This window comes from Onychomys torridus, chromosome 7 (genome assembly GCF_903995425.1).
Source record: "Onychomys torridus chromosome 7, mOncTor1.1, whole genome shotgun sequence".
NCBI classification, from domain to species: Eukaryota; Metazoa; Chordata; class Mammalia; order Rodentia; family Cricetidae; genus Onychomys; species Onychomys torridus.
In genome coordinates, this window is record NC_050449.1 from 47,228,650 (window position 1) to 47,360,949 (window position 132,300).

General features: G+C 44.3%; 1 protein-coding gene across 2 annotated transcripts; it reads left to right on the plus strand.

Moving 5' to 3' along the window:
- Window positions 1-42,473: 42,473 nt before the first annotated feature.
- Slc35f2 (solute carrier family 35 member F2) lies at window positions 42,474-94,948 on the plus strand. Of its 2 annotated transcripts, none has more exons than XM_036192980.1 (8): window positions 42,474-42,919; window positions 77,607-77,782; window positions 80,806-80,933; window positions 84,636-84,795; window positions 86,025-86,181; window positions 87,388-87,440; window positions 88,682-88,836; window positions 94,324-94,948. In XM_036192980.1, the coding sequence occupies exons 1-8, from the start codon at window positions 42,810-42,812 to the stop codon at window positions 94,510-94,512; spliced, it is 1,128 nt and encodes a 375-aa protein (XP_036048873.1). In that variant the 5' UTR covers window positions 42,474-42,809; the 3' UTR covers window positions 94,513-94,948. The 2 variants fall into 2 exon arrangements, with proteins under 2 accessions (XP_036048873.1, XP_036048874.1); XM_036192981.1 differs by lacking the exon at window positions 42,474-42,919 and adding an exon at window positions 42,977-43,144.
- The last annotated feature ends 37,352 nt before the right edge of the window (window positions 94,949-132,300 follow it).

A 132,300-nucleotide genomic window follows, 5' to 3' on the forward strand; every position in this document is an offset into this window, starting at 1 on the left:
AAATCTGGCTGCAGGCAAGCCTATAGGCATTTTCTTAATCAGTGATTGATGTGGAAGGGCCCAGCTCATTGTAGGTAGGGACACTTCTAGGCTGGTAGTCCTGGGTGCTATAAGAAGCAGGCTGAGCAAACCATGAGGTATAGCAGGCTTTCTTGGACTGCCAGGCCCTAAATCATGACTTATTATTAATCATGACTACTCGGCCTTAGCTTTAGGCTTGTTTCTAGCTAGTTTTTTTTAAATGTAAATTAACCTATTTCTGTTCCTCCATGTGCTGCTCTGAGGCTCGTTTATTTCATCTCATACTGTCCATCCTGCTTTCCTGCTTCCTGTGTGTCTGGCTGGCTGGCTCGCTCCTGGCTGGCTGGTTGGCTGGCTGACCTTTTCTCTCTGCTCGCCAACCCCACCTCTCCCTCCTCTGCCTAGCTATTGGCCATTTAGCTTTTTATTAGGCCAATCAGGTGCCTTAGGCAGGCAAGGTAAAACAGTAACACATCTTTACATAGTTAAACAAATGCAACATAAACAAATGCAACACATCTTTACATAGTTAAACAATTATTCTGCAACACTAACAAATGTAACACATCTTTACTTAGTTAAACAAGTATTCTGTTCTAAGCCAGTAAGCAGCACCCCTCTGGGGCCTCTGCAACAACTCCTGCCTCCAGGTCCCTGCCTTGGAGTTTGTACCCTGACTGCCCTCCATGATGGACTGTGATATGGAAGAGTAAGCAAAATAAACCTTCTCCTCTTCAAGTTGCTTTTGGTCATGTTGTTACATCACAACAATAGAAACCCTAGCTAAGACAGGGTATATACCCAAGAACTTGGTCTTGGTCATATTGTAGTTTCTTCAGGTTTTTTTTTTTTTTTTTTTTTTGAGGATCCTCCATACTGACAACTTCTGATCCCTTGTGTCAAACTCTAACCTTGAATTAAGAAATTAAAAATTTTAAAATTGTGTGTGTGTGTGTGTGTGTGTGTGTGTGTGTGTGTGTGTTCTTGTGGGGGATCAATTTTCTTCCACCAGGTAGGTTCCAGGCATTAAACTCAGCCCTCAGGCTTGGCAGGTGCCTTTACTTATTGAATTATCTCACTGGCCCTTACTGTTGAATTTATAAATCACATGCGAGATTATAAATATAGCCCTTAACACTTATGGTGAATAAGGAGGAAAGACATAATTGAACTTTGATAGAAGAAGGTGGGTCAACAGACAGATGCGCTGGATGACAATGAAGAGCAGGCTGTGAGTGATCCGAGTGAAGGAGTTGGATGGACTGCTCGAAGGTGAGACACGTGATCTGTCACTTGAGAAGTGCGACAGTCTAGTGATGATTGTATTTTAATATGTGACCTTGGATAATAGGAATCTCAGGTGGTTCTGATGAAAAGCATCCATGAAGGTGAGGAAGCAAAGACACTAAAAGACCAGTGAGTCTGATTTATATATCTATATCTCTATATATCTACATCTATCTCTCTCTTTATATCTATTTCCCTTAATGTAGGATGGTGGCATTTTACCTGAGTGTACTTCAGCAAGAACAGTTGAGGAGGGATAAGGTCAGCTTTCATCTAGTTTGGTCCTTCTTAGGGATAGCTCTGAGCATAAATGAGGGGAATAAACTATTCTATCACATGTCCATAAGTATTTTATATTACTTGGACAAAGATTATAAATTAAATGTCAGTGCCCTGAGTTTTGTTAAAGGTAGAGACATAAAATTGAGTAGTCCCTTTGGTTTGGGATAAGACAGATAACCTCCCTAGAAGAGGGAAATGTCTTAGAAGGGATGGAGCAGCCTTAGAGGAAAAATACATCACTCCAGGATGTCCTTTGGGATGAAAGAACCTCTCAGACCCCAAAGATGTGTACAATGGAGCCTAACTTTAGCAACTTAATCCAGGGCAATTTTAAGTCATGTGTAACTAAATGCACATTCCAACCATTCAAGATGAGATACATGTAGCTAACCCAACCAGTAAATGTAGCTGGATTCTTAACAGGTCTTATTAATCAAAACAAACCTGCGACCAGGTATTGGGGTGAATGCTGGAAGATCATAGAAGCAGAACAAGCCACAGTTTCCTCACCTTGCCAGTTCCTCAGCTGGTCTTGTTTCCTCAGACTAGAAGCTTCTGTGTCCTCATCCCAATGGCTCTCAGCTGAACTGCTGCTCCAAGGCCTATAAACTTAACCAGCCAAATGCTTAACTAGCTCTGGTCTTTACGCCTTATATATCTTTCTCTTTCTGCCGTCACTCCCTGGGATTAAAGGTGTGTGTCTCCATGCTGGCTGTATCCTTGAACACACAGAGATCCACCTAGCTCTGCCTCCCAAGTGCTGGGATTAAAGGCATGCATCACCACCGCCCAACTTCTGCTATGGCTTGCTCTGACCATTTTCTAGCCACCATTTCTGGCTCTGTTCTAGTGGCTCTCTGTTCTCTGACCCCAGATAAATTTATTAGGGTGCACAATACTGATAGGAAATCACAACATGTCCACACGGTTGGGCTTGCCCGGCGGACCACCTAATTATTTCTGGTTCAAAATAGCCATTTCTAGGTCAGAACATCTCGAGTGGCTAGGACTCCATGGCTTTACATGGTTGCATAAAGCGCATGTGGCCATGTAATCTACGTGTATGCGTGGAGTAGCCACATGCAGTCCTGTACGCATGCGCGGCCCACTCTTTAAAAAGCCGGCGCCATTTTGCACAGGTCTCTCTTCTCTCCCCTCTCTTCTCTCTTTTCTCTCTCCTCTCTCTCTTGTCTCCTCACCCACATGTGTGCTTCACACAGGCCTGTCACATTCTCTTTCTATCCTATATTAATAAACAGCTCTTCTGTGGATTTGTCGTTCAGGACGTGTTCCTCTCGGGGTAAGAGCGCCACTAAATAACTAACAAATACCACCACAAGTAAACATGTAGGAGTTTATAACTGGTAAGAAAATGAAACTTTAGTCTATGCCTTTCAAATACAAGACTATTTTATATAATATTTTTAATTTTTAGAGAACTTTGTGCATCTTGGTCATCTTCACTCCCCACCCTTCCAGTTCCTCTCGGGTCCCTCCCCACACTCCTTGTGTCCTCTGTCCTTCAGTTATCTTTGGGAAGACACTATCTCACAGCAGTTGACCTCCCACCCCTCTTCGACAGTGTTCCCTGAGCCTTAAATGTAGGAATGGAATTGTAAATTATTAATTAGGGCAGGCATCCCAAGGCTCCAAAGTAACAATATTTAAACAGATGACTTTAAATGTACTTGTCGCGCCCGCCTCGACCAGCAAGGAAGACGCGACACCTGGATCCTTCTCATCACAGTTTATTCAGACCTTTGATTAGTTACATTGTGTCTCTCTCGCTGGGGCAAGCCTCTCCCAGCACCTAAGTAGGGCTGGGCTGCCAACCCCAGGCAGCCACGTGGGCACTGTCCACAGGTTCACGCATATGCCAGCAACACACGAATCCAGCCATAGCCAAATAAGGAGCTGTTTACCATAAAGAGTGTTTGCCATCGGGAAGGCAGAGGGTAGAAGCCAGAGCCATCTTTAGGGTGCGGCTACACGCGGCTCTCTACAGTTTCCCCCTTTTTGTTTTACAAAGCAACAGGCAAGAGTAGAGGTCTGATCTCTGCTAAAATGGAACATGTACTAATGTTTGTCCAGGCGTCGTCCACCCAGAGAACACTAGACCCGTCCGATACCCTTTTCACAGAGGTGGGAGTTAGGGTACCAACCCACATGCAATCAGACTTGCTCTTCTTGAGGTCCACGTATCATAACCTCAAGTGCAGTGCGCAGGCCTCGCATCCTGTGCCTAAATATCTTTTAAAGTAGCCAACCAGGCTTGGGGAGACTGCCCTGCATCAATGGCCATAAAGGCTTGGACAATCATGGCTGCATGGCGACGCTGTGAGATCCTAATGCGACAAATGCACCACAAGCATACTAGGGAGGTGAGCACCAGTAAACCTACTAGGGCTCCTATTCCCGCCCACTCCTTCATGTGGCCCATGGCTGTAGCAATCCAGGAAGACAATCCCTCCACCAGTCCGGTATCCACTCGAGTCGAATTCACCGTGACAATAGCCACTCTCAGCTGGTCCATTAGGTTATCGAACTCTCCAGTCCAATTACCTAAAAGATAACTAGACAACTTTTTAGATAAATCTGTAGCATAACAATTAGAAGCATCCAAATTCAAAAAATTCAGAGTAAATAATGCAAGAGAAAGTCTGTCCTTAGGGGTACGGCCATAGCCTATTCCCCCTTTTTGTTTTTGAAGCAACTCTTTCAAGGAGCGATGAGCACGCTCCACAATGCCTTGACCTTGTGGATTATATGGTAGGCCATGTACAAGTTGCACATTCATCTGTTGACAGAAGGAAGCGAACTTCTGTCCGGTATATGCAGGACCATTGTCTGTCTTTAACTGTTGAGGCTTACCCCATGCTGCCCAAGCTTCTAAGCAATGAGCAATGACATGAGAGGCTTTTTCTCCTGCCATTGGGGTGGCATGAATGATTCCAGAACAGGTATCAACAGATACATGTACATATTTGACACGTCCAAATTCAGAGATATGTGTAACATCCATTTGCCATATTTTTAAGGGGAGCAAACCACGAGGGTTAACTCCTAATCTAGAAGGATGATGAAAAATGACACATTGGGAACAATCTAGTACCACCTTTCGTGCCTCTGCACGTGAGATAGAAAACTTTTGTTGTAATGTCCTTGCATTAACATGAAATTCCTTGTGGAAAGCATATGCTCGTTGTATGGCAGAAGCCATAAACATCCATTCCTGTCTAGTACACTGATCTACTATATCATTGCCTTCAGCCAATGGACCTGGCAGACTAGTATGTGCACGGATGTGTTGTACAAAAAAGGGATTTTTACGTTGCCAGATCAGTTTCTGTAATTGTCCAAACAATGAGCTAACCGGGCTAGAAGATTTGATGGGCCCTGCACATTCAAGGCTTTTCAAAGCATTAACAACATAACTAGAATCTGACACTAAATTAAATGCAAATGGACAAGCCTTGAAAACTTCAAGAACTATTGAAAGCTCCACCTGTTGAGGTGCACCTGGCAAGAATTGATGCTTTACAGGTTCATTAGAATCCACCATATAAGCACCACAGCCTGTCTTAGACCCATCTGTAAATATAACACTTGCTCCTGGAATGGGCTTTGAAGCAGTTACTTTAGGGAAAACTACAGGATGTTCTTTAAAGAAAGTTAATAGTGGATGTTTAGGATAATGGCAATCTATGTGTCCTGGATAGGTACAACGCAGAATTGCCCAATCATCTATGGCAGCACATAATACCTTGACTTGAGTAGAATCATAAGGAACAACTAGCGTTTGTGGTGACGTCCCAAAATATTGTAACAAGGGTCCTTTTTGCCATAAAATTCCCGTAGGTTGTAACTGGGTAGGCAGAATGCACAGGGTAATATCCTCATTATTTTGTACTCTTTGAAGAAAAGCTCTTTGTAGTTTATCTTCTAATTTTGTTAAGGCTTCTCGGGCTGCATTGGTTAATTGCCTCGGTGAATCCAAGGCTGAATCTCCAATTAAAATATCATATAATGGTTTTAACTCATAATTGGCCATTCCTAAACTTCCTCTTATCCAATTTATATCTCCTAATAATTTTTGAAAATCATTCAATGTGCAAAGATGATCCTTCCTTAACTCTACCTTTTGTGGCATGATATGATGTTTAGTTATTTTAGAGCCAAGATAATTGACAACTTTGTTCTGTTGCACCTTCTCAGGGGCAATACAGAGTCCCTTTTGCTTTAGCAGTTCTACAAGTGAGCTATATGCTTCTTGAAGAATGCTCTCTTCTTTAGCTGCTAACAGTATATCATCCATATAATGGAGGCATTTCAAGCCTGGAAAACGTACTCTCAAAGGTTCTAAAGCGTTTGCTACAAATAATTGACACATTATAGGACTGTTGGCCATGCCTTGTGGCAATACAACCCACTGATATCTTTTATCAGGTTCCTCATGATTAGTGGACGGTAAAGTGAAAGCGAATCTCTCACTGTCTTTGCTATTCACTGGAATGGAAAAGAAGCAGTCCTTAATATCCACCACAATAATAGGCCAATTTTCAGGCAAGGCTGACAGCAATGGAAGACCACGCTGTACAGGTCCCATAATTCTCATTTGTTCATTTATAGCTCTAAGATCATGTAACAATCTCCATTTTCCTGATTTCTTCTTGATGACAAATATGGGTGTATTCCAGGGAGAAAGAGAGGGTTTAATGTGCCCTTTCTCCAATTGCTCTTTCACTAATTGATATGCAGCATGTAATTTCTCAGAGGAGAGTGGCCACTGAGGAACCCAAACTGGCTCCTCTGTTACCCAGGATATGGGAATGCCCTCCTCAGCGGCCCCTAGGAAAACCCAACCCTTGTTTGGGTTTCCTAGGTACTGTTTGTATTGGCTCCTTTTTGCCTTGTAAAAATTTTCCCAGGCCAAAATCAGGATGACACCCCATGTTTTTCATAATATTTTTAGATTCTTTGGAGTATTCATTACTTAACTGAAAGCCCATGGATTTCATAAGATCCCTCCCCCAGAGGGACACTGGAAGCTCAAGGACATAGGGTTGTATAACGCCAGAGTGACCTTCGGAATCTTGCCAATTTAACAAATTTGCACTAACATTTGGAACACTGGCATAACCCAGTCCCTGCAATGTTTGTGAGGAAGCCTGTATAGGCCAACCTCAAGGCCAATCTTTGCTAGCTATGATACTGCAATCTGCACCTGCAATCCAAATCTAAGTCTCTTCCCAACTTTTCCCAGGAAGGCACTGTGAGGCTTCCTGAAATTGCAAACCAAGGAACAATTACATCACACTGTTGTAAAAATCGTTCCAGGGTGTTTCCTTTTATTTTCAATTTCTTAGAGAGAAGCAGCTCGTTAAGAGCCAAAAAATTGGGTGCGAGGAGGAGGCGCCCATGTTAGTATACTTTTTTTTTCTTTTTTCAATTTGAAAAGTTTCTCGGAGGTTTCTCAGAGCCTTTGCAGAATTGCTCCAGCCCTCCGGGCTCCTGCTTGTTTTATCTAATTATCCGTCCGCTCTTGTCGCGGCCCAATTAAATTATCCGTCCGCTCTTGTCGCGGCTCTGCTTTCCCGCTCTCCCTTCTACAGGTGAGCGTTACCCGCTTTTGTCGCGGGATCCCCAGTTTTTTCTGAGGACTTACCGGTATACCGCCTGACTGTAGATGAGTTCTGAATCCGGAGAGAGCCGTGGTAATTGTCCCCGTAGGAGGCCACCACTTGTCGCGCCCGCCTCGACCAGCAAGGAAGACGCGACACCTGGATCCTTCTCATCACAGTTTATTCAGACCTTTGATTAGTTACATTGTGTCTCTCTCGCTGGGGCAAGCCTCTCCCAGCACCTAAGTAGGGCTGGGCTGCCAACCCCAGGCAGCCACGTGGGCACTGTCCACAGGTTCACGCATATGCCAGCAACACACGAATCCAGCCATAGCCAAATAAGGAGCTGTTTACCATAAAGAGTGTTTGCCATCGGGAAGGCAGAGGGTAGAAGCCAGAGCCATCTTTAGGGTGCGGCTACACGCGGCTCTCTACAGTACTTATTTATTTTTGTTTGTTTTGAGACAGGGTTTCTCTCTGTAGCAGTCCTGGCAGACCTGGAATTTGCTTTATAGCCCAGGCTGGCCTCAAATTCACAGAGATCTGCCTGCCTCTGCCTCCTGAGTACTGGGATTAAGATCTTGCACCTCCATGTCTGGCTCATATTTATTTATTTATTTGTTTGTTTTGAAATTGTTTGTTTAGATTATTATTTTATGTGTATGAGTGTTCTGTCTACATGCTTATCTGTGCACTGCATGTATGCTGCTGTGGATATCGCTTTGTGTAAATAAAGTTCTGATTGGCCAGTGGCCAGGCAGGAAGTATAGGCGGGACAAGAGAGAAGAGAATTCTGGGAAGTAGAAGGCTGGGGAGAGACACCGCCAGCCGCCGCCATGAAAAGCAACATGTAAAGACACTGGTAAGCCACAAGCCATGTGGCAAAGTATAGACTAACAGAAATGGGTTAATTTAGGATAGAAGAAGTAGATAACAAGAAGCCTGCCACAGCCATACAGTTTCTAAACAATGTAAGTTTCTGTATGCTTTCTTGGTTGGGTCTGAGCGACTGTGGGACTGGCGGGTAAGAGAGATTTGTCCTGACTGGGCCAGGCAGGAAAACTCTAACTACAGTATGCAGTTCCCAAGGAGGCCAGAAGACAGCACTGTAGAGTTATAGATGGTTGTGAGTCAGTATGTGTATGCTGGGAATTGAACCAGGGTCCTCTGGAAGAGCAGTCAGAGCTCACTTCCCCCTACCCTAACAGCCAGAGCCATCTCTTCAACCTTATTTCTAAGATATATTTCTTATCCAACAATAGAGGTTGGATTATGTGATGGCTATTCTTGGGTGTCAGCTTGACTATATCTGGAATCAGTTAAAACCAAGCTGCTGGGACACCTGTGAGGGATTGTTCTTCATTGGAACATTTGAGGTAGAAGACACACCCTAAGTCCAGATCATCAGAGGTGGGAAGACCTACATTGAACCTGGCCCCTGCCTTTGGTGGCAGCCCCGCATAAAGGACGTGGGAAAGGAGGTTCTTGCTTTTGTCTGCTCAGCCTTGAGCTTGCTGGCAAGTTCATCCCACGCAGCAGGTATTAGAGCCTGCTTATTTGGGATTCTGATGTACACTGAAGACCAGCTGAGACATCCAGCCTCATGGACCAAACAACTGTTGGATTCTTGGATTTTCCCTCAGGGGATAGCCATTTGTCAAAAGCCTGTAAACCACCCTGATAAGTCATATATAAAACATATATATGCACATATATATATATATGTGTATATATATATATAAAATTAAAGCCTGTAACACTCTGATAAATCCTATATATATATATATATATATATATAAAAATAAATAAAACATATAATCTTGCATATACATATAATCCTGTTTATATATATATAAATATAAATCAAAGCATGTAAACCACTTTATATATGTAATATATATTTAAAATCCTGTTTATATGTATATAAAATAATCAAAACCTATAAATCACTCTGATAAATCCTGTATATATATGTTATATATAATCTTATATATATAAAATAATCAAAGCCTGTAAACCAATCTGATAAATTATATTTTATATATAATATATAATCCCATTTATCAATATATAAAATAATCAAAGCTTATAAACTACACTGATAAATCATATATATATATATTCCTGTATATATATGAAATAATCAAAGCCTATAAACTACACTGATAAATCTATATATATGTATCCATATATATATATATATATATATATATATATATGTGTGATTGACAAATACACACATATATTAATTCTCTTAGTTCTATTTCTCTAGAGAACTCTGGCTAAAACAGATGGTTAGGTAACTTGGTAAGGTGTTAACAGGTTCTCAGGACATGGGGACTGGACCTCTTTCTTGTAAGCAAAAGCCTATAAAACTAAGGACTGGTGGCCGAGCATGGTGGGCTATGATTTCTGATCAGCAGAATAGGGCCCCAGTTATCTCTTTGCCCCTGGAAGGAGACATGACATCTGAACTTCTTGGAAGGTTGTTAATAAATAACTATGCAAGCTCAGTTCCGGGATCCCTAAACTTTATGATTATTGGATAGCAGAAGGTTTTCTGCCTTTGAGCCATACCTGCAGGAGGCTTTCTGGTAAAGAACAGAGACTTCCCGTGCCCATCTGTGAGAATCAAATCAGATGGTCTGCCATCACCTGGATAGGACAAACTCCCTCAGAAAGAGCTTCTTGTTCTAGCCACCATCATGGTTTTATGGTGATTTTTTGTTTGTTTTTGTTTTTGTTTTAGAGACAGGATCTCAAGTAGCTCAGGCTGGCCTTGAACTCATTTTGAAGCTAAGGATGATATCCTTGGACTCCTTATTCTCCTGTCTTTACCTCCCAAGTGCTGAGGTTACAGGCAGGCTTGCACCATCATACCTGGCTGTAATGGTTAATTTTGTTGGCTAACCTAATGGGATTTAAAGTGACCTAGGAGACAAACCTCTGAGCATGTCTGTGAGGGCATTTTCATAGAGGTTTAACTGAGGTGGACAAATCTACCCTTTTGTTGGCAGTATCATCCCGTGGGCTGGAGTCCCAGACTGAATACAAAGGAGAAAATGGGGGCTGGAGAGATGGCTCACTGGTTAAGAATACAAGCTAAGGGTTGGGGATTTAGCTCAGGGGTAGAGCGCTTGCCTAGCAAGCCCAAGGCCCTGGGTTCAATCCTCAGCTCCAAAAAAAAAAAAAAAAAAAAAAAGAGTACAAGCTATCCTTGAGAGAACCTGAGTTTTGTCACCAGCACCCATGTCAAGGGGCTTACATTTACCTGTAACTCCAGCTCCGGGGACTCAGACAGCCTCTTCTGGGTTCTGAGGATGCTGGCACTCATGTGCACATACCTCACCCCTACCCTACATAGTTGTTAAAAGCTCATAAGAATAAATCTTTATAAAGGAGAAGAAAGTGGGTGGAGCACCAGCATCCATCATTCTCTGCTTCCCAATCGTGGACAAAATGTGACCTGCTGTCTCAGTTCCTGCTATCATGCCTTCCTGCCGCAAAGGACTCAAAATGAGCCCAAATAAGCCGGTTTATCCTTACTATTTTTTAAACCAGTTATTTTGTCATAGCCGTGAGAAATGCAACTAACACAGTCCCTTTAGCCCTTGTCCGCTCTCACTCTTGAGAATTCTTTATATTCCCCTGTAATAAGCCCTTTGTACTAAATTCTGTGTCTCCTCTGAAACATTTGACTTGAGATCACAAGGACCAGTGAAATATCCCTCTGACAGATTCAGTGATTGCAAAAACATTAATAATATTTATAAGTTCATGTTTAAGATTTCGCTTTTTAAAAAAATACTTGTTTGAGCTGGGTGGTGGTAGCACATGTCTTTAATCCCAGCATTCAAGAGGCAGAGGCAGACAGATCTCTGTGAGTTTGAGGCCAGCTGAGGCTATACAAAGGAACCCTGTCTTGAAAAACAAAAGCAAATTATGTTTTTCTTTTAAAAAATATTTTAGCCGGGTGGTGGTGGTGAAAGCCTTTAATCCCAACACTCGGGAGGCAGAGACAGGCGGATCTTTGTGAATTTGAGGCCAGCCTGGTCTACAGAGTGAGATCCAGGAGAGACACCAAAACTACACAGAGAAACACTGTCTCGAAAAAACAAACAAACAAACAAAACATTTAATTAACTGATTTTTGTGTATGTATTTTGCCTGCAATGTGTACCACATGCATGCAGTATATGCAGTGGCCAGAAGGGGGCATCATGGAGTTTGGAGGGCTGTGAGCAGCCATGTTGATGCTGGGAACTGAACGCAGGTCCTGTGGTCCTCTGCGAGAGCAGCCAGTGTTCTTAACCGCTGAGCCATCTTCCAGTCCCAGATGCTGTGTTGCTGCTGCTGCTGTTGCTGTTGCTGCTGCTGCTGCTGCTGCTGCTGCTGCTGCTGCTGCTGCTGCTGCTGCTGCTGCTCCTCCTCCTCCTCCTCCTCCTCTTTCTCCTCCTCCTCCTCCTCCTTCTCCTCCTCCTCCTCCTCTTCCTCCTCTTCCTCCTCTTATTTTGTAGGCAGGAGCCTGTAATCCATTTGTCCAAAGGTATGATTTTTAAAAAGGAGGCAAAAGCAGGTCTGTCTGCTCCACCGGGAGGTTAAATGATCTGTCGACAGACCTTTCATACCTGGGAGAGGGCTGTTCCCAAATAAAGCACACAGATGCCCATTAAGTGCTGAAAAAGTGCCCAGCCGCACTAGTAATCATAGAACTGAAATGTAAATCGACACGCAGTTTTTGCCTATCGCGCTGACGGTTTTGCTGAGGGCGGTGAACTCAGTGATTGATCGCTCTCATTCTCCTTACCTCACTTTTCCTGTCACTGGAAATTAAATAACTCAAAGCTTAAGGTATAAATTATTGCAGTGAATTTCATGATCATAAAGGAAGCTGTTTTGTGGGAACTTCTAAACTGTGAAAAGTAGGGTCAAATTTTACTGTAGTTCCAAACCTACGATTTTACTTTACAAAGATGTGAGGAAATTGGTGTTATTGAGAGGAATGAGGAAGATTGGCTTTCTTCCAACACCGAGCCTTCTCCAATGCCACGTATTTCAGATTGGAAGCTCACCAAGGAGTATGGGCTGGGTTCTTGGCTGTGACTGACACCTTAAGAACACACTTTCTAGGTGAGCAGTGGTGGTATACACCTTTAATCCTAGCACGGGAAGCAGAGGCAGGCAAATCTCTGAGTTCAAGGCCAGCCTGGTCTACAGAGTGAGTTCAGTACCCTATCTCTGGCATAGTTAAGTATTTAGTACTTAATTATTGGATGAAGGGACAAGTAGAAGGTTGGTGGCTGGTGCCTTAGAGTCACCCTTACTTAGGACAACTTCTGTAAGTAATGGTTGGAGAAAGACATGTAGACATTTTAAAAAATCTTTTTATTTTATTTTTTAGTGATTCTTTGGGAATTTCACATCATGCACCCAGTCTCACCCATCTCCCAGTCCCTCCACATCCACCTCTCACCCCACTTGTAATGTCCCCCACAAAGGAAAACTAAAAAGAAATAAAAATAAGATAAAGATAAAAAAGAAATGATAATAAATAACTAAATTAAAAATACAAATAAGAAAATAAATTTCAATTAAAAAGCAAACAAACCAACAAAACAAACAAGCAAACAAAAGATCCACTTTGCCTCTCCACCATCTCTTCACTTGTCTTAGAGGCTTTGGGAGCTGCTGTGTGTCATGCAGTAGACCCTTTTGTCCAAATAGCTTCCTTGCAAATGTTCATTGTATAATGTGTTGTTGGTCAGGTTCAAGGCCTCTGGACTCCCACAGAAACTCCCCAGACATCCCCACATACTCTAGCAGGTCATAGACATGGGAGATGTTGGGGAGTGTCAGCTCAAAGTCCTGGATGTGTACCTGGATGGCTTTTCAGTTGGTCAGTCTGGGCCCCTAGGACCACTCCCCTCAGGTGAGGGGCAGGACCATCTCTCCTACATCTGTGATGAGGGATGGGGACATGTTTTCCAAGTGTGTGGGGCCAGCTCTTGTATTAGGGGGCAAGGCCAACTTTCCCATGCCAGGGTGATCAGAGTCCATTATCACAGGGCCAGTGAAGGATGGAGATCAGTGGGGAGGGCAGCTTTCCTTGGGCCAATGAGGAAAATTGCTCAGCAAAGCCCTCTCTCATACTTCAAACACATGATCAAACACATAGTCCCAACACATTGTTCCCATGGGCCCCTGTGGTAACATGGGTGACAGATATCAACACAGACCCTAGATATGGCAGGACCGCGGACCCAGACACAGCCAGCAGCAGCAGCTTACACCCAGATGTCAGCATAGACCCAGGTGTCAGCTTAGGCCTCTTGGATTAGCATGGGCCTTAGACTCCACTATGGTCCCAGGTGGCAGTAAAGACCCTGTGCAGCCACACAGCCCCTAATGGCAGCAGGAACCACAGACCTCAACATAGACCCTGTCTGCTGTGGTAGGCCACAGACCCAGACATGGTCCCTGGCCACAGCTTGGATCTGGATATCAATATGGCCCCAGGTGGCAACGAAGGCCATCCTGATCTGCATGGCCCCAAGAGCAACATGATCCTTGGGCACCTACATGGTCTTAGATGTTGGACCAGACCTGGGCATTGGCACTGCCTTTGGTGGTAACCTGAGCCAGGTTTATAGTCATTTCAACTAGGGTTTTCAGATGATTACATTCAACTGTCCTTAATTAGTTAATTAATTAATTTTGAGAGGCTCTCACTGTAGCTTGAGCTATCTTAGAACTCATTATGTAGACCAGGCTGGCCTCAAACTTGGAGATCTGCCTACCTTTGCCTTCCAAGCACTGGGTGTATGCCACTATGCCCAGCCAAACTGTCCTTATCCATAGGGTAATTAAGAACATGGAATTTGCCGGTGGTGGTGGCACACGCCTTTAATCCCAATACCTGGGAGGCAGAGCCAGGAGGATCTCTGTGAGTTCAAGGCCAGCCTGGTCTACAGGAGCAAGATCCAGAATAGGCACCAAAACTACACAGAGAAACCCTGTCAAGAAAAAACAACAACAACCACCATGGAATCTGCAGACAGGGGCACCTTTTGGTACTGGGTCCCCAAATCCCGGTGACTTCAATTACTAGCTCTGCATCCTCTGCCTCCTTTTCAAGTCTTAGAGAAGAACCTGACTTTTCAAGTCACAAAACAAAACTGTTTTCCCCTTTCTCCCTTCATCTGTCTTCTTTGGAGTATTATGGAGTCTGCTTTTGAGGGAAGGAGGTGTCTCTTCTATGTGCATGGCTAAGTGCTCAAAATATCACAAGGATTTGTATGTGTCCATGCTCCCAAAGCTCATGGAAATCATTCTTTATTGTCTTGGTGTTTTCCTTTTTTCATTGTTGTTGTTGTGGTGGTGGTGCTTTTTGTTTGTTTGTTTGTTTTGTTTTTCGAGACAGGGTTTCATTGTTTAGCCCTAGCTATCCTGGAACTTGCTTTGTAGACCTTGAACTCCAGAGATCCCACCTGCCTCTGCCTCCCAGTGCTGGTATTAAAGGTGTGTGCTGCCACTGCTGACTTCCTCTTAATCTTAAGACTACAACACCCAACAGTGCTTTTCTTCTTGTTGATGCTAGACAGAAGTGTAGATTTCTACTACTTCTGACTAACACTTATGGGAAAATAAGATAGGAAGTGTAGCTGGAGTTTTTCTGGTCCCGCCTGTCCTGTGGTCAGGGCAAATCTTTCTCACCCGTCAGACCCGCAGCTGCTCAGACCCAACCAAGTAAACACACAGAGACTTATGTTGCTTACAAATTGTATGGCTGTGGCAGGCTTTTTGTTATCTACTTCTTCTATCTTAAATTAACCCATTTCTATTTGTCTATAAGTTGCCATGTGGCTCGTGGCTTACTGGTACCTTACATCTTGCTTGTCATAGCGGCAGCTGACAGTGTCTCTCTGCCTCAGCCTTCCACTTACCAGAATTCTCTTCTCTGCTTGTCCCACCTATACTTCCTGCCTGGCTACTGGCTAATCAGCATTTTATTTATTAACCAATCAGAGCAACACATTTAACATACACAACATCCCACAGCAAGGAAGTATTTACATTTTTCTTCTGCCCCTTTTAATCTTTATTCTTTAAAAAGATTTGTGTGTGTGTGTGTGTGTGTGTGTGTGTGTGTGTGAGAGAGAGAGAGAGAGAGAGAGAGAGAGAGAGAGAGAGAGAGAGAGAGAGAGAGACAGAGAGAGAGAGAGAGAGAGAGAGAGAGAGAGAGAGAGAGAGAGAATCTGTATGAATGTATGTACACAAGTGTGTGCATGAGTACATGTGCCTGAGTGTGCAAGGGGCCAGAAGAGGGCACCAGGCATCCTTTTGAACCACTCTCTGCCTAACGCTTTGAAGCAGGATCTGAGTTCACATCTCAGCAAGGTGGGAAATGATGAAACCTAAGCAAATCTTACGTCTTTGGTTCCCTCAGAACTGGGGTACAGTGTTAATTTATAGGGGTTCCTGCTTATTACGTTAGTGCTGGGATATGAACTCTGATCCTCACAGTTGTGGAACAAGCACTCTTTACCATTGAGTCATCTCTTCAGGCCCTAGCTCTTATTCCTAACTTGTCTGTTTCTCCTTTGTAACCCAAAAAGCTAAAAATTAAGTAATTTCAGACTTCTGAGTAAGTTTTTCATTTTAACATTTGTTTTATGTGTATGGATGTTTTGCCTGCATAGATGTTTGTGTTTTACATGTATGCCTGATGCCCATGGAGGCTAGAAGAGCGCATTGGATCCCGTCAAACTGGAATTACATTGCTTTGCTAGGGCAACTTGGATACACACGGAGGCAGTGCAGTGTAATGGATGGAATCCAAAGTTGAGTGTAAGTCTGACATTTAGAGGCAGGATCTGTTGGCTAAGTGTATGATGATGGTCACTGGCATACACTAATGCAATTATGTCTTTGTATCTCCATACATAAAAGGATGTTTAGTAAATTAATAAAGTAAGATCCTGGTTTACTATTAACAGATACTAAGACGTCACTTCTAAGTGGCAGATGATTTTTTAAAAAATAATTTCTCCATTGCGTTGGTGTTTTGCCTACATGTAGGTCTGTGTGAGAGTGTCAGATCCCCTGGAACCTGAGTTATAGACAGTTGTGGGCTGCCATGTAGGTGCTGGGAATTGAACTTGGGTCTTTTGGAAGAGCAGCCAGTGCTCTTAACTTCTGAATTATCTCTCTAGCCCATGGCAGATGATTTTAACACCTTGATGTATATTTCCATCAGGATGTCTCAGAGGCATCCCATATACAAAGTCCAGCCAAGTCTAGGTTTGATATGATCACTTATTAATGATGTGACACATTGGATAATTTATATGGTTTCTCTAGTGCAGAATCTTCTTGCATAAAATGAGGGTAATATTTGATATGTGGTAAGTGCTTAATAGTGATGATGGTTTAATGTTTTATTTTTTAAATTTATTTATTTATCTATCTATCTATCTATCTATTTATTTATTTATTTATTTATTTATTGCCAGAGCTGAGGACTGAACCCAGGGCCTTGCACTTGCTAGGCAAGTGCTCTACCACTAAATCCCCAACCACCTAATATTTTATTTTTGACTAGTTGGTATGTGTATTTGTTTGGTGGGGCATTGAGATGGGATCTTTTCCTGTGGCATAGACTAGCCCTGAACTCACAATAAGTGAGTTCCATCCTCAGCCTCCTAGTGTGTAGGGATCACAGCATGAGCCACAACATCTGGCTCTTAAACTCTTTTTTCTTTGGTCACTTCTATGTCTGGCTTCCTTTGCTGTCCATAAGAATCCAAAGTCAGAATTTCATTAGCCTTTATATACAACATTAATTAATCACATATGTGCATATCTCCATTCATGTCAACTTTGCGGCATTCTTTTGGATATAAGTTTGCCTAACCTCCAAATCTATTGCCATTTTATCCAGCCTCCAGATTTTCATATCAACATTTTACTGTGGGTATTGATTGCTCTGTATGCTGTGAATGTGTTGCTCTGATTTGGTCGATAAATAAAGTGCTGATTGGCCAGTAGCCAGGCAGGAAGTATAGTATTGGTGGGACAAGCAGAGAAGAGAATTCTGGGAAGTGGAAGGCTGAGTCAGGAGACACTGCCAGCCACCGCCATGAGAAGTAAGATGTTAAGATACCGGTAAGCCACAAGCCACATGGCAACTTATAGATTAATAGAAATGGGTTAATTTAAGATAGAAGAACTAGATAGCAAGAAGCTTGAGCTGTTAGGCCAAACAGTTTAAGTAATATAAGCATCTGTGTGTTTATTTAGGTCTAAGTGGCTGCAGGCCCAGGCAGGACTGGAGAAAACTCCAGCTCCAACTTTTCAAATCCTTAGACCTTTTTCAAATTCTCATAATTTGGTGGTGCCATAAAAATTCACCATCATGGCGGATGTATAGTGATGCACAGTGGTAGGCAAGAGTTTATCCACAATAGGCTCATGCTTATACAAGGTGATAATTCCAAACATAATTATTGCTTGAAATAATACAGAAATGGGCCAGTTCAATTAGAATTCAGAGACTCTGTAATGTGTTAAGTGAATCATTAGAAGTCATCTATATAATGTTTTTGTTTGTTGGCTTGAGGCAGTGTCCCACTCTGAAGCTCAAACTGGCTTTAACTTTAACTTGGCAATCCTCCTGCTTCACCCTCCCAAACGCTGGGATTACAGACGTTGGACTCCATGCTGAGCCATATCCTGTACTTGAATGCTTGGCTCTGGCTGATCTCACAGTTCTAAAACAATCAAATACAGGAATTCAATTAATGAATTAATCAAAACCATTTTATTTTTATTTTGGTTTTGGTTTCTTGAGACACAGTTTCTCTATGTAGTCCTGGCTGCCCTGGAACTCACTTTGTAGAACAGCCTGGTCTCAAACTTGAAGGTCTGCTTGCCTCTGCCTCCCAGGGTTTAAAGGCATGTGCCACCACTGCCTGGCTCAAAATATATTTTATTTCCCCTTATGTGTATGTGTGTGTGGTTGTGTATATATGTGGGTATATGTATGTGTGAGTGCAGTGCCCTCAGAGTCCAGAAGAGGGTGTTGAATTCCCTGGAGCTGGAGTTACAGGCAGCTGTGAGCCATCTGATGAGAGTGCTGGGAACAGAATTCACTCCTCTGAAAAAGCAATATGAGCTCTTAACCACTGAGCCATCTCTCCTGCTCTAATTCAATTGATTTTTTTTTTAAAGATGCAGTTATGTAATTGGTTCAGGTTACTAGCATAGATGATTTAGCTATTGTATACAATTTTTTATTATTCTCTCTGAAAATTCTTTGTTCATTACTAATTGAAATATTAATGAATTTATATTTTATTAGCCTTTATCTCTCTTAGATGAGCTGAATGCATTTAATTAGAATGCACCTGGACATTTACCTATCTCTGTCTCCTAATGTATAATGTTTCTGTCTGTTGGCAGAGTTCTTTTACAAAAGCAATCAGGGTAGTACATACATGTGTAAACACACACGTGTAAACTCACACATATAAACTCAGCACTTTGAGGCTGGGGCGGGAGGAACTTGGGTTTGAGTCCTTGTCTCAGTTAATCAAAGAGAAAAAGGTTTCTGATATCACTCTTGTCTCTTTATTCTTGTTTAGGGAAATTTAAATATCTTGATCTGCGAGGTGGCTAAGGCGCTGCTGCCCCGCCTGACAACCCCACTTAGGTCCCTGGGACCACATGGTGGAAGGAGAGAACTGACTCCTGCAAGTTGTCCTCTGAATGCCACACAGATTAATAAATAATTGTTTAAAAAATGCTCTTATGGGCTGGAGAGATGGCTCAGAGGTTAAGAGCACTGACTGCTCTTCCAGAGGTCCTGAGTTCAATTTCCAGCACCCACATGGTGGCTCACAACTATCTGTAATGAGAACTGCTGACCTCTTCTGGCCTGCAGTTATACATGCTGTATACATAATAAATAAATAAATCTTTTTAAAAAATGCTTTTGTTTTCTTGAATAATACCCAGGGACAGAATTCTAAAATAATATGTTGTCTTCATTCATGTCACATACTTCTGTCTGCTACCCTGACATCTTTGAGATATTTTAGCCTCCAAAATGACCTTTCTCCTTCTTCTTGTGCTGCATTAAGGGAATTCTTTTTTGGAGTTGGTTCTCGTCTATTTACATTCCTTAGGGGACATAGTAATTTCATTGTTTTAACCACCCTTTCTTGGCAGATTGTTTGGCTTTTCATTGCTATGACAAAGTACCTGACACACATTTAAAGAGTGAAAGGTGAATTCTGGCTCAGGTTTCAGAGGTTCTGGTCCACCACCGAATGGCTGTGTTGTTTCTGTACCACGTGAAGCTGGGTATCATCATGGAAGAGTGTGGCAGAGTAAGGATGCTTACCTGATGGTGACCAGGACACAGAGAGGACAGGAAGGGCCAGAAACAAGGTGGACTTCCCAGGACACACCTTCAATGACCTACTCAGCTCAAGACGGTGCTGCCTGCCAGTTCTCCACCGCCTCACAAAAATGTGACCAGATTACAAACCCATCAAGGGATTAATCCATTGGTTAGGTCAGAGCCCCCAGGTCCCCAAAATTTCCTAAAATCCCATCAGCTGTCAACCAGACCTTTAATACACCAACTTTTTGGGGTACACTTGGTATCTGAACTGTAACACTAGGCAAAGGGACCCCAGCTCTTTCTCTCCAGTGTTATCTTTTCTTCTTGTCATGATAGTCACTGATCTGACCCCCTGCAAACCTAGCTGCTCCTCAAAATGCAGCATCCTGGAAATTCAGGCCATTCTTCCTTACAGGTGGACACGTCCTGACTTTCTCAGTTACTCCCGGAGTCTTCAGGATAAGGGTACGATATTTTCTCCTCCTTCCTGTGTGCCTGTTCTTCCTCCCTCCCTCCATCCTTCTCTCTGTCTCTCTCTCTTCTCTCTCTTACCCATGTTGTAGATCTCACATTCAGTATTCTTACCATCATAAAGAAAACAAACCCAAATCCTGTGGTTATCTTCTGCCTCCTCCTCCTTGCCAAGCCTGGACCCAGGTCGATAGACTATTGTAGACACTTCCTTTGTTTTGGTTTATCCTTTGGGTTCCTACACTTCCACAGCACACAGGCCCTGCTTTCCACCGAAATTCCTTTTCTGCTTGTTTCTCTACAGGGTGACATTCTTAGTTCTTTACTGCTCAAAACAAAAATACAAACTTCTGAACTCCCAGCCACTGTCTGCAGAATGAAACGCAAACTCCTTGACTTGTCCTTTGAGGCCTTTGCAATCTGGCCCAGATCTATCCTTGTTCATCTTCTATTTCCCACCACTGAGCCCTGACCTTGCAGTCAGAGAGTTTTGCTTAATCTTCTGTTAACATATAATATTCTGCTCTTTATCTGGCTGGCCAAGTCTCTATTACTCACTGCTTGAGTACTAATCATAATTTAGTTCTCAGGAAAAGGGCTGAAGCACTTTGAACGAGATGTCCCACATATTCTCAGGCACCCGGATACTTGAAAATCCAGTTAGTAACACTGGGCAGGTTTAGGGGGTGTGGACTTTCTGGAGGAAGTGTGTCATGGGGTGAGCTTCGGTCACAGTGTTTGTCACAGCAATAAAGCAGTAACTAAGTCAGGGCCATTTCCACCTCCATCCTAGCCCAGGAGTCTGATCAAACCCACAACAATCTTACTCAGAGTTCTAAATCCATTTGTCGTTTACAGCAGTCAGTATTTAATACTCTATTTTGTCAGTCAGCTTGTAATACATACGCTTTAATAAATTTCTAACTTATTCTCTGTGTGTCTATTTGGTGTGTGAATTTGTGTGTGTACATACATGTGTGCACGTTCACATGGCTGTACATGCATGTGTGAAGGACAGACAGACATTGACATCAGGTGTCCTCCTCAACTGCTCCCCACCTTCCTTCCTTCCTTTTTTTTTTTTTTTTGGAGACCAGGTTTCATTAACCCTGGCTGTTCTGAAACTCACTCTATAGACGAGGCTGGCCTTGAATTTAGAGATCCACCTCCCTCTGCCTTCCGAGTTCTGGGATTAAAGGTGTGAGCCACCACCATCCGGCATCCGACCTTACTTTTTGAGACAGGGCTGGCTATTGAGCCACTGGGATTCTCCTATTTCTACCACCCAGTGCTAGGATTATAGGTATTAACTCTGATGCTTTTTGCATGTTTGCTGTGGATCTGAACATGGACCCATGCTTTCTGGGCAAACTATATAGACTGAGCTATCTATACAGCCTGTAAATTGCCATTATAATTTCTTTTGCTAAAATGAGTTATTTTAATTATGTGTGCATACATGTGTGTGTGTGTGTGTGTGTGTGTGTGTGTGTGTGTGTGTGTGTGTGGTTTTGTACATGAGTGCAGAGGCCAGAGGTATCAGATTCCCTGGAGCTACAAGTGGTTATAAGCCTCCTGGCATAGGTGCTGGGAACTGAACTCAGCTTCTCTGCAAGAGCAGCATGTGCTCTTAGCCACAATCCATTTGTCCAGCCCAGTAATTTCTTGATACTAAGAATACATATACTTATCTATTAATACATTTAATAGCTGGGGTATAATGTGATATTTTATCTGTGTCCCCCAATAAAGCTTATCTGAGGATCAGAGGAAAAAGCCAGCCTCTCTCTTCTCTCTCTATCTCTCTCTCTATCTCTCTATCTATCTATCTATCTATCTATCTATCTATCTATCTATTTTCTATCATCTCTCTTTCTCTCTCTATATATTTTTGTTTGTTTGCTTGTTTTGTTTTGGTTTTGGTTTTCGAGACGGGGTTTCTCTGTGTAACTTTGCGCCTGTCCTGGAACTCACTGTTAGTGCTGCCTGTTTGTACAGATGGGTGGCTCCATCTACTGGAGCATGCGTAGTCTTTCAAGGTCTACATCTCTGAAGAAAACTGACTTTTCCTTCCTTAGCAGCCACCGTTTGTCAGATAGCTCCTCAGACAGGGTTGGGACTTCATGATCCTCTCCTATTTTGATGCTGGGACTTTGGGTGGCTTGATTTTGTGCATTGATATGTGCTCCAAACTGCTGTGAGTTCATGTTCCCAACTACATTGCATGACTTCCTAATGTGGTACAGCTAGAGCCAGTGAGGCAAAGTATGAGTGTATGTGTGTATTTTATATGTGTCTGTGTGTGTGTGTGTGTGTGTGTGTGTGTGTGTGTGTGTGTAATTAGTCTATGAGTTCAGATTAAAGTCTCTATCAGCTGGGATTTAAAAACGTAGGTTCATGAATAGGGTTAATGACTTTACAGGTAGAATGCTTGCTTAGTATGTGTAAGGCCATAGGTTTGATCCCCAGCACTGCAGAACAAACAAACAAACAAACAAACAAACAAACAAAGAAAATACATTATCTTCATGAAGATGACTTTTGAGCTGTGTTCAAAACATTGGTGACTTTGAAGAAGTTTTCTTTTCATTTACATTTGTGTGTGTGTGTGTGTGTGTGTGTGTGTGTGTGTGTGTGTGTGTGCTCAGTCATCCTCACATTTGCATGTATGGGCAGAGATCGGAGGATAAAGTTGTCAGAGTTGATTCTCTCCTTCTACCATATGGGTTCTAGGAATCCAGCTCTGGTCTTCAGACTTGGCAGCAAGTGCCAAAGGAGTGATGCCAACCACAGTGGGTTGGGTTTTCCCACGTCACTTAATTCAGATAATCCTGCGCTGATTTGTATGCAGTCCAACCCATTGTATACAATCCCAAGTTGAGACTGTCTTCCTAGTGATTCTAGGTTGGGTCAAGTTGACAATTAAAGCTAACCATCACAGAATATTTAAGATCTAAACTCTAGGTGCTTTCAGGTATTAGCATTAACCATAGTGTCAGTATTGTACAATAGGCTTCTAGCATTTTTTCAGAATCCTCAAGAAACTGTGTGCCATTTAATTGTATCTTCCTAGGTTTTTTTCTTTCTCTCCATTTTTTTTTTTTTTTTTTGAGACAGGGTTTCTCTGTGTAACTTTTGTGCCTGTCCTGGATCTCGCTCTGTAGACCAGGCTGGCCTCAAACTAGCAGAGATCCGCTTAGCTTTGCCTCCTGAGTGCTGGGATTACAGGCGTGTGCCACCACCGCCCAGCATGCCTCTTCATTCTTATAGTTCCTGGCTATTACCATTTCACTTTCTGCTTCTGTGAGATCAATTACTTTATATTTCACAAGTAAGTAAAATCAAACAGTATTTCTTTTTCCATGTTTGGCTTTTATTTTCTTAGCATAATATGTTCCAGATTAATCTGTGTTGTTAAAACTCACAGGATTCAAGTGAAGGACCTGTATGATAAGAACTTTACATCTCTAAAGAAAGAAATTGAAGAAGATATCAGAAAATGGAAAGATCTCCCATGCTCATGGATAGGCAGGATTAACATAGTAAAAATGCCAATCTTACCAAAAGCAATCTACAGATTCAATGCAATTCCCATCAAAATCCCAACACAATTCTTCACAGACTTAGAAAGAACAATACTTAACTTCATATGAAAAACAAAAAACCCAGGATAGCTAAAAGAATCCTGTATAATAAAGCAACCTCTGGAGGCATCACCATCCCTGATCTCAAGCTCTACTATAGAGCTATAGTAATAAAAAACAGCCTGGTACTGCTATAAAAACCGACATATAGACCAATGGAATCGAATTGAAAACCCTGACATTAATCCACACACATGTGAACACCTGATTTTTGACAAAGAAGCCAAAACTATACAATGGAAAAAAAGAAAATATCTTCAACAAATGGCTGGCATAACTGGATGTCAACATGTAAAAGATTACAAATAGATCCATATCTATCACCATGTACAAAACTCAAGTCCAAGTGGATCAAAGACCTCAATATAAATCCATTTACACTGAACCTGATAGAAGAGAAAGTAGGAAGTACTCTTGAACGCATTGGTACAGGAGATCACTTCCTAAATATAACACCAGTAGCACAGACACTGAGAGCAACAATTAATAAATGGGACCTCTTGAAACTGAGAAGCTTTTGTAGGGCAAAAGACACGGTCAATAAGACAAAAAGACAGCCTACAGAATGGGAAAAGACCTTTGCCAACCCACATCTGACAGAAGACTGATCTCCAAAGCAAAGTATATAAAGTACTCAAGAAACTAGACACCAAAAAACTGAACAATACTATTAAAAAATGGACTGAAGAACTAAACAGAGAATTCTCAAAAGAAGAATCTCAAATGGCTGAAAGACATTCAAGGAAATGCTCAACATCCTTAGTCATCAGAGAAATACAAATCAAAATGACTCTGAGATACCACCTTACACCTGTCAGAATGGCTACGATCAAAAACACTAATGACAGTCAATGTTGGATAGGATGCAGAGCAAAGGGAACACTCCTCCACTGTTGTTGGGAGTGCAAACTTATACAACCACTGTGGAAATCAGTATGGCAGTTTCTCAGAAAATTGGGAATCAATCTACCTTAAGACCCAGCTGTACCACTCTTGTGCATATACCCAAGGAATGCTCAATCATACCACAAAGATACATGCTCAACTATGTTCATAGCAGCATTATTCGTAATAGCCAGAATCTGGAAACAATCTAGATGCCCATCAACTGAAGAATGGATTAAGAAAATGTGGTACATATACACAACGAAGTACTACTCAGCAGAGAAAAACAATGACAGCATGAAATTTGCAGGCAAATGGATGGAACTAGAAAATATCATCCTGAGTGAGGTAACACAGACCCAGAAGGACAAACATGGTATGTATTCACTCATAAGTGGATTCTAGATATAAAGCAAAGGACAATCAGACTGCAACCCACAGATCCAGGGAGGCTACATAGCAGGGGGGACCCTAGGATGACTGTGGCTTATAATAAGTTTTAGTTTTACTCAATTATTGGACAAGCTTCAGTGAAACATTTCACTATTAGGATAAGAATTTGTAGTGTATCAAGTTGATTAGAGAAATAAAATAAAATAAAATAAAAAATACAGAAAAAAAAAACTTCACAGGATTTTTTTGAAAGGTTGACTACGATACCACACCCCCACACAAACAGCACATTTCTTTATGTAATTATCCATTAACAGACACTTGGGTTGATTATCTTGGGTATTGTGATTAATGTTGAAAAGAACATGTAATATATTTAATATTATTTAATTTCTCTTAGATATTTACTAGAAGTGATTGTTGGATCATATAGTAATTTTAAAAATATTTTAAGGAACCTCCATACTGTTTTCCATAAAGGCCGTACTAATTTACATTCCCTACAATGGTGTAAACGGCTTCTTTGTCTCCTAGCACTTAATCCTGGAGTATGATTTTCTTGATGTGTTGTTTGGAGTCAGTAGTCCTAAGAATTCTTGCATTGGTATTCATCAGGTATGTTGGTTTGTGGTCTCCTTTCTTCATCTTTCCTTCCTCTTCGTATGTTTGCTTTTGGCATCAGGATAATGTTGGTATCATGGACTGAGGTTGGAATGATTCTCTTCCAGATTTTTAGAATAGTTTGATAATTCATAGTAGTTTTCCTTAACAGTTTGGTACAATTTAGCAGTAAAACCATCTGGTCCTGGGCTTTTCTTTGTTGGGAGGATTTTTAATTCAATCTCATCACTCATTATTGATCTGTTCAGGTTTTCTGTATTCTTATGATTCTGTTCAGGTAGGTTTTAAGTGTCTATAGATATATTCACTCTTCTAGGCTTCCTAGGATGTTCATAGTAGTACCCAGTGAGTGATCTTTTGTACTTACTGTGGGATCTTTTGTAATGTCATTTCTGTTTTGTGTTCTCTCTCTCTTTTTTTTCTTGAATAATCTGGATTTAAAGGTGTGCCAATTTTACCTACAAAAACCCGAGTCTTGCTGGCACACTCTTGTACCCTAGCCCTTGGGTAATGGTGGTAGGTGGATCAGAAGTTCAAGGTCATCTATGGCTGCATAGACTTTCTAACCTGAACCTTTTAAATAAAAGATTTATTTATTTTTGTTTTATGTATAGAAGTATTTGCCTGCAGGTGTGTAAGTGCATCATATGTGTGACTGCAGAGGCCAGAAGTGGGTGTCAGATACCCTAGAACTGGACTCACAGGAGACTGTGAGCCATGCGTCAAGACATGTTTCAGATACATTGGCAGGCACATCTGGGAGGCAGGTTAGAGCAAAGCAGAGAAAACTTCTCTAGGTCTTAGATGCATTCTGATAGCAGCACACTTAGCCCTTTGATGGGCAGACACTAAGGGGACTGTCCATACATTCCAGAGGATTTGATCTGTTAGTCACAGGATGTTAGACCTGACACAGGGATGGCCAAGGAATGACTACTTAGGGGGCTAAAGTTAGCCCAAGATAAATCGTAAATTGGCTGTGGAGCTGCAACATTCCAACCTCTCCACATCGATGATCTCCTACCTATTTGCAGACACAGATCATTCTTGTTTACAGATCCGCCTGTTGGCCAAGTTTCCCAGTTTGTGTATGGGGTTGGCCAGTTTTGATTCATAAATCATGAATTCTACTGCCACTGGTGACTGATAGATACCTTTTGTACAATTTGGATGAGAAGAGACAACCCCAAATCTCTGGCCATTCCATATAAGAGTCAATAATGTAGAGGCTATTCCTGGGTGTGCTGTGGGCCTCCCAGGGCCTCCCAGTCCCAACAGTGGTATTTATATCATCTGGTATTTGATTGACTCCACCAAGTTACTCCATGGGTTGGAGATTGGTTGGTTGATAGATATGGTTAGGTCCCATATTGTGGTGCATCCAGCCATATGTACAGGGCAAGTACTCAGTAGGGCAGGTTAGGCTGCAACATACCCAGGGGTCTGTTGTAAGGTGACATCTTCAATATCAACAGCAACATAATAAACTAGTTGATTGGACCCAGATTGATGCTTCCCTTTTCCTTAGTGGGAGTTTTGTTTGTTTGTTTTTGTTTTTTGAGACTGGGTTTCTCTGTAGCTTTGGAGCCTGTCCTGGAACTCGCTTTGTAGACCAGGCTGGCCTGGAACTCACAGAGATCCACCTGCTCTGCCTCCCAAGTACTGGGATTACAGTGTGTGCTACCACCACCCAGAGGGAAAGTTTTTTGTTTTTTGTTTTTTGTTTTTGTTTTTTTGTTTTTGTTTTTTTTTTTATCTCTTTGGAGATAGGGGCTGTGGCCCTAAAATAGAGATACCCTACAAAGGAAATTCCCTTAGGCAGATTTAAATTAGGACTCTGGGAATCCAAAACCTGGAACCTTTCTTTACTCAAATTATACTGAATAATTAATAACAGGTTCTCTTGGAGATGGTGAGAAATTGAATCTTTCCAAGCATGAAGATTTGGTTCAAATGAGATGGGAGGTTTAGAAACGAACAGGCAGGCTGGAGAGATGTGGCTCAGAGGTTAAGAGCACTGACTGCTCTTCCAGAGGTCCTGAGTTCAATTTCCAGCAACCACATGGTGGCTCACAACCATCTGTAATGAGATCTGGCGCCCTCTTCTGTATACATAGTAAATAAATAAATAAATCTTTGACCCCCCCCCCCTCAAAAAAAAAGAGACAAACAGGCATAACAAAGACATGATTAACAAAAAGGTATAATATGAGGATTGGGAAAAGGGAACCATTATTCACTGCTGGTGAGATTGCAAACTGGTGCTGCCTCTATGGAAATCATTATGGAGAATTCTCAAGAAGTTAAAACTAAATCTGCCATATGACCCAGCTATACCACTCCTGGGAATATGCACAGAGGACTTGGCATCCTACTCCACAAATACTTGCTCGGCCATGTTCATTGCTGCTCTGTTCACTAAAGCCAGGAAATGGAAACAGCCTAATGTCCTCCAACCAATGAATGGGTAATGAGACTGTGGTACACACACACACGATGGAATACTATATAATAGTAAAGAAAAACAAATCATCAACTTTGAGGGTGAATGGGTGGAACTAGAAAAGGTCATATTGAGTGAGGTAACCCAGACCCATAAAGACAAACATGGTGTGTTCTCTCTCATTGGAGTCTCCTGTCCCCTAATCTTCAGATGTGAGCACAGCATGTAGTTACTACAGAAACCAGGAGAGCAAATGGGACCATTGCCAGGATAGGGCGTGGGAAGTTACAGAGGGGGAATAACAGGGTGCAATGACCTGGTCAGGGAGATGGGAAGAGATGGGGCTCCTTGGGGAGGGAGAGGGAGGCAAATACAGAAGGGGTGAAGAGGGTAAAGGGGAATGGTAGGATACAAATTATCTGAGGGGGCGGGGGCGCTCCTTAGAGAAGAGGAGAAGGAGGAGGAGGAAGGTAAAAATAGGAGAAGGGAGGGAGGTAAAGAATATGGATATCTGCCGGGCGGTGGTGGCACACGCCTTTAATCCCAGCACTGGGGAGGCAGAACCAGGTGGATCTCTGTGAGTTCGAGGCCAGCCTGGTCTAGAGAGCGAGATCTAGGACAGGCACCAAAACTGCACAGAGAAACCCTGTCTTGAAAAAACAACAACAAAAAAAGAAAGAAAAGAATATGGATATCTGAAAAAAACACAAAGAATTGTATTATTACCTATCTAAAAAAAAAAAAAAAAAGAAAGAAAGAAAGAAAAAGGAACCTATAATGCATGACATTCAGTGTATAAATAATAAATATACATATATAGTTTTAATGAACTTTTCTCATCTGAGCTGAAAGCACTTCCCTCCAGGAGCCAGAGACCAGAGGGATAGCTTCCAGTAATTCTGAGATTTGTTGACTATTTCAAATACGTTGGCCAAAGGAAGTCATAAATCCACCTTTGCCACCACAGACTGCCACAGTCCCGTACCACTCCGAATGCATAGCGACTGCCTGTATAAATGTTGTCTCTCTTGTTTTCTGCTAAACAGTGCACTTGGGCTGAGGCTCTGAGTTTAGCCATCTGAGTAGATTGAATCCCAGTGAGCAACCCTGGGGAGGTAACTGCACATCCTGCCCGAAAATGTCCTTGTTCGTTTTGTGAATAAGAACCGTCAGTAAATAAAATCAGTTCTGCACTTTTGATAGATGTTTCCAATATGTCTTTTCTAAAGGCAAGCAATCTGTGGGTAATTTGAGTACAGCCGCGTTCAGCCTCTTCTAGTTCGCATGGGCCTGAGACAGCAGGACTGAGAGTCACAGCAGGGAAACCCAGGGAGATGGAAGCAGAACCTTCTCACCGGAAGTAAGGCTGGGTGTGATGGGGAATTAGCAAGAGTTCTAAGGAATGAAGCTCATCCATGGTATGGGGAGAGCCTCAGGTGACTTCTGCTGTTTCTAGTCCAGCTGCAGAGGCAAAGGACACTCACGTAGGGCAGTGTCCTCTGGCTACTGGATCTAATTGCTGACTGAAGTCCTGCAGGGGTCCGTGTCTTTCCTCACATTTCTGAGTCAGCAAACCCAATGTATTCCTTCCCTTTTCATGAATGAACAGGAGGAAGAAGGGTTAGGATTGTGGTTTGGTTGTCCTGGGGCGGGGACCTGGTTTAAAGCTGTCTTTGGGTCTTAATTGCTGCATGTTCCTCCAGGCCTAGTCATCTGGTATCTGGTGGGTCCTGTTTAAGTTTCGTATATAGGGACTTAGAAACTAAAGAGTAGTTTAGAATGCAGTTTCAATAATAGTCAGTCCTAAAACTCCTTTCAATTGTTTTGTTTTCTTGTTTGTTTGTTTTAGGGGTAGGGAAACTCCTTACAGTAGAAATACGGTCAGGATTTTTGAGTAATCCTGGCACATCACTGTATGACAAAGACATTCAACTTCCTGCCTGCAAAGTTGCATTTCGTCTTTTGATACTTCGTGGCCCTTTTTAGCTGGTTGCTGTAATAAGAGGACCATATGAGAGAGAACACAATAGTTGGTCAGCCACATATTTGGATTAAAGTAGCCTCATGAGAAGAATCACACATCTTGTAAATCCATTTAGGAATTTGAGGAAACTATCTGGGACTTCCAGTGTCCGCCTGTGGCATCAAAATCCAAGTATATTGCCATTTCTCCTGAGTGAATGAAACAAAACTTGGCTATTTGATGTATCAGGGATGCTAAAGGATAGGGGTGGGTACTGAGATGCACATTATACACAGCATAATGGGTGGGGATCAGGCACCACTGGTCGGAGGGCTGATTGCACAAATCCACATCTTCTTCCCTTTGGCTTCTTTATGGGCAACATGGAGGTACTGCAAGAACCGGGTCGGGGTTATATGCCCCTTTCTGGGTACTCTCCCATGGGTTTGATTTCCAGTGGGGCATCTTGCCTCAGAAGGTGTTGGTTACATCAGGCAACGGTCTGCTGTCGCCTGTGGGCATCTCAGTTGGAGCAGGTGATCTCAGCTGTCCTGTGCCTGTATTTTCCCTGCTTGTCACTTTCCTCTGGTGGGGTCTTCTGACTCCCACAAGTGTCCTGGAGACAGTGTCGGCGGGAGTGGGGGGTGGGCTAGAGGTTCCCACTGACACCCAAGTTTACGATCACTGCTCCCCGTTAATAGATGAAGACATGAGCGTTTTTGTGTTTCTAAAAAGTCATCCTAACCCGTGAACAGGGGCACAGTTCGCCAGTGGGAAACGTGACACAGGCTGGAGAGGTGAGTAAGAGCATTGGCCGCTCTTCCGGGGGACCCGTGTTCAATTCATTCCCAGCAGCCACATGGGGTTTCACACCCTCTGTAAATCCAGTTCCAGGGGATCCGATGCCCTCTTCTGGTCTATTAGAGCACTGCATGCAGGCAAAACATCCGTGTGCAGAGGAGAGGGATTGGGGGGGGGGGGAAGGGAAGGGTGGCCGGGAGAGGGAGGGAGAGGGGAAGAGGGGGAGAGAAAGAGGCAGGGAGAGAGAAGAGAATGTGGTACCCTATGGATTTCCCACTGTGTGAATTTTATTTTTCTTTGAGGAGTATTTAATCGTGGTAAGATTTAACATACACAGAATAGCCTAGAACCTACCAGGGCCTTTGTCCCCGCCCACCCTCACTTTTTTTTTAGACCAGGCTGGCCTTGCACTCACCGAGACCCACCTGTCTCTGCCTCCCGAGTGTGCCTGACTGCCTTTGTTTCCCCAAGGTTAGTAATTCTCTCTCCCTCTCCCCTCCCCCCTCCCCCTCTCCTCCCTCCACTCCCCTAAAGTTTTAGTAAGAAGGAAAAGAGAAATTCTGGATTCTCTCAGAGCAGTCTCATTCCAGGCCGTGTTTTCCTCTCAAGGTCTCTTTTGTAGGTCTGCCGTCCTTTGGGGAGAGCGCCCACTTCAGTTTCATGAAATCTCTTTTGAAGGGGGCCGAGCTTTTCACAATAGTTAGAGTCACTACCTTCAAGAAGGGAGGGATCAGCATCTCTCTGGAAGTGTAACTATTTTACCTGTAAATACATAGCTTGGCTATGGATGTTTTTTTCCTTTTTTATTAAAAAAAAAAAAAAAAAATAGCCGGGCGTTGGTGGCGCACGCCTGTAATCCCAGCACTCAGGAGGCAGAGGCACGTGGATCTCTGTGAGTTCGAGGCCAGCCTGGTCTACAGAGCTAGTCCAGGACAAGCTCCAAAGCTACAGAGAAACTCTGTCTCAAAAAACCAAAATAATAAATAAATAAATAAATAAATAAATAAATAAATAAATAAATAATAAAGGTGAAAGTCGGTCTGCTAAGGTTAAAGGGGGCCTCGGTGGGAAGTGCCCTTAGAGAAAGGTAGAGTTGGAGCTTGTGAGCTTCCAGGTTCTCAGGGGAGTTCCTCAGCGCTTTCTAAATGTTTTGCTTTGTTTTTGTTTTGTTTTGTTTTAGATCTGACACAGAAGTCAGGCACTGTGTTTTGGCCCAGTCAAGAGCTTGTGGAGAGTCTCCATTTTGGTATCACACAGCAGAGGCTCCTTAGTTCCTAGAAGGCATTTTTCTCATCAGTGTATTTAAAAACATTTCTATCAAAGTCCTTAATGCAGTCCCCATTCTGCCAAATGAAACTGTTCCTCTCCTTGCTTCCTGAAGCCAATCATTGAATCAATTGGTCAGAAAACTCAGGTTCACGTGTCAATAGGGTGATCTGAAATTCTTTAGCAAAACCTAGAAGGCCCTAATATGGGTCAGGGAACCCTATAATCAAAGACTTTCGCTCACGTTTTGTTCAGGGAGTATAAACAGTATATGGGTCCTCCCCTCCATGAGGCATAAGAATTTTTTTCTTTTAGTAGAGAATTTTGTTCCCCTTGGGAACAGGGTAAAGTGGTAAAGGGGAGGGAAGCTGGATTTCTTCAGAGAAAGGAGGCAAGGGAAGAAGGGGACCTGGTGGGAACAGAGGGCCAAGGAGAGTTAAGTTCTTCAGCGAACACAATTTATGACATTTTTATTAACCTCCCGTCCTTCAGCATCGGTCTTTAATTCTAAGAGTTTCTTTTCTTTTTTTCTTTTTTTCTTTTTTCTTTTTTTTTTTGGTTTTTCGAGACAGGGTTTCTCTGTGTAGCTTTGCGCCTGGAACTCGCTTGATAGCCCAGGCTGGCCTCAAACTCACAGAGATCTGCCTGGCTCTGCCTCCTGAGTGCTGGGATCAAAGGCGAGCCCCTCACCCCTCCCTGCCCCCCCTGCCCCCCCCCTTTTAATATTATGGGTAATACCCAGAAGGGGGCACTAGATCTCATTACAGATGGTTGTGAGCCACCATGTGGTTGCTGGGAATTGAACTCAGGACCTTTGAAAGAGCAGTCAGTGCTCTTAACCTCTGAACCATCTCTCCAGCCCCAGTTCTGAGAGTTTCTAAAAGCCCCTTTATTTATTGTTCCTACATTGTCTGCCTGGGATTGGCTCAAGACACCCCACGACCAAGTTCTCAGCACAAAGATGATTATTTGTCCCAGAGGGACAGACGGCAGGAAATGAGACACAATTGGAAGATAAAGGAGAAGGGGCAGGAGCATTTTGTCTGGGAATGGGGGTTGGGGGTGGGGTTGAGACTGCCTCTGGAGAGAGGGGAGACAGACTTGGTCCATAGGCAAAAGACAGTTTATTTATTATTTTTTTACTGCCACAATTTTTTCATTATTGTTATTACTTTCTATCATCAGCATGATACAGTGCATATCAAAAAACAGTTTATAAAGGTGAAAGGGGAAACCCTGTGTTTGGATGCGTTTAATTTTAATTGGACATGTTAATTAGGGCAGCCTAAAGGGAACTTTTGATCGCTGGACTTCAATACTGTGATAGCTGGACTTTGGTGGTCAGCCTCAGGAGGAGGAAGTGGCTAAATAAGAGAACAGACCTTGGTGGCTAGCTTTAGGAATGTAATATAAGCTTTTTAGTAAGGCAGAAGGGATGGGGAGAAGGCCAAGGCCCGCCAGAGCCATGTTCCGGCTGGCTAGAGTCCATTCATTCATTTTCTGTAAGCTATCAATTTTATCATTTCTTCTCTCAAATGCTTCTAAATTCCAACTAAAGTATGTTGCCCATTTATGACTTCTGTTTTATTGCCAGTTTTCTGCACAAAAATATATCAGTTTTAGAACAGCAAATGTTTAATGTTGAAGAAACTGTATAGCTAAGTTATCTTTGGTTAGATCTCCCCATTTTTTTAAATGCTTGCAAGTTGAATGTCCATAATTATTATATATATGAAGTAACAGATGGTGGTTTATCATCTAACAATTCCTCCCTCTTGGAATCCCTGTTACTCTTATTCTTTCTCTTGAAAAGCTGCAAGCCTCTCTAGGGAACTTGTGTCTCGGATCAGGTTTGTATGCTGCTTTTGGGGTGGGCTTTCTCAGCTTTCACCCTGAGACTTCTCTCTCCCACTGGGTCTCAGGGTTATCTCAAGTGTTTATGGAAATGTAAGGGTTCTCAAGACACTGGGTGATCAAACCTTCATGTGTGTCTTCTCCAGGCAAGCTAATGACCTAGGAACAGGGTGTGTTTGTTGGGTTTCCCTACAACATCATTGCATGTTGTGGGGAGTTCTCCTGCATACTTTCTCCCTGTTGGCTTGGTGGTGGGAACAGAGCTGCTGCTTCTTCTTCTTCTTCTTCTTCTTCTTCTTCTTCTTCTTCTTCTTCTTCTTCTTCTTCTTCCTCCTCCTCCTCCTCCTCCTCCTCCTCCTCCTCCTCCTCCTTCTTCTTCTTTTTTGGCTTTTTTTTTTTTGAGACAGAGTTTCTCTGTGTAGCTTTGCGCCTTTCCTGGAACTCACTTTGGAGACCAGGCTGGCCTCGAACTCACAGAGATCCGCCTGCCTCTGCCTCCCGAGTGGGGAATAGTGCCTCTTATCTGAAGTTTTTTTAATGATCAGGCATTCAAAAAATATTTTTTAAAGATTTATAGCCAGTCGGTGGTGGCACACGCCTTTAATCCCAGCACTCGGGAGCCAGACAGGTGGCTCTCTGTGAGTTCGAGGCCAGCCTGGTCTACAGAGTGAGATCCAGAACAGAAACTAAAACCTTATCTTGAAAAAAAAAAGATATTTTTAATTTATGTGTATGAAGTTTTTGTTTGCATCTGTGCACCACAGGTGTGCCTTGTGCCTGCAGAAGTTTCAAGAAACAAAGGCCAACTACATAGCACACGGAAAGTTCCCAAGGCAAACAAAATCAAGACGAACCAGAACAGAAACTAAAACACCTTCAAAGATCTAAAAGAAAGCAAAGCTGGAAACAAACCAATCAGAAACCAAAATACTTCTGAAGCAAACGTAACTGGGTACTTTGAAGCAAAGGCCTTAAAAAACAAGAAATAAAGTATCCGAACACATAGCCTAAAAACTTCAGGTCAGACTAAACAACAATGTCTGAGCTCCAAGAAAAAACTCACTCATTTTCTTTTTCTCTTCTCTTTTCACTTCTTTTCTTTTCTTTCCTTTTTCCTTTCCTTTTCTTTTTTTCTCTTTTCTTTTCTTAGAAGGTCTCTCCTACTTTGCCCTGGCTGTACTCACTATATAGACCAGGCTGGCCTTGAACTCACAGAGATTTGCGGACCTCTGCCTCCCAAGTGCTGGGGAAGCCGTGCCAGATGGTAGGCAACAAAGGAGCCCCATCCTGATCCCTGGTGCCAATCCAGTTGATTCCTTCGGTGAAAAGTGACTTGTTCCCGGGCCCCACCTTGGGCACCAAGAACTAATGATGAAAGAAACAGATCTCACCCCAAAGGAATAAAAAAGATCATTTATTCTGGATCCAAATATAAGTGACCAATGTCCTGGGAACACAGACTTAGGTCTTCCCGAACAGTGTACCAATATGGTGGCAATTTCATTATTCATAGTCTGTCCATACTTTCCAGAGGATTTTTTTTTGTTCTTTTTTTTCGGGGGGGGGGGGATGTTTCGAGACAGGGTTTCTCTGTAGCTTTGGAGCATGTCCTGGACTAGCTCTGTAGAGATCCACCTGCCTCTGCCTCCCGAGTGCTGGGATTACAGGCGTGCGCCACCACCGCCTGGCCTCCAGAGGATTTTTTTATCTGTTAGTCACAGGATGTTAGATCTGACACGAGGATGGGCAAGGAATGACTACTTAGGAGGCTAAAGCTAGCCTAAGATAAATTGTAATTAGGCTATGGCTATGGAGCTGCAACATTCCAACCTCTCCACATCACTGATCTCCTACGCATCAGTCAGTGAGCCTTTGCAGACACAGCTCTTTCCCAGGAGTTACTTACAGAAGCAGAGGTGAATCAAAAGCAGCTGAAAAGCCCACCCTATTACTAGTGAAGACTCAGAGCCCTCTGCACAACATCTGGGTTGCTCAAAAGGTCCAGGCGATCCTTGGAAAGCTCAGTTGGTGAGTCTCCTTCCCTAGCAGTGTTTACACATTTTACAAATCCTGGGATGAACCTTCAAGAAGAATCTTTGAAAATCCCCCTTTTGGGGTTGGGGATTTAGGTCAGTGGTAGAGCACTCGCCGGGCAAGTGCAAGGCCCTGGGTTTGATCCTCAGCTCCGGAAAAAAAAAAAAAAAAAATTCCCCTTTCCCAGACACACGACATTCTGTTTATGTTCCAAGTTCCTTTTCCCTCCTGGACAGACTTCTTCAATTGGGTGAAACTGCTGTACAGGAAAGGGCAGCCTTGGCTACTTCATGAGACTCTGTCGCAAAAGTCAAAGTTAAGAGGGGTGGGCATGTATCTTAGTGGAAGAATGCTGCTTGAGGTCCTGGCTCAGTTCCCAGCGCCTCAACAACAAACATACTGATTTAGAAAAAGGACTTTCTGGTGGTCTTTTGTTAGGGGGAGCTGACTGTGTGCATTGGGTTCCCTGGTACTTGCCTGGGGCTGAGAGGGACCACTGCCGAGCGAGCAAACCAAAGGCCTAGAAGTCACCAGGCTGTGAGGAGGTCCAAATTCATCCCCAGGGAGGTGACACAGAGAGCCCCTAAACTAGGCGGACGGGAGTGTTGTGTTAGGTACTAGATGATCTGTCTCTATTTCCTCCTCCTCCTGCTCCGACTACCTTCTCACTGTAGTAGGCCAGAGACAGCTCCAGCCCATACCTTCCCCCAAATCCTGGGCCACAGAAACCACAAGACATAAAAAAATGATGAAACCACAGGCACTTGCGCTGATTTGATACATACAATAGATAATATTAGGTACATGGAAGGGTGTTTAGTAAGTGATAGGTTTCTTTTGTGGTTGTTGTGAGGTTATTATATGAAAAAAAAATCCCCAACAATTATTCCCCCCCCCCCCCAGTAAATTTCCTTTGACAAAAACTTATGGATCAGTGCCCACAGATCAACTCAATATATTTTAATCGTGATACCAAAATAATGCAGGTTGATCAATACTCCTCAGTCAGGGATGAGCTCATCATGGAGCAGGCTAGGAAGTTCTGGGGAGAACTCTGTGTAGAGAATGCACACAGTGTAGCTTTGCAGTCACATATCCTGGCTGGCTGGATTTCCTGGCCTCATTTTCCCTGGGGAGTAAGATGTGGAACCTAACATCCGACCAACTGAAAAATGCTTTGACTGAATGTTTTCAAACTTCAAAATGAGAAATATGCCCAGAAGAACACAAGTTGAAGACAGATAGGGCAATTTCTCTTCTATTCACCTTCCCCAAACCTGACTGATTTAACCATTCTCAATGGCCTGGCCTATGCTCTTCCTCTTTAGTCCTTGCTTTCCTTCATGACAGGGTCTACCTATGTAGCTCTTGCTGGCCTGGAACTCACTGGTAGGCTTTGCTGTGCTTACACTCTACCTTCTTATGTCCCAAGTGCTGGCATTACAGGCTTGCTGTGCCCTGGGTGGCTTCAGGTTTGGGGTTTTGTTTGTTTGCTTTGTTGTTGTGGTTTTGCTTCGCTTTCCTTTTGAGCTGGAGGCTCACTATGGTACACAGGCTGGACCCCAGCTCCTGGTGAGAGGCAACCTCCTGCCCCAGTCGTCCAAGTGTTGAAGTTACAAAGATTCACCAGCATACCCAGTTTGCCTTATTCTCCCGGGTCAGGGGAAGAGAAGCCAGTGTAAGTAAGTGTATTGTGCATATGTAGACGCGAAGACGTGTAGTTAATGGCTGCTGGCTCTCCCTAATGGGACCATGCTGCACAGGTTCCCTGCAGGTCACTTGTTTCGCTTGACCGCAGATCCTGACTCTTACACAGCGGCCCTAGGCCTCCCTGGCTGCTGTCACGGGTTGTCATCAATTTATGGCTTCAAGTAGGGCAGATTTATTTATTCCTTTGATTTTCCGGAGGCCAGAGATTCAAGGTCAGCTTTACCTTGTTACAATCAAGCCTAAAGTTGTCAAGGCTGTTTCTTCTGGAGGCTCTGGGCTTGTAGCAGCTACCTGTATGTATGGCTTGCATACATACTTATCTCCGTCTTTAAAATGTATCCCTCCCAGACCCCTTATGTAATTTCTTCTCGTGAAAATCCCCCTCCCCATTTCCCTCTGTGAGGACACTTCCTTTATGGCCCACTAGATAACTCAGGATCACTTCCCCATCTCAGGACATGGACCTTTATCAGTGCTACAAAGTCCCCTTTGCTATGTAAGACAACCATTGTAGGTTCTACAGATTCAGTCCATATTTGGAGGGGGAGCATTATCCAGTCTGACAGATTTGAACTCCTTTTTAATAGACCTAATTTATTTATTTTATATGTATGGGTGTTTTCTCTGCATGTGTGCCCATGTGCTACGTGAGTGGCTGGTGACTTTGGATCCCCTGAGACTGCAGTTAGATGGTTATGAACTGACTTTACTGGAAATTGAACTCAGGTCCTCTGGAAAGACCTGAACTTTCAACCTCTAAAGTCATCTCTCCAGTCCAAAATCTTGGGATTTTTTTTTGTTTGTTTGTTTAAAGATTTATTAATTTATTTACTACGTATACAGCATGTATGACTGCAGGCCAGAAGAGGGCACCAGATCTTATTACAGATGGTTGTAAGCCACCATGTGGTTGCTGGGAATTGAACTCAGGACCTCTGGAGTCAGTGCTCTTAACCTCTGAGCCATCTCTCCAGCCCCTTTGTTTGTTTTTTTTAAGACAGGGTTTTTCTGTGTAACCTGGCTGTCCTGGAACTTGCTCTGAGATCAGGCTGGTCTTGAATTCAGAGATCCACCTGGCTCTGCCTCCCAAGTGCTGGGTTTAAAGGTGTGCACCACCACCTCCCGGCTTCTACCTTGGTCTCTTAAATCCTGAAATTATAGGCCTGAACCACCAAAGCCCTTCTTACTTTTTGTTTGTTTGCAAAACATTTCATGGAGTTCAGGCTGACCTCAAACTTCCTATGTAGTAAGGATGTCTTGAACTTTGAGTCTCTGCCCTCGTCAGCCACCTTTTGGGATTACAGACCTAAGCACAGGTGTCCAGTCTCTCTCTTTCTCTCTCTCCCCCCCCACCTCTCCCCTCTCTCTCATCTCTCTCTCTCAAGAGTATGTATGTGCATTGTTTGATTTTTTTTGGAGTAATTTTTCTTTTCTTTAAATTAAAAAAAAAAAATTTCCTCTGCTTCCTACGCACTCCCTGACACCTTTCTCTGGGGCAGGCATTGGTGCTGCAGATCGAGTCTAGAAGTCCCAGCACAGTTAGCTCATTTTAAGTACCTGCTTTACTAGTAAGAGATCCCTCCCTGGCCTTATTTTAAGGTTATGTGTACAGATACAGCCCATATCTTTCTCTGTAATCACATATAAAACAGAGAAGTCTAATATCTGGAATCATTACCAGAGTTACTTGGGGGATGCAGTCCTGAGACTTGAGGGAGCTGACTGGGAAGGGCAGCTCCCCTGAAGTGGCCTATTCTCAGAAGGGGCTCTTCTGGAAGGCTGGCAAGCTGCCTCAGAGATGGTGAAAGTTCAAAGGCCTGGGGCTAGAAGGCAAAATTCAACTTGGGTTAAAGCTGGGTGTGGTGATACTTGCTTGTATAATCACAGCACTTTCAAGGATGAGGCAGGAGGATCAAGATTCCTAGTCCAGCCTTTGTGACATAGGGATACTCTATTTCTAAATAAATTAAAAACAACAACAGTCAGATGGTGGTGGCTCACGCCTTGAAATCCGGCACTTGGGAGGCAGAGGTGGGCAGATCTCTGTGAGTTTGAGGCCAGTCTGGTTTGCAGAGAGAGTTCCAGGATAGCCAGGGCTACACAGGGCTACCTTGTCTCAAAAAACCAAACCGACCAACCAACCAAACCAAACAAAACCAACCCCATCAAATAATTAGTTAAAATTTGGTTAACAAGTACTTTGCTCTGGTTAATCAGTGGGCATAGGTGGTTCACTCTGTCATTTGTGGTAAGAATAGGAATCGGAAAGGTCACTTCTAGGTCTTAAACAGTCAAAAGGGGAAGGGGTTTCTTTGTACTGTCATTTACAAGAACATAGATGAGGACAGGGTCAAGGGAAATTCCACACTGTAGGTTTTTTAATTCTTTCTTTCAGAGTTTCTCTGAGTAGCTCTCTGGCTGTCCTAGAACTTACGTAGACCAGCACTAGCATCACTTCAGAGATATTCACCTGCCTCTGCCTCCCAAGTGCTAAGATTAAAGGCCTAGGCCACAATGCCCAAAAATTCCACATTGTCAATATGTAGAGTTTAATGGGATGTTGTTCATTAGTCTCTCCTCCCTGCCCTGCCCCCAGACACAGGGTCTCTTGGATCCTAGACTGGCTCTGAACTCACTACGTAATTGACGATGACCTTGATTTTTTTTTTTTTTTTAATCAGTCTGCCTCTACCTCCCAAGTGCTGGCATTACAGGCATGTGCCACCACTCTTGGTTTTCTTCAATGCAGTGACTGAACCCAGACCCTCTCTACCAACTGAGCCACATCCCAAGCCCTCCACGGCTTCGGATGTTCTCAGAGGGCTTCAGCAAGCTGTTCCGTAGCACTCAGACAGTCTTCTTTGCTCATCTAGTTTTGAAGTTTTCTTCCTATCTTCAACTATATCTAAACATACACAATGCATGTGTCCATCTAAGCAAGTAAGCAAAAGGTCTGCCTATCTATCTATCATCTATCTATCTATGTAACTATATCTTGGTATCTGGAGATGAACCTAGAGTCTTAAGCGTGCCAAGTAAGCATTCTACCATTGACCCTTACTTTAACACATATTTTATAATGATATTTAACAGTTGAGAAATTAATTTCATTCAGTCTCAACTTATCCTGCGGACTTTATAACCATCTGGTTGAAACTATTTTTTCCAAGTGTTTGTAAAGAAATTTTGATTAAGTCCTTTTGATGTTAGAAAAAAAATAGCTGGGTGTGTTGGCCAATGCCTGTAGTCCAAACACTCGGGAGGCAGAAGCAGGTGGATTTCTGTGGGTTTGAAGCTAGCCTGGTCTACACAGTGAGTTCCAGGACAGCCAGGACTATTTAGAGAGAACCTGTATCAAAACAAACAAACAAACCCAAAATAAATAAAATTAGAAAAAAAATTTCAACAATCATTTCAACTAGGTATGATGGTTCATGTAACAGCTTTTGGGAGAACTGCCCGATATTGGAGGCCAGCCTGGGCTATACAGTTGAGTTTCAGACCACCTTGGTCTATGGAGTGAGATTTTTGTTTCAAAAAGGCAAAACAAACAAAATAACCATATTTAAACTCTGCAGCGCTTGTAGTTGGTAAAGCTGAGGCTTTTATCTACAGTTTTCAAAACCTATTCCCTTTCTTTATATAATTTTTTTTTTACATTGATTTGATTGTGTGTTTGTATGTGCTATTGCCTGGATGTTGAGTTCAACTTGCCAAAGTCTATTCTCTCCATCCACCACCTGGGTTCCAGGAATCAAACACAGACTTGGCTTCAGCCATCTTTACTGGCTGAGCCACACCCCTCATCCCCACCTTTTTTTTTTTTTTTTTTTTTGAGGCAGGGTCTCACTTTAGCTCAGGCTGGCCTAGAACTACACTGTTCTAGGTTAGCCTCCAGCTCCAGGTGATGCTCCCATGTCAACCTCCTAGGTCCTAGGAGCTGCGATTAAAGGCCTGAGGTACCAGCTGGTTTAAAACCTGGTTCTCCATAGTGTCTCTTACGGAACCGCCTACTCTTCTGCATCCACAGACTTCTAGAATCCACTGTTTACCGTGTTCCTTTATCCACGAAAGAAGGAGGTTAGGGTGGGGCCGAGGAGGTGGGGGATTGGTCTCAACACATGGTCTCTTTTCGGAGGGGAAAAGTGTTTAATCAACACTACAGACTCCTGTCAGCAAGACCCGGAACATTTCCCAGTCCACTTTTTAATCCCTCTTGTCCCTTCTGGGTCCATCCAAGCATCAGAAGGCGAGGCCCGGGTCAAGGCCAGGACAGCGCTGAGTGAGACCAGGCAACGCAACACACCCAGGAGACAGACTTGCCTCACCCCGCGCCCCAAAGACACAGTTCTTAGATATTTGTTTTGCGAGGAAAAGAAACTGTAATTTTCTTCAGTTCTTTCAGGGTGAGGGAGGGAGACCTGGACACAGGGGCGGGGTCAGTGGGTCCTTCCAGTTAGCCAAGTTCAGGCTGGCACCAACTTTCCGAGAGTCCCATAGGACATTCTGGGAACCAGCCAAGATAACCTCTTAACAGATCACCTCCAAATAAGGAACTATAACATCCTGACCTGCGCCGGGCCCGGTAGCCTGTAAATCCCAGCCCTCTGGAAGCTAAGGCGGGGAGAGGCCTGCGAGTTCGAGGCTAGCCTCGGCTACATAATGAGTTCCAGGATAATCTGAGCTATACAGAGTAAGACTTTAGGTCAAACCAACCAACCAAATCAACTCCACCCACCCCGGGGGGGTGGGGTGGGGAAAGAAGCCCAACCTCCTAATTTCTTAAATTTACATTGTGTCCTACCCAGCACTGACGCCTGCTGAGGAAAGAAACCTGCCCTTTCTCCCCCAGCTTCCCAGCTTCCCCGAGGTGCCAGGTGACGATCTGCAAAAAGCATTGTCTGGCCCTCAGGGCTTGACAGTTAATGATTTGTCGCACGAGCGGGGCGGAGGAGCCCGGGGACGCGAGCTAGCCGGCGAGCCAGTACAGCAGGAGAGCAAGGCAAGGCGCGGGCTGAGTCCTCGCTGTCCTCCCAGGCGCCGCCTCCTGTCATCCGGGCCGGGGCACTTCGCGGGGTTCCGGGTACGCGAGTCTCATAGGGACCCCATGGAGGCCGAGTCGCCGGCGAGCGAAGGGGTCGCGGAGCCCCAGGCGCTGGGCACCGTGGGCTCGATCGGCAGCTTGCTGAGCAGGATCCGAGGCAAACTCTTCACCTGGTGAGTGCAGCGCGGGGCGGGCTCGGGTGGCGGGGACCCAGGCAAGACTCGCTGGCGACCCGCACACACATGTCTGCCGAAGCGGCGGCGCCCCGACTCTGGTTCCGCGCACTCCCCACGTGCACCCGGGAGGTCTGTTTCACCTGGATGCTCCCATACATCCACCCTTAGAAGCCGTGGCGATGCGTTTCAGAGGATGTGCAGGGAATTCATCCAGCTGGCATGGTGAGATCGGTCCCCGTGCCCCCCGGCGGCAGGGTGGGAGTCCTCGGGGACGCCGTGGAGGAGGGCTGCCCACACTGGCGCTTGGCAGGTGGGAGTGCTGCCTTTCCTGGCGCGGCGCCTGCATTCTTTCAGGCCGGGATCCTTTCCTACCCGGCCTGATGGTGCCTCCAACTGGAGTTCACTCAAGTGAGAAAGCTGGGTTAAGTTTTGCCCTGTCGCGAACCGGAGACTGCCTCTGCTCTGTTTTGGGGCCTGAGCAAGGTGACTTGGCCACCTCTGGAGCTAAGGTTCATCCAGGGAAGCAGGTGGCTGATGTCACTGTGCTCTGTTGGGCAGTAGGTAGAGATGTTCTTAAAGAGTTGGCAGCGACTCTGGGGAAAGCTTTCTGTGGTCACTGGACGGCTGGCATTCTGGAGACATATAGAGGCTAACATCCAAATAATGAAATCCATTTACCGAGCCTTTACTCCGTGCCAGGCACTGCGCTTAGCCATTTATGTGGACAACAGCACCGCATCTCCTTCTCTTTAGGATATGGCGCTATTGTTAGACCCACTTTTTAGGTAGGCAAACACAAGGCTAAACAATTCACCTGGGGATTATGAGAGTGCCAGGGCTACAGGCATATGCCACTATCCACCCTAGGCAATGAATTTCAGGAAAGATTTTGAAAGCTATGCCCTTGAAAATGCATCTCACTTTCAGAGCTGGTCGATAAATGTGTATACATGCATTTTTCTTTTTTTTTGGTCATAAATAAGCATAGTTTTAAATAGATACGCGTGTTCGAAGGGGTCAGTTGGCCCCAAATCGACCATCCTCTTACAACTGTGTAATGTCCTGATATTTTAGCAGTAATTTCTTAGCGGGGAGACGTTACAGTGATATCACTTTGAATTCAAAGCTTAGTGAGCTGGCCTTGCTTGGACAAGTCACTCAATTCTTGTGTACTATTTGAGGATTGTTGGGGTACTGCAGCACAGAGTGAGAGTTCATGCTCAGCATGGGTCAGACCCTGGGTTCAGTTCTCAACAACAGCAAAACAAAACAAAAACAAACAAACAAAAAAGTGGGGGGGGGGTGGGGGTGGGAAGGCAGTATGTCTCAGTGGTTAAAGGCTCCTGCCACCAAGCCTGATTATCTGGGTTCAATACCCAGAATGTACACGATGGAAGGAGAAACAATTCTCCCAAACTGTCCTCTGATTTTAACACATGTGCAGTGGCATGCATGTCCACACATGTCCACATACATGGACACACTAAATAAATAATGCAAGAAAACATTGTCTTCCACACCACCTGAACAGTCCTCTACACCACCCTTCCCCCAAACTGCTTACCCTGCGGGGCTGTGAGAGGATTCCTTGGTTGACCACCCAGCAGTGGGAAGAGAGCACCTGGCCCATTGCAGTGTCCTGCACCGATTGGCTGCCACTGTGAACTCTCTCTCTCCATTCCCCGGTAATGGGAACATGTGGTAATTGGGAAGGTGCCAGTGACCCCAAGGCTGGGCTAGATCATCTAGCAGATATCAGCTCAGCCAGAGGCACTTGCAAATGTGATTTTCTCTTCATAGGGTGTTTTCAGATAGTATGTTTTATAAGCAGAAGAGTCTAATAGCCTCTTGGGATTTCTCCCATCTCTCCAGAGAGGTTTATTTTGCACCTCCCTGGGGGACTTTTACTTTCTTGTGTGATGGTGGTTTGTGGGTATTTTACACTCCTGGTGGATGGGCCTGTTTAGCAGCAGGCGTTGTTCCTTTTCACTTGTGCATTCTGCATAACTCTTAGCACAAGAATGAATGAATGAATGAATAGCTGAGAGATGATAAAGTTCTTTTCTTCCTACTTTTCTTTGCTCATGAACCGCTTCTTTTCCTGATCCAAAATTGCATGCCAGGAAAGTAAATGAAACCCAACACTATGCTTCTAGAGTCTATAACCATATTTGTTCTTATTCTGTCTTTAGCTTCTTCACACTCTTTTTTTCCATACAGTGTCTCTTGGTTGTCCTGAGCTGGTCACTGACTCTTGTGGTTAAATGATCCTCTTGCCTGAGCCTCCGGAGTACCTGGAACTACAGGTGTGTGTATCTGGTTTCTATGACGAAGTTCATGAGGCATCCTTTCCACACACTCTGACTGCCTCCCTATGGTGATGTTTGTTCTGACCATCACTGCCTGAAACTTCCTTTTTTTTGTTATTGCTGTTTTTCAGTGTCTTAAGTAGGCCATGCTGACTTTCAGGTTGCTATGTTATCTGAAGCTGGCCTTGAACTCCCAACCTTCTTGTCCAGAGTACCGTGGGGTATGGAGAAAAGACGGGACACAGAGATATAGCTTATCGTTTCATAGAGGTTTTTTGTTTTGTTTTCTTTTGTTTTTCCTTTTCTGTGGCTTTCACCAAGATTACCACTTTTGACATGTGGGTACTAAGTACAGGGAAAAGTTAAGGGCGTGGAGCAGATTGACTTCTTTATCTGCAGTGTATATTTTAGTGACCCCAGCTCCCTTAGAGTATGGACTTTTTTTTTTTTATTATTATTTTTGAATACTAGATGACTAGACTGATTATGGTGGTGCCTGACTGTAATTTCAAGCACTCAGAAAGTGGGATGGAATGTTCAAAGGCATTCTGGGAGTTCAAGGCCAACTGTAGTGATACCTTGTCTCAAAGACGAGAGGGGAAAGAAGGATCCCTTGAGTACTCATCCCACAAGTTCAGTGAGCACTTACTGTCTGAAGCGTTCAAGGTAATAGGCCTGGAATGTTCCCCAATAGGTTTTGCCCTTGAACCTGACCTTTTTTTAGTTTTTGTTTTTTGGAGACAGGGTTTCTCTGTGTAGCCCTGCATGTCCTGGAATTCACTCTGTAGGCCAGGCTGGCCTTGAACTCAGAGATCTGCCTGCTTCTGCCGGAGTGCTGGGATTAGAGATATGTGCCTTGAACCTGACTTTTGCTGTTTATTGCTCTCTAGTCAAATAATATACTGTAACAAAAAGCCATGGATTTCCAGAAGTGCCAGAGGACACTTATTATTTGTAAACTATCAGATAGTTTGCATTCTTATACACAGACCTTAATTTATTCATATATTTCAAAGTGCGTAATTCCTTATGATTGCCAACTTTCTATCTCTAGCAGAAAACTTTATTACTTCATGTGCTTATCTTTCCTTAACACATAAAGGATAAGCTGTTGAGGCATAGCTTTTTATTGTACTTTTGTAACACAATGCTGGTCAGGTTTGGTTTTGTTGTTTTCATTCAACACACCTTATGTGTCTGTAGTGTCGTAGGCCCTAAACTCATCTTTGGGAGTGGGGAGTAAATGTGATTTAGTCCCTGTTGTCAAGAGGGCTCATAATCAAGTTATAGTAAAGGAATCAAGGTAAGTGCCAGAAGAGTAAGTCCAAAGTTCGCTGTGGTATTGGGCTACGGTTGTGAATACAGCTGCTTTCCAAAGTTCAGGGCTGGCACCAAGGAGGGCAGAGAGCAGGCCTGCCAGGCGGAGGGCCTGCTGAGAAACTTGAAGTTTTGTTCCTACCAAGTGAGAGAGGTAGCCAGGTTGGAAGGGCTGGAGAGTGTTTCACTTAACGGACTGCTAGGAACTTAGTATGGAGAGGGCATGGACTGGAGGAGGTGAACAGTAGTGGGCCAGCAGTCTACAAGTGCACTCCTTGTTTGGCTTAGTACACAGGAGCACTCTTTGTCACCCTCCATCAGTCTCCAGGAGTGGAGCACTCCTTGTCACCCTCCATCAGTCTCCAGGAGTGGAGGGAGCACTCCTTGTCACCATCCATGAGTCTCCAGGAGTGGAGCACTCCTTGTCCCCATCCATCAGTCTCCAGGAGTGGAGGGAGCACTCCTTGTCCCCGTCCATGAGTCTACAGGAGTGGAGCACTCCTTGTCCCCATCCATGAGTCTCCAGGAGTGGAGCACTCCTTGTCCAGATCCATGAGTCTCCAGGAGTGGAGCACTCCTTGTCACCCTCCATCAGTCTCCAGGAGTGGAGCACTCCTTGTCACCATCCATCAGTCTCCAGGAGTGGAGCACTCCTTGTCACCATCCATCAGTCTCCAGGAGTGGAGCACTCCTTGTCCAGATCCATGAGTCTCCAGGAGTGGAGGGAGCACTCCTTGTCACCCTCCATCAGTCTCCAGGAGTGGAGCACTCCTTGTCCTGATCCATCAGTCTCCAGGAGTGGAGCACTCCTTGCCCCATTCCATCAGTCTCCAGGAGTGGAGCACTCCTTGTCCCCATACATCAGTCTCCAGGAGTGGAGGGAGCACTCCTTGTCACCCTCCATCAGTCTCCAGGAGTGGAGCACTCCTTGCCCCATTCCATCAGTCTCCAGGAGTGGAGCATTCCTTGTCACCCTCCATCAGTCTCCAGGAGTGGAGGGAGCACTCCTTGTCACCCTCCATCAGTCTCCAGGAGTGGAGGGAGCACTCCTTGTCACCCTCCATCAGTCTCCAGGAGTGGAGGGAGCACTCCTTGTCACCCTCCATCAGTCTCCAGGAGTGGAGGGAGCACTCCTTGTCACCCTCCATCAGTCTCCAGGAGTGGAGCACTCCTTGACCATTCACCAGTCTATAGGAACATCAGTTTATGTTTTTTTTTCTTCTTTTTTTTTGTCTAGAGGTATGACTGTGCACCACATGCCTGCTTGGTGCCTGAGGAGATCAGATGAGGGCATTGGATCACCTTGGACTGGAGTTACAGTTGTGAGCTGCCATGTGGGTGCTAGGGACTGAACCCATGTCTTCTGGAAGAGCAGCCAATGCTTTTAATTGCTGATTCATCTCTCTAGCCTCATGAAGGGTATTGTTATATGGCATCATTTAAGGAAATTATAGGAAATGAGAGCATTTATATGCTTTGAGCCGTGCGGGCCTGGGTAATCCTTTATCCTACCAGTCTCCGTAAATTCTCCCAGCCCCATTCTATTGTGCAAGTAATTACTATCTGCTTCCTCTAGACTTAGGAGTCAGGAGTAATGTCAAGTTTTATCCACTGTTACATACATTTATTATAGCACACTTTGAATCGGATAATTCCTCATTGGGGGCAGCTGTGCATCCTGGCTTCTGCCCAATAGATGCCAGCACAACCCTTACCCCTCAACATACACCCAACATGACGGTCAGAAATGTCTGCAGACATTGTCAGATGTTTGTTTTTAACTGCCTCAGATTTCTGGGCTCCACGGTGCCCAGTGGCTTCCCATTTGCACCCTCAGAGCACGGGTCTGTGCTGTGTGTTCATTCTCTTGTTGACCCCGGGCGGCAGTGCACAGTAGAATGCCCTAACAGGCCCTCCACTGGCCTCTGGACCCGGCGTGTAGTCCTCTTCCCAGAAGAGTTCTAGACAACCCCTAGGTTTGCCCTGCTTCTCTTTGCTCCTTCCCAGGCTAATTTGAAAGCAGATAAGATGGCTGTCAGACCTTATTCCTCATCTTGACAACATTTCTAGAATATTCCCAGAGCCCATCTGCCCTTCATCCTTGCAGCCATTACTTTGGTGTAAACCTTTATCATCTCTCATCCGGACTCTTGTGGCTTCCACCCCTGGTTTCACACAATCAGAGAGATGTCAAATAAAACAAAAGGGTGGCAGTAGCCTTCATCAAACGAGAATTCCCTGTTTACATTTCATCAGTCCTGTGACACACCTACACATTCTGGTTTCTCATTTGACAGAGCAGATGAGTAACTTGCTTGGAACACATAGCTGGTGAGTGGCAGAGAGAGATAGTTAAGGCTGATTCTAAAGTGAAACCCGCTTTGCTAGTTCCGAAGCCTCATCCTTACCATTTTTGAAAGCCCGAGGCTTGTAGGGTGCTGCCCTTCCCCTGCACCGATGGTGTACAAACTAAGAGGTGTCTTGGGAGTCCCTGGAGGTTCCTCAGAGGCTCCCCTGGGGAGCAAGTGAAGAATAGAACGTGGTGAGATTCTTAGCTGGTCTCTGGCATCCACAGATGCATTGCTGTTGCCATTTGTATAATTGGGATTTTATGCAAGATGTCCAGATTATTAACAGCAGTACTCCAGGCTGGGTGACTTGGAAACAGCAGGAATTCATTTCTTGTGGCTCTGGAGAGTGGGATGTCTGAAGTTGAGGCTCTGGCAGATTTGGTGTCTGATGTAGGCATGTTTACTGCTTCTTGGATGGCCATCTTCCCACGATGCCTCATGATGCCTTTACACGGCGGATGGGGTTAGAGAGCAACCTGGGACCTCTTTTGTGTGCTGACCCCAGTCGTAAAGACAAACCCTGACCTGGTTACTTTACCCATTGTGATAAACACTGTGCTCAAAAGCAACCTGAGGAGGAAAGGGTTTATATCGTCTTATGTCACGATCCGTTATACAGGGAAGCCAGGGAAGGAACTCAAGGCAGGAGCTGAAGCAGAGGCCGTGAAGGAACATCGCTTACTGGCTTACATGGCTCATTCAGCTGGCTTTTTCACGCAACCCAGGACCACCTGCCCAAAGTGACACCAGCAGGGGTGGTTCAGTCTTCTTGTATTAGTCAAGAAAATGCCTCCCCAGGCTTGCCTATAGGTTAGTTGGGTGGAGGCAGTTCCTCAGTTGAGGTTCCATGTTTTCAGCTTCTCTGGTTACTCGTTTCTATCAAATTGACAAAAACTAGCCAGCACACACCCTCATTCCCTAAGCACCCCCCAAAGCTGTGCCTCCACCTACTGTCAGCTTGGGGATGAGATGCTAACACAAGAACCTGGGGAGGGGAACAATGTTTAGTCTCTGTCTGGGTTTGTAGAAAGTAGCAGCAAACACAGGTCTGAGAGCCACTGTCACCTGATCTCCTGTGACCGCAGGTCCTTCTCCTGGAGGCCTCCCTCCTCTGCCTCCCTCTTCTTCCTTTGTACCTGTTCATAACAGTTGACTCAGTGGTTTAAAAATTAGGCTAAAATGTACATAGTTTGAATTCTCCCTTTTTAGTTACGTGTGTGTGTGTGTGTGTGTGTGTGTGTGTGTGCCGTTTGCAGACATTAGAGGCAGGCATCATTATACTGTGCGGCCTCCACCACTGTGCTCTTGAAAAATGTGTTCATAATCCCTCTCCACCCGCCCCCCCAAATAACCAACCCTGCCTTCTTGGCCCTGGCAGTCCCCCACCCGTCTTTATCTCTTCCTTTCTTTTTTCCTCTCCTCCCTTCCTGCCTTTAAAAACGTTGGTGTATTTACTTAGATTTATCTGTGTATGTGTGTGGTCATGTTTATGCTGCAAGTATACAGAGGTCAGAGGATAACTCGTAGAAGTCATTCTCTTCCAGCACGTGGGCCCTGGGGAGTAAACTCAGGTCATCCCCAACCCCAGACCACTTCACATATGAATCTGACTTCTCTAGATGCCCCCTAGCGATGGACTCACATAGTATTTGTCTCTGTGGGGGTACTAGGCTTCCATGTGTGAAGTACAGGGTCTCTGTCACCTGCCCACCTCCCACTCCTGGTTCATCTACCAGAATGATGAGCGCTCAGAGACAGACACCTGTGCTTCCGTTGTGACCACCCAGCCTTTTCCCCATGGCTCCCTCCTCGGTGCTTTTGCGTTTTTTCTTCTTGTGGATGTGTCAAGAGTGTTTCAGACAGTGCCAAGCCGGGATGTGTGACTCCTTCCAACCTGCCCTCACACACATCTCGGTTGGATGCCCCTCTTCTCTACCTGTAAGATATATTTCTCCACCTTCACTGAGCTTACTGTTGAAAGCTTGGCAATAATTACCACTAGCCCTGGAAATGCCTTAGGGCAGAGACTGGATGGAGTTCATCTCAGAAGCCCCTGTGGTGCTTTGCCCTTGGCACAAATCCAAAAAAAAAAAAAAAAAAAAAAAAAAAAGGTAGCAGTTCGTCCCCTTCTGGAGATAGGATGGGTCAATGGGAACAGTAAAAACCTATTTTTAAAAATGGAATATCTTGACTTATTATCTTTGGCAGCTTTGTGCATGTAAATAATGTACGCTGATTATAGCTGCACCACCGACTTGCTCTCTTCCGCCTTTGTGTCCTCTCTGCTTTGGTTGTTAACGACCCTCTGGGTCCAGGTGGCACAGCCTGTTGAGTGCTGGCTGACCTGTTGACTTGACTTTGTGCAGGTCAGGATAGGTGTCTCGAGTTTATAGTGCAGCGGCCACGTCATGACCCAAAGACAGAATTTCACACACTCTTCCCCATCCTCCAGTTCCTACACTTCCCCACCCCTTTCGTGAGCCTGAAGGATGAGGTGGGGTGTCCCATTTACGGCTGAGCATCCACTAGACACTTCTCAGCACCTGGCTGGTTATGAGTCTCCGCATTAACTGCCGACCACTGCAGAGAGAAGCCTTTCTGGCCAAGGTTGAAGAAAGCACAAATCTATAGGTATACACACAAATGTTTAGAAGGCAGTTTGACAATGTGTTGTTTAGCAAAAAGGCAGGAGTAGTTTCCTCCTGGGGCCTGTGACCTCCCTAGCCATGGGCTTTTGACCAGGCTTATAGTACCAGACATGAATTCCTTCCTGTGAAGCCAATTTCAAATTCAGTCAATAGCAGTTGCTTAACCCCTTGCTATTCATACCACTGTTACATCGCTGGACTCACCTTGCCTTTCAGGTTGGTATCGTATCGTAGTTGGCTGCATCGGTACCATTGATTGATGTCTTTTCTTTTCTCCCGGTGGTCTATATAGCACCTTCTGGCACTATGAAAACTAGTCATTAAAGAGAGTTTTCAGGTCACTTCCAGCTTGATTTCTCTGTCTTGCACCCAAAGTGTACTGTGTCTTCAGCAGTATAGTCTTACCATCTAGTTCTAGTGGGTAACCAAGAGCAATGGCGGTAGCCTGTGTTGTTTTGGGGGCTTGTGGGCCTTCCCTGGTCAGTAACTCATACACAGGCAGGTATCCCATACCTAGTACTGAGATTTTCGTTTCAACCCTGTAATCTGGGGGAATCATGGTCTACCCATGCGTGGTCCCTCCTTTAATAGCTGTGGTATGATGTGAGCTAGGACAGAAGTAAAAGTAGGCTCTTTCTAAAGGGCAGCTTTCAGAGATGTTTAGAAGGTGCCTCATGGGCAGATGATGGGAGCTGCCGTCCCTGGAAACTGTTTTGATACATGTTTTGGTAAGCTCATTTAAAAGTTAGATGTAAAAAAAAAAAAAAGTTAGACGTTGGGGCTGTAGCTCAGTGTGTAAAGGACTGGCCCAGCACACCAAAGGACCTGGGTTCAATTCCCCAGCACTTGCTAAACTGGGATGGTGGCACACAGCTCTTTCATCTGAGGAGAAGGATCAGGAGTTAAGGTCAATCCAGACTCGACCAGCTCCTGGTCTATCAGGGCTACACGAGACCCTGTCTCAAAACAGTCATAACCAAACAGTTAGATCTTTCAACACACACACACACACACACACACACACACACACACACACACACACACCAATTTCCTTCTGTTACATACTGAGGATTATTAGAGAACTTATCTCAAATAGGTTGGGTTTCCAGAAATCTTCAAGCTCCCTCTTCTAAACACTGACTTTACTTAAAAGTCGCATCGAGTGGCACTTCTTGTGTAATGGATCCCTCACTTCTGTTAATTCATCTATGCAGAATTTTTGGCAGCCACTCTCCAATATTGAGTTGGCTGGTACTGGACAACTCTCTAGGGCAGGCCACTTCATTTAATTACTTAGCAGGCCTATTTGCTGTTAATCCTAGAGATTTTGTAAAGAAAAAACAAAACAAAACAAACAAACCACAACTTCACTTGAAGTTCTTAGCAGGGCATCATAGTACACTCTTGTAGTCCTACCACTGAGAGACTGAGGCAGGAGGATTGTTGTGAGTTCAAGGGCAGCTTGGGCTATATAATGAGTTTCAGGATAGCTGGAGATAGTTAGCAAGATCCCGTCTCCTACAAAACAAAAAGAAAAGAAATAAAATTCTTTTTCCAAAAAGTTGATTTACTTATTTAGTGTATATTTATGTTTTTATTTATGTGTATGCAGCGCATGTGTCTTTATGCACACAGAGGTCAGGAGTGTTGGGTGTCCTCCTCTATTGATCTCTACCCATTCCTTTGAGGAAGAATCTCTCCCAGGACTCAAGTTTTCTTGGATCACTTGGAACCCACCGAGCCCTAATAATTCCCCTGTCTCCATCCCCTTTGGAGCTGGGGTTACAGGAACACTCAGGAGGCCTAGCTTGTTACATGGGTGCGAGGATTTGAATGCTGGTCTTTTGGGTTGTGCAGAGAGTTCTCGTAACCACCGAGCCATCCTTCCAGCCTCAAGAGATACAGTTAAGTTCTTCACTGCACATTTAAAATCCAAGAACACTCTCTTTTCCATACACAAAGTGCATTCACCCTGGCATGACCTCCCTCCTTGTGAGTTTAACTGATTTTTCTGAGTCACAAGGATGTGCTCCAGGCCATCTAAGTGAATTATTTGTCTTATTTCTTCTAACTTTTACTCCCACGTTGTCATGTGACCTTTTCTATGTTATCAAGCATGTCTTTGGAAACCTGTGTTCTTTTAAAATTATACTTTCTAACTATTAAACCCTCCAGGAACCAAGCTGCTTAGTACCTTAGAACTACTCGAAGGCAAAGGAGGAATAGGCATGCATGAAGACTGCAATAGTTTTTTTTTTTTTCTCCCCAGAGCTGAGGACTGAACCCAGGGCCTTGTGCTTGCTAGGCAAGCGCTCTACCACTGAGCTAAATCCCCAACCCCTAGTTTTGATTTTTAACAAGTTCTAACAGATTATCTCTCTTAGTCCAGGCTGGCCTCGAACTCACTATGTAGCCAAGGATGACCTTGGACTTCTAATCCTCCTGCCTCCACCTAAATGCTGGGATTGCAGGCAAGCACCACACCACCATGCCTGATTTATAAAAAGTCTTGTTGCACAGATTTGGGGATGTTTATTTTGAATGGTTGGTTATAGGAGTCTACGGAAATTAAAACAATCGGACAAGTTTAACTATTATGCTAATGATGTGACCCAGCTTCCATGAAAGACCATGATGAGGTCCAAAACTCCTTTTTAGTCTGTTTGTCGTCCCCTCCCCCGCTTTTGGGTTTCCCTTCTTCTCCTGGCTGTCTTGGAACTCACTCTGTATGTAGACTAGGCTGGCTTGAACTCCCCTTGTCTCTGCATTACAAGTGCTGGGATTAAAGGTGTGTGCCACCACCACCTTGGCTAGTTATTTTTTTTTAAACCAGAATATTTAAGAGAGAATATAATTCAGTTTCCTATTGAAAACTTGAGGCTGGGTCCATGCGTGGTGCAGTAGATCTGGCCAGAGCACTCTGGAGACATTCCTGCTCTAGACAAATTTAGACAATATTTTCAAAGAGTAATTCCTTCCTTCCATGTAGACCAGGCTAGCCTTGAAGTTTTGGTGATCATGCTGCTTCTGTCTCCCTACTGCTAGCAGTAGAGGTGAGCGAGGTGTGCGGCACTGTGTCCAGCAGCCTCCGTCTGGTTTTCAGGCAGGCTGTCGGGAGAGGTAAAAACAGCAAGAGCTGAGCTTTGCCGAGCATGGTTAACTGTGTGTACTCCAGAGTGACCACAGTATTCCAGGGCTTCAGGGTACATGAGTTCATGTCATCCTTCTGTTAACTTCTTTTCCCCCCGGGATACAGGATGGCCTGGAACTCGTTTTGAATCAGTTGATCTTAACCTCCTCAGTGTCGGGATTCAAGGTGTGACCCGCTACACCCACTTTAAAGAACTGTCTTGTTTTTGTTTCAACTCCTCTGCCTTCTGCTTCTGCCTCCCAAGTTGTACCCCAGCTCCAAGTCCTGGGAATTAAATCTAGCGTGCTAAAGCAAGCAGTCTACTTCTGATGTACATACATTCTGCTTCTGCTAATTTTCTGCACTAACTTCTCCACTTGAGCATGGGGAAACCGAGGCAAAAGGAGCATTAGTAATCCCACCTAATAGGATCAGTCACACTGTAGCCGGGAACCAGCCATGCCTCCTTCCATTCAGGCAATTTGGTCTAGCCTCTGTGCTGCTAGCCTTGGGTACTTTTGTTGGGAACCAAAAATTGGATAGCTGCGCCTTGACTTTTCTTGCTTGGATGATCTGGCATAACTGCACCCATTGACTTGCAAAACAATCATTCCCGGAAAAACCACAAAGTGTACTTTTAGATTATACTTCCTGGAGTATGTTTGATTGATCAGTTGTTCAAGCACTGGACCAAAGAGACCTCGTCCTGAACCCTTTTCTAACAATTTTTTCATCTCCCTCCCTTCCCCTCATATCCACCAGTATATAAGCTTGCTTCACTTTGCAATAAATGAGACCTTGACATGACTCAGACTGTCTCTGTCTTTCTTTATGTGCCTGGTCTCCTTCCTCTCTCGCCCCCATTGGTCTTTCAGGTGGTGCCTCCTCGGGTCCGACCTAATAACCTGGTCTGCAGGACGGGTCATACTTTCTTGCCTCTTATGAGATGGATAGTAAAAGCAAGCAAGCACATTGCCCACCCACCCTAAAAAGACCTTTGGCAGCCTTCCTCCGAGCCATTTGTTTCTCCAAGCATGTCTGACAGAACATTAACCTCAAGATAAATATCTTCTTGAAACATCATTTAACTTATTTCTTCAGACTCCAGTTGCACAAAGCAGATTCATCTTAATTCCTGGCTCATGATATACTCTCAGTGTTGGCACATGAATAGCTCTATTAATTTTTTTAATGCAATGCATTCCCATAAATCCTCTATTAGCCCTAAACTGGAATTTACATGCATCAAGTAGTCATTCCGTTCTTCATCCCTTATCTGTTTCACTACAGATAACTACAGATAGTCACCACCTGAATCACCCCTTCACCATTTGCCAGCGTTCATATGTGTAACATATTTTATATATATACACATATATATGTGTTTTAAATATAGTTTTTATCTGTATGACTTTCTCTTCCCTCCTTCCCCCATCTCCCTTTGTGAAAAGGGTCTCACTATGTAACCTTGGCTGGCCTGTAGCTCACTCTGTAGACCAGGCTGGCATCTAATTCATAGAGATCTGCCCGTCTCTGCCTCCAGAGTGCTTGAATTAATTAGGCGTGATCCACCATGCCCAGTTCTTTCTTTTAGACTGGGTTTCAGTTACCTCAGGATGGGCTTTGTATTCCATGTATAACCAAGGGTGACCTTGAACTCCTTCCTCATTCTCCTGTCTGTACCTCCTTAGTGTTGTGGAATTTTCAGCTGTATACTACAATGGGAAATATCTATATATCTAAAAGGTCATTTATTTATTTATTAGTTGTTTTTTTTTCTTTTGCGGGGGCGGGAGGGGGGGCAGAGTTTCTCTGTGTAGTTTTGGTGCCTGACCTGGATCTTGCTCTGTAGACCAGGTTGGCCTCGAACTCACACTCTGCCTTCCGAGTGCTGGGATTAAAGATGTGCGTCACCACCGCCCATCTCTAAAAGGTATTTTATTATTTTTTTTCCAAGACAGGGTTTCTCTGTGGTAGCCTTAATTGTCCCGGAACTCACTGTGTAGACCAACCTGGCCTCCAACTCACAGAGATCCTCCTGCCTCTGCCTCCAGAATTCTGGGATTAAAGGTGTGCACCACCACACCCAGCCTAAAAGGTATTCTTAAAAATAAAATAAATTTTATTTTATTTTATGTGTACGGGGGTTTTGCCTGCATTCATATCTGTGCACCAAGGAGGCCTGAAGAGGGCATCAGATCCCTTGGAATGAGAGCTACAGGGAGTTGAAAGTCACCTGTGGCCGGGTGGTGGTGGCGGCGGCGGCGGCGGCGGCGCACGCCTTTAATCCCAGCACTAGGGAGGCAGAGGCAGGCGGATCTCTGTGAGTTCGAGGCCAGCCTGGTCTCCAAAGCGAGTTCCAGGAAAGGCGCAAAGCTACACAGAGAAACCCTGTCTCGAAAAACAAAAAAAAAAAAAAAACCAAAAAGAAAGTCACCTGTAGGTGCTGGGAACTGAACCCAGTGTTCTAGAAAAGCAGCCAGTGCTCTTAACTGTTGGGCCTCGCCCCCCCCCCCCCCCCCCCCCCCGTGCCCCTCTTTTTGGTGGGGGGAGGGGGAGGAAAGGGTTTATTTGGCTTACACTTCCAGATCATAGTTCATCATTGGAGGAAGTCAGGACAGGAACTCAAGCAGGACTGGAAGGAGGCAGGAGCTGATGCAGAGGCCATGGAGAGGTGCTGCTCACTGGCTTGATCCCCATGTTGCTCGGCCTGTTTTCTTATAGAATCCAGAACCACCAGCCCAGGGATGGCCCCACCGGCCATGTGGCCCTCCCCCATCATTTTCATTTCATGTCTTCATTTTCTTTTGCAGCTGCATCTTAGGAAAGCATTTTCTCAGTTGAGATCCCTTCCTTTCAGGCGACCCTAGCTTGTGCCAAGTTGATGTTAAGGCTAACCAGAACACCCCTATTCTCTCATCCCCTTCTTTAAAATTTAGATTCTACACAAGAGAGAAAGAGTAAGAGTCGGCTCCTATTTTTTTTTTTTTTTAATTTTTAATTCTGTGTGTGTGTGTGTGTGTGTGTGTGTGTGTGTGTGTGTGTGTGCATGAGTTCAGGTGCCCTCTGAGAGGTCAGAAGAGGGGGTCAGATTCCCTGGAGTTGGAGTTCCAGGCAGTTGTGAGCTGGAACTGAACTCGGGTCCTCTGCAAGAGTGGCAGGCACTGTAGCTGCTGAGCTTCTCTGTAGCCCTTACTGAACCTTCTTACCTCGTAAAAGGGATACTGTGCCATGTAATAAATACATCGAGATCACCCATGTCGCATTGTAAAGATTGATGCATATTGTTCTGTGATGCCAAACAATAGTTGCAATTACTCTAAATAATACTCCTTTCTTAGGATATGCCACACTTTATTTCTTCTTTCCTGGGTTCACTCTTGCATTCACTGTCAGTAGGTTTTTGGGTGTGTGTGTTCTTGTGAATTCTAGGAATATTCTTCCATATGTTCCTATAGGATGACATAGCATAGTGGTAGAGCACTCACTTAGTGTGCACAAGGCCCTAGGTTTGACCCCCAGGGCTGCAGAACAAACCCAATGCTTCTTGTCCATCACATGGTAAGAGCTTCCTCTACATGTTTAAATACGCATTTGCCTAGGAAAGGAATTACTGGTTTGTGGGCCATCTGAATGGCTTTCCAAAGTTGTACTGATTTACACCCCACCAGCCACTCATGAGAAACCTTGTGGAGCCAGGTCCTTTCTAACACTTGTGTGTGTGTGTGTGTGTGTGTGTGTGTGTGTGTGTGTGTGTCTGTCTGTCTGTCTGTCTGTTGTGTATTTATGCAAGAGTGCATCTGGAGACCAGAGGACCACAGGACTACCATGGGTATCATTCCTGTCTTGGGCTTGGAACTCAGTCAGTAGGCTAGGCTGGTTGGGCACGGAGCCCCAGGGATCTTCTGCCTGTTGCCACCTTCCCAGCACAAGCATTAGAAGTATGAACCACCACATTTGGCTTTAGGTTTTCTTCCTTCCTTCCTTCCTTCCTTCCTTCCTTCCTTCCTTCCTTCCTTCCTTCTTTCTTTTCTTTTCTTTTCTTTCCTTTTCTTTTCGTGTGTGTGTGTGTGTGTGTGTGTGTGTGTGTGTGTGTGTGCGTGCGCGCGCGCGCGCACACGCACTAGCTTTTCACTGATGCTCTTTTCCTCTTGTCTGGTAGTAGAAGATCTCTTAAAAAGTTTGAGAGCACTGAGGGAGAGTGGACTGGTGGAAACCAATGCCAGCTGAGCCTGACTTAAGGGAAGAGTGTGACAGTTTTTCTGGTTTGAAACTGGTGGGTGTTGAAAGGTTGCAAAGCACCCAGTGACTCACAGGAAATCTCCTCAAACACTGCCCCTCCCAGTCCCTCAGCTGGCCCTGTCCCCAGGCAGGAGCCTTAAGATCTGGTCCTCACTTCTGTCCTCAGACGACTGGCTGGCAACTGCTGAGTGTGCTAGATGGGTTCTTAGGGAAATCCGGCTTACCACTGGCATGGGAAAAAAGATATATTGCTTTACAGAGTCAAGGAGGGCGGAGCTGCCAAACCACAGCGTGGAGTCAGCTGTAGCCAGGAACCCAAACCACACTAGGGCTCCAGCTCTGTGTCCCGCCTTCACTGTGGGCTTCTTGCTTCGAACAGCGGGCCAGACAGTTGTCTTCATTTGAAGACACGCATCTGCAGTGTAAACCACACCAACAACCAGAGGAAAAATGACTTTTGTTTTGCTAATCCACAAACAGGTAAATTTAGACGTTGAAAAAAGTAGCCTTTCCAAACTTTTTATTAGGTCTTACCCTAATAAATGCAGGCAGCTTTAAGAACTCCATGTTTTATGGGCTGTGGCTTCCTGGCTGCTTTTTGAGAGCAGGCTTAGTCTGCTCTCAGTTCTTTTGCCAAGTGGTGGGCAGAGCCCGCCTCATGTATTGTCTTAGGGACGGAAACTCCTGCAGGTCAGCGGTGTCCTGGTGTCGATGCAGCCCCTGGTTAATCCTGCGCTTCTTAATCCTCCTCTCAGCCCCTTTCGGGACGGATTTTATGCTATCTACCTTATTTTCACCAAAACACCACGCATTAAAATATTTGTCAAACATGTCCCCGGTGGGCTGTGCGTCAGTGCCCGTTGCTAGTGATGTGGGGTCATCATATCAGCTGGTCCTTGTGTGGCACTGTAATCCTCAAGATCATATTTTATTATGGTCATCAAGGGACAGTGTGAAAAGAGGGAGAACACAGACTTAATAATTTCCCGAATTAGGCAAGTTATTTCTCCAAATGGCTGAAGCTCAGTCTCTTATTCATGTGATTGCGCCCGTAGCTCCTGACTTGCAAGAGTTTTGGTCAGATTTGAGTGACGAGTAAGGGTGTTTAATGTGATATCTGGCCCACAGGCATTTCCACTCCATTACTTCACATCTGTTAGGATATGAAGGTTATTATTAATACTCTTTTTGTGAGTCTTCAGAGATAGAGGTAGTCCTTTCTCAGTACAGCTCCATATCTCTGCATCTTTATCAATAAATAGGAGCAATAATAGCACCTCCCTCAATAGGTTGTTGGGTTAAAATTGAAGTAGAGATGTAAAATCCTAAGACTGGTGCTCTGTAGTGTGCACTCAGTCCTAATCCTTACATTACTGTTATCACTAAGTTTTATATGACTGTAGATATGGGGAAGTGTGGTGGGTATTGTGTTCCCTGAAATATTGTGTGTTCCCTGAAATAAACATATCTGGGGTCAGAGAACAGACAGCCACTAGAACAAAGCCAAAAATGGTGGCTAGAAAATAGGAAGAGTAAGCCCTAACAGAAGTTGGGCAGTGGTAGTACACGCCTTTAATCCCAGCACTTGGGAGGCAGAGCCAGGTGGATCTCTGTGTTCAAGGCCACTTTAGAAACAGCTAAGCATGGTGACCCACGCCTTTAATCCCAGAAACCCAACCTTTAATCCCAGGGTGTGGGGGCAGAAAGAGAAAGGTATATAAGGCGTGAGGGCCAGGAACTAAGGTTTTAAGCATTTAGTTAGTTAAGCATTTGGCTGGAGAAGTATTCAGGATTTGGAGCAACACAGTTCAGCTGAGATTCATGTGGAGGAGGACTCAGAAGCTTCCAGCCTGAGGAAACAGGATCACCTGAGGAACTAGCAAGGTGAGATAGCTGTGGCTTGTTCTGCTTCTCTGATCTTCCAGCATTCACCCCAATAACTGGTTTCGGGTTTGAGTTTCATTAACAAGTACCTTTTAAGATTCCTGTTACAGGGAAGCAATCAGAACGTCCATGATGGTGTCTGCATTTATACACCAGTAAAACAAATGCAATGTATCTTGTCACAATGTAGAAAATGGGATTAGGAGGGTTATCATCAAAACAAAGCAGGAATTTATAGGTTGACAGTCTGGTAGTGGGCCCTTTCCCTGTGTGTGTGTGTGTGTGTGTGTGTGTGTGTGTGTGTGTGTGTGTGTGTGTATGCGTATGCCATGGTGCATGTGTGAAAGCAAGGGGACAAGCCACTGTAGCCGGTTCCCTCCTCCTGCCACGCAGGTCCAGATGTGGAACTCAGATAGTTAGGCTTAGCAACAAGTGCCTTTACTAGCTGAGCCAGCTTGCCAGCCCCCATCTCTTTTCTTACCTTCTTCTCCTTTTTTAAATAAATCTTCTGAGTTTGGCAGATGGAAAGAACACAGACCGACGCTAACATCATCTTTGGACTTCAGTGTTGCTGTTTTAATTGACATTTGAACTTGGTCAGGTGACAGAATCTTTGCAAAGATGATGTGCACTCTTACTGTTGTGTAAAATCCAGCAAGTTAACATATGTGGGAACTCAGTGTGGTGGCTGGTGCTTCCCCTAGTTCCTTTTACTATATGTTGGAGAGAGACTATTAACACATCCTCTATGTTCTTGAATATATAAGGCTCACATAGAACTTGAGGTGTAAGAAGAAACCACCAGATTTACAAGTTTAATTTTTGTTCTTTTGTGTAAAACTATTTTTATCAATTTATTCTGGCTTGAAGGCTGGTTTTTATCACCTCCTCCTCGACAAGTGGTGAGTGTTTTAATCCAAAGTGGCTCCTGATTGACTTTGCCCACAGCTACTTAATAGACCCTTTCTTTGATGTGATTATCTTTCTCCTAAGCACATTTACTAAGAAGAATGTAAGTAGTTCTAACAGTATGCCCCGTACTGTTTTTAAAATAGCTCATGCATAATCAGTTTTGTCTATTAGTTGTCTGTGGCTATCCTAACAAACTGCCTGCCTCTGCCCCTCAAGGGCTGGGATTAAAGGCATGTGCCGCCATGCCTTAGCCTTTAGCCATGTTTTAAAATTATGGCTTATAAAGTGATCATGTCTCTGTTATTTCATCTTCATTAAGTTTAATGGCCAAAGCAACGTGACTTTACTATCTTTCATTCTGTGGCCAAAAGGCCAACCAACAGAAACCTCAATGGTAGAGTGTAGCAGGAATCTTAAGTGGTCTTATTAATAAAATCAAACCTGAAGCCAGGTATTGGGGTGAACGCTGGAAGGTCAGAGAAGCAGAACAAGCCACACCTTCCTCACCTTGCCACTTCCTCAGCTGATCCTGTTTCCTCAGACTGGAAGCTTCTGAGTTCTCATCCAAATGAATCCCAGCTGAACTGTTGCTCAAAAGCCCAAAAGTTTAACCAGGCTCTCTAGTTCCTCGTCCTCACGCCTTAAATGCCTTTCTGCTTCCTGCCATCAGTTCCTGGGATTAAAGGCTCTTGTTACCATGCCTGGTTGTTTCCAGCGTGGCCTTGAACTCACAGAAATCCAGATGGATCTCTGCCTCTGGAATGCTAGGATTAAAGGCGTGTGCTACCACTGCCTAACCTCTATGTTTAATATTATGGCTGTTCTGCTCTCTGACCCCCAGGTAAGTTCATTGGGGTGTACAATGTATCAACCACAGTAGAGCTGTGTCCTTTTTCTACATGCTCTAGTTGGGAATCCAGTCCTTTGTTTCCAGTTTCTAAGCACCATCTGCATGTCCTATCTCCTGGCCCCTTCTCATCTCCAAAGCCAACATCTCTAATCCTTCTGTAGTTACCTCTTTCTCTGATTAAGTTGAGGTTCTTCTTTATTGGATTTTCCTGGATAATAATCACAACAGTGTCCCCAACTCAAGGCTTTTTTTTTGTTTGTTTTTTTGTTTTGTTTTGTTTTGTTTTTCGAGACATTGTTTCTCTGTGTAGCTTTGTGCCTTTCCTGGATCTCGCCCTGTAGACCAGGCTGGCCTAGAATTCACAAAGATCCGCCTGGTTCTGCCTCCCTAGTGCTGGGATTAAAGGCGTGTGCCACCACTGCCCGGCTAATGTAGGTTTTTTTTTTTTTTTTTAAAGATTTATTTATTTATTATGTATGCAGTGTTCTGACTGCACATATCCCTGCAGGCCATAAGAGGGCGCCAGATTTCATTATAGATGGTTGTGAGACACCATGTGGTTGCTGGGAATTGAACTCAGGACCTTTGGAAGAGCAAGCAGTGCTCTTAACCTCTGAGCCATCTCTCCAGCCAACTCAAGGCTTTTTAAGCCGTGTTCTGTTTACATGTTTGAGGGAAGAATGTGGCTGTTTGTGGAATGGCCTTTACTTCCCTCCCACATCTAGTCACAGGATCTAAAATGGTGATAACGAAACGAGCAGCTTTAAGGGTGGATGCACACCCCTATAACTGCACCCTTTGGGGAGCTGAAGCAGGGGAATGAAGTGTGTGAAGTCTGCCTGGGCTATGTAGTGAGCTCCTGGACAGCTTGTGCAGTCTGGCTTTGGTAACAGTGTAGCAATCATTTACATCAGGGAAATCTTTCTCAATTCTTTTCATTTATGTAGCTCTCCACACATACTCATTCTTTGAAAATACCAGCCAAGAACTATTCCTGCTGGTTTCTAGTTGTACCACAGGTTTGGGAGAGATTTTGTGGATGCTGATTCCCTTGGATGAGTTACTCGTCCGCACTGGTGCTGGAGAATGCTCTTCCATCTGATAGGATGGTGGTTCCCATGGAGTCTCCCCACACCTCTCCCTTGTATGTGTGATTTTGTACTGTATGTTCATGTATGTGTGCTGGTACAAGTGTTTATGCTACAAGTGTTTATGCACTTTCATGTGTGGTGTGGAAGCCAAAGAACAAGCTTGAGTATCATTGCTCAGGATGGCTATCCTGGTGGTCAGCCACCATGTAGGTGCTGGGAACCAAACCCACGTCCTCTGTAAGAACAAGTATTCTTCCATCTATCTGTCTGTCTGTCTGTCTGTCTGTCTGTCTATCTATCTATCTATCTGGCGATGGATCGACAGAGTTTCTCTGTGTAACCCTGCCTGTCCTGGAATTCAATCCATGTCCTCTGTAAGAGTAATAAGTACTCTTATTTTGTTTATATATTGGTTTTTCGATACAGTGTTTCTCTGTGTAATCCTGGCTATAGTGGAACTCACTCTGTAGACCAGGCTGACCTCACACTTGGAGATGTGCCTGTCTCTGCCTCCCAAGTGTTCGGATCAAAGGCATGTGCCACTACTGCTCTACACAAGTACTCTTAAACACTGAGCCATCTCTGGCTCCTGTCCACCTTTTTGGGAGGACTGTCTCTCACTTTGACCTGGGGCTAACTGATTGAGCTAGGCCAGCCCCTGGGATTTGCCTGCCTTGCCTTCTTAGTGCTGGGGTTACGAAGGTGTGCCACCATGCCCAACTTTTACATGTCCAATGGGGATTGGGCTCAGGTCATCATGCTTGCACACAGTCTAAAATACCTCCCAATCCTCCATGGCTCTTCTCTTGACCTGAATAACTTCTCTTCATTCTTTGAGTCTATGAAATACCATGACCAGTCTTCCATGAAATCCCATCCCAGCTGCCCGTTTCTTAACACTCACCCCACTTTCATAAGTTCTTTACTGTTCTTCACTTCTGTGTTGTGAATCTCATGACACCAGGGGACCTATCTCTATTTCTCTGTGTTTTCAGAGTGATACATTGTTAAGATCCCATGGGTCCTAAAACTATTGCTAACTGACATCACCAAAGAGTGTAATATAGGGCTGGAGAGATGGTGCAGTGGTTAAGAGCACTGTCTGCTCTTCCAGAGGACCTGGGTTCGATTCCCAGCTCCCACATGGCAGCTCACAACTGTAACTCCAGTTTCAGGGGGATCCAACACCCTTGCACAGACATATGTGCAGAAAAACACCAATGCACATAAAATATAGATAGATAGATAGATAGATGATAGAGATAGAAAAAAAAGAGTGTAATATAAGTCCCAATGAAGGAGGTGGCTCAGCAGTTAAACCACCTGCAGATGCTGGATGGGCATGGCAGGCAGCTAGCCTGTAAACCCACTGTAAGAAAGAAGATCTGAAGTTTCTTGGCAAATCCAGTCCTAGAGCTCTGACTACCTGAACCTTTTCTCCCCATGCAGTTCAAAGGCTCGGGGCAAAAAAACGCCTGCCAGCTGAAGCAGCAGCTGAAGGTTTCTTATCTTTTAAGGACTTTGACTCTCGTGGCAGAAAAGAATTTTAGAATGAGCCAGTAAGAAGCAGAGTCGGAGTTTATGAGAAGGCATTTTTAAGCACCAGAGTTGGAAGACAGGTGCTGGGGAAAACAGTAGGACACACCCCAGCGATGGACGTGGGAGGTCTGAAGGGAGCCAGTGAAGTCTTCACTGTCTGGGGTGGCTTCTCGCCCTTGCACCTCAGGACTTAAATGATGTCCTAGGGTGGCTAGTTACTATGCATTGGGCAGGACTGCAGGTGGTAAGGTAAAACTCTTGTTCGCAAGGGGTGCAGGAAAGTTAAGAATATTTGATTTTTGACCGTAAACAAAGCTTTGGTCTTGTTTTTGAGATTCCCAGAAAATATCTGGGAAGGAGTAAGACTACTTGAAGGTCATACAGGCTTGGGCCATAAGCCAAGTTCATTGTTATTTTAACATTTGTGTATTGTTTCTGTGTTGGCAGCCTTCCTGACAAATGTTGTTAACTGTATTGGAGTTTTTGAGTCTCAGCCTGTGAGAGGCTCCAACCCAGACCCTGTGGTGAGAGGGCCCTCTTCTCTTCCCATAATTTTCTCCATCTTTCCATCCTGTCCTGTTGGGCTATGTCTTCCATTCAGATACAGAAATCTTGCTAATGGACCAAGAGACACCCCTCCCCCAATTGCCAAGTGTTTTTTTTTTTTTTTCTTTCTAGAATTCATGCTGCCCAGCAGAACTGATCACTACCACTCTTCTCCATCACACTGTACATTGTAGCTTATTTTATATTTCTATTTTTTATGTTTTGCAATGCTAGGGATCGAACCTAGGGCCTTGTGCCCACCATTGAGTTACATCCTAGCACTGAATTATTGATGTTATCGTCATCATCATATTTATTTGTTTAAATTTATGTGTATATCTTTGTATCTGTTATGTATGTTCAGGTGCCCAAGAAGGCCAGAAGGGAGCATTGGATCCACTGGAACTGGAGTCGGTGACTGTGAGCTGACAAGGGTGCTGGGAACTGAGCTTAACCCTCTGTGAGAGCTCTCAGCAAATGTATATGCTCTTAGCTACCAAGTTACTATCTCTCCTGTTAATTAATTAGGCTTTTTGAGACAGGGTCTCATATGGCCCAGACTGACTCTGTACTTGAGGATGACCTTGAACTCCTTATCCTCCTGCCTTCTCCTCCCAAGTGCTGGGTTACAGGTATGTGCCTCCATGCCTGGCTCCACCATATTTAAATGCTTGTTTGCTGGCATTTGTCTTTGGGTCCACACAATTAGGAACTTTTCTTTTTCCTTTTCCTATCAGAGATATTTAGCCCAGTAAGGGCTCATATTTCCTGAACCTTTGCGTTTGTACAGATTAACCAATTGCCTTCCCATTGTGAAGCTGAGCTCCCACCGATGGGATAAGATGCCGTCACCACAACCAACAGGGATAAAAGAAAGAAGCCCTCTTGGCCAGGTGTGCTTGGGTTCCAGCACACACACCTGCTTTGCTAAGTGACTTTATATTTTGCTTGTGTTCCTTTGTGCAAGACCTAGATCACTCTTCATTTGTTCCTAACAACATGTTTCTGAGTTGTATTCAAGAGTGGTTTTATCTTAGGACCCATCATAAGCTCCAGCATCCGCTTGCTGCGGATGGGCCCCTTGGAAAGCCTGGCTCTCCCTGCGGTGTTAGCCTTGCTGTGGTCCATCTAGCCAGTTCTTACTCACATCCAATCAGAGATGAGCGTGAAGCTGCCTTTCAGGGGCCTGAGACTTGCACAGGGATCCGGACAGAAACAGAGGTGCTCTGTTTAGCTTTAGGTCTTCCTCCATTACAAATTTCTTTTGTTTTCCCTTCTTATTTTGGCTAGGAATGTAGGAATTCTATTTTGAAAGATTGCGCCTATCCTTGCATTTGTGAATAATGAAATTATTTTTTCCCTCTGTCTTTTAACTGATCACACACTGGAACTCCTGATTAGCAAGAGCAAATGAGTGTTACCACACTAGATATAATTATAGCTGAGACCACACATATGTGATGTTTTAGTGTGTATGAAAAATCTTGTCACTGGGCATGGTGATGAGGGGCTGTGATGCCGGCACTCTGGAGGTGGAAGCAGGGGGATTGTACATAATGAATTCGAGGTCAGCCTGGGGTATATGAGATCCTGTTTCATACACACACACACACACACACACACACACACACACACACACACACACACGTATACGCACAAAACTCTCTGTGTGTGTCTATTTGAAGACAGGATCCCACCATGTAGTCCCTGCTGGCCTGGAGCTCCTTATGTAGACTGGACTAGTTTCAGACTCACAGAGATTCACCTTGTCTTTGCCTCTCAAGTTCTGAGATTAAAGGCATGTGCCCCCGTGCCTAATTTACAGCCATATTTTAAGATTATAACTTATAAAGTGATCATGTCTCTGTTATTTCATCATCATTAATTTTCCAGAGTTTATACAAACTCTCCTCCTTCATCCATCCTTTGGTCACCTCATGGAACATAATATGTATAGAAAAGGCAGGGTAGGGGCTGGAGAGACAAATTAGCAGTTAAGAGTACTGGCTGTTCTTGCAGAGGAACTGGGTTCAATTCCCAGCACCCATACGGCAGCTCACAACTGTCTGTAACTCCAGTTCCAGGGGATCTGACACCCTCACACAGACACACATGCAGGCAAAACACCAATGCACATAAAATAAAGAGCCCCTTTACAAGTTGGTGCTGCTGTTAAGCCCCAGGTGCGGACATTTTATATGTCTCAGCCCACTGCAGCATCCTTACCGTACCTAGAGGGCCTGTTCTTCCGGCTGCTTCCAGACCTCATGTGTTTTGGTTTGACAAGATGGCCCAAGCTTGTTTTGTTCATTTCCTACCCCAGTTCTGAAACCAGCCATTTCCCCAACATTCTTTTTTCTTTTAATGGGCCTCAGCATTTAGCTTCTTTGAAATAGAGAATCTCAGGGCAACTGACAAAGGTATTCAGGTGGTTCACCTCCCATTAAACATCAAAAGATGCTGGGCTAGAGCAGTGCCTGTCAACACCATAGCTGAACTCTCAAGGAAATAAATCAGCCACCTTCGTTGCCATTCACTGTGCGCATTGGTTACCTCCCTTGTCGCTGTGAGAAAATGCCTAACAAAAGGTAGTTCACTTGGCTCACAGTCTGAGGCTGTCATGGCAAGAGCAGGAGGCCGCTGCACACATGGCATCTGGGGTCAGGAAGCAGAGCCATAAAGCTTTATGCTCACCTTCTCACTTTTATTCAGTCCGTGAGATGGTGCTGTTCACACTCAAAGCCGATCTTCCTTCTTCCATTAAACCTTTCTGGAAAAACTCTCATGGACACACCTGTCTTAGGGTTTCTATTGCTGTGAAGAGACACCATGACCACGGCAACTCTTTTTTTTTTTTTTTTTTTTTTAAGATTTATTTATTTATTATGTACACAGAAGAGGGCACCAGATCTCATTACAGATGGTTGTGAGCCACCATGTGGTTGCTGGGAATTGAACTCAGGACCTCTGGAAGAGCAGCCAGTGCTCTTAACCTCTGAGCCATCTCTCCAACCCTCACGGCAACTCTTATAAAGGAAAACCTTTAATTGGGACTGGCTTACAGCTCAGAGGTTTAGCCCATTGCCATCACAGTGGGAAGCATGGTGCAATGCAGGTAGGCATGGTGCTGGAGAGGTAGCTGAGAGTTCTACATCCAGATGTGAAGGCAGCAGGAAGAGACAGTGAGCCACTGGCCTGGCTTGAGCATCTAAGATCTCAAAGCCCCCCTTCACAGTGACACTCCTCCAACAAAGTCACACCTACTCCAGGAAGGCCACTCCTCCTACAAACAGTACCACTCTCTATGGGCTTATGGAGGCCATTCCTTTCAAACCACCACAAATACCCAAGGTATATTTTCATGATGAATCTAAATTCACTCTTGTTGGCAATGAAGATCAACTATCATGCTGTATAGAGAAAATCTACTTGAGTTTGTTTACAGTATAATTAAAATGCTCTAGAAACTGATCTGGGTGGCTTATGTATAACGTGTGAGGGCTTGGCCTAAGTGAGTATTTTTCTTCAGTATTTTTAAAATAAGGGTACAAAAAATTATTATCCCCCATGAGGTGTTTATAGGTGGTAGACAGGATGGGGCTTTGAGTCTGCCCAAAGTAACTACACTTCATCGATGTCTTTCAGCTTTAAAGTTTTGTCTTCAGCTGACAACATGTAATTTTGGCAACACAGATTTACTGAGACATGAAGTGGAGGGGAGCCATGGATCACAGTCAAGTGACCGGTTTCACCAGTCATTTGGGCAGCTTTAAACAATCAAATGAAAAGGAGAGACTAATCAAGAAGTTGCCTTTCTCATCTTGTCTTACACTTCTCTAGGAGATGCTTAAATAAACTCACTGAGGTTTAGACTCTGCTTCCTGAGAATCTGGTCAAGTTGCTATAAGCAGAGGTTTTGGCTAGCACTTTCTTTTTTTTTTCTTTCTTTCTTTCTTTTTTTTTTTTTTTTTTAGTTTTTTGACACAGGGTTTCTCTTGTGTAGCTTTGTGCCTTTCCTGGAACTCACTTGGTAGCCCAGGCTGGCCTCGAACTCACAGAGATCCGTCTGGCTCTGCCTCCCAAGCGCTGGGATTAAAGATGTACACCACCATTGCCCGGCTTCTTCTTTTTTTTTTTTTTTGGAGCTGAGGATCGAACCCAGGGCCTTGCGCTTGCTAGCCAAGCGCTCTACCACTGAGCTAAATCCCCAACCCCTTATGATTTTGAAATATACATCTAAGTAAAGGACATCGGCCCAACTTGAAGTTGCATTAACGAAGTGCTAGAGACAGGGGTGATAGTCATGGACAGGGGTGATGGTCATTGTGAAGAAGATCTGGGGACAGGGGTGATGGTCATTGTGAAGAAGATCTAGAGACAGGGGTGATGGTCATTGTGAAGAAGATCTGGGGACAGGGGTGATGGTCATTGTGTCTGTCTCTTATGTATACTGTATAAAGTTTGCATTTGAATTAGGCACAGAACCAAGTGGTAGCCCTCAGTTTCCCTTGAAGTTCATCAGGAAGTATTCCAACCTGTCCTCCCGTTAGGATCAAGGCAGGAAGTCCTGGCCCTTGGCTGCCTGCACAGCTCTTGTTCTCACCCTCCCGTTGTATCCTTTCTGTATGGTTGGCTCTAGATCCCCACAGAGACAGAAACTTCGGGATATTCGGAAGCAGCAAACGCACCTTAGGCCCCTTCTGTGCAGACATTGTGCTGACCATGAAGGCTGCAGTGTCCTGCCTGCTCTTGGAACTTAGGGTTTTGGAGTGTGAGCCATAAGGAATCTGTGAGGTACTGTGGTCCAGGGGCTCCTGGAAAGAGTCTGGAATGGGAAATAGGTACATTGAAGAAGTTCTAGATTCCTTGGGCTTGGTATACGCTGACATCCAGAGCTGACTGACAAACCTGCTGAGTGAGGTGGAAGGAATGTTAAAAGCTGGAGGAGGGGGTGAAGAGTTGTGGAATGCTGTCTTCCGGGCATGACGTGGCTCTTGCACTCTTGAACTCTTAGTAGCCATGGTTAACTGCACAAGACTTGAACACCATTGGGCCTATCAACCTTCCGTTATGGAAGTGGGAGGGACTCCCAAGGCCCTGACCTGTCTGTTGACAGCTAATAGCTGCTAGGGAAGGGAGAAATATTTTCATCAGTGGTGTAGCCACTGGCAAGTTGCCCATACTCCTGTAATTAATCCTAATTAAGTTCTTTCATACACATCTACACACACCTACACCCTCCCTCCACATGAGCATGAAGGAGAAGGTGATCAGTTAGGAAGAGGAAGGGATTAAGGGAGGGTAGTGGGGATAAATATGATCAAAATATTATGAAACTCAGTGTTATGTGTGATCAATATATATTAATAAAAAACCTTAAAAGAATTTACTGAGTGAATAAAAGGAAGTATATTTTTACTTAAAAGCAACATACAGGGGCTGGAGAGATGGCTCAGAGGTTAAGAGCACTGGCTGCTCTTCCAGAGGTCCTGAGTTCAGTTACCAGCAACCACATGGTGGCTCACAACTATCTGTAATGAGATCTGGTGCCCTCTTCTGTATACATAATAAATAAATAAATCTTTAAAAAAAAAAGTTGTTGCAGTGGAAGAGATATTAATGTACTTCACTTTTCTGGAAGAAAGAAGAGGGGCTAATGCCTTTTCTTCTTTCATTTTTTTGGTTCTCAAGTTCATAGACTATCTGTAAACAGTAGTGTAGCAGAGAGTTACAGACTCAGCCCATTTTCTACCTTCGCAGCAACCCTGGTGCCTGGGTTCCTGGAGTCCCTGCTCCCAGGGCGAGCAGGCAGAAACTGGGAAGTCCATCTTGTGGGCAGAGCACTTCCGGTCCTTTGAAGTTCACCTCTGTTTGAAAAGACTGTGACAGGATATAGTCCACAGTGGGACGCGTGTTGTTTCCAGAAGCCTCCCTTAGCCGGGGAGTGTTTGATGTGGTGTGTGGTCTGGCTCAGAATTCTCCCACACTAGGCCCCTTTGGTAACATGCAGGTATGCATGTGTGGCCTGGCGTTGTTCTAGGCCTTCTGTGATTTCCCTTCTCCTTAAACCTCCACCCATCCAATTTCTCTCTGTCTCTCCCTCTCTCCCTCCCTTCCTGCCCCCTGCCCCCACCCCCCATTATAGATGAGGTCATTAGGACTTGTAGCCAGAAGTGCGTCTCTGTAACTTTAAATCTCCGCATTCAATTTGGAACACACTCTCTCTTCTAGGGGGCTGGCAGACTTAACTGTTGGAGGACAGTTTGCTTAACTGGGCTCTTGTAGACTACAAAAATGAGCCGGCTGGAGGAATTCTGCCAATTCGTGAACAGGGCTTGGTGCCTCCAAGTTTCTTATTGCACTTATTTCCCGTTTCTTGTTGCTTTCAAGTCCCTTATGGGATATGACCCACAGTCTGGGTTTGGTTAGCTTCTCAGGGCTTGATTGGACTGTCGGTGCTTTCTGCTGTGAATACCCGACTTGCTGGTTTTGCTTGAGGAAGGGGTGTGAAGGGAGGAGAGGGGCCAGGTCTCCTAATGTAAGCTGTGCTATACAACCCTGGTGGAGAGAAGGATGGGCAGAGTGGTGGAGAGGGGCCAGGGAGGGTGGGGAGAAGATGCAAACTTGGGAAGACATCAATCGGTGGGAGGAACAGGAAGACCCGAGGGGATCTGAGTTTTGACTGTTGCTGCCTTTGTTGCTTTTGTCTGGGTAGGGTCTCCTCAGCCCCAACCAGTGCAGACCAGGCCCCCTCAGTGAGGCGAGCTCCAGAGGGAGAGGTAGTAGCCTCCCTCTGGTCTTGCTCATGCCTTGGCCTGTAAAGGTGAAGTGTCTGGAAAGCAGTCATACCTCCTGGGAGCCAGTTTCAATCCTATGTTCATCTTGGTGAAAACTCCTTTCAACGGCCTAGTGGGGATTGGCTAGACATCCTTCTCCTTCTCGATGGTGCAGATCCCTTCAATTCCTTCATTGGGGCTGCGAGAAACTAAACCACAGGGAAGGATAACTTTTTGAAGAGGAATCTAGCAAACCAGCGAAGTGGGGTATGCTTATATCCTAACACCAGAGTCTCCTTCACAGTAACTACTTTATTTCTTTTTTTCTTTTTTATTTTTTTGAGCTGATGATCAAACCCAGGGCCCTGTGCTTGCTAGGCAAGTGCTCTACCACTGAGCTAAATCCCCAACCCCACAGTAACTACTTTAAACTCGATGACACACACTGTAAGTCACCACGGGACACTGAAGCCACAGCAAAAGCTGGCCTCTTTCAGGAAGCCCCAGGTGGCTCTCACCAGATTACCTAGAGTGCTGTGGAGATCTCTCTCTTAGCATATCCATGACCCCTTTGTACCATTGCTAAAACAAACCAGATATGTGATTAAGAAACCTATGCAAGAATGTTTGTAGAGGCATTATTCATAAAAACAAGAACAACAAAACCTTGGAATTTAATCGTAATACCCATCAACAAAAGAATAAAGTGTGTTAGAGTCACACAGCAAAATACTGTACAGTTGTGAAAAGGAAAAAGAGGTAAAGAATTAATAGGGAGAATTTTCTCAATGTTAAAGAAGATAGAAAGCTACACTTTACAGCTAGCGATACTTACATGAATGTTAATTGAAATGGATGAGAATAATAAGTAGCAAGCTTTCACAAATATTTACTTCTAGGGAAGGTCCAACAATAACTGGAGGGAACCAAGAGTGTTGGCGCTGCTAGTATTTTCTTAAGGCCCCAGGTAGGCTGTACGTACTGATTTCACATTAAAAACTTGGCTCTCCATATCTGTACATTTTACCCTATGGAGTCAACCAACTTCGTTTAAAAGTATTGAGGAAAACAAAAACCATGTATACTGAACATGTGCAGATTCTCCTGGCAGTAGGCCCTGAGAAGCAAGCACATATCAGCTCACATGGCACGGACATCATATTAGGCATTGTAGATCTGGACATGCTACAGCACATGGGAGGGTGTGCATGAGTTATATGAAAACATTACACCATTTTACGAAAGGTACCCAGCCTTCATTGAACTTGACATCTGCAGCCGGTCCTCGAACCGATGCCCTGGGGACACTTTCGTTATATGCTAAATGTCTTGTAAGAAATTTTAGCAGGTGAGGCTGGGGCACATGTGGCTCAGTTGCTAGAGTGCCTGCTTAGCATTCATAAAGCCCTGAGTTCTATCCCCAGGACTGCATAAAGTGCTGCTTGCCTGTAATCCCCATGCTGAAGAGTAGAGGCAGGGGGATCAGGAGCTTAAGGGCATTGTATAGTATAGTATAGTATAGTATAGTATAGTATAGTATAGTATAGTATAGTATCTATCGTATTGTATAGTATCGTATCGTATAGTATAGTATAGTATAGTATAGTATAGTATCTATCGTATTGTATTGTATCGTATAGTATAGTATAGTATAGTATAGTATCTATCGTATTGTATTGTATCGTATAGTATAGTATAGTATAGTATCTATCGTATTGTATCGTATCGTATCGTATAGTATAGTATAGTATAGTATAGTATAGTATCTATCGTATTGTATCGTATCGTATAGTATAGTATAGTATAGTATAGTATAGTATAGTATCTATCGTATTGTATCGTATCGTATCGTATAGTATAGTATAGTATAGTATAGTATAGTATCTATCGTATTGTATTGTATCGTATAGTATAGTATAGTATAGTATAGTATCTATCGTATTGTATTGTATCGTATAGTATAGTATAGTATAGTATCTATCGTATTGTATCGTATCGTATAGTATAGTATAGTATAGTATAGTATAGTATAGTATAGTATCTATCGTATTGTATCGTATCGTATAGTATAGTATAGGCATCCTATAGTATATGTTTGAGGTACGCATGGTCTTCATGACCCCTTTATCAGAGCAAAAATAAATAAATACATAAAGAGATGAAAAAGAAAATTTGACAATTAAATCAGCTACGAGAAAGAACATTTCTAGATTTAACTGGAGCCAGGCACAGAGTTCAGACACTGGGTGGCCTTGTCAGCCATTTTAAAGTTGGGCGCTCATGTGAGGGCAGAGAGGAGCCACTTAAGGCTGTAGACAAGGGATGATTCCATTAGATTGAATTTAGAAAGGAACTCTTGCAGTGTGGAGACTGGATATGGGAGAGAGGGTGCCCCAGGAGAGCAGTTAGGAAAGGGTCATTGCCTCCCAAGCCACAGGACCCCTTGCAGGAACACTGCGTAGCTGGGCCACATCCACAGAACTCACTTGGTAGAAGGAGAGAGAGACTAGATTCCTGCAAGTTGTTCTCTGACTGCCACAGGTGTTTGGGTGCACATACATGACACAATAAGTGTAATAAAATATTTAAAAATTCTTCCTTTTTTTGGACCTGAGGACCGAACCCAGGGCCTTGCGCTTGCTAGGCAAGTGCTCTACCACTGAGCTAAATCCCCAACCCCGTATTTTTATAGTATGTCTGTGGCTGCATTTCTTTAAGCCTTTGATCTTAGTGTGATATTTGTTTATTTTTGAGGTTCTATGGATTACACCTAACATTTTTTTCTTTTTCTTTCTTTCTTTCTTTCTTTCTTTCTTTCTTTCTTTCTTTCTTTCTTTCTTTCTTTCTTCCTTCCTTCCTTCCTTCCTTCCTTCCTTCCTTCCTTCCTTCCTTCCTTTCTTTTTTTGTTTTTGTTTTTGGAGACAGGATTTCTCTGTGTAGTTTTGGTGCCTGTCCTGGATCTTGCTCTGTAGACCAAGCTGGCTTGGAACTCAGAGAGATCCACCTGCCTCTGCCTCCCAAATGCTGGGATTAAAGGCACACCTAGGATTTGCTTGCTAGGTAAGCATTCTATCACCAGGCTACCCAGCTCCAGCAGTCAGTATCTTAAAAGCAGCTCCCCTGTTAATCCTAGTGTGCAGCCAGGATGGACAACTAAAAACTTAGGTAGATTCTCAGCTTCATTTAATAATGAATTTTATGCCAATGATTTCTTTTAAGTTTAAGAAGTATTGATTCAAGTCAGGTGTGGTGGTGCTTGCCTTTATCCCAGCACTTGGGAAGTAAAGGCAGGAGTTCGAGGTTAGCCTGGTCTAGAGAGGGAGTTCCAGGACAGTCAGGGATACATAGTGAGACCCTTTCTCCCCACCTCCCGCCCAAAGTGTTGATTTAGAGGGCATTTCCATTACATTGCAGTGTGCTCAGGCCTGGTTCCTTCTAGACCCTTCTAAGAGCTTTCTTCCGTGTCTCTTAAATTTCTTCCTTGTCAATCTTCAGTTTTATTCTTGCTGTCTTCTGTTTGTCTGCCAAACAGGTTTAAGTTTTCTTGACTCTAACTAATATATACCCTATCATCTGCTGTTGCTTATTTCTCAAACTCCCCTCCCCTATTTGTTTCCCTTTTATTTATTTAGACAGGGTCTCACTACAGAGCTCAAACTGACCTTGGAACTCACTAGGTAGCTTAAGTTGTCTTTCAACTGTGAGTGGTGAGTGACGGATCCTTCTGCCTCAGTCTCCTTCTATTAAAAATGTTTCTTTCTTTCTTTTCTTTTCTTTTTTTTTTTTTTTTTTTGTTTTTTTGAGACAGGGTTTCTCTGTGTAGCTTTGCACCTCCTTTCCTGGATCTCACTCTGTAGCCCAGGCTGGCCTCATAGTCACAGAGATCCACCTGCCTCTACCTCCTGAGTGCTGGGATTAAAGGCGTGCACCACCACCGCCAGGCTAATGTTTATTTCTTTATTGTGTGTGTTGTGGGGGTGGGCATGATGGCCATGGTGTATGTATAGATCAAAGGACAACTTTCAGGGGTTGATTCTCTCCATTATGTGGGTCCTGGGAATTGAACTCCGGTCATCTGGCTTGGCAGCAAGCACCTTTACATGCTGAGCCATTTTCCTGACACTTTCTCTCTTTTACTTAAAAAAATTTTACATTTATTTAGTGTTTGTGTGTGTGTGTAGGAGCACATGCATCATACACCCCACTGCACATGGCTAGTCCATAAAGAGCCAAGTAAACAAAATGATCTTTAAATGGATGGCCAGTGAATGGCAGAGTAACTCTCCTTGGAAATTGGGGTGGGGTATGAGAAAAATAAAAGGGAATAAAAAATATAATCTTTTAAACTCTATTAATTCAACTTTTGTGCTCATGAAGTAATCAATAAGATGAATCGAAGAGGCTTGGGTATATTTAAGTTGGTAGGATGCTTGCCTACCATGAATGCAGCTCTGGGTTCATAAACTGGGTATGGTAGTACATGACCATAACCCTAGGAAGGTAGTGTCGGGAAGATCATAAGTTCAAAGTCATTATCCACTCCATGGCAAGTACAAGCCCTGCTGGGGCCACATGAGACTGTACTTCTAAATTAAATGACTAAATGGACTCAGTGGGGGAAGTGCTTGCTAGGACAGTGTAAAGACCTGAGATCGAATCCCCAGAAGCTACGAAAAGTTAGGCACAGTCATGGACAGCTGTAATCTCAGTGATTCTGCAGTGAGGTGGGAGCTGGAGATAGGAGGGTCTTTGAAGCTTGTAGGCCAGTTAGCTGGGAGTACACAGTGGAGAGACAATAAATCAAGCTGATCTCACGAAGGTAGAACAGGAAGAGAGATAGCAAGGTTGTCCTCTGACAGCCACATGCCACGAAAGTGCAAACACACTTGTACATACAGACCCATCACACACACATTGTACACATGTGCACAAAGAAATAAATAATAATTATTTAGAATAATTATTAGAATAAAATTTAGACTAATTCGTATTTCCACAGTAATTCATATTGTGTTTATATCAAAAAGTGTGTGTATGTGTGAGTTGTAGCTTCTTGCAAGTCGGTCTGAGTCCTTCCTTTATTCTCTAGGGATATTTTGAAGACCATAGCTCTGGGCCAGATGCTGTCCTTGTGTATATGTGGCACAGCCATCACCAGCCAGTATTTGGCGGAAAAGTACAGAGTGAACACGCCCATGCTTCAGAGCTTCATCAACTACTGCCTGCTGTTCCTGGTCTACACAGTGATTCTGGCATTTCAATCTGGTACGTCAAATGCAGGAACCATCTGTTCCATACATTTTTTGCTTTTCCTTTTTAAAATCTTTTTTTTTTTTTTTTTGCATGTGTATGTGTGTATCCATGTTTGCATGTGATGTGTATGTTTGAGTGTGTGTGTGTGTGTGTGTTTGTGTGTGTGTGTGTGTGTGTGTGTGTGTGTGTGACCTAAACTGCGTGTGTGTATCCATGTTTGCATGTAATGTGTATGTTTGAGTGTGTGTGTGTGTGTGTGTGTGTGTGTGTGTGTGTGTGTGTGACCTAAACTGACTAGGAGGGTGCAGTACTTCTATTTCTAACATTTAAAATCACTGCTGTGTTGTTACTCCCTAAGGGAGTCAGTGTTGTTTCTATGTGGCAAACTTCATAACTTTGTCTGTTTGTTTTGTGTCACTACGGACTGAATCTATGGTGTTGTCCCCAGCCCTCTCTTTGCATATTTCAAGGTTTATTTATTTATTACCTGTGTGTATGTGTCCATGTGAGTCTATGTATGCATGGGTGTTGGGGTATGCATAGAGGCCAGAAGAAGGCATTGGGCGTTCTCTTCCAATACTCTCCTGTTTCTTTGAGACAGGATCTCTCCCTAAACTTAGAGTTGTGTTTTTTCCAGCTGGATTGGAAGTCAGCAAGCCCCAGAGGTCCTCTTGACTCCACCTACCCTGGAGCTGGGGTTATAGGCATGTGTGCCGGATGCCAGCTCCTTCCATGGGTTCTGAGATCTGAACTCTGCTCCTCACGATTGTGCAGCAAGTGGTCTTACCACTGAGCTATTTCTCTAGTCCTTTTTCAGTTTTAACTTTGAGGCAGGATCTTGCCAGGTTGTCCTTTTACCTTTTAACTTTCCTGCCTCAGCCTCCTTTGGGACTATAGCCACCAGACCTGCCTGTTAACATATTACTATTAATTATTACCACTACTGTAGGAAATAGAAGCCCTTGTGAGATCAGAGGAACACATTAAGGTACCACAGTTGGCAAGATCTCTAGGGCAAGGTAGGGGTGGGCAAAACTAGCAAACTCGTGATAGCTCTGGACTCCGCTTTCCTGGGCAGCACGTGCCTTCAGGAAGTCAGTGTCATTCACAAGCACATCAGTGCGGTCCCTCAAAGCCATGTCTGTCATGTGTTGAGAGCACTTGCTCTGAGTTTTCAGAACCTTCTTGGTAACTGGATTTTAGTGGTAGTTATGTTGCGGGAATCTTTCTGGAATAAACACTCCAACACTGGTGAGAGTGGAGGAGAGGAGGTGTCCCCAGTGGACTGAAGCCAGGACAACTGATAGGCTTCATTGCTGGGTCCAGTTTGTATTCTCATTTTACACTCTAAAACTGCAAGGTGGGGCGGGCAAGCAAGCACGATTTTACAGAAGTGTAAGTGGCAGCCAGCAGGTTGTTAAGGGCAACGGCCCATTGTGTCAGCTCTGTCTCCAGGTCATTCTGTTCCAGGTAGCAAGTGAAGTCATGCTTGGCCATAGGTGGTACTAAAGCGCTTTAAGCGAATCACTAAATAAATAAAAACACCATTACCTAATAATTGGTCTTTTTTTTTTTTTAAAGAAAAACAAAACCAAACAACCTTAATCTACTTAAGTTAGCTATTGTACTTGATCTTAGCCAAGATACCAAGAAGCAATAGCCATTTGGCTATGGTATGAATTTAATTTCCGTGACTAAATGTCTAACAAAGGCAACTTAAGGGAGAAAGGGTTTATTTCTCTCACAGTTTGAGGGGACAGCCCGTCATGGCAGGGAAGGATGGAGCCTGGAGGTCTGTCTCTTAAGTAATTCTAGCTCTTGTCAGGCTAACAGTATTAATTATCATCATTGTGATTCTCACGGCTTTTCATTCTTTTGGTTGCTGTTTTTTGAGTCAGGGTCTCAGCTATGCAGGCCTGGCTGGTTTGGAGCTCCTTCATGTAGACCAAGTTGGCTTTGAACTCACCCTCCTCTACCTACTGAGTGCTGGGATTAAAGGCTTTTACCATGATGCCCCACTATTACTTTATAGATTATTGTACCACAAAGCCTCCCCAACATATGTGCCAACTCTTTGTCTCTTGTGAATCCAGAGATGAGTAAATCCCAGTCAGTTCAAAGCAGTAGAATTGTGCTGTGTGTGGGTGATTAAGAAGCGTTTGTTAATGGTGCCACTGAAGCTTTCCCTAAGCTTATCACTGGCTTCAATTTCACTTGAAGGTATGTCTCTTTCTTTTTTTCTTTTCTTTCTTTCTTTCTTTCTTTTTTTTTTTCCCTAGGTAGGGTTTCTCTGTGAAGCTGTAGAGCCTGTCTTAGAACTCGCTCTGTAGACCAGGCTGGCCTCAAACTCACAGAGATCCACCTGCCTCTGCCTTCTGAATGCTGAGATCAAAGGTGTGCTCCACCACCACCTGGCTGAAAGTACGTCTCTTTCTAAAGAATGACCTTGCAGTGTTTTCTTCAAAGAAGGTCATGCAAGGGGGTTCAATAACCAATTAGTTTGTCAAAATGTGGCACTTTTCAAGAATAGTCTGTGGCTTGTCAGAAATGGCTTCAGTCGTGCTCATAAATGGCTATATTATTTATTATTATTGTTTGAGGCAAGGTCTTAGGTATACCAGGCTGGCTTTTAATTCCCTATGTAGCCAAGGATGGCCTTGAACTGCTGGTGCTCCTATCTCTACTTCCTGATTACAGCGGTGTACCACCATGTTCATGTGGTTCTGGGGATTTGTACATGCTAGGCAAACACTCTACCGGTTGAGCTACATCCCCAGCCCTGACTAGTTTATTATATTTCCACTTTTCTCCAGCTCTCTTCCTGTCTTCTCCTTACATAGTTGCACAGTCTTTAGCTTCATGCTAGACACACCTGATGGTGACCGCACTGATGTCTGTCTGCCCTCTGGGTACTTGACATTAGGACAGACCACACTTGAAGTACACAAGAGACCCTTGTTTTGGTTTTCTGGTCTACAGATTGGCTTGTGTCGTGTCATGAGTAACGTGTACTCACCCAGCTTTCTTTCAACCAGGCAGTGGTAACCTTTTAGAGATTTTAAGAAGAAAATGGTGGAAATACACTCTCCTGGGGCTTGCAGATGTGGAAGCCAATTATCTGATTGTTAGAGCATACCAGTACACAACTCTGACCAGTGTCCAGGTAAGAGGGAGTATGGGCGTTTGGGGTTTTATGCTTCCTAGAGGAGAACACGTGCTCATACATGTTCATCTAATTTTATTGGAAATCAGTGCATTTGAAGAAGCCCTAGACACAGGTGGATGATAGGTGTTTTCCAGTACAGCATATGCTCTGCTGAGTCACCTTTCCTGAAATCACTGACAATGTATACACGTTAATGACTTCCCAGGCTGCTCACACTATAGCGGATTAGAACAGTGCCGAGCAAAATAGGGGTAAATATTTAGCTGACAGTTCTGTTGTGTGTTTGGCTCAAACACAGAAGTAAGTGTGGTTCTGTATTGCAAAGCTGGAGGTCTGTAAGCCAATCCGGACCCAGGAGCCCCTGGGACAGCTTACTGGACACACTAGGGAGCGGTGGCAATACCAATAAGGCTCTTGTCCCTATTTCTTCATAGATTTAATTAAAAAATGACGTATTATTATTAGTGTGTGTGGAGGTCAGGTGACAGCTCTGGAGTCAGCTCTTTCCACCCAGCTTTACTTGGGTTCTGGGGATTGAACTTGGGCCTCCAAGCTTGCCCACCAAGTAGCTTCATCCCCTGGGCCATCTCAGCAGCCCGTTACTGGGTTTATTCTTGCTGGGTTGAAAGGAAAATGTTCCTTCATAGCAATGCTTCTCAACCTTGTAGAGTTGAGAAAGACTGAATCCAGCCGTCTTAGTATTAGCAAAGGATGGGACACGTCACTGCCCTGCCTTAACAGCCAAATGTTCTATAAATGGAGGTGAAAGTGAGACATGCCACTGTCAGATCTAGGCTTCAGCGTTCAGTGATTCTGTAACCCTGTTGTTTCTCAAGAAAGGGTCTTGTAATGTAGCCCGGATAGCCTGGTACTCACTATGTCCTGAACTCACAATTCTCCTCTGTCAGCTGCTTCCCACCAGGTGCTAGGATTACAGGAAGGAGTCACTGTGCCTGGTTTCTATAGCTTTACATTTTTTAAAGTCAGGGTCTTGTGGGTTGCAGATTGGTCTCTGTTGTAGCTAAGGATGATCTTCTTGCCTCTACCTCCCAAGTGCTATGGTTGTACACTGCCGCATTCTTCTTGTGCAGCACTAGCTAGGGATAGAACCCAAGGCTTTATGCATGTCAGGCAAGCATTCTACTCACCGAGCTGCACTCTCCCTGACCCTCCTCTTACAAGTCTTCTTAATTTAAGTTTTATTGTATATATTTTGGTGTTTTTTAAAGATTTATTTATTTATGTATATGAATGCTCTATCTGCATATATGTCTGCTGCACACCAGAAGAGGGCATCAGATCTCTCTACAGGTGGTGAGCCACTGTGTGGTTGCTGGGAATTGAACTCAGGACCTCTGGAAGAACAGCCAGTGTTCTTAACCTCTGAGCCATCTCTCCACAATTTTACCTTGAAAAGGCAAGGCTTGGTGAAAATCAGTGTTTTCCCATGTGATCACAGATGAAATGATTTAATCTCTAATCTGGCCAGAGTCATTTTTATATCCGTGTTCCTCCTCTACTAGGGTCTTATTAGTACTCGGTTCACTAGGACAATATGATGATTTTTAAAGCTTACATTAAACGAGACTTTTGGAACTGGGAAGCATCAAAGGAAAGGACCTCCACCCCAGGAGAACACTCAGAAAAGAAGTCCCTGTAGACACATGGCCCACGGTGACAGGTGTCAGCTAAGAAGCGGTGGGCTTTCAGAGTGGGACCTGAGATCATAGGATCTGGCACCAGCAGTTTGTATTTGGCTCAGGGCCTGGCTGGCTGGAGATCACTCGGTGACAGGGTTGGGGCTGAAGCCTCTGTGTTCTTCCACGGCATAAGCAGCTCCCTCATAGTCATGTCCTACCAAGGATTCTAAGAGACAGATTAAATTTAGGTTTGATGTGAAGATATACTTTTGGGGTAGGAAGTCTCCTGTGATAGTTTTTAGAGTGGGATTTTCTTACCTTTTTTTTTTTTTTTTTTTAAAAAAAATAAGAAATACAGCTTAGACCATGTTAAGCCATTATGGTTGGATCCCCTTCCAGGACATTGCTTAGTGATTTGTTGTTCAGGCAGGCTCACAGAAGCATGGCCAGGGCCCATCACTGGAGGTATGCAGGCCTCTAGTGCCTAGAATTGCCATGGAAACAAGAATAAACTGCTTTAGACAGGATCCCACAGACTGCTTGAGGCTTAAGGCTCTGTCTTGCCCATGACTTAAATGTTGAGAGAACAAGGGGCAAACTTAAAGCCCCAGAGAGTGAGCGATGAAGTAGAAGTTTCAGGAATATAACCAGTGTACGGCATACATTTACACTTTATTCCTGGACATACTTTAATACATCAAGAACTATCCTTCAGGGGTTGGGGAGATGGCTGAGTGGGTAAGAATGCTTGCTGCCCTTGCAACCAGCTGGAGTTGTTCCCAGGCTGCACATTAGGTGGCTGGCAATCACTTGCAGCTCGGCTCCAGGAGACTCAACACCCTCTTCTGGCCTGCACATCCACCTACCCCCAACACAAATTAAAAAAAAATATTTTCAGTGTATTTTATCTTTGAATTCACACACACACACACACACACACACACACACACACACACACACACACACAAGCAAAGTCAAATTAAGAACCGAGTAAGTGAATTCTCTAGTCTTGTCCTTGATTTTGGATTTGCTATGGTTTGAGTGCTCTCTGTCCACATTTGATCAGATGGGCAGTGTGAGGGGTATAGCAAGTATCTCATGGACCCAAATGATAGAGGAACATATCCTAAAGATAAACAGGACTCCACACTGGGAGCAAGCATGCATCTCACATGGACTCTATGTCAGAGAGATGGTGTCTGTTTGGTCCCTCATAGTAGCCTGTACTTGGTAGCACTTTGCTCAATTACAATTAAATATTGGGCTTTATGATTTCTATTTCATGTCTGTCCAGTTTAGTGTATGTTCCTCAGGATGGGACTTACATCTGTCTTGTTCAGTTCTGTATTTCCAGCTCCTCTTATGGTGTACACACACAGACACAGACACACAGACACATAGACAGACAGACAGACACACCCCTGTGCTTGCCAGGCAAGTACTCTGTCACTGGGCTGATACCCAAAGCCTCTTACAGAGTCTTGGACACCAGACATGCTTAATAAATACCTGTTGACTGTGTAAATGGATGTACTGGAAGGAAACTCTGTCTCCTGAATTTAAGGATAAACACAGAGGGAAAGGCAGAGGCTCTTGGACAAAATGAATAGACAGCCCTTGAGTCTCTCCATTTTGAGACAAGTCTCATGTATCCCAGGCTGGTCTAGAATTCACTGTATAGCCAACAATAACCTTAAACTCCCAATCCTCCTGCCTCTACCTCCAAAGTACTGGTTTTAGGTGGTACTAGAGATCAAAATGGGGGCTTTGTACCTGCTAGGCAAGCACCCTACCACTTGAGCTACAGCCCAGCCTGACTTTGAACTGTATCATTTGGGACAACTGATCTCTCTTTAGCTTTTGGGGTTTTGTGTGTGTATCTAAAACAGGTTTGCAATTCCAGTCTTAGCGTTACTGTGAGGATCGCATGCGTTAGGTCAGGTAAGGCCCTTGCAATGCAGGGCCGACCATAGTCGATGTTCCAGGAGCACCTCCTCCTGTGACTACTCAATTACAAGCTGCTGAGATGTTTGAACCTGCTTGCTTTCCTTCCCCGCAGCTCTTGGATTGCTTTGGGATCCCTGTGCTGATGGCACTCTCCTGGTTTATCCTCCGGGCAAGATACAAAGTGATCCACTTCATTGCCGTGTTTGTCTGTCTGCTGGGTGTAGGGACCATGGTTGGTGCGGACATACTAGCAGGGAGAGAAGACAATTCAGGTGAGACCTTGCCGCTGGCTCAGCTAAAGGAAGTGTGTTTTCAGGTCAGTCTGGCAAAGCCGCACTGACAGAAAGTGGGTCATGGGGGAACTCTTCGGAAGGCGAGCAGGAGTCCGTGCTCTGAGCAGGCGTGCCCCCCATTTGCTGGGCTGGCTCCTCATCAGTCGGGTGTGCTGGCGTGCTTTCCCAGGCACTCTGCACTCCCTGTAGCACGCTACTCACTTGCTGCTGAGTATTTGGTTTGGTGATTATTTTTCCCTCTTAACTGCATTTCCCCATCCATGCATGTTTAAAGCTTTATTTCAAATATACTTGGAGAAATCATCTTTGGCTTCAAGCATTTTGGATTAGTTACTCCAAAACCTTACAGTCTCTCCTTTTTTTTTTTTTTGGTTTTTCGAGACAGGGTTTCTCTGTAGCTTTGGAGCCTGTCCTGGACTAGCTCTGTAGACCAGGCTGGCCTTGAATTTACAGAGATCCACCTGCCTCTGCCTCCCTTGTGCTGGGATTAAAGGTGTGTGCCACCACCGTCCGGCCAGTCTCTCCCTTTTTATGTCATTTTTTCCCTGTTTCCTTTTCTTCCTCCTTTTTCTTTGCTTCTTCTCTCTATCTCCTCCTTCCCTTCCTCTTTCCTTCCTTCTTTCCCACCCTTCCCTCTCCCCTTCCCTCCCTTTCTCTTTCCCTTCTGTCCTTGAACTCAGGATCCTTCTTCAGTACCCAGTTGCTGAGGGACAGCATACCTGTCACCACACTCAGCAATGATTCATTTTTTATTTAAAAAAAAAAAAAGGGACTTGGCTGGAAGCCTTTTTAATGCCTGTTGATCTGAATGTTTTGGTATATTTCAATAGACAACATCGATGCCAAACCAGGTCTGAGGTTATCCAGTCTCCATGGTAGTAACTTCAGGGTCTCCGTGACTCAAGAGAAAGTCACTTCCCTTACCAAGCGTTCTTTCCTAGAGTTCTAAACAAACCCCACCAATCTGCCGTGTTTTTAAGTGGCTTTCTTTCACGATGATATACACTACCATCTTCCAATCTGTTGGTCTCCCAGGGAGTCAGAATGTGCAAATCATAGCAGTGTTGTGCCAGACAATGTTGTCCTCAAGAGCCTTTAAACTTACAGAAACGAGGATTAAATAAAGTTTTATTCAAATGAACAGAGTTTGGTAACTCCTGACTTACCTGTTGACAAAACATTTCTTTTTGTGTCTCACTGCCCTGTAGGGAGTGATGTTCTGATTGGTGACATCTTGGTTCTGCTTGGGGCTTCCCTGTATGCTGTGTCTAATGTGTGTGAAGAGTACATCGTGAAGAAGCTGAGCAGACAGGAGTTTTTAGGAATGGTGGGCCTATTTGGAACCATTATCAGCGGCATACAGCTGTAAGAATCTAAAATTTTTCATAAAAAACGAAATGAACAAATATGGAGGTAGAGGGCAGGGGGCAGGACAGTGGAGGGAGATGAATTATAACAAAGTAGAATGACATGTGTGTGAAATATATCAAAACAAAGAGCCAGCAAAATGCTTGCTGCCAAGCCTGATGACCTGAGTTCAATTCCTGGCACACACGGTCGAGAAAAGAAACCCCTGCAAACTGTCTTCTCATATCCACTGCATACTGAAGCGCGCGCGCGCGCGCGCACACACACACACACACACACACACACACATACACACAAGAAACGAAATATAATAAAAAATAAAATGGCAAAAATGAAACCCATTACTTAACATACAAACTTAAATTTTTTAAATTAGAAAGAAGGGGCTAGAGAAATGGTTCATTAGTTAAGAGCTTTTGCCACTTTGCCAGAGGACCCCAGAGGATCAGTTCTCAGCACCCACATCATGGCTCATAAACATTGTAACTCCAGTTCCAGGGGACCTGACTCCCTCTCCTGACCTCCAAGGGTACCAGAAACACATGGTATACAGACATACATGCAGGCTAAACACTCATACACATATAATAAAGTAAATCTAATATGATTTTTAATGAGAAAATAGTTGATAGATGATCACTTTCTCTAACTACTAGCATTTGTTAACCAAAAAAATCACATTCGAAATAACTAACTTTTAAAAAATCTAATAGAAGATTCTATTCTTTTTTTATTATTAAAATTGTTTGGTTTTTGAGACAGGATCTTACACTGTAGCTCAGGCTAGTCACTATGTTCCCAGGTTCATGGCAATCCTTCTGCCTCAGCCTCCTGAGTTCTGGGATTACAAGTACAAGCCACATGCCTGTCTAGATATTTTTATATTCTAAGAAAAAAAAAAATAGGCCGGGTGGTGGTGGTGGTGGTGCAGCATGCCTTTAATCCCAGCACTCAGGAAGCAGAGCCAGGCTGATCACTATGAGTTCAAGGCCAACCTGGTCTACAGAGCGAGATCCAGGACAGGCACCAAAGCTGCACAGAGAAACCCTGTCTCAAAAAACCGGAAAAAAAAAAAAAAAGAAAAGAAAAGAAAAGAAAACTCAGCATAACCCTTTACCTTAGCTGCATTGCAGCAGCGAAACTATCTATAAAATAAGAAAAAATTAATGTGGATCTTTTCATAGCCTCTTGTTTTGATCTTAGATTGATTGTGGAATATAAGGACATTGCCAGGATTCACTGGGACTGGAAAATTGGTATGTAATTAAATGACGACTTTTAAAATCAGTATTCTGTCCTTTAGCTGACAAAAATGCATACCAAGAAATGAACACTTTATTTTAATCATATTTTCATAACTTTGGGAACTCACACCAGTGGTCACTTGCTCTGAGAGTTAGTAGATAAGCATCTAGAATTCATTCTTAATCTTTGTAAGAAATAGCTTTTCTTTCCTAGGAATTCTGAATAGAACTAAGACTGACCTTCGTCACTCTAACTATCAAGCAAATGAATCTACATCTCAGGTCCTTGAACTTGTAAAGTTTATCATGGGCTTTATGTAATTTGTGGAGTATTTTCCTCAAGTGATGGATGGATGTAAGCATCTGCTGCTTCCTGTTGCTCCATGCTTTTGATATTTGTGGGAATAAAGCAGAAGGTTTAAGATAGTTAGGGAAAATATGAGCCTTAATGATGAACAGGAAGTAGTTAGAAAATACATAAATGTTGCTGAAGATTGTATGCAATGCTTAGATAATTTAGGGAAATTAAATATCTTAGATGTCCCAAAAGTGTATGCATGTGTGTGAGTGTGTGTGAGTGTATGTATGTATGTATGTGACTCTGTGTGTGAGTGTGTGTGTGTGTGTGTGTGTGTGTGTGTGTGTGTGTTGAGCATAGGATGTGGTTTAAAATTGTTTACAAAACAGACATATTGCTACTACAGCCATCTGCATGGTCAGCACTGTCCTAAAGAGGAGAGTAATATTGTTCTATCTTGGAACATGTAACTCAATGGGCTGAATAAAATATAGTGGCTCTAATGTCTACCTTTGATGTCCTAAAAATACTTTATTGTGACTCCAATCATCCATTCCACATCTGACCAACCAACCAAATAAACAAACAAGGCCAGCGAGGGATTTCTTTTTTTGACACATGATACTGACCTGGCTTTTGTTGAACTTTTATATCACAGTCTTCTTTTTGTCTTCAGAGGGTGAGTGATGCAGGGTGATGTGGGCTATTGACTCGGTCGCACCAGAAGGAAGATTTTATGGCCTTGATCTTCTGACTTCCTGTCTGGTCTTCACAACTTGTTATTTTATGGCTACTATTTTTCAGGAAGCTTTGTAGTCTTTTTAGAATGTTGATTGTTAAAGAGAAGCATTGTGGGAGTTTGACAAAGGATCAGGAAGTTTTGTGGAACATCCAGACCCCAAGCACATGCCTTCTGCTGTCTCTTCATAACTTGGGCTATTCCATTTCTTCACAGCCCTGCTGTTTGTGGCGTTTGCCCTCTGCATGTTTTGCCTGTACAGCTTCATGCCGTTGGTGATTAAGGTCACCAGCGCCACTTCTGTCAACCTGGGCATCCTGACAGCTGACCTCTACAGCCTTTTCTTTGGCCTTTTTCTCTTCGAGTATAAGGTAACAAAATAGATTGTGTTCAAATAAGAAAACATTTGGGGCTTAAAACAAGTTTACTATTTATTTGGGATAGAGTCTCGAGTGTCTTATGCTAGCCTGAGATTCACTTTGTAGCTGAGGAGGATCTTCCACATCTGTTCCATCATCACACGTTTATACATTGCTGGGGATGGGACCCAGGGCTTCATGTATACTGGGCAAGCACCTCCCCCCCCAACTGAGATGCACCCCCAGCTCTAGAGCATGTTTCTTTAAGGTTCTGGATCTCAAAATAGAACTGCCTTCTCCTCTTAGCAATACTCTCATTGGACAAGCTTCATGGTTACTGACTATAGCTTAGAACTTGGTCCAGAGAGGAATTGCCCTTTTAAGGCTTTGCAGAGTAATGGAATACAACAGGTTCCATCTTTGATGTAGGGCTCAGAACACTGGCTTTCAGAAATTCTAACACATGTTCCAGCTGCTGTTGACCTTGAAAAACAATCCAACTTAGGCTGGATACTCAGAGAGTCTCTGATCACTGTTTCTGGACAAACAGAAGGTCTGAAGTACTTACCTAGTGGAAGGGTAGGAGAGATGGGCATATTATCATGCATGTGTGATTGGAATGGTTCCATCTTTGGTGGTAATGTTTTTCTTAGTTTTCTGAGACGAGGTTTCATGTAGCCTAGGCTAGCCCCAAACTCACTGTGTACAAGAGGATGACCTTGAACTCAGGATCCTCTTGCTTCCACATTCTGTGTGGTAGGATTCCAGACATGTGCTATCACACCTGGCTCCCTTCCAGATATTCAAACAGGAATGCTTGGGGCTGATTTATTCTCTTCTCAGGAACTAGCAGGCTCGAATTCACAATGCTTGTCTGAATTACTGATACCTAAAGCTCACTGGGTTCTCTGAAACGTGTGTGAGTCAAGTGTAAACCTTTTACCCTGCAGAGTGACGTGGGTCAGGAACCAGCTGTTGTCCTTGAATAATTGGTGGTGAAGTAATGTCTCAGTTAACACTGGCCAGGTCTTTATAGATAGCATCCCATAAGAAGGTCAAAGTGAATCAGAGAAATAGTTTTAATGATAGGCCCAGTTTTGTTTTGGTTTTTACTTTTTGAGATTATAATTACAACATTTCTCTCTTCACTCAAGCCCTCCCTATCCTCTTCCCACTTTCCCTCAAATCCATGGCCTCTTATTCTATTAACTGTTACTGTATTTGTATATGTATACACATATATTTCTATGAGAATTGTTAAGGGCAGCACATTTCTCCTAAGGGAGGGCGTTGCTCTCTGGTGCTGAGGCTGCATGTGGCCCTCTAGGGGACAAGGATGCTCTTTAAGGAGACTCCAGCCTAGGGGAGTCGTTGTCTGTGACCTCCCTCACCTGTTTGGTTTTGTTCTCTATATTTAAAAAACACGATTATGGCCGGGCAGTGCCTTTAATCTCAGCTCTTGGGAGGCAGAGCCAGGCATATCTCTGTGATTTCAAGGCCAGCCTGGTCTACAGAGCAAGATTCAGGACAGGCTCCAAAACAACACAGAGAAAGCCTGTCTGGAGAAAACAAAACAACAACAACAAAAACACATGGTTACATTTCATTTATTTATTGTGTGCGCACACATGTGATACCGCATACCTGAAGAAATCAGGAAATAACTTTTGGGAGTCAGTTCTCTCTCTCCATGGTGTGGGTCTCGGGGTTGAACTCAGTTGTTAGGACCTGGGGTTGCAGGTACCTGCTGAGCTTTTTCCCCTCACCCCACTTTTCTTGTTTTTTTTTTTTTTAACCAACCATGTTATCGTTAGTAATTTAGCTTTTTATTTCCTGCTCTAAGCAAAATAATGTCCAGACGGAGATAAAGATAAAAGAATAAAACCTTCCAGTTCAAGGTACACTTGTCACAACCTATTATATTTTGAATCATAAAAAAATATTTTATTTCATAAACCCTGAATATTTCAGCCTAAGATATCAAATACTTTCTCATCTATCGCTCCTAACATTAACATGAAGAAGTGTTTTTATGTGTCCTGTTGTTGGGCATATGACCGCAAGCACGGGAGATTGCCATTGCATGACCACCATGTCTCTGCATGTCTAACTCACTTTGATATCAGACTTTATTGTTTTGGTCAAAGGCCATTTGAAGACTCAGAGAGCAAAGGGCAGCTCTACCACGATCATCAGAGTTTGAGATGCAGTTTGTGTGGGTGTGCATGTACGTATGCGTGTGTGGAGGCCAGGAGAGGACACACGTTCTGTGCCTCATTTCCGTGAGGCAGGGTCTCTCACAGAACGTGGGGACCCTGGCCTCTCCACTGACCCCACAGTGCTGGGATGACAGACTGACGGGTCACACCTTGATTTTTTTTGCGGGTGCTGGGAATCTGAACTTAAGCCCCATGTTTGCACAGCCAGCTTCTTACCCCCGAACCATACCCTCTCCCCTAGTCTCTGAAGACAGACTCTTGCAAACCACCAGTTTAAAAAGTTACAGTCCCTGAAATAACTTTGGCTCATATTTTTTTCCAAGCAAACATTTTAAAAAGAGGCTTAAAGTCTCTTTTTGAAACTTACCCTGTTTCAGCACTCAAACACCCGGCATCCCTGGTACTGATCCTGATTGAATACCTGCAGAATAGAAGTCTCTAGAAACCTCCTGTGCAGACCCAGACAGAAAGGACTGAATTAAAGTGGGGAAAGGCTTCAGGAGACCGACATCCTTCACTCAGTCTCTCTTTCGAAGAAGCGACACAAGGGTTAGATGTGATATTCTCAGGACACTGGAGACATCACCAAACAGGACCCGTGGTGGACAGACTGCACAGGCTTTCCCATTGGTCACACGAATACTTCCTAGAAAGCAGGAATAAGTTCCACAACTCTGATGTTAAAAGTTTACTAATCTGGGTGCAATAGCACAGGCCTTAGCATATAGTTCAGCTACTTGGGAGACAGACAGGAGGATTCCCTGAGTCCAAGAAGTCCAGACCAGCCTGAGTAACATCATGAGATTCAATCTCAAAGAGAGAAAAAAAGCTAAGGGCACATTAAATAGCTTTAACTTCCTCTAATGGTCTCTGAGTCATCCCCCGACCCCTTCAAACAGTAGACATCGCTGATGTGTGGGGCAGCATGCTAAATACTAGATGTAAGACTTAAAAGCTCACGGTGGGAAAGTGAGCCAGCTGTCCAGCTTGACATCACCATTGGCTTTTGTTGTTATTTTATTTCATTTTTAAATTTTATTTTGTGCATGTGTGTACGTTTGTGTGTCTATCCCTTTGTGTACCTGCCAGCTGTGTGGGTTCCTGAAGAGGCCGGGAGAGGATGCTGGAGCCCCTAGAGCTGGAGTTACACATGATTGTAAGATGTCTGACATGGTGTTGGGAACTGAACTCTGGTCCTCTGAAAGAGCAGCTAGTGCCCTTAACCCTGAGCCGTCTCTCGAGTCCGTCCTTCCTTCCTTCCTTCCTTCCTTCCTTCCTTCCTTCCTTCCTTCCCTCCCTCCCTCCCTCCTCCTCCCTCCTCCTCCTCCTCCCCTCCCTCCTCCTCCCTCCCTCCTCCTCCCTCCTTTCTTTCTTTCTTTCTTTCTTTCTTTCTTTCTTTCTTTCTTTCTTTTTCTTTCTTTCTTTTCTTGGGTTTTTCGAGACAGGGTTTCTCTGTGTAGTTTTGCGCCTTTCCTGGAACTCACTCTGTAGCCCAGGCTGGCCTTGAACTCATAGAGATCCGCCTGGCTCTGCCTCCTGAGTGCTGGGATTAAAGACGTGTACCCTGGGCTATTAATTTAATTTTGATACAGGGCGTCTTTCAAGTCCGGGATGGTCCTGAAATCTCCAGTCCCATGTCTTTACCTCCCAAGAACTGTGATTACAGGTGTGTGCTGCCATGCCAGGGTGTCCCTGGATTTATGTCATCACCCAATCTAGGGACGGCTGCCTTGTCTCGGGGAGGCTGCCTCCAGTCCTCAGGAGGGTTAAGATTAAGTTAGGTGTGATGTTTCATGACTATAAACCTGGCACTTAGTGAGTTCAGGGACAGCCAGCCTAAACTATATGAAAACTTGTCTCAAAACAACAACAACAACAACAACAACAGCATCCTCCAAACCAAACCCAAACAATGTCCTACTGTGCTGGGCCTGTCCTTGTAGATTGTGGGTGGCTGAAACTGAGAGAAAGGTCACAGATAAATGGGGTAACTGCGTTGACTTAAACTTGAACTTCTGAAACAATTCTTACTGTTTCAGATGAGACCAAGTATACAAATTATTCAGTATAATTGACTTTAACATTTGGGGTGTGTCAGGATGCCACTGGTGGGGTGCATGTCAGTGGACTGGTTTCCCCTCCTCCGGCATTCTGCCCTAGGCGGTCATTTTCAGTCTTAAAAAGACTAGGTGAGAGGGGTTGGAGGGATGACTCTGTGGTTTAGAGTGTTGGCCGCTCTTCCGGGCCCCAGACTCACTTCCCAGCACCCATGGTATCTCACAACTGGCTGTACCTCCATTCCCAGGGGATTCGATGTCCTCTTCTGGCCTACACAGGCCCTGCACAAATGTACACAGACATACATGCAGGCAAAACATCCATACACACAAAATAAAAATGAAGGGAAAAGAAAGACCAGGTTAGGGACCCAAAACTCCCTCCATCCTTGTGGTGGCCCTGTCGGCACAGGCTCCTTCCATATTGGTCTTTCTGGAGAGGGGAAGCAGATGCCTCCTGCAGGAACCATTAGCCATACTGTCCTTGTCCTGGTCACCCCACTGGACTTCAGACTGCCCTAAGGAATCATTTTCTGACTCTCTTCAGCTCTGGAAATCTGAATTTACTCAGATGAAATTCACTGGAATATTGTAGGCTGATATGGTCCTGAGCAGATGGTCCTGTGTTGGCTAACAGTACCATAAGCTGGGTTTTCTCGTGGTGTGCATGCTGGCCAAATGCATGCTGGCCAAGAAATGATTCCATTTTGTGAGAGTGCTTTTTTGATGGGATCCAATATGTGAATCACTATGAAGAAAGGCAAAGAGGTTCCCCAGCAAAGACCCAAGGATCTGGTCAGGGATTTAGCTCAGTTGGTAGTGTATTGGCCTAGCACATATGAAGTTTTAGATTGGATGCCCAGCACTGTATAAACTAGGTGAGGTGGCCCAAAGCACTTAGGACATGGAAGGAAAGGGGGTCAGACATTCACAGTCAGCCTTGGCCACCCAGTGTGTCTGAGATCTATATGCCTGGGTTACATAAGACCCTGTCACAAACAAACAAACAAACAAAAAAGATCCAAGGACCCAGCTAACAGTCAAGCCAGGTGCTGTGTCCAAGCCCAGTACTCACCAGTATATAGGGGAGGGCTGGGGGTGTTGGCATCTCCTTTGACAACTTCCAGAAGGAGTCCGTGAAGGTGGATCTCAAAGAACAGTTGGCAGCAGGCCACAGCACCAGGCTGTGTGAGGGAACATAACTGTCTGTTTTCTGCTCCTAGTTTTCAGGGCTCTACATCCTGTCATTCACGGTCATCATGGTAGGCTTCATCTTGTACTGCTCCACCCCAACGCGCACGGCAGAGCCAGCGGAAAGCAGCGTGCCCCCTGTCACCAGCATCGGGATCGACAACTTGGGACTGAAGCTGGAGGAGAGCTGTCTCTCAGAGACCCACTCTGCAGTCTTGTAGTTGGACAAGCCACAGATTCCCATGTGGCACCAGGAGAGAGGGAGCAGAGCCTGCCACTGCCAAGGACGTATCTGAGGAGACATCAGCCCCAGAGCAAACACCCTCTGCATCGGATTGCATCCATGGTTAGATTTTAGAAAGGAACACTGAGCAACAGTTCCAAACTAGAAATACAAAAATAGAGCAGAGCCCAAGGGTAGTGTTTCTGTGTATTGAGTACCAGTACCTGTCAGTGTCAGAGAGACATGTGCAGGCCCCTTGCTGGGGTCTCAGGGACACCTTGTAGGAAGGGACGGAGGGATGGGGGACCTAGCCTCAGGGCTGTTCAGGTAGTTAGGAGTTGAGACAGTCTAGGATGGTTGTGCAATAAGATTTCTTTGTTGGGAATTGGGGATTTAGCTCAGTGGTAGAGCACTTGCCTAGCTAGTGCAAGGTCCTGGGTTTGTTCCTCATCTTCCAGAAAAAAAAAAAAAAAAGAAAAGAAAAAAGATTCCTCTGTTGGAAGCTTCAGGTTTTTGTTCTTCAGGGACAGTCACTGTCCATGGAATTTAGACACCCACGACTCCTGGTCCCTGATGGCATGTGGTGGGGGAAATGGGTAGGGCAGCATTTGAGACCTCCCAAGATAAAATGGGACTACTTTGAAAGCAGCTAACGAGTGCAGGAATCCAGGAATCCTCTCCCAACTGTGGTTTTTTTTTTCTCTTTTATAACAAATTGCCCTCCTCCACCACCTCCTGCTCCCTTGTTCCGAGTTCCAAAGCAAATGGCTCTCAAAGCCTTTTACACTGGGCATCCCTTACATTCAGCCCCACACCATACTCTGAGAGTTCTCCAAGTAAGTCCCTCATGTCACCCTTAGAAATGTCTCAGATGCCCAGGAATAATCCCGTGGACCTCATCTCACTAAGCCACAGTTGAGAAAATTAACCTGTTGCAAGTTCTTGCAGCAAGATGAGAATTTGGTTTCTGTCCCTGGTTGAGAAATGTATTATCATTAAGACAAAAATACACTGTTAATGATTTTTCCAGGAAGAACGTGTGCTGGAGTCCAGGAATCTCCACTGTATGAGGACAGTATCTTCCTTCCTTCTTCCCACAGGTTTACAGTGCTCTGAGGTTTCTGACAGTTCCTCAGTACAGCGTCGCTGTGTAGCCTCAGCATAATGTCAGCCACCAGAATGCCACCTTCAGAAAACTATGTACAGTTTTTTGGTATAAGTATAAGAAATTTGGGGTAAATGTTCATATTATTAAAAGACTTTAAACTCATGGAAACAGAATCACACTGTGTGTGTTTCAGATTAACCTGTTTCAGAACTTTGTATGTGTGTATCTTGATTTTAGCTTTTTTTTGTGTGTGTGTGTGTGTGTGTGTGTGTGTGTGTGTATGTGTTCGTGAATGATGTGTGTATGTACGCACTCATGCATATACCAGGTAGCTGACATACAAGCCTTTGGAGGGTCTTCAGCCTCTTCCTCCTAGTTCACCATAGGAACACCGAGATTATAGCATCCTATTGCAAGGACTGGCTTTCCGTGGGTTCTGGGGATTCGAACTCAGCTCCTCACACCTGAGTAGCAAGTGACTTACCCGTTGGGCCATCTCTCAGCTCTTGTTCTTGTGAGACTGTCTTACTGTGTGGCCCAGGCTGGCTTTGAACTCCTGATCCTCCTGCCTCGACCTCCTGAGTGCTGGGATTATAGCTGTGCAGCATGACTTCCCCTTGTAGATATTAAATATCTTGGTACATTCACAATTTTCTTTATATGCAGCTTTTCAGAACTCGGTGTCCTGTGAGGCAAAGGAGACATACCTGCTTGGGGACCGCACTGGGACTGATGGGTGCATGAGTTCTTGCAGCAATCAATGGTTTGCAGGGGTTTTGTTTGTTTGTTTGTTTTTAAAAGATGTATTTATTTATTTATTTATTACGTATACAGCATGTATCCCCGCAGGCCAGAAGAGGGCACCAGATCTCATTACACACAGTTGTGAGCCACCATGTGGTTGCTGGGAATTGAACTCAGGACCTCTGGAAGAACAGCCAGTGCTCTTAACCTCTGAGCCATCTCTCCAGCCCTTGTTTGCTTTTTGAGATACGTTTTTCTCTGTATCCTGGCCATTCTGGACCAGATTGGTCTCAAACTCAGAGATTTGCCACCACCCCCTGGCTAACAATTTTATACTTTTGAATGTGAGAGTTAAAGGTTTCTGAACGAAATAGTCTCTCATTCTCCATAATCTATTTAAAATAGGTTTTTCAATGAGTGTTTGCTTTTTACCTCCCATCAGTGCCAGCTCGGCCACATTTCCAAAGGTTCTAGACTCTAGACTCTAGAGCCTCCCAAAACACCACCACCTGCTGTGGACCCATCCAAACCCCAACACCTCCGGAACGGTATGGAGGAGCTGCTCGTTGGCTCCCCTGCGTGGTGAACTGCAACTAAATTGTGGTGACACCATAAAGAGAAGCGACTTGGCTGATGCCCTTGTTACTACTGAATTTGGATGGGCAGACACCATTTCTCCCGATGCCAGGGTGTCTGACATCCCGTTAGTATGTATTTAATCAGTGGGGTTTCCAGCAAGTGGCACTGTAACAATTGTAGTGCTTGTAACAGCAAGCAATCTCACGTTGCTTCAATATTGTTTGTTAACGGATTTTTAAAATAAAGAATTGGGGAGAGGGAGGGAGAAGCAGAGAGAGAGAGGGAGAGACAGAGAGAAGTGGAAGGAGAGAGAGAGAGTGAAGGTGTGTATATATTTGTGTGCAGATCTGTTGGCCTGTGTGTACCTCCTTGTGAGTAGAGGTCAGAGGTTGACATCAGGCATCTATCTGTATTGCTCTCTACCTTATTTTTTGAAAGGAAGAGGGTCTCTCTCTGAACCTGGAACCCACTGTTTCAGCCAGATTTGCTGGCCAATCCAGCCCCTTATCTCTGCTTCCCGGACCCGAGGTTACAGACGATTGTGACCACGCCCAACTTTTCAGATCTGAACACAGTCCCTCATGCTTACACTTTACCCACTGACCCATCTCGCTAGCCGAGTGGAGTTTGGTTTTGTTGTAGACTGGGTCTCACTGTGTAGTCATGGCTGGCTTTTAACTACCAGAGTTCCACTAGCTTCTGCATCGGGGTGTGCTGGCATTAAAGATGTACACCCCTTACCCTCTGGTGTTTATTTTCAAGAGCATGTGATCAGGACTGCCCTCACCAGGGATCGTCCCAATGAACAGTTGTGGAGACACATTTCACTCACATGGAGATTGGCAGCGAAAGGCGCAAACGGAATCTGGTCTTGTAACCTGTGGCCAGCATCAAGGCCCCAGGCGGTGAGCAGTAAGGGAGAAGATCTTGTCCTGAGGAGATGCTGAGCCAGCCACCTCATGAGAGCTGCCGGGAAGGTTTCTGTGGGAAACCTTCTTGGGAGTGTCATTTTCTCTGCAGCACCAGAGCCTGCTGTGTAAGGAAGCTTTAATGTAAACATTTGTCTCCTCAAGTTCTTCTGTATGCCTGGGCACGCCTCTCTTTTCTATCATAATTATGGTGATGTGCCATTTCATCCACATTGAATTACTTAGTTTCTGGGCAGAGCCTCCGCATTCACAATATATCAATAAATGGGAGAAATTCAGCAGAGAGCCACTTAGCTGATTAAATAGCAAGAGGTTTATGAGGAAATTAGGTAATGCTGAGCACACAGCCCTGCAGAAGTCACATAGAGGGTGTGTTCAGAAGTCTGACAGCATATATAAATGGTACTTCAGAGGATGGACCTCATCAGAGCAACAAAACGTCTTGACCTGTATGGTTTAATACCATAAAGCCTTATCTCCCAACGTGAAGATCTTCACCATGTATTTTATTCCTCAGCTTAGACAATGCTGTCTTCTAACAATCCATTCAAAGCAGATAATTATGGGCATGGAAACCTAGATAAAAAGGGTGGTGAGAACGGAGCTCATATAAAAGGCTGCTTGAACATGTATTACCTCCAACTGACCATCCACACACATTTGGATGTTCTCAAATGCTCTTCCTCTCCCATCTGTCACCCTTCACTGTTTGCTGGTTAAAAGGCCAGAGTTCATACAAGATACCACTTACAGGTATGCAGATTTATGTGGCAAGTTTCCTTGTGAAGTCCCACCTTCTCTGACCTTAGGTGTTAATTAGTTAATTAATTAATTAATTTACTGGAGCTGAGGACCGAACCTAGGGCTTTGTGCTTGCTAGGCAAGCGCTCTACCAATGAGCTAAATCCCCAACCCCATTAGGTGTTAATTTTGCTTGCTGAGTGTCTGTGTTTTTCCATGGCTATTTCAGAATATATATATTCTGAATACACATATATATGTAAATAAATATTGTAATACACATTTAAACTTTTTTCAGCGTCGAGGCTTGAACCTGGAACAATTAAGTAGGAATTCTATTCTAGGCTATGGTTCTACAGGGCTTTCAAAGGTTTGATGCATTTATTATAGATTAGGAAAATAGGTATAGTGTGAAAACACTGAATTGGAGATCTACCTTTTGCCTTTCATTGTTATTCACCTAATTGGCAACTCAGGTGAATTTGTTATCTTCGTAATTATGAGACCTTGCAGGCAGAGATGGTGTCTACAGCAGCTGGAATGTTTGAAACTGATTCCTGAGGTGGTGGTGTTTGGAGGTGGGTCTTGGGACTTGGGAGGCCTGTGGGTCCTGATGGCAGAGTCCTGAGTGGGATCGGTGCCTTTTGAAAAGAGGTGTCAGAGAGTTGCCTTTCTCCTTAGGCCTGCTGGGAAACAGTGAGAAACTGGCCATTCCAGCACCAGGAAACCGGCTGTCATTGGATACCCAATCAACAGATGCTCAGTCTCTGAGATTGTGAACAATCAACTTCTGTTGTTTTTAAACCACGTGGGCCTGGATATTTTTGTTATGACAGCCAAGGATGGACTGAGACATGCCTTGGGCTAGATCACATGTGGTGAGAAAACTAAGGACAAACTCTTTTAATACTTAACATAGCAGCAAATTAAAGCTTCAAGAAAACAGACAACAATAAACACTGTATTTGTTGGCTCACACATTTTTTCCTCTGTTCTGTCAGGTCCTCGACTTGTGAAGGACCAGTTGTCATTTGGCTACATAGTCATGGTTCTATGACTTAGGAAACCAAAGGGTGATTCATTACTTATGACAATATCTGATGATTAAGTACATATTAATCTCTCCTGAGAAGGCTCAGTCTCAGCATCAGGCAAAATGGGACAGAATAAAGAATTCTAGTAGCTTCTCAGGACACACTTGCTATTCTAGTTTGGAAAAAGCAAAGCCTAGATTGGTAGATTCTATTTCTTATTAGAATGAACATATCCCTTTGAGAGATGATAAATAGAGGGGAAATTATGACCACCGGTGGTGACGTGTGTTGGTCTGTATTTATATGTGAGAACCTGTGGGTCTAAGTGGAGGAAAACCATTTCACTGGCTGCTTGAGGGGTGGGAAATTTGTTCTTTCATTACAGACCCGAGGAAAGCTGAGTGTGGTGGTGCATGCATGTGCTAGGGAGGCAGAGGCACAAGGAATGTGAGTTTGGGGCCAGCCTGGGCTGTATGAATAGTAAGATCAGGTCTTCTTATCATTGCTGTGATATAATACCCTGAAAAAAAAAAAAAAGCAGCTTTCAGGAGAAAGGGATCATCCTCACTGATGGCTGTTCAGGAGAAAGGGTTTATGCTCACTCATGGGTACAGCCTATCATGACAAAGCAGTCAAAGTGGCCAGAGCTCCGAGCAGCTGTCACATCACATCTAGTCAAGAAGCAGAGCAGGATGAATGCCTGCTGCTCCCCAGCCCTCTTTCTCCAACCACAGTGGGTGGATTTTCCCATCTCAATTAGTGCAGTTAAGCTAATCCCCATAGACATGTCTATGGGGATTAGCTAGGATTATCGCTATGAGCCACCACACCTGGTTTTATGGGGTGCTGGGAATTTAACCCTGGGCACTCTGCTAACTAAGCGACATCCCTGGCCCTCTTGTAGTTTTTATTGCTGCAGAAGACATATGTGTCTGGTAGTGTACTAAGTCTTTTAAAACATGTATTATTTAAGCTTTACAACATCTTAAGGATATTAAGTTACATTCCCGCTAACCAATGAGGAAGCTGTGGTTGTGTCGGTCATCTGGATTAGGTTCCCTTGCCACAACAAACAATACCAAGTATCTTATTGCTTTAAATATTCCAAATTTATTTTTTGGCCATGCTGTCATCCCATTGTAAGCCTGCTTCAGGTTGTTGTCCCTCTGGAACACAGGCCAATGTAGTTGCCACGGGATAAGAAAAGGAGCCATGGAAACTCCATCTTGGTTTTTAAGTGCTATCCAGGACTGACCCATTTCACTCTATCTTTCGCTGGCCCAAGCAAATCAAATGTGCTGTCCAAATTCAATAGGGGGATAGAATATGTCCTAGTATGTGCTTGGATGGGGAGGGGTAAGTGCCATTTCTATGTAGCCTTTGGTCATAAGGCTTAAAGAAGTGAAACAGCCCTGTCTAGTTTAGGTCTTTCTCCTTAGCCCTGGGCCTGTATTTTCACCTACCATGATGTGCAACATGGCACTCGCATTGTCTATCATTATTGAAATAGTAAAACCAGAAATGTGGGCAGAAAGTGACCAGATTGTGATGTCTTTTCTCTTGTTGTTTTGTAACATTAAAAAAACAATCATTAGCCATGCTTGATGTTGCACACTTATAATCTATGTGGTTTGAATAGGTATGGCTCCCACAGACTCATGTGTTATAATATTTTGTTTATATGGGATGGTATTATAAGAGGTATGGCCTTGTTGGAGTAGGTGTGACCTTGATGGAGGAAGTGTATCACTGTGGAGTTGGGCTTGGAGGTCTCATAAGCTCAAATCTTGTTGTCTCAGACTCCTGCTGCCTGAGAATCAAGATGTAGGACTCTCAGCTTCCCCTCCAGCACCATGTCTTCATGCTGACATGTCCACCATAATGATAATGGACTTGAGCCTCTGAACTGTAAGCCACCCCAATTAAATGATTTCCTTTATAGGAGTTGCTGTGATCATGGTGTCTCTTCACAGCAGTAGAATACTGACTTAGACATAATCCCAGCACTTGGGAGTCTGAGGCAAGAGGATCATGAGCTCAAGGCCAGACTGGGACATGTCTGTTTCTCCACACAAGAAAACAAAAACACCCCAAAGTCTTGGGGTTGGAGGCATAGCTCAATGGTAGAACACTTACCTAGCATGTGCAAGACCATGGATGGGTTCAATTCTCAGTGCCACCAGAAAATAAAGTCCTTATCTAGATACTCAGCGGTCTTATTAGAAAGAAGGGAATTTGAACTTGAACACTAAGTCTTGTTGCATCTTAGTTAAGTAGTGTCCACATACAACCATTTGAGAGTGCTAGGCATGTTAGTACCCAACCCCAGGAAACTGAAAGACAAGCACTGAGTTTGGGACTTGGAGATGGCTCAGAGTAGGTAAAGCACTTCCCATAAAGTATAAGTTTGGATCCCCAGAAGCTAAGTAAAAGCTGGGTGGGAATGGTGGCCCACTTGTAACTCAGGGTTACAAGCAGACACGTGGAGACAGGGAATCCCCAAGACAAGCTGGTTAACTAGACTAGCCAGTGTGTGAGACCCAGGCTCAGTGAGAGGCCCTGCCTAAGTAAATACAGTGAGCAGCAATGGAGGAAGACACCGGGTGTCTTGTGCATATACATGCATGTGCATTTGCCCCACACATGCACATATGAATAAACACATGTACACTGCACATAGAAAGAGCTCTGAGCTTTGGATTTGGGCTACTTCTCACAAACCTTGGTGGCTGTTGAAAATGCCAGTCATAATCACCTATGTGCTACTATATTAAACCCTGAGACTTCTTCATTAAAAGATTTAAAGGAAAAAAGAGAGTTGGAGTTCACAGACTGAACTGAGGGGTTGACTAGGAGCCTCTTTTGGGTTTTTTTTGGCCCTGTGAGCACAGAGCTCAGGCTACACACCACCAGCACTGGCATGTGCAGCCCTGACTCTGCCTCCTGCTGGTGAGTCTGGAGTAAGAGACAATTTGTCCTAGTCCATTTTTGGGGCCAGAAGGAAAGTGAGGAACGAGTAAATACCCATCAAGAGCTGAGTGCTCCCGGTCACTGCTCCTTTGGGAACATCTGGGTCTAGTGTGCTCTGTGTGTGGCAGCTCAGCCTTCTGACTTGGCATCCCATTCCTTCCTTACACCTCGGTTATTTCAAGTTTCCCAGTCTTGTCACCTCCCTTGTTATCTTGAGATAACCAGTTGTTTGGTGTCAAGAGCAGAGGAGAAGATTTAAAAATAAAGGAAGCCAGGAGTGGTGTCGTATTAAATATAAGCCACTCCATAAAAATGGGCATGTTTCTACTGTACGTTACAAATGAATTAGTTCAGAACTCACGGTCTTTATGAGTAAAGAGTTTCCCATTGGGCACTCACTCATCCTCCCTTGAGCCCTCTAAAGACTCGAGAGGACTTTTTGTGTCAATGGCATGGCATTTCACTTCCCAGGATGTCCTATCACTGTGGAAAAGCATTCCAGCATCTCAGAGGATGCCATTGCTCTCTGGGCTGAGACCTATGCAACTGCACATTTGCTCAGATTTCCAGCAGTCCTTTGCTAGAGAGTGAATGATCTAACCCTGCTGGTTTGCCTGGGCACTTTGCAGACCCTCATATTTAGTGCCCCCCTCTGCCCCAGATAGGTTCCTGTCATGTAGCCCAGGCTGGCCTTGATCTTGTGACCATCCTACTTCATCCTCTGGAATTCTGGGATTATAGTTGTGCACCACCATTCCCAGCTTAACCTTTTAATGTGTACATAATTTAGGCTTTATCTCTTAAGGTATCAGCTAGACTCTGTCAGCAAGGAATGATTTGAGGGTCCACTGCCTAGAGTGATTAATGCCATCTGCTGTCCAGGGCCTTGCCATTAACAGTGCAGTCAAGCAATTATCAAATATTCAGTTTTCAAACAGAACAACACTCACCCCCCTCTGTGCCAAGCTCTCTAGTCTGCCCCAGGGATGCAACCTTATACTTCGAGTGTTGTAAAGATAACCCACATTTTCAGAAGAGATATTTCCAAGGGGTATAAGAGTGTCCATATCAAGATCTGGTGTGGAGACTATTTTTAATAACTTTAAGCTAACCCGTTCCAAAGGGGATATGTTCTCAGTTTATCTAGGGCAGCTGTCTGGTGCCTTCCAGACTGAAAAGGAGAAAGAAAAAGAAAACCCTAGAAATTTTTTAAGCTATAAGGTCATTTTACTACATTATCAGACTGACTTACACTTAAGAATAAACTATCAAATTTGAAAAATATGGTCATTTCTCTTTAAAGGCACAATGCCAGGAATCTCTTCTTTGTGAAGCTTAATAATTATTTGTACTTTATTGCCATAGCAATAATATTTTCTGCCAAGAGTGTAATTTCAATTTTTGGCCCAATGGAAATATTAATCTTTTTTTTTTCAGTGAAAAAATATATTTCCAACCCCAGGGTCACTCTGTTTTATTGTCTTCTGTTCTGTGTTAGTTTTATGCTCTATCTCTCAGCATGGCCAACTGCTGCCTCCTAGCCATTGCCCAGCAGCAAGGGCTCAGAAACTGATGGAAGGGGTTCCCACCTACCCAATTCCGTCCACTGCTTGAAGAATCTGCTGGGGATGGAGCCAGGTAGAGCACTTGCTTAGCATACACAAACCCTGGGCTTGGTTCCCAGGACAACACACACACACACACACACACACACACACACACACACACACACACACAGGGGGGGGGGGGAGCGAGAGAGAGAGAGAGAGAGAGAGAGAGAGAGAGAGAGAGAGAGTCAATATGGAGAACCCAAGCCCATATGGATGAATTATCCAGATCTGACATTCAAAATATGTTTCTCTCCTTAATGTCAAAGGCCGTCACTGTACTCTTTCTCTAGCAGCTTACCTTTTGTTTCTGTTTTGATTACAGTTCACATCCTAGAAAGAGGCACATCTAAACTCTTACTCTCCTCTCCCCCTATTCCCTTCCTATGTCTCCACACATCCTCCAAACAGTGAGTGAGTCCCTACCCCATGCATAACACTTACTGAAGCACAAAACACAGGACATCTAAAACACAACTGCTTCCCTCACCCTTATTGTATCCCTGCCATTTCCTCACATCTGAGAGGCAAAACTCTGGCTCAGGATTTTTACTCATGGAGCTGGGATTGTAGGTCAGTGGTGGAACACTTTCTTAGCATGCACAAAGTTCTTTGTTCTATTTCTACAACTGCAAAACCAAACCATACCAAAATTTTCCCATAAGCATCAGACTTCAGGCCACCATTACATAATAACGAGCTAAAGGTGGGACCCTATTTCCTTTGGCCTGTGCAAATGATGGTGGTTATCAGTACAGTGGCCTTTTATGAACAAAAATTGTTCAACCATAATAGCCTCAAGCCAGAAGCAACTCAAATGTTCACCAACAGGAAAATGGATAAACAAATTAAGACAAGTTCATAGACGGAATGTTATTCAATAATAAAATGGAACACATTGCTGACCCATACAGATTACAAATAATTCTCAAAATCCTAATCCCTTTGCATGAAATTCAAGAGCAGGTAACCTAATCTATGGGAATAGAAATCAGAGTCAGGGTTGGGATAGTCCTGGGAGGGGACAGGAGACTTCTTCCTGGATAAGAAAGTGGATTGTGTCTTGTCTGAAGTGTTGGTTACATGGCTTCCCAGTGACTTTTTTCCTTTTTTTCTGAGGGGCACACACAAACTGGCTAAGTGCTCTTCTCCTGGACTGTATTTCAGGCCTCTGGGCTTTTCCCGACTGCTATAGCCTCCTTCTGTTTGAACCTGTACTCTCTTCATCCTCCTTGTCCTGTACATCCGCTCACTTTCCATCTTCCATCCCCAGCATGACTTCCTTTGAGACTTTCCACAATGGAAAACCATTGTAAACTGAAGAGGAACTGGACAAAATGGGTCATGTGGCCAGCTCCATGTGGACCTGATGGTAGACAGCACACAATGCAGAGCTGTATGGGTTCCAACCTTGCCCTCAGAGGACTAGAACTCCATCACCAAACAAAGGAGGGAATTTGAATCTCCTCCCTGTGGGAGGAGAACAGGGTACTCTGAACAGCAACCTCCCTCTAAACACTGCAGTTGACTTACAGAAACAGCCTAGTGCCAGCAGGTGTGGGTCTCTAAATTATCGTTTTAAACAGGCCCAAACCCAGTGGAAAAGGCTCAGCTGGCTCTTGCTGGCTCGGAAGATGGAGAGGCCACAGAAGCTCAATGAGAACTGTTTCTGACTTGCGACTGCCCAGTCTGTGCGTTAGTACATTTGGGCTGTGTTTTAAGTCCACCAGGTTTAGGGTGGTGTTTTCCATTGGGAAATGAATATACTCACCATCTGTGGCCAATACTCTCTTGTAAGCTGGTGGGTGAAGCAAGGAAATAACAAAATATCCCTAAATCCCATCAACCAGAGATAATAATCACCAATTATTTGGAGAATCTATCTATCTATCTATCTATCTATCTATCTATCTATCTATCTATCTATCTATCTACCTATCTATCTATCTATCTATCTATCATCTATCACCTATCTATCAATCATCTATCTATCTTTGGTATGTGGTCCTGGGGATTGAGATACCAGGGCTCACAGCATACTTGGCAAGTGCTTTACTCCTGAGCCATATTTTCAGTCCTGTGTCATTTTTTTTTAACACTCACACATATAGTTTGCACATATACATACACATAATCCATGTGTATGGATGCAAACATGCATACCTCTTTGTAACTTATCTCCGACCCCCGACCCCCCAATAGTAGTAGTAGTTTGTCCTCTACCACCCAAGGGTTAAACAGCTTTCTCTTCAACTGTGCAGCTGAGGTTTGGGAAGTGAGGGCAGTGAACACTTGGTGGCAGCGTTGAGATACAAATTTTGGAGAATAACCGGAAGCCCTCCAGGACTGTTCAGCGGAGTCGTGCCCTTATGGTCCCGATAGTTAATAACAGGTGAAAGAACATGTGTATTATTAGCCCCGTATTTCTCTAGTGGCTCCGGATTTCCCCAAATTGGGCTCTACCATTCCTTCTCAAGACAGAAAGATTTGTTACGATCACGTTCATGTTTGCTTCCATATCCGGTCATGAAACTGAATTTGTGCTCTCAGGAAGGAGAGAACTGCTTGCCCTCTCTTTCTCCCTCTCTCCAGATACTGACATCATACACAGAAGATGGGCTGACATTTTTGATGTCTCCCCACTCAGACAACTGGGTCTGATTCCTGCCCCCTGCCCATTCCTGCTCCGCAGAATGTCGGGGAGACCTGGCTCCCTTTGGTGCAGGCACTCTGTGGGTGGCACATCCGGTGAGATCTCAAATCTCAGAGCCCTCAGGGAAGTTTCCTGGGAGATTATACTCCACATCACAACGCTGGGTTCCGAGAGGCAATTGGGTATCCTGGACCATCAGAAGTCCAGCCTTCCTTGGGTCTGATTAAATCATTCGTTTTTATTGAAGACTTTCCACCCTAACCCTGCATTACCACAGGGGACGAGAGGGCCCTGGAATTTTAATAACTGGAGGGAGGGCATTTATCTTAAAATTGTACTGTTTTTTTAGAGGTGCCATATTCTCCCGGGCTGGGCTACAAGGACCTCACATCCCCATATGCACAACTCGGTGTTTGTGCCATGTCATCTACAGGGGAGAAAGCAAGAGGCAAATCTGGCAGCCCTTCATCTCAGCTGCTAACTGACCTTGTCATCTGGGTCCCATCCCACAGCCTGGGTATTTCTCCATCTGTTTATTAACGTGAGACCAAAACAGGAACAATATACCATGCAGGTAAAGGGTTGTTTGCAGTTAAGGCAATTAAAAACAAGTACTTGTTTGTCCTGTGTTAAGTCCTTGCAAGTTAAGGATTCTATTTGTAATGAAGAATAAGTTCCTGTTTCCTAGATCTGATGTAAACACTAAACTTTCCCCCATTCACATGACATGTCTCCTCACCCTTGTTCCCTTTCATCAAATTTTTCTAACAATGGGTAACAGCTAACTCTTGCCCAGTGAACACCTTCTCTCTCCTATGAAAAAGACCTCAAGAGGCCAGCAGGGTCTGATCTCTGAAGTCCCAACCTAGAGCTTGCTTTATTTAATTGGACAATTGTGGATTCTCAAGTTTAACTGTCAAATGGAAGAAACCACAGCAGCTGGTCCTACTCTAGGTTAGCACATGCATGCTGAGATCCACCCCCCCCCCAGAACCTCTTATTACATTAAAAAAAGGAATTTAGTAATTTATACTTTTAAAAACAGCTGGCGGATGGGTTGGGGATTTAGCTCAGTGGTAGAGCGCTCACCTAGCAAGCGCAAGGCCCTGGGTTCTATCCTCAGCTCCAAAAATAAAACAACAACAACAAAAAACCAGCTAGCGGGGGGTTGGAACCTTATGAGCTGTTAAGAGATATTAATTCTCCAGGCATGATGGTGCATGCCTTTAATCTCAGCACATGGGAGGCAGAAGCAGGTAGGTATCTGAGTTTGAAGCCAGATTGGTCTACACAGTGACTCCTAGGCCAGCCAGAGTGTCAGACCTATACAGTGGGACCCTGTGTCACAAAACAAGCAAAAAGAAACAATTATTTTGTGATTTAGCCTTTTAAAAAATTCAACACTATGTCCCAGGAGTTTTCCACAGCAAAATAAAATGGAGGTCTTCACCACTTCCTTTCACAGCTGTGTATTACAGCACTGTGTGGCTCTGTCATGGTCTGTTCGAGTGGTCCCTCCCAGGGCTTTGAGATGGTTGGACAGCCATAAGCACTTGCCTCCAAGACTAGCAACTGGAGTTCGATACCGAGGATCCACGTTAGAGAGAGAAAACTGGTTCCTGGAAGTTGTCCTCTGACCTCCACACATGTGCTGCGGCATGTACACTCCTGTGCTCTCTCCCTCACACACACACACACCATACATTTTTTAATGTAACAAATGGTCCCTCAAGGGTGGATGTTAGGATGCCTAATAGTCTTTCATGGCAGTGAATACCTTTGTTGAGTAATTACATCCAGCATGATGATGCAGGTCTTGGCCAGTGCTAAAACAAACAGGCATAGATGATATAAAAAGTAGATATAAAGACATAACACACAGCCTTCTCAGCACACTTACCTATTAGAACAAATTAAAATGTTTGACTATTGTGGGATATTGGTACACTGTGTGAAGATATATTGCTGTGATTGGTTTAAGAAAGAGCTGAGCAGCCAATAGCTAGGCAGGAGGTATAGGTGGGACTTCCAGGCACAGAGAGGAAGTAGGAGGAGATAATGGAGAAGTAGAGAAACACCAATGAGACATGGAGGGAGTCAGACATACAAAGTGCATGAAAAGTATAACGTAGAGTAATAGAAATGTGTTGTTATAAGAGCTAGTTAGGAACAAGCCTAAGCTAAAGGTCAAGCTTTCATAATTAATAATAAGTTTCCATATCATTATTTGTGAGCTGGCAGCCCCAAGAAAAATCCATCTGCATATGGCAAGATGTCTAGGCTCAAGGTCAGCTTCCAAGAACACACACTGCTCTTGCCTTAGCCAGAAAAAACACACTTGAAAATAATATAGAAAAATAATTTTCCATCAACAACAGCAATAACAATTGCATAAGAGGATGGTAATTAACACATGGTAGATGAAGAATGCAATGGAAGCTTGGAGGTAATCATGCAAGAGTTGACATGCCTTGTAAGTGGTGTTGAAGTGATAAACGTAAAGAATGGATTAAAATTACACTAAAGGTGTAAACACTGAATTTCCAAAGATGTATGTTATGTTAGGAAATATGTCATCTATGTCATCGGAGGGATAAAGGGTAAAATGAGATAGAAATGAGATGGATGTGCATGAACCGATCATGGTGATGTGCTAAGAATTAAGATTATGCTTCATGTAACTCCTCATCTAAATCAGGACAAAGCAGAGCAAAGCCTCATAAAACATCCTGCAAATCCAGGGCCCAGGCTTCTTTTACAGCCGCAGGCAGGGGTTATATAAACAGATCATTAAAAGTTGCACGGCATGCTGAGAAGCCGTGTGACAGCTTTCCCAAGCACGGAAGCACTTCGTTGAAATGAACTCAACAATTTATAAAATCCAGGCCCCCAGGCCTTAGCTGAAATGGCAGATGGGGTGTTTGGGACATCTCGAGTTCTTGTAAGATCTGATCCTAAGGAAACTCACAGTCTTCTCACATGGGACCTGGTTAGCTAAATAATAGTTTTCCATTATCAGGTGGTGAGTGACCCCTCACAGGATTTGAAGTGGGAAGCAACAGTGAGTGACCTCAAGCCACCAAGTTTCACAGCTAGAATACTTTTGCCTGCTACAGTATTCTGCTCTGCCCCTCCCTCCTCACGGTGAAATGCATAAGGGGTTCCTGTCAGGATGGTGTTTACATGTATGCCTCTAAAGAGGGCTGCGTTCCAATGGGCTTACTCCATTTCCCTCACATACTGAGCTCTGACACTGTGGTCAAAACAAAGGTGTCCAGGGGAACAGTGTTCCTTTGACTCATCAGATGCTATTTTTAGAAGGAGAATATTAAACAGTCATCTCCTCCAGTCCTCTGACTCTTAGCAAGATTCCATTAGTCATTTGAATATGATTGAATAACCTTTGTCTGAACACCCTATTATCCCAGCCAGAGCGGCTAACTTCTTCATTCCTTAATGTCTTTGCCAATTCAACATTTCTTTGTTTATTTTGTTTTCATTATTATACTTCAGAAACAAGAAGAGGGGTATTTTAGAGCACTTAATTCATATATTTTTGGGGGTGGGGTGGGGGAAATTAAGAAAAAAGAGCCTTACAAACTTGAAGTCCCTTCTGTTTCTTCCATTCCTTCCCTTGTGGTAGCCATTTCCATGATTTTATATTTAGCCTATCCTTTTTAATGTTTGTTCATATGAGTATTAACATCATGTAGTTATTTGATTTTTTTAAAAATAGAGTATTGCTGTGTAGCCCTGGCTGGCTATTAACCCATTGCAATCCTCCTGCCAACCCCCCACCCCCACCCCGTGCTAGATTACAGGCATGTGCCACCACAATGGGCTGTAACTACTTCAAACTTACAGAAATGGCAGCAGAGAGTAATAAAATTCCAAATATGAGCTCTTGTGCTGTTTTGGTGGCAGACAATACTTCAGTGACTCTCCTGGCACATGTCATCCTACACATATGTTCCTTTATATGCATGTGATAAATGTGGGAGTGGTACCCTTGCCAGAGTATAGAGCAGTTTTAGCTTTACTACATATTGTCTGATTCCCTCCAAAAATGAAGGTCTCTGTGGGCCTATCAATATTTCAAATGTTGGACTCTTAAATGTCTATAAATCTTGTTAGGTTATCACATTGCTTTATTGTGCATATCAATTAACAATGATCATTTCCATGTGTCTTATGGCCATTACAGTTTATTGTGAGTTGCCCATTTATATCTGCTGCCTGTTTTTTGACTGGTTTTTAATCTTTTTAATCTTCTTGTTGACCTCCTATTCCGTGAACACTGGATTTTTTTTCCTTAATGGTTTTTTATATCAAGTTACTATTTTTCCCAGTCTGTGGGTTGTTTTTTTTTTTTTTTTTCCTTTAGTAGCATTTGATATTAAGGGGCAAACTCTGCCACCAAAACTGTTTTATTTAGTGACAAGTTCTCACTAAATTGCTGGAGTTGACCTTGACTTTACTCAAAGATGAAGCATGTCTTCAACTTGAAATCCACCTGCCTCAAGTCATGTAAGTCACCAGAATTGCAAACCTGTGTCATCAAGCCCACTTAGGGCTTTTAAAAGCTCTGTTTCTAGAGTTCTAGTTTTGCATTGAAAATTTTATAGTTTACACTTCTATACAGCTAAATTAACATTTTTTTTTTCTAAAACTTTGTAACAAGGCTGACCTAAAGCCCAATATCAGATGAAGGCTAAGCAAACTCTCATCATTTCATACTCAGCACAAATGTTCTCATAATTGGGCTGTGGGTAGCTGGTAGTCAGTCCCTATCAGGTGTCAGAGTGCTCTTGCTTTCTGGAAGGAGTTTTGGAAGAGGAGTCATCTCCTGCTGGCCCTGTTCCTGGCTCCTGCTCTATCAGCTGCTAATTCCATCGGAACCTCAGTGTCATGATATGCTAAAATAAAATGAGTCTGTTTTATAGGGCTCCAATTGGACAGGGGTGAGAATGTTCTGCAAGATGACAGATTAAAAGAAGAGCAGTGATTCATGACTTTTGTGTAGTTTGGTCTTCATATCTGTAGACTAAAAGGACCCAAACTTGGTGTTACATGCTCTCTTCAGCTAAGTGGTAGTCTGTGATCTTCCAGGGGCTGGAGAGATGGCTTAAAAGTTAAGAGCACTGGCTGCTCTACCAAAGGACTAGGGTTCAATTCCCAGCACCCATGTGGCTCCTCACAACTGCCTGTAATTCCAGTTGCAGGGTATCTGATGCCCTCTTCTGGCTTATGTAGGCACTGCATGTACATCTAGCACATACACACATGCAGGCAAACACTCATACACATAAAATAAAAATAAATATGCTGTGGGATGTTCTGTATGTCAAATATGTTGCTCTGATTGGTTAAAATAAATAAAGTGCTAATTGGCCAGTATCCAGGCAGGAAGGATAGGGTAGGTGGGACAAGGAGGAGGAGAATTGTGGGAAGTGGACGGCTGGGTAGAGAGATACTGCCAGCGGCCACCATGACAAGGAAGATGTAAGGTACTGGTAAGCCACGAGCCACGTGGCAACTTATACACTAACAGAAATGGGTTAATTTAAGATAGAAGAAGCAGATAACAAGAAGCCTGCCACAGCCATACAGTTTCTAAAAATGTAAGTTTCTGTGTGCTTTCTTGGTTGGGTCTGAGCGACTGTGGGACTGGCAGGTAAGAGAGAATTGTCCTGACTGTGGGCCAGGTAGGAAAACTCTAGCTACATAAATATAATCTAATTTTTTGAAATGAGCCTCCAAATAAACAGACTAGCAGGTGGCCTCCAGATGCCATCCCCTAGAACAAGGAGTATGGCCAGACTAATGAGACAAGGTGATCCCTTCCCCCTCTCTTTGCTTAGCCCCCTTTCTCCTTTTAGCTCCTCTTTCCCTGCTTCCTCCTTCTGCTCTCCAGACATGCTGTGCTTCCTGGGGCATGCCTTTCTTAGTTCCTTCTGAACCTCAGTTCTTTCTTTAGATGCTCTTTGCTTTTCCAGGAAGGATCCTCTAGTCTAGAAGGTTTTTGGAATATTCAATGAGTCCTTTTAGCTCGCTCCCACAGTGTCCTCATCTCTGTCATTGCACACACCACATCCATTTTAATTGTTTGCAGTCCTCAACAGATTGTGATCACAGAGGCAGGGAAGACTCAGGTCTTGTTTCCTGCTCTGTTCCTAAAGCCCAGTCCAGGGCTAGGAACATACTAAGTACTCAATCTTGAATGAATGAATACATGAATGGATGATGAAAAGAACAAACCAGGAACCATACTATCAACATGACTGGGTAGAGAGATAAGCAAGAATCAGCCTATGCTCTCTTGGAGAATCAAGTCTTATAATAAGGAGTGCAACCAAGTGATTAAAATGCTGTGCTATAAGAAATCCATCAAAGTGCTGCTGTCTGGAGAATAGAGTTTGAATGGGTCAAGGAAAGGTCTGCAAGATCAGTCAGTGGGAGGCAGGAGAGATGGCTCAGGGCCTAGTGTTTCCTACTCCTGCAGAGGACCTGAATTGGGTCTCAGAGCACATACCTTTTGACTCACAACCGATTGTAATTGCAGCTCTATAGGCGCTCAGTGACCTCTCCTGGCTCCTACAGGCACCTGCACACAAGTGACACACACACACACACACACACACACACACACACACATACACCTATGAGAAAGGGGGAGGGAGGAAGAGGGGGGAGAGTGACTAACACTGAAGGATGAGTGCATGGCAGAGAAGGTGAATATTTGTTCAATCATTGGCTCAATACACATTTATTGGGTCCTACTATGCGCCTGTATGGCTGTAGGCACTGAGTATACTCTGTGTACTCTCCTCCACGAGACGGACCCTCCTGTGAAGGCCTCCTTCTCGCACTCTGGCCTCTGCCAGCTCATACCTCAGCGGTTCTGAGACCGCATGCATTTGCTGCATAGGAAGTCCTGTTGGGTAGCTGACCTACATGCCTGCACTTGATCCAGGGTCCTGGATGCTTCTGCCCTGAGAAAGACGTGAGGGCTTGTGTTTCTCAGTGTTTTGATCTAAGGAACACAGCTGTTACTGGGACCTCTGAGGAAATGTAATCCACCTGCCTAGGGTGCGGTCTGGACCTCATCATCTGTTGCAGGCCTTGGGTTGAGTGAGGGCTGTCTTTGGCTGGGTGGGTCCAGACTGTAATGCTGGCACCTACTAAGGGAAATAGCAAGGTTAGAGAAAATAAAAATGGAATACAAGCTGAAGGAAGCCTCATAAAGCAACACACACCATTTCTCAGAGTGCCTATGGGATACAGAAACACAAGGTTACAGGCAGGTGGGAGAGAAATTCTTCAAAGGGTCATTTTGTGGTGACATGAAGACTCTTGAAGTGAATTTTTGACTGGTTTGTAGGCGGTCTAGGGAAGAACGGATTGTGTGTGTGTGTGTGTGTGTGTGTGTGTGTGTGTGTGTGTGTGATTGGGTTCTGCTTATTTTTCCAACTTGGAGACACTGATGACATTTAAGCCCACTTCTCTAGCTGGCTGGATGTGGTTTAAAATCTGAGCAAGAGTCGGATGGGGGGGGAGGGAGGGGTGGGGAGGGAGGGAGGGAGGGAGGGAGGGAGGGCAGGGGAAGATAGAAGGGGACGATAGGAAGGGAGGGGATGGCTCATATTCTTTTACTTAAAAATATTTATTTGCTTATTTGTTTTTTCTGGGCATGGTGGAGCACGCTTTTAATCCCTGCATTTGGGAGGCACAGGAGCGTTAGGAACTTGAGGTCACCCTCAGCTACATTTGGAGTTTGAAGCGAGCCTGAGCTACATGAGACTCATTTCTTTCTTTATTTCTTCCTTCCTTCCTTCCTTCCTTCCTTCCTTCCTTCCTTCCTTCCTTTCTTTCTTTCTCGCTCTCTCGCTCTCTCTTTCTTTCTTTATTTTTACATCCCAACTGCAGCCTTCCCTCCCTGCTCACCTCCCACTCCCTCCCCTTCCTCCTCTCCAGTCACCCCTCAATCCACCCTTCCGTAATCACTCAGAAAGGGGCAGGCCTCCCATGGTATCAACAGAGCAGGGCATATCAAGCTGCTGTAAGACCAAGCACTCCTCGAACCCCACCCCACCCCATTCCCAGATTCAGGCTGAGCAAGGGAATCTAGCATGAGAAATAGGTTCCCAGGAGCCAGTCAAAGCACTGGGGACAGACAGCCCCTGCTGCCATTGCCAGGAGTCCCACATATAGACCAAGCTGTTAGTTGGTTAGTTCAGACTGTGAGTTCCCATGAGCCAGGCCCGTGGCTTCTGTGAGTTTTCCTGTCATGTTCGGACACCCCTGTTTTCTACAATCCCCCCTCCTTCTCTGCAGCAGGACTCCTTGAACTCTACCCAGCATTTAGCAGTGGGTCTCTGAATCTGCCTCCATCAGTCACTGGATGAAAGCTCTCTGATGACAGCCGGGGTAGTCACCAGTCCGATCACAGGGGATAGCCAGTTCAGGCTGTGCATCCACGGCTGCCAGGAGCCTTAGCTGGGGCCATCTTTGTAGACTCGTGGGAGTTCCCCTTGCATCAGGCTTCTACCTGTCTCTGACTCTGTAAAGCCCCACGCCTTTTCCAATCATCTCTCTTCATAAGACTCTTAAAAAAGAACTGCTTTTAATCTCTATGTTGTAGATACAATATTTTAGAGACATTAATATATTTATAATAAACAACAATAGCATGCCAGTCACTCTGATCTGTCCTCTACTAAGCACATTCTTTGTTTTTGAGACAGAGCCTCATGTAGTCAAGGCTATCCTGTAACTTGCTATGAGCGGGTAAGAGGCATGCACATGTTACTGATTCACTGGTCTGGGTTTGGCATATGCAGTATTTTCTGTTATTAAAGATGTTTTTCCCAACAGACAAATCCAAGTTAATTCCCCCTTTCATAAACAGTCCACTCCTTTCCTTTTATATACTTACCATGAACTTTATAATGTGTTACTCATTTATTGTACTTCCCCCATCAATATGGGTCACTCAATGGGAGTACATACGTATATGCATCCTACTAATTTCATAAGTAATAAAGTGTCAGAATCTTAAAAAGAAACTGAGTTACAAAGAGTAGCAGACTGGATGGAGATCTAGCAACCCTCTTCAAAGGCTGAAACATTCCTAATTCTACTAATCATTGAAAATGGTAGAGAAAAAAATTTCAAAGACACTTGTGCCTCAACCCATTACAGAAAAGAGTGTTCCTTCCTGACAAAGGCGGCTTCCTTTCATGAATATTTGACGTGGTTATTAAAGACCCAACCACGGTCCTTGGTGTCATTTTTTTTTTTTTGAACTAGCAGGTACATTTCCATAGGCAATTTGGGTGCAGCAGATTGCACTTACAGTGGAAGCTATTTCCACGCAAACTTTTTAACCAAATAGATTCATGTCTTCTATGAGTGAGGGTGAGACAAGTGTGCTTCCGGTATGACTCATCACACTTAACATTTTGTATATAGCAAGAACATTCCCGCCCCCCCAAGTCCTTCTAGATCCTTCCTGCTTTTTAAGGTCCTTCTTAAAAAATAAACAAAAACTCAACAACCTATAGCACGAGTCTTAAAAGTTCTTAATAAAATCAAACCTGGTGCCAGGTATGGGGGTGAATGCTGGAAGATCAGAGAAGCAGAACAAGCCACAGCTTCCTCACCTCGCCAGTTCCTCAGCTGATCCTGTTTCCTCAGACTGGAAGCCTCTGAGTCCTCATCCGAATGGATCTCAGCTGAACTGCTGCTCGAAAGCCTAAAAGCGTAACCAGCTCTAGATCTAGTTAAGGTTTTCACTCCTTAAATACCTTTCTGTTTTCTGCCATCACTTCCTGGGATTAAAGGCGTGAGTCACCATGCCTGGCTGTTTCTAGTGTGGCTTTGAACTCACAGAGATCCAGATGGATCTCTGCCTCCAGAAGGCTAGGATTAAAGGTGTGAGTGCCACCATTTTCTGGCCTCTATGTCTGTCTAGTGGCTATACTGTTTTGACCCCAGATAAGTTTATTAGGGTGCATGATATATTGGGGAATACAATATCACCACAACAACCCCACCAAACAACAATCCTTCTGTATGTCTGTCTGTCTGTCTGGTGTTGGTCTGGCTTCTTGCCCTGGGCGTCTCCCTCAGTCTCTTCCTTCTCTTGTTCCTCCTTGTTCTTTTGAAAGCCTAGATTTCTCCTCCTATTTATTCTCTCTGCCTGGCAGCCCCCCATATCCCTCTCCTGCCTAGCTATTGGTCGTTCAGCTTTTTATTAGCTCAGTCACGTGCCTTAGGCAGGCAAGGTGAAACAAATGCAACACATCTTCACATAACTCAACACACATCCTTACATCGCTAAACAAATGCATAAACAGAAGTAACACACCGTTACAGTAAAATTCTGCAGCATGAACACATGTAGCACATCTTTGCCTAGTTAAAATAATATTCCGCAACACAGAGGACCTAGCACCAACCCGTGAAGGCCCTGTGCATAGCATGAGCTTCTTAATTACAAAAGTAATAAGTGTCAGTGTTGGGAGAGGAGAGACTGTTATGAAGGAAAAAATAAGCAGAAAATAGTAATGTTACTTAATATTAATGTTTTGTTTCTTGTCTCCTTGACTCATATACATTTATGAATTTTTTAATCACTTACGTAGTTTTTTATTTACTTATCATTTAGTGTGTGTGTGTGTGGGGGGAGTGGGCAGGTGTGCCACGGTATGCACTTGGCAGTCAGTGGATAATTTTGGAGTCTATTCTTTCCCCACGTGGCTTCCAGGGATTGAACTCAGGTTCGCTCCCCCCCCCCCCCCCAAAGGCAGGGTTTCTCTGCATAGCCCTGGCTGTTCCAGAACTCACTCTGTAGACCAGGCTGGCCTCAAACTCAGAGATCTGCCTGCCTCTGCTTCTCAAGTGCTGGGATTAAAAGCCAGTGCCACCACTCACTGTCTGGCTGAACTTAGGTTTTCAACATAACCACAGGGCCATCTTGCCAGCCTTTTCATTCCCTGATAGCATAACTTATATTCAGAGAAAATGAAAAAACAAAGGTGCATCACAGGAAAACTCTGAATGAACTGGAGAGATGGCTCAGCAGTTAAAAGCACATACTGCTCTTACAGAGGACCAGAGCTGGGCTCCAGCATTCCTGCTGCATGGCTCACAATTGCTTCTACCTCCAGCGTCAGTGGGATCAGATATTTCTGCTTCCCCTGCATGTGAAAGGTAACTGTATACACGTGTGCACTCATACAAACACACATAATTAAAAACGTAAAAATACATAAATCTTAAATAAAAATATCCTGTTCATGTGGACAGGATGAGCAGGGAGGAAGGATGGTTCACTTATCCATGATAATATATGTGTAAAAATTAAATTGAGTGATAAGACTATATAATTTAGGCTAAAAGGAAAAGAAATCTATTCTCTTTATTTTCAACTTTATAGAATTCTTCCTATCTTAAATTTTCATGCATCTGTAGCTCTGTAGGTGACTTGAGAGATTGACTTGTCCAACCTCTGCTTCATAGAGGAAGCAAAAAAACCAAGTTAAATGGCTGGACAGCAAGGCCACAGTTCTGATCCCTTTGCCCTTCATGCTACATGTCATACTGAAACCCATTATCCTGTGTAATTAAGATATGCTAATGAAACATTAAAATGCACTAAACAGGACTAGCTAACATTTTATGGGAAATTCCGGAGAGAAAGAGACAAGTTGAATGAAATCGTGGGGAAATAGACCATGCAATCCAGAATGTGGGCACCAAAGATGCTAAAAGCTAAAGTGTGTATTGTGTGTGTGTGTGTGTGTGTGTGTGTGTGTGTGTGTGGTGTGTCTCTGTGTGTGTGTGTATATGTGTGGTGTGTGGGAGCATCTGTGTGTGTGTGTGTGTGTGTGTGTGGTGTGTGTATGTGTGGTGGGGGGCATCTGTGTGTGTGTGTGTGTGTGTGTGGTGTGTGTGTGTGTGTGTGTGTGGTGTGTGTGTGTGTGTGGTGTGTGTGTGTGTGGTGTGTGTGTATGTGTGGTGGTGGGACATCTGTGTGTGTGAGGGGTCTGTGTGTGTGTTTGTGGTGTGTGTGTGTGTGTGTGGTGTGTGTGTGTGTATGTGTGGTGTGTGTGTATGTGTGGTGTGGGGGGCATCTGTGTGTGTGTGTGAGGGGTCTGTGTGTGTGTATGTGTGGTGTGTGTGTGTGTGTATGTGTGGTGGGGGGCATCTGTGTGTGTGTGTGTATGTGTGGTGTGGGGGCATCTGTGTGTGTGTGTGTATGTGTGGTGTGGGGGGCATCTGTGTGTGTGTGTGTGTGTGTGTGTGTGTGTGTGTGTTGTGAGGGGTCTGTGTGGTGTGTGTGTGTGTATGTGTGGTGTGGGGGGCATCTGTGTGTGTGTGTGTGTGTGTGTGTGTGTGTGTGTGTGTGGTGTGAGGGGTCTGTGTGGTGTGTGTGTGTGTATGTGTGGTGTGGGGGGCATTTGTGTGTGTGTGTGTGTGTGTGTGTGTGTGTGTGTGTGTGTGTGTGTGGTGTGTGGGTGCTTACCCAGGACACACAAGACTGTCGTTTCACTCCCTAGCACCACAGAAGGAAACAAAACAGAGCCTCAGAGTGATTATTTTAAAAAAGTATTACACTTATTTATATTTATTTATTTAGTGTGTGCAGGTACCACAGGGCATGTGTAGAGGTCAGAGAACAACTTACAGGACTGGGTTCTCGCTTTCTACTGTGCAGATCCTGGGGATCGAACTTAGGTGGTCAGGCTTGGCAGCAAGTGCCTTCACCTGCTGAGCCCACTCACTGGCCCTTGACAAAAAACTTAATTAACCTTGTCATGAGTTATTGTTAGCACAATCATGCTGCCTAGTTCATTTTCCCTGAGGACTTCCACATTTATTTCAATATCCTGAAGTTAGTTTTTTGTTGTTAGTGTTAGATTTGTTTTTGTCTCCACATTGTTCTCTGGGCATCCTGGAACTCATTCTGTAGACTAGGCTGGCCTTGGACTCACAGAGATCATCTATCTGCTTCTGCCTCCTGAGTGCTGGGATTCACGGTGTGTGCCACCACACCTAGCTTCAGATTTATTTTTTGGCATTTATCTGTCTGTAGAAAGTTGGGACCTGTTCCCATTACCCGCCACTCTGGCATCTCTCTAGGGTTCTGTGATTCCCAAGACTCTCCGACAGACTTCAGATGAACTTACCTGTGCGCTCAGGTCTTTACTGCAGCTGCAATCTGTCTAAGCTTAGGTGCTGAAACTTCACCCAACAGCTTACTGTAATAGGGTCATGTGTAAGGGTTAACTCAGAGGGTGAGTGTGCAAATACAAATTTTGAAATCCCTTGACTTGACCACATGAATATGATTTTGGTGTACAATTCTGTGAGTAAATACATAGTCTATGTGGTGATGCATATTATAAAATATGAAAATACATTACACACAGTAGGTGGACATACAGAGCCGAGATGCATGTGGGGCAGCAGACTCAGAGGTCCATGCAGGGACACTGCCAGGCTTGAAGTGAATGAACGAATGTGGACACATTTGCCCACCTTTAATATTCCTGATCCTGGGTTCATATAGTTGCACTCCCATGAATAAAATCCTCTTTGGTAGAAAAAAGAATTTGATGAAGGGAAGTGATTTATGGAATAACTTTAATGGATAGAGATATGTTTATCTATAGGTGGAATTAGAATATATCATGTTTGAAATACCTACTAAAGTCTAAGCGAGGACAACAGTTGCTAGAATCTTCTAAAGCCACCAGGACCTCCTGAGAAGTCTTAGAAACTCTATAGCTTAGAAAATCAGTTGTCAGCTGCCCTGCAATGTTAAGATCAGTAGGATATTCATCTGTGTTCCCACTGAATAATCCATTTTGGATTCCACCATAATCAAGTTGTATCAAGCCTCGCCTAGTTCTTTGAGAAGTTCAGATAGAGTTTCATGATATCCTACTGTTGATGACATTTTAGCAGATAGAAGATGTTTCATGTCTTGGTTATTGCCAAGGTCTGTGACTCCTCATTCAAGCCCATCCCAGCCTAACTATGGAACACATCAGATTTTCTACTGTTTGTTAAATATTTGGAGGTGCTACAAAATTTAATATAATGTAAATCTTCTTGAAACCATTGAATCGGAGGGCTGGGAGATTGCTCAGTGATTAAGAGCAGTTGCTGTTTTTGTAGAGGACCTGGGTTCTGTTCCCAGCACCCACACGGCAGCTCACAATCACTTGTAACTCCAGTTCCAGGGGATCTAATGCCCTCTCCTAACCTCTGTGGGCATGGATATGTACACACACACACACACACACACACACACACACACACACACACACAGAGAGAGAGAGAGAGAGAGAGAGAGAGGGCACTAAATAAATCAATCTTTAAAAATTCTTCTGGGGCTGTGGAGATGACTCAGTGGTTAAGAGCACCCACATGGTGACTGACAACCATCTGTTAATCCACTCCCAGGGCATCCAACACCGTCTTCTGAACTCCACAGGCGCCAGGGACACACGTGGTGTATATACATACATACATGCAGGTAAAACACTCATACATATTAAATAACACAATAAAATAAACCTCTTCTGGCATACTGCCAAAAGGTCCTTCTAGCTTAATGGTCCAAGGGTACAAAACAAAACAAAAACACTATAAAATACAGATAATATTTATTTTTTAAAACTCTTTTGGAGCAGAAAGAGAGAAACCTACTTAGTAGGCTGCCCTAGCCTGGATGGCAGATTTGAAGGGTTAATGATTGGAACTTGGATTAGGCACCAAGCTCACACAGGGAGAGAAAGGAAGGAACATAAACCTGCATGGTGCTCCGGGGACTCCAGCTTTATCTAGAATATTTTAGCTTTTATTTAAGAAAAGACAAAGCAATACAATGAAACGTTAAATTGTTAATTGTGTGTGCTAGGAATGTTTTAATTATTTTAATTAATTAATTATACCATATTCTGGCTGCGTGTTTGCCTGCAGGCCAGAAGAGGTCATCAGATCTCATTACAGATGGTTGTGAACCATCATGTGGTAGCTGGGGATTGAACTCAGGACCTCTGGAAGAAGAGCCAGTGCTCTTAACTGCTGAGCCATCTCTCCAGCCCCTTAATTGTGTTTTTTAAAAACTATTTATAACTTCTTAGGTTTCTTTCTTTCTTTCTTTCTTTCTTTCTTTCTTTCTTTCTTTCTTTCTTTCTCTCTTTCTCTCTCTCTTTCTCTCTTTCTCTCTCTCTCTCTTTCTTTCTTTCTCTCTTCCTTTTTTTTTTTCTTTTTTGAGATAGGATTTCTCTGTGTAGCTCTGGAACTATCCTGGAACTCACTTTGTAGATCAGGCTGGCCTCGAACTCAGGTGCTGGGATTAAAAGTGTGTACCCTACCATTGTTAGTTTTCAAACAAAGAAAATCTACACTTCTCGCTGCTCAACTTCAGTAGCAGGGAAAGCTGTCTGTATGTGTGTCAAGCTGACAAACAGCTGTCGGAGCTGGAGCAGTGGGATGCCGGGACGTGCTATTCTTAGCTCAAGAGCTCCCGAGTTGCCCAGGTTACTATATAGCTCTTGTAAACATCACCATCCGTTCTGAACTTAAAGTGATGAAAGATTGGGGGCATTTTCTCTTTTCTTTTAACTCCTATCCCTTACTTTCCCCTAACCCCACCCCCCATAGATCTCATGTACTCCAAGCTGCCCTTCAACACACTATGTAGCTGAGGCTAGTTTTGAAATCCTGATTCTCCTGCTTTCCCTTTCTGAGTCCTGGGATTTTAGGTATGAATTATCGTAGGCAGCTTGTAATATTTTATAAAAAAACTAAACTCCCCAGAGTTGGACAGTTGTTAGTTAGTACATTTTTTTCCATATATGTATTTTAAAAAAGTGATTTATAATTTTTACTTTATTGTTTATTTTTTATTTTATGTTCATTGGTTTTTTGCTTGCATATATGTCAGTGTGAGAGTGTCAGATTCCCCTGGAACTGGAGTTGCAGAGAGGTGTCAGCTGCCATGTGGGTGCTAGGAACTGAACCCAGATCCTCTGGAAGAGCAGCCACTGCTCTTAACTACTGAGTCATCTCTCCAGGCCCCTCATATATGTATTTATACAGCAAACTCAGAGGCTATTGATTACACACTGAATAGTATTACATGACTAATTTGCAGGGGTGAGAGACACAGTCCCTATATAAGAAGGGGTGATGTCAGGAAGACTGGTACCAACTCTGTGATTACCTCAGTGATTTTCAGAGCTGCATAGACCATGGAGAACTGTCCATCTTGACCCCAGTGATCAGGAAAGGGACACCTGAAGTCAAATCTACTTGCTAGTCATCATACCGGCATGGGTGTTGTTGAGCATGTACGAGGATGTTCTCACTGATGAGGGTGGTATCAAACATGAAAGCAAAGTCTGAGAAACCCCAAGTAGCTAGAATGAGTGGAGCACAAGGAGGCTAGAAGTAGGTTATTGTAGGAACTTGCCTTAGAAGACTTGGAACCTGATCTGGGAGCTATGAGAAACCAAGGAAATAAGAAACAGGATGCTTCTCATCTGGAAAACAGAGAGCCTGTTTCTCCAGCTGAAAGTTCACTGGCCCAACACTTGATGTGCTTCATGGTTTGTGCAAAGATGCTGAAGAGATGGGGGTCTCAGCTTGGGTCTGGTGTGCAGTCTCAGGTACTAGCAGAATAGGTCCCAGGGAAGCCGATTAGTTTGGGGAGTAAAGGCACTTCCTGAAAGAGAGCTCATCCTGAGAGAAGGAGAGAGGTGTCCATTACCTCTGTGCATTCCCTGCCACACGTGCTTACCAATGCACATCTGTGCAGACCCTGGAGTGGAGGCAAGCTAGTGTTCCCTAGTACTCAGGATGGCTACCTGTCAGGCTAGAGAGCTGATGGGTGAGTCTATGGTGCTTCTGGTAGAGATTACTCTTGGTGAACTGAATAAGAAGATTGCCCTACATGGTCTTTGCCAGTCCACTGGGGGCAGGGGTCGAACAGGAGGGTGGGGGAGGGATACCCATCCTTTCCTAACTTTCTAATCCTCAGGCCCTTTGACTCCGGGACATAAGCTATCGGCTTCTTTGGTTCTTAGGCCTTCAGATCAGACGGAATCACATCTCCAGCTTTCCTTGTTGTCCGGCATGTTGTGAGATATCTTGGTCTCTAGAGTCTTCGGAACCAACTCCCATAATAAATCCCTTCACATACCCATTGAAGGTTTTCTATAGAAACTGACTAACGCTGGCTGCTCCCAAGGCTGCAGCGATGGAGAGAGGTGTGTCTTCACATTCCCACCCTCCAGAAGCTGTGGGACCCAGCAAAGGTGATGCTTGACAAAGGGCACTGGGTAGGCATAGGTTATACCCAAAGCAGATGAAGGAGGTGTTGACAGACATCTGTCCACAGAGGGTATATTGGGGTGGCCTGGTGTGCACATTGCTCTTTAGTGGGAGGGGTAGAACACTGATTTCACCTGCCTAGAGAATGCTGTAACATCTAGCAAATGAGAAACAGACTAGGAAAAGAGGAAGATAATAGCTGATTCGATGTTTGTTAGCACAAACAGTGATCTCCCATGAAAGCACAGATGGGATTAGTGGTGTGTACACTCACGCACGTATGTGTGTGTGTGTGTGTGTGTGTGTGTGTGTGTGTGTGTGTGTGGTAGGTTCTGCTTGACAATGAAAAAAGAAGGCAAGAATCAGTGAAATGCAAGCGAGAGTATGTCTGAGTACCCCACTCCCTGGGATAAAGTCCCCAAATTCTTACTGGTAGCAACTCCATGTTTGCCTGTACTATAAAAGTGTAGGAAGTTAGGTTACTCTCTGGCCTGTTGAGCCTGTGCCCTGCTGCTCTCTGAGATGGTCTGTCCGTCAGTCAGAAGGACATGTGGCCGGTAGCCCATGTCCTGTGAACCTTCCTCTGCAGCTTTGGAACTGGGCACTGGGGTTTCTCTTCACCTTCAGGGAGCAGAGATTTTCATGACTCACCACGGGTGTTCTCTCTGCCTTCCCAGCTAAAGCCAAATGAACTCTTTCACAGGAACAGTGAGCCATTGTGTCTGATACCCATTATTCCTTCCCAACCGGCAACCATGTTATCATGACTGACAGATTCTCCGAAGGGAGTCCGTGAAATTTTGTGGATCAAACCCAATAAAGAACAGGATGTTTCCAGTAGGTGTGTCTGGCTAGAACTTCCCAGAGCTGTTCCGTAAGAGCACATCAAAGCCCTGCTGAATTCTTATTTTCCGTCAGAAAAATAACAAAGCCAATCTGAAGTCCAGGAAAATTTGGAGGGCAGATGGCATTAGCTTAGTAGTAAATACGTTTTGGCTGCTTTTTACCCCATGTAGCTGTTCAGTGTGCTAAGAGAAAGCCATTTGTTTGCATAATCTTATTACAGAGCAACAGTATACTTGTTCTAGGGAAAGGAAATCTAATTGGTTCTAAGCCAAACGATGATAAATGGTGTAACCTCACCACCCCAGGTTACTACAAAGAGGAGTCACACATCAGTTTTTGCCTCCTGCCTCCACCTCTTATGCAGGACCTTATCCCTAGATTGTTCCCTGTAGCTCCAGAACCTGCAGGGCACAGCTCACACACAGCTCAACACAGCCCAGGAGCGAGTGTTGCTGTGGTCTTGTTCTTAGCTCTGGCCTCTCTCAGTGGCCATCTGCTCTTGAATTCGTATGAACTTCAGATGAGTGTCGGTAAGTATTACTGCTTCTGCTGGGTGCCAAGACTCACCAATGAAAGGACACTGCTTTGCTGGGTCTGTGGATAGGCTGAGGTCTGTGAGAGGACACACACATATAAGGGTTGTCTTTCCAAGTCCGTGTTACACACTGTTGAGGCTAGCTGTTGAAGGGGCATTCTGGAGCTCTTTCCCCATCCAGCCCAGCCCCTTCTCCTTTCCTCCCACCTCGCCCTCTCCCATCGCTTCGTCTCTTTTATCTTCCGAGACCTTGAGACAGGATTGTATGTGCTCCAGGCTGGCTTCAAAATCACTATACAGCAGAGGTTAGCCTTCAATTCCAGCTTCTCCTTCCTCGCCCGACTAGTGCTGGGACTACAGGTGTATGCCACCATGCCTGACTTTGAACTTTTCTCTCCTTAATTTTTGCAAGTTTTATTGTAAACTGACAATGTATAACTGCATATGTTTATAGGGTGCAAAGTGATTCAGGATCCAGGGTGGAATAATGATACCAAGCTAATGAACATACCCATCGCTGAAAAGTACTTTATTTATTTTATTTTATTTTTTCAAGACAGGGTTTCCCGTCGGGCTGTGGTGGTGCACACTTTTAATCCCAGCATTTGGGAGGCAGAAACAGGCAGATCTCTGGGAGTTCAAGGCCAGCCTGGTCTACAGAGTGAGTTCCAGGACAGCCAAGGCTATGCAGAGAAACCCTGTCTCAAAAAAGTGGGGAAATAAAAAGGACAGGTTTCTCTGTGTAGCCCTGGAACTTGGCTGTGTAGACCAGGCTGGCCTTGAACTTAGAGATCTGCCTGCCTCTGCCTCCCAAGTGCTGGGACTAAAGGCGTGCCTCGTTATACCTGGCTCCAAAAAGTGCTTTTTGTAGTGAGAGCACTTGAAACTTACTCTTTGTGGTGGTTGGTCCTGGTTGCTGCCTTGACTGGGCTGAGCGATGTCTAGGACTGGTGAATCACACCTGCGGTGTGTCTGTGGCGGGTGTCAGAGAGGATTGATGAATGGATAGTGCCAAGGGCCGGGAAGAACTGTTCTTAAGTGAGTGCACAGACCAGTGGGTTGGGAGCCTGATTAAAAAACTGCAGAGGACAAGGAAGCCAGGGCACATGTGCGGCTTCTGTTCTCCCCGAGTGAGTGTGGGTACCGCAGCTGTTCTCACCAGCGGTCAGCAGACTCCAGGTCTTCAGCCTTCTGATGTGGATGATCATCACCCACTCCCTGGGGGACTTCTGGGCAGTCAGCATAAGCAGATCCATCTCTTTGTATAATATCTATATCTACATATGTGAGCTTATGTATCTATATATAATTGGTTCTGCTTCTCTAGAAAACCCCAACACACTCACAGCAGTCCTGCACATCCTATTCTTACTACATCCATCACGCTCCATAGCAGATCTCAGACACTCACAGTACAGCCACACATTCCCTCTGTACCCTCTGGCCATCGTCTCCCCACACCCTGAAGCCTCTGTAACCACTACTCTACTCTGCTTTACGAATTCCTCTGTGGGGGATTGACTCAGGTTCCAATTATACCCAGCGCACATTCCTGTTTCTCTTGTTTCTCTCTGCTCAGCTTACCTCTTTTAGCACAAAGTTCTCCAGTTTATCCACGTTGCCCCAAATGACAGGGCTCCCTAGGTCTTTTTTAAAGGCTGTGTAGTCTTCCATTGTGCAATGTAGCATCTCTTCTTTGCCCATTTGTCTGTTGATGAACACTTAGGAGTCCATAATTTATTTGGTTCTTGTAAGTAGTCTCTTTCTTAACTTTCTTTTTCTCTGGCATTGGCCCTATTCTGTAATGTGAATTATGTTCAGAACAATGTTGTGTATACAGTACTTTACTCGGTACCAGCTGAGGGTTCTCAGGAGTAAGCAGGACAGTGACCTTGGCCTTTTCGCAGTGTTCTACCTTCCCTGTTCTGCCCTGACAGTAACAGTGTCTGAAGAGCTAGCTGTGGGGAGTGGAGGAAGCCCGAGTGTGTGAAGTCCAGAGTGAATGTGTACTGTTGACATGGGTGCCACTATGCCAGGGACCCTAGCCTCAGACCCAGAGAGAAATGTCAGAGCCTTCCATTTGGGTCCGTGTGTAGGTGTTGACAGTGTATGCAGAAAACATGCACCACAGTTTTCTCATCACCCCCAGTGTTCACAGCCTGAGGTTGTTCCCCTTCAGAGACTGCTCCTAGGAAGATGAGCTAATCTTGCCTTCTTTATCCAGATGTATATTGTAAGCCCACCTCCTTGTTTATCTGTGTGTAATAAGCCCACCTCCTATTTCAGCTGTATGCAGTAACCCTGCCTCCTTGTTCAACTCTGTAACAAACCTGCTGAGCTTCCTGGTGCTGCCGGCTCTCCATTAGAGAACCTATTCGAGCTGATCAAAGCTTTCTGTCCATCTGTCCATCTGTCTGTCACTTCTTCCTTTCCTCGCCACCCTAGTCAGGTCTGAGTCCCTGAAGTCATCTTGGGAATATCAAGGAGCACATGGACGATGAGAGAGCAGTCAGGGAAGCTGCACTTGCTGAAACTCAGTTGACAAGCAGCGTGATGTTACTCTGCTTCTGGCATCTGACTTTGGCTTTGCCGGTTTTTGTTGTGGCTGTTATTTGGCACCCAGCAGTTAGTTGTCATTCATGTTGACTATTGGTGGATTTTGTTATTGTTGCTTTGAGACGGGATCTCACTATGTAGTCCTGGCTGGTCTGGCCCCCTTTTGTAGACCACACTGTCCTTGAACTCACAGAGATCCACCTGCCTCTGCTTCTGCCTTTCAAGTACTGGGACTTAAAGGCAGGTGTACGCTAGCTACCACACTGGACATGTCTGTAGATTTTTTAATGGGGTAACATGGACATAGGTTACCAAAGTCCAGAGCTTGTTTGGTGACTCCTCATCGTCACTGTATTTTTGGAACCAACACACATGGATACAATATGAGACATTTCTTCCTCCTCCTCCTCCTCCTCTTCTTACCTAGACATCTTGGTTGAACCTGTATCTGCACACATCTGAAGTCCCCATTTTCTTCATGGCAAATGTCCAGATTTCTGTGAGTACTCCTGGGGCATGCTTCCTTGGAGCCTGCTCCACAGCTACGCTTGTGAATGTTGGTAGTGTAATCTTTTCTTAAAAAATATTTATTTATTTTTATTTTATGTGCATTGTGTTTTGCCTGCATGTATGTCTGTGTGAGGGTGCTGGATCCCTTGGAACTTGAGTTACGGATACTTGTGAGGTGCCATGTGGGTGCTGGGAATTGAACCCAGGCCCTCTGAAAGAGCAGCCAGTGCTCTTAACTGCTGAGCCCTCTCTCCAGCCCATGACAGTGTATTCTTGAGCTACCACCTCATCGATGTCAGAATGTGTGCCCCCCCCCTTCTCTTGCCATTTTTCTTTGTGGAAGCCATTCTGACAGGCCAAGTTAGAAAGGTGGAGTGTACGGTTTTCTGCACTAGAATATGACTTTCCTCATTGCTCAGACAAAACACTTGACAAACACCACCCAAAGGAACGAAGGTTTTGTTTGGGATCACAGTTTGAGAATAGGATTCATCATGGCAAGGGAAGTATGTTGGCGGGAATGGGAGGCAGCTGGTCACGTCGATTCCAGGGTCAGGGAGCAGAGAGATCAGTGTTCATGTGGCCTCTTCCTTTTTTTTTTTTTTTTTTTAAACCTTTCTACAGCTTTATTGGGAGAGAGAGGAAGAAAGAGAGGGGGAAGAGAGAGAGAGAGAGAGAGAGAGAGAGAGAGAGAGAGAGAGAGAGAGAGAGAACAGACGGAAGGAGAGAGAGCGGAAAAGGGAAAGGGGACCTCTTCCTTTTTATTAACTCTGGGACTCCAGCCCACGGGATGATGCCACCTTCACTCTGGGTGTGCCTTCCCTCCTCAGTCCGACCTTTCTCAAAACACATCCCCAGTGAGGTGCTTACAGCCACCACCAGCGATGCAGTTCCAGGTGATGTCAAATACAGGCCAGTGGGCAATAAAGATAAGCCCTCCCGTACACTAAACGACATTCAGCTTATTCCCTTTCGGCCACAGTGGAAGGAGAAGTTTTGCACCAGAATTCTAAAGAAAGGAGTTCCTTGTCACTGATCATTGTTTTTTAATTACAAATGACCCCTCTTAACTCACAGGCAGGCATCTCTCTGCTCCTTTCATACACAGTGGAACAGCTTTGATTCTTACTAGTGTCGGGAAGAAAGCAGGTGACTTCATTCAACTTTATACAAATTCAGGTGGATTCTGGATGCATACACATTTTAAGGGGAATTATCAATATTTTTATTACATTTATTTGCCTATGCAAGTACGATGGCATGCATGTGGAGGTCAGAGCACAACTTGTTGGTTCTTTCTTCCTTCCTTCCTTCCTTCCTTCCTTCCTTCCTTCCTTCCTTCCTTCCTTCCTTTCTTTCTTTCTTTCTTTCTTTCTTTCTTTCTTTATTTCTTTTGGTTTTTCGAGACAGGGTTTCTCTGTGTAGTTTTGGTGCCTGTCCTGGATCTCACTCTGTAGACCAGGCTGGCCTCCAACTCACAAAGATCCGCCTGCCTCTGCCTTCCAAGTGCTGGGATTAAAGGCGTGCGCCACCACCACCTGGCTGTTGGTTCTTTCTTACAACCCTGTGGGTCCTAGGGATCATCAGCAAGCACCCTTATGCACTGAGCCATCTTGCCGACCCTGAGGGTAATTTCCCTAATGTTACTTAGTAAGTAGAGAATTCAGAATAGGGATACAAGTTTTTGTGACTCCACTTTCTGCTTCCTTGCACCATCCCTTATGGTTTCCCCGAGGAGGCTTAGACTTCCTGTTTGAGTTGGCAGTACCCTGAAAGTGCTTTTTCAAGCATCTTTATGACCTTTGCTTGGGCTTCCCTGTGCCCAAAGAGTAGCTCTTACCAGATGATTCCAGCAATAGACACTCAGAGGGAGTGTTGAGAAGTGGGTTTCTGTTTTCTCTTGGCTTGTCTTCATGCGTCAGGGAGAGGGAGTCATAGAAGGCTGCAGCTCTCCTCCTCGGCAGCTTTAGGACCAGCTGGGGATGACAAGGTGATAGTGAGAGAGACGCATGGTGGTGGTGGCGGTGCTCACCACTGCGATGTGGCAGGGAACTCATTACCATTCATGACGGCCTTGAAACGTCTCCCCATTCACAAATGGTCTTGGCGCATTGCCGGGCTGATGCATTTTCTCATTTTGCAAAAATCCGGATGGAAGTGGAATGTAAACAAAACCAGTTAGCTTAGCAGCTAACTGGGCACAAGAGCTCAGTGCTGCATCCCAAAGTCTATGGTATTTTATCCCTGAACGTGCACATGTGAGGGAGGTAAGGCAGTAGATGCCAACAGCTTCAATGCCACTCTCAAGGCAAATGCTACTTCATGACATTTCTGGCCTTTGACTAAATTTTAGACTAGTAGGCATAGAAATAACGTCAAAGATTGTTAGTTATGTCCCACTGCTGATGCTCAGAGCAACACTGGACTAAGAAGTTGATATGTGAGGCATGCCAATAAGCCATGAAGGAAGGTTAATAGTGTGGGGTGTATTGGTTTTTACCCATAGTGACATTAATGGTATTTTTTCTTAAAAATTATTTTATATTTGTTTATTTACTTTTTAGTATTATTTTTCAAAGACTAGGTTTTCTCTGTGTAGTCCTGGCTGTTCTGGAACTCACTCTGTAGACCAGGCTGGCCTTGAACTCAGAGATTTGCCTGCTTCTGCCTCCCAAGTGCTGGGATTAAAAGTGTTTATTTACTTATTTAAAAAAGATGTGTGAATGTGTGTATGGGCACATGGGAGTTGGTTCTCTCCTTCAACCGTGTGTATCCTGGGGAATGAACTCAAGGTTGTCAGGCTTGGCGGCAAGCACCTTTATCCCCTGTCAGGCCCACATTAGTGGAAATTTAAATTTCTTATACATTTATATGTTCTTAAATATGCTACCTTGAAAGTGTTACTTTTTAAGTGGACAAATAATAATTTTGAGGGGATAGAAAAAGGACAGCTGTGGCTTGGCGACCAGGAAAACACTCCCTAGCATTTGAAACAATCTGGCATGAGCTTGGAGGGAGGGAAGGACAGAAATCTGAGACAGTTACAGAGTTTGCCAGATGGCCACAGATAACAGCCAATGTTCGGTTGTGCTATAATTAATATTCTCTATCTGTCACTTCAGCAAGGGATCGTTTTACAAGACAAATGGCGACAGAATGCTGTAATTAGATTACCCTTCGATGGGCTTATGTTGAAATGAAGAAAGGGAATGGAAAATCCTTCTTCTATTAGTATCTCTGGGGAGGCAGGTAGGGATGGTGAGTAAAGCTTGACCATGCATACAAGTATGAGGAGAATTGTGTTTGCTCCTGCCTTCTGGCAATGCCTTATTTTTATTGACCCTAACTAGGGACTATTAGGGGAGCTTTACCCTATTATCTCTAAGCACAGGATTTACTGAGCAGCGCAATTACTGGAGTCATGTTTAAATTCCTTAATTGATGACTTTCAGGTCCATTTAAACACATTAGAGGCTCCACTACCTCCCAATATCTGATTTGTTCAAACTTGTGTGATTTGAGCCAGTGTCCTGTGGTTGAAAATGAATGTCATTTTACCTGTAGATACTTTCTATTGGGCTGGTGAGATGGGCTCAGTGGGCTAAGAGCCATTCGACAAGGT

Bases quoted from the DNA above. Each gene is read 5' to 3' on its own strand.
- Slc35f2 (XM_036192980.1), top strand. From the start codon at position 42,810: ATGGAGGCCGAGTCGCCGGCGAGCGAAGGGGTCGCGGAGCCCCAGGCG. The intron at 84,796-86,024 runs GTGAGACCTTGC...ACTGCCCTGTAG, and splicing joins AGGGAGAGAAGACAATTCAG to GGAGTGATGTTCTGATTGGT. The intron at 86,182-87,387 runs GTAAGAATCTAA...TTTTGATCTTAG, and splicing joins ATTATCAGCGGCATACAGCT to ATTGATTGTGGAATATAAGG.